A 130,936-nucleotide genomic window follows, 5' to 3' on the forward strand; every position below is an offset into this window, starting at 1 on the left:
GCCATGTTGGTTTTTGCATATAGGTGGTGTTAATCTCCATGTTCGTTCTGCCATAGGCTTTTTGTTCGGCTAATATTCGTGTTAGATACATAATTTTAGCATATGCCTTACCGAATCCTTAATAAAACTGGATATCTATAAACTATATTTATTAGTACACATTTTGTCTTTGGGGGTTAAAATCACTTTTTTGGGGCTATATTTTTTCAAGTTAAGCCTTAAATTTGACAATTGTTTCAATATGAGGGTCTATTTCTTTTTGTCTAAGTCAAACTCTGAATTTGACAGTTGTTCCCACATTGGAGCTTAGACATTTTTGGCCAAGTTAGTCCCTGATATTTCCTTGAAAACCCTAAAGTTCAAGCACCCTATGTGGGAACAATTACCAAGTTCAAGGACTAATTTGGACAAAGAAAAACTTCAAGCCTTAATGTGAGAACAATTATCAAGTTCAATGATTAACTTGGACAAAAAAAAAGTGCAAGCCCCAATGTAGGAGTTGTTGCCCAGTTCAGCCCCAAATAGTGATTTAATTCTTTTTTATATATTTTTTAAAAAATGATTAAATTTTAGTTTTGACCCCTCTAATATGCCTAAATTTGATATTTAATCTCTTTACTTTGGTTTCTATAATGTTATTTAGTTCAAATAGTTAACGTTGGTAACTTTTCTATAAACATTATATGGTTTATATAAAATTTGAATACTCTAGAGGTCATAAAACTTACATGTGGCTTTGTATTTCTTTTAGGTTAGTGTCGCTTTTTTTTTTTACATTACAAAACGATGGTTAAATTTCAATTTTAGCCCCAAGACTATGTTGAAACTTAATATTTAATTTATATACTTTAATTTTTGGCATAATTAGGTCCCTCTATTTTTATAATATTATTAGTTAGTGTAAGCAGTTAATTTTGTTAACTGTTTCAATCAAAATGTTGATATCAATTTTCTTAAGAAAAACTATTCCAATAGGAAAAATATTATTTTGCCATGTTGATTTCAAATGAGTGTTTTAAGGAAAAAGATCCTAATCAATATTTTCAACGTCGTTTTTTTGTTAAATGACTATCAAGTGACTTAAAAAAATTCAAAATATCACCAAAGAATTTAGTAAAAGAATTTTAACGGTGGTAACAACCAGATTACAATTTTAAATCTGAAAGTAAAAGACTATATCTCTTAAAATAAAAGTATGGGGGCTAAATCTCAAACGTACGAAATGTATAGAGACTTATAATATATTTTAGCTTTCAAATTTTTACTTTATAATTTAATACAAATAAAAAATCAACCCATCGCGAAGTATGGGCGAGGAGAAAAAAGAAAAGTGAAGAAAAAGAATCCAAAAAGAAGATACTAAGAGAGATAGAAATGAGATTGAAGAAAGTTAAGTCTAGCAGCAAGGAGATTAATGTCTTTTAATAGGGGGAAGAAACTAAAAAAACCAAAAATTTTATGTAAGGACCAAAATAGAATTAAAATATTTTTGGACGGATTAAAGTTAAAAAAATTGTGTTGAAATGGTTTAAATTGAATAATTAATATTTTAGAGGACCCAAATATGTAATTTTCATTTGATCAAAACTAAAAGGATTAAATTGAATTTTAATTTTAAGATGAACTAATAATGTAATTAGACCATTTAATTAAAGGAGAGTTTGAATGTTATGAACATAAAATAATGCAAAACCCTAAATTTCTGGATTGAAAAAAAGAATAATGAAAATAATCAGAGAGATAAGTTTATAAAAAGAAAGTAAAAAAAATTAAAGAAAATTGAACTTGTGGAATTTTTTTAGGCCACGTGGCTTTAAATAGGCTCGTACATGTCATTTGAAATACAAATATAAAGTGGTCTTTAAGTCTAGCTCGATTGGTATGAGTAGTATTGTCAATATAGGAGGATATGAGTTCAAGTGCGTTGAAGCATATTATCTTCTTATTTATGGGTTGAGAAAAGACTATGAGTAGTTTTAAATATTGTCTCAAAAAGAGTAGATATGATCAATGTAACACCCCCAACCCGTATCCGTCGCCGGAACCGGGTTACGGAGCATTACCGGACATATTGGATAACTTATCACTAATTCACAAATAAATAACATACATAGCATACTTTAATCAATACATCACCTAGATACATGCCACATTATCAAAAGAAAGGTACATCACTAAAATTTCTCTGAGGTCGGGATTGCTCTGGATGCTGGACCGGACACTGGTTTTCTACTAACCTGCGCACGGAAACAACCTGTAACAGCCCGATTTTGGGCCTAGTCGAAACAGTGGTTTCGGGACCACAAATCTGACAAGGAAAAAATTTATTTTTCTTATATTTTTATGGTCTACGATTTCACGGAATTATTTTGTAAAAATTTTGTTCGAAAATTTCGACGTTTGGGCACTCAATTTAGTCAAAAGGACTAAATTGTAAAAAGTGCAAAAGTTGAGTTCTACAAGTTAGAGGTGTCTAATTATTATGAAATTTTAAATTGGAGGTCCTTAAATGGTAATTAGACCATTGGTTATTTATGGACAAAAATAGACATGGTTAGTAAGTAAGCTATTTAAGGGCATTTTGGTAAAATGCCTTAATTAATGAATAAAGACAAAATAACATGAAATAAATTATCATCTTCTTCAATTCTTTTCTTCATGGCCGTATGTAGCAAGGGAACACCATGGCTAGGGTTTGTTCATCTTCCAAGCTTCATGGTAAGTCCGTTCTAGCCCGCTTTTCTTGTTCTTTGTATTTTTCGCATCCCGATAACTTGCTTAAGCTATCTCTACCATTAATTCGAGCTAGAATTTATGTCGAAAAATTACCCATAGATGAAAAGTGTGAATTTTGATGTTTCATGATAGAATATGAAGCTTAGAATTATGTTAAGCAACTTTGCTAAGCGATTTTGAGTGAAAACGAGTAAAACGACATAATCGATAAAAATACTAAATGTTCATAAGTAAGTGTTAGAGTTGGAATTTGATGTTTCTATAGAAGGGAAAATGTTCAACATGTCATAATACATAAGAATAAGGGATGAAGTTTAATTTACGAGCTTTGGGGCAAAAGTGTAAATATTTAAAAGTTTAGGGGCAAAATTATAATTTTACCAAAGGTTGAGTCAAGGACTGTTTTGATAAATGTGAGTACTAAATAAGTCAAATGTGTTATTATAGATCAAGAAAGAAGTGGAATCGACCTTGACCGGAGAAAAGGAAAGATTAAAGACTAAATTGCTAAATTTTTATATTATTGCATCAAAGTAAGTTACGTGTAAATAATAGTTATATTTTTATAAATTGTGAATTATATTTGATATGTGAATTAATATTGAATGTGGAAGGAAATTTGTTCATGAATTATTCAAGTGATAAAGTGTTTAAAATAAAGTGTTAAGTGTAAATTCCCGGTTGAACTTAGGAATAGAAGTGGATACAAGTGACATGTCACTAGAGATCAGTGTTACAGTGTTACAGTGAGTCCCGGGTGCTGGGTGATCTAGCATGTGTTGCAGACACCTGACAGCTTGTGTGAGCAGGCCCGTGGACATTTCCAGTGTTATTGATCAGTGGTAGCTTCGGCTACGTATCAGTGGTAGCTTCACACGTATCGCTGGTAGCTTCACTACGTATCGTTGGTAGCCGGCTACATATCAGTGTGGCACTTATGTGCTAATTCTCTACGTATCTATGTATATTCCGAGTGTTCAACGGGAAATTGACTAAGTGTAATTGAATAATGAATATAGGTGTGGAACTGAATTGAATATCGACTTAGAAATGGAAAAGTGAATTTTGAATTGAATTGTGATTGAAAGTGAAAAAGTGAAATTATGAAAGAGTACATTTAGCAACAAAACAGTTTAGACAGCAACAGTTGTGTGACTTTGAAAAATCACCAAAATGGTGGAAATTTAATTAGAGGCTGAATAATATATGAAATTGAATCTTAATGAGTCTATTTTTACATAAAAGAAATAGAAAAAGCAAAAGAGTTATATATTTTGAGATATTTGAAGTTTAATTAGACAGAGTCAGAATGAGTTTGGAATCCCTGTTTTGACTTTGGAAAATTGTAAAAATTGTACAAAAATAATTATGGGATAAAGTTTATATGTTTAGAATTATCAGTGAATCTATTTTTATGAGAAACAAACGGAAACTATATCCGAATTTTGTACAGTGAGATAATTAATTTTAGTGAAGAGAGGTCAGAACTGTCAAACAGTGAAACAGGGAAACTTTAAAGAATAAACTGTACTATTTGGCTAAACCAAAATTATGAAAATTTTATGGTAAGAATATATGTGAATCTAGTTTCGGATAAAATTTACGGATCTTAATTTGGAGTTCTGTAGCTCGGGTAAAAATAATTTAGTGACTATGACTCGAATAGACAGCTTTGAATATACATGTTAGTGAATAGAGAAATTATAGTTAATGTTGTTTAAATGTGATATACACATAAAGGATGTGGAATGGAGAGGAGGAGGAGGACAATAAAATGTAGGAAATAATTGTGTATAATGGTCATATGCCCGATTATAATCGGTAAATGTTAAATTGAATGGTAAATACGTATTGGTACCGAAGGAACTATTGCGGTTTTGAAAAGCAATTGACCAAATGTATAAGAAATTTAGTCTTGATATATATATATGATAATAATGATATATGGACGATTATATCATTGAGTTGCATTGATTAATTCGGTTTATGTCATGGAAATGTCAAGAACATTTGTCTTTGATATGTGATGATCATGGTTTAAGCTCATATGGGAAAATAAAGTTTCATAGTATGAGAGTGTGGTATTGAAATATATATATTGGATTGAGAAATTAATTTGAATTGTGAACACGAAATATTGTGAATTGAATAAAATGGAAATGGAGCTTTGAATTACATAAGTAAGTATCGGGTCTCGTAGGCCCTATTTGTTATGAATATAATATTTTGAGGATATGTTATAAAGAATTATAAAAGCATGTTAAAATTTGAAGAGTTTAAATTTGAATGAAATTTTGTAACTCAGTTTAATACGTTTACATGTGTAAGTGTTCTAGTAATGCCTCATACCCTATTCCGGAGTTGAATACGGGTAAGGGGTGTTACATTTAGTGGTATCAGAGCTACGGTTTAGTCGGTTCTCGGACCGAACGTAGCATATGTGAGTCTAGCTATAGATGCCATGTTATTACTTGTAATGGTGTGATATCTCCGGGCTCTAACGAAATTGTTTTGTTAAGACAGAGATGATTTTCAACCAAGCTATTTTGAGAATGCTAAAATGATATTGAGATAAATGAAATATGCTCACGTTATGTTAGAATTTAGAAAGGTAAGAATAGAAATTTGTGATATGTATATGTGTTCATGTATAAAAAAAATGAAATGAAAGTTTATGTTGTGATAAACTCATTCAAGTATGTTAGTGATCATATGACGTTATGTGCTCAACATATTTGATTAAGTGAATATGGAAACGGAATTTACTTAAATAGATGGAATGTGTGGTTATGTATATTTGCTTGAATAAGTGAACTCGATGACGTTCATATGATGAATCTTATGTATAATTGTTAAATTAGAGGTAATATGATATTTTGTTCGTGTATTTATTATTGAATCATGAATATTATAATAGTATGAAAATTGAATTGGAAGATCAAATTGAGTAGAACGCAGGAATGAGTACTTTCGTTCGTTGATATGTGATGAATTGACGGAAAATACCATGGTTTGGCCATGCAACATGTGAAAATGTGATTATGAAATTTCCGTAAGACCATATCCGAATATGACATCATTGTGATATGTGATTCCGTGTAAGACTATAGTGGGCTATGGCATCGGTATGTGATATGTGATTACATGTAAGACCATAGTTGGATATGGCAATGTGAAACGAAGTACTCAATTAGTAAGGCGTTACGTAATTTGACAAATTGTGGTAAGTGTTAGGCAAATTTTATGTGATAAAACATATTAAACAGTGAAATTGAGCTCAATTATGTGATCTCACCATCCAGAGATTATGTTTGTCAGGTTATGTTAATAAATTATGTGTATGTGAATTTAAGTGACAGAAATTAAACAGATAATGATATTGAGCTCATTTACATGAATCTGTCATTTGAAATTGTGATTGACAAGAAGAAATAGTGATTTGCATGCTTATGTATGGTTATATGTATTTATCTGAAATACAAGAAAATGATGATTATTGATATGGCTATAAAGTGAACAAGTGGTGAAGTTAAAAGATCAAATGGGTGAGAAATAAAGCTTGGAAAACTAGCCCGATTTTTGCCCATACTGTTAGACACACGGGCGTGTGACCCCTATATGTGAGAAAATATATGAATGAACTAAGTGGTTATGATGGTATTACATTGATGATGAATGTTAAGTCTTATATATATATATATATGTATTTATGAGAGTAAGTTAGAGGCTTTACGACCTCACCCCCTTATCGATATTGTTTTATGACGAATTTTTTTATGAGAATCATGTTGAATAAATTCATAAATGTGAACTAAAGAGTTTAGTGGTCAAATAATTAGTAATGCAAACAGAGTTGAGCCTAGTGTAATAAATGAACTCAGTTTTAAAAGAAATATCAGATTGTTAGTGAATGGAATAATGCGAGGTTCGTGATAACAGAATTAGTGAGAGAAATGACAATTAAGTGGTAAAGATGCCTGTGTGTGACGATTACAATCGAAACGAACACGATGATCTTTTCTGGATATTCTATATATTCTTTTATCCTCAGAAATATGTGTATAATTGTTCAGTTTTGATAAAGTTCTTATGTTGTGAGAATGTTAGCTAACTATGATGTTAGACGAAAGTCTTGTTGGTCTAGTTGGTTTATGACCGGTTATTGTTCTGTTTTGCATGCATATTTAGAAAGTGTATTGTTTTGCTACGATGAAATTCCAGAGCTAAAATATGGTGATTCAGGTGATTTGCATGCTAAAAGAATGTTGAAAGATTGTGTGTTTGAGTTGTATTCTCAGCATGAAGAAAATAGTACTTTGATATGTTAATGTTCGATAGTTGAAATCAACTCAATTGTTTTACTAGAGTGAACTGATTTATCTAGATGTGATTTGAGTTGTATGTATTTAAGCATGTGTATTTACGAGTATGAAGACGGATAGTCGAAATGAAAAATCTATATTTCAGAAAATATGCTATAGAGAAATATTTATTGATATAGAGATATACGAGATTAAATTGATTAGTGATTTTGGGAAGTTAGTGAAAGTGTCTCATGAGAGTTGGAAGTAACTTCTTCTGGTAAGATTTTCGGGGACGAAAATCCCTAAAGGGAGGGAGAGTTGTAACAGCCCGATTTTGGGCCTAGTCGGAACAGTGGTTTCGGGACCACAAATCTGACAAGGAAAAAATTTATTTTTCTTATATTTTTATGGTCTACGATTTCACGGAATTATTTTGTAAAAATTTTGTTCGAAAATTTCGACGTTTGGGCACTCAATTTAGTCAAAAGGACTAAATTGTAAAAAGTGCAAAAGTTGAGTTCTACAAGTTAGAGGTGTCTAATTATTATGAAATTTTAAATTGGAGGTCCTTAAATGGTAATTAGACCATTGGTTATTTATGGACAAAAATAGACATGGTTAGTAAGTAAGCTATTTAAGGGCATTTTGGTAAAATGCCTTAATTAATGAATAAAGACAAAATAACATGAAATAAATTATCATCTTCTTCAATTCTTTTCTTCATGGCCGTATGTAGCAAGGGAACACCATGGCTAGGGTTTGTTCATCTTCCAAGCTTCATGGTAAGTCCGTTCTAGCCCCGTTTTTCTTGTTCTTTGTATTTTTCGCATCCCGATAACTTGCTTAAGCTATCTCTACCATTAATTCGAGCTAGAATTTATGTCTGAAAAATTACCCATAGATGAAAAGTGTGAATTTTGATGTTTCATGATAGAATATGAAGCTTAGAATTATGTTAAGCAACTTTTGCTAAGCGATTTTGAGTGAAAACGAGTAAAACGACATAATCGATAAAAATACTAAATGTTCATAAGTAAGTGTTAGAGTTGGAATTTGATGTTTCTATAGAAGGAAAATGTTCAACATGTCATAATACATAAGAATAAGGGATGAAGTTTAATTTACGAGCTTTGGGGCAAAAGTGTAAATATGTAAAAGTTTAGGGCAAAATTATAATTTTACCAAAGGTTGAGTCAAGGACTGTTTTGATAAATGTGAGTACTAAATAAGTCAAATGTGTTATTATAGATCAAGAAAGAAGTGGAATCGACCTTGACCGGAGAAAAGGAAAGATTAAAGACTAAATTGCTAAATTTTTATATTATTGCATCAAAGTAAGTTACGTGTAAATAATAGTTATATTTTTATAAATTGTGAATTATATTTGATATGTGAATTAATATTGAATGTGGAAGGAAATTTGTTCATGAATTATTCAAGTGATAAAGTGTTTAAAATAAAGTGTTAAGTGTAAATTCGGTTGAACTTAGGAATAGAAGTGGATACAAGTGACATGTCACTAGAGATCGATGTTACTGATGTTACAGTTGAGTCCCGGTCTGGGTGATCTAGCATGTGTTGCGACACCGACGACTTGTGTGAGCAGCCCGTGGACATTTCCAGTGTTATTGATCGCTGGTAGCTTGGCCACGTATCGATGGTAGCTTCACACGTATGAATGGTAGCTTCGCCACGTATCGCTGGTAGCTTCGGCTACATATCGCTGGTAACCGGCCACGTATCGCTGGTAGCTTCGCCACGTATCGCTGGTAGCCGGCTACATATCAGTGTGGCACTTATGTGCTAATTCTCTACGTATCTATGTATATTCCGAGTGTTCAACGGGAAATTGACTAAGTGTAATTGAATAATGAATATAGGTGTGGAACTGAATTGAATATCGACTTAGAAATGGAAAAGTGAATTTTGAATTGAATTGTGATTGAAAGTGAAAAAGTGAAATTATGAAAGAGTACATTTAGCAACAAAACAGTTTAGACAGCAACAGTTGTGTGACTTTGAAAAATCACCAAAAATGGTGGAAATTTAATTAGAGGCTGAATAATATATGAAATTGAATCTTAATGAGTCTATTTTCACATTAAAGAAATAGAAAAAGCAAAAGAGTTATATATTTTGAGATATTTGAAGTTTAATTAGACAGAGTCAGAATGAGTTTGGAATCCCCTGTTTTGACTTTGGAAAATTGTAAAAAATTGTACAAAAATAATTATGGGATAAAGTTTATATGTTTAGAATTATCAGTGAATCTATTTTTATGAGAAACAAACGGAAACTATATCCGAATTCTGTACAGTGAGATAATTAATTTTAGTGAAGAGAGGTCAGAACTGTCAAACAGTGAAACAGGGGAAACTTTAAAGAATAAACTGTACTATTTGGCTAAACCAAAAATTATGAAAATTTTATGGTAAGAATATATGTGAATCTAGTTTTGGATAAAATTTACGGATCTTAATTTGGAGTTCTGTAGCTCCAGGTAAAAATAATTTAGTGACTATGACTCGAATAGACAGCTTTGAATATACATGTTAGTGAATAGAGAAATTATAGTTAATGTTGTTTAAATGTGATATACACATAAAGGATGTGGAATGGAGAGGAGGAGGAGGACAATAAAATGTAGGAAATAATTGTGTATAATGGTCATATGCCCGATTATAATCGGTAAATGTTAAATTGAATGGTAAATACGTATTGGTACCGAAGGAACTATTGCGGTTTTGAAAAGCAATTGACCAAATGTATAAGAAATTTAGTCTTGATATATATATATGATAATAATGATATATGGATGATTATATCATTGAGTTGCATTGATTAATTCGGTTTATGTCATGGAAATGTCAAGAACATTTGTCTTTGATATGTGATGATCATGGTTTAAGCTCATATGGGAAAATAAAGTTTCATAGTATGAGAGTGTGGTATTGAAATATATATATTGGATTGAGAAATTAATTTGAATTGTGAACACGAAATATTGTGAATTGAATAAAATGGAAATGGAGCTTTGAATTACATAAGTAAGTATCGGGTCTCGTAGGCCCTATTTGTTATGAATATAATATTTTGAGGATATGTTATAAAGAATTATAAAAGCATGTTAAAAATTTGAAGAGTTTAAATTTGAATGAAATTTTGTAACTCAGTTTAATACGTTTACATGTGTAAGTGTTCTAGTAATGCCTCATACCCTATTCCGGAGTTGAATACGGGTAAGGGGTGTTACACAACCATACGCTGAGTATGGGTATACTCAGTGGTATTACCATAATTTAAATTTATAACATTAATCGATAAATTATATACATTTAATTTATGCCTACAATTATTCATTAATTTTCTCATACTTTAAATCAACTTGATAATTAATAACAATAAGCAATATTTCAAATTAGAGGTGTTCATGGGCCGGGCCGGGTCGGGCCCAGCCCATAAAAAATTTCTACCCGAGTCCTAGGCCCAGGCCCGGCCCAAAATATGGGCCTGGAATTTTGTACAGGCCCAGCCCGGGGGAAAATTCCTAAGCCCGGGCCCGGGCCGGCCCATTTTTTAAATAAACACCAAAAAAATTTTAGAAAATTAAAAAAGTATGTTAAAAATATTTTAAAAATAAAAAAAAGTATTTTAAAATATTTTTAAAAATAAAAAATACATATTTATTATATTCGGTAGGCAAGCGTTCTGCCAAAAAGTGGTGCCCGAGGCCTGGCCCATTTTCTAAACGGGCCTCATTTTTTTGCCCAAGCCCATATTTCGAGCCTATATTTTTACCCAAACCCTCCCATATTTCGGGCGGGCCGTCGGGCCGGGCCGGGCCGCCCGGCCCATGAACAACTCTATTTCAAATCTTGTATTTAATTGTATTCATACATTATTTCTCTATCTCAATTCCATTGGATTTTTCGCATCTCATTCCAATAGTTCATTTCAATTCATATACAATTCATTCAATTTATCACTATATTCAATATCAACTCTATTGCAATTTGTACTCATTAATATCATATAACAAAAAATTACTCTTAATCAAATCATGAACTTTGGGTTCATATATTCAAATCTCATATCTCGATTTCAAATTCACATATCAATTCATAATTTCACTTTCTCATTTATTTCCATAGCCCAATCAATCACACTTATTCAAATTTTCTCATTTCAATTATTTACCCCTATTAACAAGACTCGGACCTTGGCGGATACACGGATCCAACCAAACACACCAGAATGGCACCTAGTGCCACATCGGGTAGTTCGAAGCAATGATTGACACCCAGTGTCTCATCGGCCAAGCCGAAGTAAGTTGGTACCCAGTACCTCATCGAATCTATCCGAAGTAACAGTATGACACCCAGTGTCTCATCGACTCAAGGTCGAAGTATCCCTGAACACTTCCAATCCTATGGCATACCAACTATATCCGACTCAGCCCAACTAGTTAATAGGGTATTCAAATCATTTTTCTATTTCAAATTCACTTTCTACTTTCTAATCAATATACAATTCAATACCAATACATATTTCAGATATTCACATATAATCATACTTCGATTCAATTAAAACCACTTTTCAATCAATACACAATTCACATATTCACACATAATCATAATTTAATCCACTTTTATTCAATTCATATTTTTAATTCATTTTCCAATCAAATTCAAATCACTAATTATTTTTCAATTAATACACATTTCAAATACTCACGTATTTTCTTCATTCAATTCAATTTGATTCAATCCAAATCACTATTATCATTTCAATTGCTTACCTAATTTTACTTACCATGCATTTTAATTAAAATATAACAATTAATAATAAATAGATTTGAATTATAATACAAACCGTGATTCTCGTGTCTACACCTATTCCAGTTTTTCTTTTCCTTTCTTCGTGGATGCCTCGGGTGTGATATTAGCTACGAAAAATTAAGATAATTTTCATAATCATTAATACAATATTAATTTTTCATCTAATACTTGAATTTCTATTTTATTTTCATCTCAATTTTAATTTAATCCCTAACTAAATTCATTTATTTTTCCATCTCAATTCATACCTCATTTCTACTCAAATTTCAACTGAACTTAAACTTAACTATCTAATTTTATCATAAATCCCTAATTTCGAGATTTTTCAATTTACTTCCTACTATTCAAAACTTACACTTTATTTTACAATTAAATCCTTTACTAACTTTTAACTTGAAATTAAATTAATTTAACCCCAAATTCTTTCATTTATTCAACATAATCAATGTCTAGAAATCTAATAACTTCCAAAATGTCAACATAAATCCAATAATACTTTGTTCTAGGATATAATATAATATAATATAATATAATATAATATAATATAATATAATATAATCTAACCTAATATAATATAATATAATAACTTATTTATTAAGTTAATATAATATAATATATATTTTTAATTAAAATATCTGAGATACTTCTTTTGTTATGCTGCCTCAATTTAGGCTGATGGCATAATTTCCTATTTGGTCCTTTTAACTTTCTTTAATCTATAATTAAACTTTTACTCTATTACAATTTAGTCCTTTTAATTAATTAACTATCGAAACGTTAAAATTTCTTAATGAAAATTTAATACTACCCTAATGACACTCCGTAAATATTTATAAAACTATTTACGGCTCAGTTTATAATATCGAGGTCTCGATACGTCGTTTTGACCCAATTTACCTAATAATTTCTTTTAAATCACAAAATTTACTAATTCAAAAATATTTCTAAAATCACGCTTAACTTATAATTATTAATTAATAAATTTTTCTAACTTTTCATCGGATTTAGTGATCTCAAATCATTGTTCGATACTCATTGAAAATTGAGTCATTACAATCGTAACCTATAATAAAATTGTTAAAAATTGATTATTATAACCATAAATAATATTTGTCTGATTGTTACAAATGATCAAAGAGACTTTGTTCATCATAATTTTTACAAACTTCTTTTTTAAGTGGTTGGAAATAGAACTAATCATAGGTTAGGTCGGGTTAGGCCGATGTAAATTTTTTTAGGTCTATTTTTTAGGTTTGAGTTCGATCTGGCCCAAAAAATGGCCTTAAAATTTTGCCCAATCTCGATCCAGATAAAAAAAAGTTAAACCCAAGCTCGACTTGTCTGTATTAATTTTTTTATATAAAAATAAATTTAAAAAATATAATACATCAAACACACTAAAAATTTTAAAATAAATATTTCCCAACAAATTGAAAATATATTAAAAAAGTCTTTATACTTTAAATAATATTAAGATAGTTACAAATTAGCAAGCAAATGCCTCTAACATAGTAGTAAAATCAATAATAAAACAAGAACTATACAATATCGAAATAATAATAACAAAATAGTAGCAATATAATAGAAAAACAGCAGCAAAAAAACAATAAATAACAGTAGTAAACAACAGTAGGGAAAAAAAATTAGACAAACTAAAAATTCTTACCAGAGACTCGACACGTTTTCTAAAGACCTTATTTTTTGTCCAAACTTATTTTTCGAACCTATATTTTTTCTACTCTTATTCACTTTTCGAGCAAACCTTCACACCTGAGTTAGTGAACTGAGCTATGAATAAATCTAGTCGGAGAAAGTGTGAGGTAAAAATAATGTTAATCAAATTGGATTTAGTATGAGCTCGATGGATTTGACTTTTGACTGTCGCTAGCTTTGTATTTTTCTTGAATATTATTGCGTCTCTCTCTTTTTTGACTAAGAAAAAATAATTTAATGGTCAAAACTCCAAAGAGAAACCAATTTGGCTTTGAATCACTTATAAATGGGTTAAATTACTTGGAAAATCCCTGTATTATATTGACAGAATCAAATTAATTCCTCTATTAGTAAATACGTCAATTTAGTCCTTGTAATGTTAAAAGAACTAAGTCCAAATTGTAACAGAACTAACATTTGTTGTATTAAAACTGTCTTGAAATTTTTTTTTCGATTGAATTTTAACTCCAAACAAAAAAAAATTCATTTAGAGAACCATAAAACTTTAAAATATTAACTCTATTAAATAATAAATGATATTTTTTAAAACAATAAATGTTAATTCTATTTCAATTTGGACTTATTTGATTCTTTTTAATAGTAGAGAAACTAAATTAATTTGTTTAATAGTAGTAGAGCTGTCCATGGGCCGGGTCCGGAAAAAATTTTCGGCCTGACTCTTAGACCCGGGCCCGACCCGGCCCGAAATATGTCCCTGAAATTTTGCCCAGTCCCGGCCCAGGAAAAAAAGAGTAAGCCCGAGCCCGGCCCGGCCCGGCCCGATTTTTAATAAACACAAAAAAAATATTTTAAAAAAAATAAAAAAATATTTTAAAAGTATTTTAAAATTAAAAAATAAAAATAAAAAATATATATTTATTATATTCGGGCCGGGCCCGGCCCAAAAAAGTTGAGCCCGAGCCCGACCCATTTTTTAAACGGGCCTTATTTTTTTGCCCAAGCCCATATTCGGGCCTATATTTTTACCCAAACCCTCCCATATTTCGGACGGGCCGTCGGGCCGGGCCGGGCCGCCCGGCCCATGGACAGGTCTAAATAGTAGAGTGATTTGATTATTTGTATTCGATTTTTTTTCCTTTTTTCTCTAATTCGATTAAAATATTGTTAGCATTTTATCCTTCACAAAATTTGAGATTTAATCCATGTTCTTAAAATAATTAATAAGTGAGTTTGCTTACTTTTTCAATTTAAAAATATCAGTTCAATTATTAACATTATTATTATTATTATTATTATTATTATTATTATTATTATTATCATTTGTCAAAATTTGTCAATTTGACATGTTGATTAAGTTATCCTCATATACATGGCACATTATTGATAGAAAATAAATATACTAAGTTGATAGCTTTTGACAGAAGCTACCGTCGTCAACCATATATGGACAAGGATATAAAATAAAAATAAAAATAAAAAGATTGAGTTTTTAACTTTTAAAATACAATGATTGACCGATTAAGTATTAGCTCATTTGGCATGGACATTATTGTCAATGCATGATGACGTGACGTGGGTTCGAGTGCACCAACAACATATTTTAACCTCTAATTGATATTGAAATAGACTCGATTCGCTCTATCCTTATAGGAGCAACGCAAAGAAGTTTTTTTCTATTGAATTTTTTATTTGAATATTAATCTCATTATATGTTCTTATTATATCTGGTTTTTTTTGTACAATGCTTATAACTACCCATAGCCTCTTCACAACCTGTATTGGCAACAATGTCAATGCCAATCGAACTAAGGCTCACTTGACTTTTGATTGAAATTTGGGGTCTCATATTTAGGTAAAATTTGACCCATGTCAATATATTTACTAAAATGCAACTATTTTAATTTTATAACTATTTTTATATTTTTCAATTATAATTTTTAAATTTTATAATATTTTATAATATATATTTTAATATTAAAAATATTATATATTTTTATTACAATTTCTTAATTTTATAGAGTTTTATAAATATATTTGATTGAATATTATATATTTTATTAAAATTAAATTTTATAAAATCAACCCTAAAATCCAAAAAAAGATATATTTAACAAATTAAGCATAAAGTTAACAAATTCACAATTAACACTAAATTCATTCTATTAACAAAACCATGAAAATTTAAACATGATAATATTAACAATTAACTTTCATCAAATCAACCTTGAAACATTAATCGAACAAAAAAGGCATAATGACAAGTTTAGCCACTAGCATTTACCCATTTTGTCACTTTAGCACTAAAATTCATTTTTTATCACTTTGGTCCTCAACATTCAAATGTAGTTGAACTGCTTTTTTTTTTTTACGGAAAATTAGATTGAACTATTAAAATTTTAATGGTACTAATGTAGCAACTTGTATGGGAGTCTACATGTATGTTATTGCTAATGTGGATAATTTAAAAAAAATTACAAACTTTTATGATTTTTTAAAATAATTTTCATTTTTTTAAAAATTTTATGAAGTACACGTAAATTGCTACCTGAGTTGCTATGACAATACCATTAAAACTTTAACAGTCAAGTCAACTTTTCCATCTAAAAGAAAAGCAATTTGACTAGAAGAAGAAGAAGAAGAAGAAGAAGAACAAGAATTAGGGTCAAAGTGACAAAAGAGGTATGCCAAAAATTAATACCATTAACTTTGAGTATAAAAATGTATAATTTTTGTCAAATATAAGTACCATATTGGACCAAATTTAAAAAATATCAAACTTAGGTACAAAATGGGTAAAAGTACCATGGAGGCCCTTGTACTAGGAGTTGGATTGCATTTTACCCCCTCTACTAAAATATAGGCAAATTAGTCCCTATATGTTGGATCAAAGAGCAAATTGATCATTTTCTTAAAAATTCTATCCATGTCTACTATTAAAAACCAATCTCTATATGTCAGTATATGGTACACGTGGCATGCCAGGTGTAACTATTTGGTTATTCTGATAGCCATGTTAGCTTTTAAAAGTAGAAATAGATAAAAATTTTAACAGAAATGACTAGTTTGCTCTTTGATCTAACTACAGGGACTAATTTGCACATTTTTTAGTAAAGAGACCAAAATGCAATTTAACTAATAATCTGAGGGCCTCCATGGTATTTTTGTCGTACAAAGTGATAAAATGATATATTTTAGATAAAGGAAAATTAAAGTGGGAAAAGGGGTAAACTACACCATTATCATTAAACTATGGGTAAGTTTTCGTTTTGATCACTTAACTAAAAAGAGTTACAATTTGGTCATTGAACTATTCAAAAGTTTTAATTTAAGTCACTGAACTATTAAATTTTTTTTTATGTCACTGGGTTCTTAAGTTTTTTTTTTAAAGTTTCGCTAACGATCTCCAAGTAACGATTCAATGATCGATACGGTGGATCAATAGCCATTGATGTGGAGAAGAATATACCTTAAATCCAAGTCGATTTGACGACCAGTGTTGGAGATAGAATAAAAAGTTGTTTGAATTTTGGTTAGCAAATTCGTGACGTCCAAAGTTGTTTCGTGAAAAAATAAAAAAGCTGAACTGTAGAAGAGAATGGAAAAGACAGCTTTCGATTGGTACAGGTAGTGCAAATAGAGAAAGCAATATATCATCGATTTTAGTAGCCCAGTGACTTAAATGAGAACTTTTGAATAGTTTAGTAACCAAATTTTAACTTTTTTTAGTTAAGTGACTAAAATGAAAATTTACCCATAATTTAATGACTAACAGTGCAGTTTACCCAAAAACAAGATACTTGCAGATAACGTTTTATCCATATATATTGTGTCTTCCCACTGTCCGATGATTGACTGAACCTGGGTTCAATATTACATATGTGCTGACGCCATCATTTTATATCCTTTCCTTCACTATATATATAGATAGATATAGATATATACCCAAGTTCCTATTATATATGAGCAGCCACAGTGTTGGAATGGAGATTGTTGAAGACGTAGTGATAGTAGGGGCTGGAATTGCTGGTCTCACCACATCCTTGGGACTCCATAGGTAATGAATTTATTATTATTATTATTATTATTATTATTATTATGAAGTGATTGAATATTTGAAATAATTTGATTTGCAGGCTGGGAATTCGTAGTTTAGTATTGGAATCATCGGAGGGATTAAGGATCACCGGATTTGCTTTCACGACGTGGGAAAATGCATGGAAAGCTTTGGATGCTATTGGCATCGGTGATTCTCTACGCCGTCAACATTACCTGTTGTCTAGGTAAATGAACCACCACTGGGCACCAATCTTCTCTTAAAATCTACTTTATTTAGAAACTCATTTAGTAATTAGATTTGGAGCCTAATATTTATAATTACCTGTTATGGTTAAATTTTAGCTTGAATGGCATCGGCATTGTTATCAGTTTAGGAGATCGTGGGTACGCTGAAGCGCATTATCCTCCTATATAAGAGTTGGAAAAGGGCTATGGGTAGTTCTAGAGTTGTATTATCAAACATCACATACAAAATTCAGATTTCACTTGACTAATCAAACACATCTAGGAAATTAGAATTCAACTAATAATAAGTTTACATAAGTTTACATGTTTGTCAAATGCTTAATATTGTTCTTAAAAAAGCTTTCAACTGATAATATTATCGATTTAGACCTATTAATGACATTATAAAAATATCGATTTTAGTTTACCATAAACAGAGCTGATGACACTTAGAATTATTCAATTGCAGCATAGTAGTTGCTTCTACAGTCTTAGAGAAGCCGGCGGTATCGGAGATGTCATTCAAGGGTCATGCTATTCGTTGTGTTCAACGGCGATCATTGTTGGAAACACTAGCAAAGGAACTCCCCAATGGAACCATAAGGTTCTCTTCTAAAGTGGTTTCCATTGATGAATCTGAAAACCACTTTAAACGATTGCATCTTGCCGATGGAGCCATCCTCAAAACCAAGGTCAAAATCCACTTTATATTGTTTTATAACTTCATAAACTACATGGTAGATTCATCTAAACTCCCGAATTACGACTTCAACTTTAAATTGTTTCGAGTTCTTAAAGTGCTAATATTTTATCAATCAGATAAAAATTTAAACATACAAGTATTTGTTCCATAAACAACTTGGATTTAACATGTTAAAAAGAATAATCCTATTTTTAAAACATGTTAATTACAAGTTGTCAATGTTGTAGGTACAAACATGTTTAAAATTTAATCTATGTTTTTAAATATGTTTTAGGTCAATCCAAGCTAACAACTAGGAAAAGACTAAATTGATATGGTATTGATATTTTGTGGACTCAATTACAAAGTTTAGGATCAATTTTGAATTTAGATTATGATTTTGGGGCCACTGATGCAAATAACTTAAAATTTTATTTGTATGTATGTATTGTTGAAAGAGGCTGTAAAAATGCTATTGAGGCCCTTATATTAGAAGTTGGATTATATTCTGTCTTTTCTACTAAAAAAATAAGTAAATTATTCATTGTATTTTGGATTAAAGAGCAAGTTGGTCCTTCTGTTGAAAATTTCATCAATAGAAATATATGCAGTTTTTAATAGAAATGATTAATTTATTCTTTGATCTGACGACTAATTTATTTATTTATTGAGTAGAAAAAATCGTATTGTACGGACTCATGGTACCTTTACCAGAAAGAGGCTAATGGGTATGGTGAAATTAAAACAGGTCTTGATAGGATGCGATGGAGTGAACTCAGTGGTGGCAAAATGGCTTGGTTTACAAAACCCTGTTTTCTCAGGTCGATCAGCAATTAGAGGCAATGCGCATTTCAAAGGCGGTCATGGATTTGAACCTAAATACAGACAGTTCGTTGGCAAAGGTGTTCGATCAGGATTCCTTCCTTGTGATGATGAGAATGTTTATTGGTTTTTTACTTGGACTCCAGCCACTAAAGGTAAACTTCTGATAATACATCTCAGAACACTCAAACTCATAAATGAAAAGAATGTAGCTTACCAAATTTAAACCCAAAATAATGATTCAACCTCAAATTTTAAGTTTCACCCCAAACTTTTAAAATTTTATTGTCGTCCCAATAATGAACTGTTATGATTGCTAAAATTCCATTATTATTGATTTTTAACATCTGTAGAAGAAGAAATGGAAGACAACCCACTTAAGCTAAAGCAATTGGTAACAAGCAAGCTCAAAGATACATCCGATGAAATGAAATCTGTCATTGAAAAAACACTGCTAGACGACATCATATCATCGCCATTAAGATACAGAAAACCGTGGGAGCTGCTTTGGGGAAACATTAGCAAAGGCAACGTTTGTGTAGCCGGTGATGCTCTTCATCCCATGACCCCAGATATCGGCCAAGGTGGGTGTTCAGCCTTGGAAGACGGCGTCGTTCTCGCTAGATGCCTTGGTGAAGCCTTGTTGAAACCAGTGGTTGAGGATGAAGAATATGAGAGGATTGAAATGGGGTTGAAGAAATATGGTCAAGAAAGAAAATGGAGAAGCTTTGATTTGATTACTACTGCTTTCATGGTGGGTTTTATACAACAACACGATGGGAAGGTGATGAGTTATTTGAGGGATAAGTTTATGTTGAGGTTCTTGTCTGGGTTGTTGTTAAGGAAGGCTGGTTTTGATTGTGGTAAGCTTTGATTAATGAAAGTGTGTTTAGTTTTAAAAATGATTAAATTTTAGTTTTGACCCCTCTAATATGCCTAAATTTGATATTTAATCTCTTTACTTTGGTTTCTACCACAATTTGGTCCCTATATTTGTTTATAATGTTATTTAGTTCAAATAGTTAACGTTGTTAACTTTTCTATATACATTATATGATTTATATATAATTTGAATACTCTAGAGGTCATAAAAACTTACATGTGGCTTTGTATTTCTTCTAGGTTAGCGTCGCTTTTTTTTTCTTTTACATTACAAAACGATGGTTAAATTTCAATTTTAGCCCCAAGACAATGTTGAAACTTAAGATTTAATTTATATACTTTAATTTTGGCATAATTAGGTCCCTCAATAATAAAACAAGAACTATACAATATCTAAATAATAATGACAAAATAGTAGCAATATAATAGAAAAACAACAGCAAAAGAAAAAAAAAAGTAGTAAACAACAATAGGGAATAAAATTTAGACAAACTAAAAAATCTTACGAGAGACCCGACAAGTTTTCTAAAAGACCTTATTTTTTGTCTAAACTTATTTTTCGAACCTATATTTTTTCTAATCTTATTCACTTTTCGAGCGAACATTCACACATCTAAGTGGGTGACCCGACCTATGAATAAATCTGGTTGGAGAACCGAATCGGTGTGACATAGAAATAATGTTAATCAAATTGGATTTAGTATGAGCTCGATGGACCAACCGGACCATGGCAAGTTCCACTTAAAGGTCGGATTTGACGTTTGAGTGTGGCTAGCTTTGTATTTTTCTTGAATATTATTGCATATCTCTTTTTTTGACTAAGAAAAAATAATTTAATGGTGGCTTTGAATCACTTATAAATGGGTTAAATTACTTGGAAAATCCCTGTATTATATTGACAGAATCAAATTAATTCCTCTATTAGTAGATAGATCAATTTCGTCCCTGTACTGTTAAAAGAATTAAGTTCAAATTGTAAAGAACTAACATTTGCTGTATTAAAACTGTCTTGGAATTTTTTTTCAATTGAATTTTAATTCCAAACAAAAAACTTCATTTAGAGAACCATAAAATGTAAAATATTAGCTTTATTAAACAATAAATGTTATTTTCAAAACAATAAATGTTAATTCTATTTCAATTTGGACTTATTTGATTCTTTTTAATAGTAGGAAAACTAAATTAATTTGTTTAATAGTAGAGTGATTTGATTATTTGTATTCGATTTTTTTCCTTTTTCTCTAATTCGATTAAAATATTGTTAGCATTTTATCCTTCACAAAATTTGAGATTTAATCCGTGTTCTTAAAGTAATTAATAAGTAAGTTTGCTTGCTTTTTAGGTTTAAAATATCAGTTCAATTATTAACATTATTATTATTATTATTATCATCATTTGTCAAAATCTGTCAGTTTGACATGCTGATTAAGTTATCCTCATATACATGGCACATTATTGATAGAAATTAAATATACTAAGTTGATAGCTTTTGACAGAAGCTACCGTCGTCAACCATATATGGACAAGGATATAAAATAAAAATAAAAATAAAAAGATTGAGTTTTTAACTTTTAAAATGCAAGGATTGACCGATTAAGTATTAGCTCATTTGGCATGGACATTATTGTCAATGCAAGATGACGTGACGTGGGTTCGAGTGCGTCAACAACATATTTTAACCTCTAATTGATATTGAAATAGACTCGATTCGTTCTATCCTTATAGGGGCAACACAAAGAATTTTTTTAATTGAATTTTTTATTTGAATATTAATCTCATTATATGTTTTTATTATATCTGGGTTTTTTTTTATACAATGCTTACAACTACCCATAACCTCTCCACAACCTTTAAATAGGAGGATAATGCATTTCAATGCACTTGAACCCACGTCCTCCTGTATTGGCAACAATTTCAATGTCAATCGAACTAAGACTCACTCGACTTTTGATTGAAATTTGGGGTCTCATATTTAGGTAAAATTTGACCCATGTCAATATATTTACTAAAATGCAACTATTTTAATTTTATAACTATTTTTATATTTTTAAATTATAATTTTTAAATTTTATAATATTTTATAACATATATTTTAATATTAAAATATTATATATTTTATTAAAATTTCTTAATTTTATAGGGTTTTATAAATATATTTGATTGAATCTTATATTTTTTATTAAAATTAAATTTTATAAAATCAACCTTAAAATCCAAAAAAAACTATATTTAACAAATTAAGCATAAAGTTAACAAATTCACAATTAACACTAAATTCATTCTATTAACAAAACCATGAAAATTCAAACATGATAATATTAACAATTAACTTTCATCAAATCAACCTTGAAACATTAATCGAACAAAAAAAGGCATAATGACAAGTTTAGCCACTAGCATTTACCCATTTTGTCACTTTAGCACTAAAATTCATTTTTTTTATCACTTTGGTCCTCAACATTCAAATGTAGTTGAATTGCTTTTTTTTTTTACGGAAAATTAGATTGAACTATTAAATTCTAATGGTACTAATGTAGCAACTTGTATGGGAGCCTACATGTACGTTATTGCTAATGTGGATAATTTAAAAAAAATTATAAACTTTTATGATTTTTTAAAATAATTTTCATTTTTTTAAAATTTTTATGAAGTACACGTAAATTGCTACCTGAGTTGCTATGACAATACCATTAAAACTTTAACAGTCAAGTCAACTTTTCCATCTAACAGAGGTATGCCAAAAATTAATACCATTAACTTTGAGTATAAAAATGTATAATTTTTGTCAAATATAAGTACCATATTGGACCAAATTTAAAAGAAGAAGAAGAAGAAGAAGAATTAGGGTCAAAGTGACAAAAGAGGTATGCCAAAAATTAATACCATTAACTTTGAGTATGAAAATGTATAATTTTTGTCAAATATAAGTACCATATTGGACCAAATTTAAAAAATATCAAACTTAGGTACAAAATGGGTAAAAGTACCATGGAGGCCATTGTACTAGGAGTTGGATTGCATTTTACCCCCTCTACTAAAAATATAGGAAAATTAGTCCCTATATGTTGGATCAAAGAGCAAATTGATCATTTTGTTAAAAATTCTATCCATGTCTACTATTAAAAACCAATCTCTATATGTCAGTATATGGTACACGTGGCATGCCAGGTGTAACTATTTGGTTATTCTGATAGCCATGTTAGCTTTTAAAAGTAAAAATGGATAAAATTTTTAACAGAAATGACTAGTTTGCTCTTTCATCTAACTACATGGACTAATTTGCACATTTTTTTAGTAAAGAGACCAAAATGCAATTTAACTAATAATACAGGGGCCTCCATGGTATTTTTGTCGTACAAAGTGATAAAATGATATATTTTAGATAAAGGAAAATTAAAGTGGGAAAAGGGGTAAACTACACCATTATCATTAAACTATGGGTAAGTTTTCGTTTTGATCACTTAACTAAAAAGAGTTACAATTTGGTCATTAAACTATTCAAAAGTTTTCAATTAAGTCACTGAACTATTGAATTTTTTTATGTCACTGGGTTCTTAAGTTTTCTTTTTTTAAGTTTCGCTAACTGTAACACCCCTTACCCGAGACCGTTTCAGGAGTCGAGTATGAGGCGTTATCTGACTTAACTTACTAATTCGGAGCATAAAAAAAATTTGTTTTTAAAAAAAATAATTTGTTCACGTTCAAACATCATGTCCCTGGAAAGGACCCTCGAGACCCTAAAAAATGCAACAAAAACGGTTTGGGTCCAAACTGGGAATATTAAAAATTTTCCAAATATTTAAACAAATTAAACTAATTTATTTCACGGTTCACAATAAAACTGTCTAACTACGCAGTAGTCGCTAAATTAATTATAACTCGAGTTACGAAACTCAAAATTTAAATCCGTAAATTTTTCCTAAAACTAGACTCATATCTATTATTATCATAAATTTTCAAGATTTTTGGGTTGGCCAATTAGTACAGTTTATTAGTTAAAGCCCCCCCTGTTTCACTGTTCGACAGTTCTGACCTCTCGTCACTAAAAATTAATTTTCTCATTGTACAGATTTTATATGATGCTTCCGCTTGTTTGTACTGAAAATAGACTCACCAATGAATCAATACATATAAATTATAACTCATAATTCTTTCTGTACAATTTTTAATGATTTTCTAAATTCAGAAACGGGGACTTAAGAAACCATTCTGGCCCTATCACACTAAAATTCAAATATCTCATAATATAAAATTTCTTTGCCTACACTGTTTCTTTCATATGAAATTAGACTCAATAAGCTTTAATTCTATCTCTCATTCACTCTCTAATTCCATTTCTACTAATTTTGGTGATTTTTCAAAATCACATCATTGCTGTTGTCTAAAAACTGGACCATTGCAAATTTTTACTCTTTTGTTATTTCTTTGTATTAACTATCATTTAGGCATACATAACATCAAACATACTCCTAATTAGCCATCTCAATAGCTAATTGTTATTGAATATTTTTATGTCATTCTTTAGCCATAACATAAAGACATACACACAAAATGACTAAGTCCCTATGTAGCGACCTAAAAATTTGGGCAGGGGCGCTAGTCGAAGTAATTATTGCAAATTTAAAAATAAAGTCTCGATTTAAAAAAAAAAGAGGAGTCGCCACCAATCTTTTTTTAGGTGTGATCGGACACCTAATAAATTCTCTTTTTTTGAAGAAAAATTTATTTTTAAATTTTTCTAAAAAAAAGGTAATTTTAGGTTTACGTGAAAATTCAGAGAAAAATAGAGTTTGAGAGTCGGTTACGCGCGAGGAAGGAATTAGGACCCTCGCGACGCCCAAAATTGGTATCTCGTTAAACGCGCGTTGTCTTAATTTTAAAAAATACAAGTTCAATTCAATAGTTAATAGCGATCCGATCAAAATACAAATTTTTTTAAAATACGAAGATTTTTGAAACAATTATTTTTTTGAAAACACGAAAAATTTTTAAAACACGAGAATTTTAGAAACACGAAAATTCTTAAAAATACGAAAATTTTAAAACACGACATTTTTTAAAACACGGAAATTTTTTAAAACACGGGAATTTTTTGAAACATTGGAATTTTTGAAAACACGAAGATTTTTGAAACACACAAAATTTTGAAAACACGAAAATTTTTGAAATACGAAAATTTTAGAAACATGAAAATTTTTAAAACACGACAATTTTTGAAACACAAGAATTTTTTTTTAAAACATAAAAAATTTTAAAACACGAAAATTTGTGAAACACGAGAATTGTTGAAAATAAATTTTTTTTTTGAAAATACGAAAATTTTTGAAACACGAAAATTTTAGAAACATGAACATTTTTAGAAAACAAGAAAAAATTTTGAAAAATGGAATTTTTTGAAAACACGAGAATTTTTGAAAACATGAAAATTTTTGAAACACCAGAAATTTTTTTTGAAATACTGAAATTTTTGAAAACATAAAGATATTTGAAACAAGAATTTTTTTAATTTTTTTAATTTTTTTAAGGACGTATCTTATTTAGCACAAACCGGTGATATTCAGTCAACATAGCGATGAAATCATTGAATTAGTGTCGAATTGATTCGTTGCCTTATTTTTGAAAACAAGAATTTTTTGAATATTTTTGATTTTTTAAAAGGGCGTATCGATTTTAACGCAAACCGGTGATATTCACCCAACATAGCGATAAAATCAACGATTTTATGTTAAATCGATTCGTTGCCTTATTTATTAAAATTATTTTAAAAAATAAAAATAAAATTGAATTAAATTAAAAATATAAATACAAAAATATAAAAATGCATAAAATACTAATAATATTAAAATGAAATAACATAAAAATACGAGCATTAAATTAAAAGAGAAATAAATGAAACTACCGAAAAGATCTCAAAACAGGAGCTTCGTCGAACGAGTTACACAAATTGAACTTTTCTTTTTTTTTCTTTTTTCCTTTTTTCTTTCTTTTTTTTTCTCTTTTTTTTCTCCTCTTTTTTGGCCTGCTGCCTTTGGGCCTGGGCTATTGGCCTGCTGCTGGCGTTGGGCTAGCTGGCCTGCTAGGCCTGCTGTTGAGCCTAGCGTTGGGTTGGGCCTGCGCTTGGGCTGTTTTTGGCCTGTTTCCTTTTCTTTTTTTTTTTTTGCTTTTGCCTCTTTTTTTTGTTTTTTCTTTGGGCTGCTGGGCTTGGCCTGGGTCTGCAGGTGGCGGGTCGGGTCGGACGACCCGACTATGTAGAAAAAATTTATTTTATTTTTAATTTTTTTCTCTTTTTTCTTTTTCTTTTTTCTTTTTTCTTTTTTTCTTTTTCTTTCTTCTTTCTTTCTCTTTTTTTTTCTCTTCTTCTCCGTCCGGCCTCCTTCACGCCGCCGCTGCACCGCCGTCGCTCCTCCCCTCTCTTTCTTCCTTTCCTCTTCCTCTTTCTCCTCTTTCTTTTTGCTGCTGAAAAATTCTTTTGAAACATTCTTTTTCTTTTCTTTTTTTTTGATTAGTGGGTGTTGTGATTTTGGGGTTTTAAGCCCCTTTTATAGATGTTTTCTTTACTTCTTTTTGCAGGGAGCAGGTGGCTAGGGAGGAGGGAGGCCATGCCCTAGGCCGGTGGCCGAAAAATCGGGGAGTAGGTGCGCAAATCGCATTTGGCTGTCAGAAGGACCAAAATGCGAACGTAGCAAAACTTCTGGGGCCAAAACAAAATTTTGAGAAAACTTAGGGGTCAAAATGTAATTTCAAAAAGTTTATGGGTCAAAATGTAATTTTAGGAAAATTTAAAGGTTAAAATGCAAATTCAAAAAGTTTATGGGTCAAAATGTAATTTGTTATTTTTTGTATTTTTTTTATTTAAAAAAACACGAAATCGAGCCGAACAAAATTCAGTGATTACACCCTATACATGCCATAACTTAAAACGTTTGTCAATGAAAATACCCAATTGGTAACTTGATAGTTGATAGTGTGAAGCGATCTTCCACGACCTCCAACGAGAGCTTGTTTGATAAGACTTTGGAACAAAAGAAAGGAAAGAGGTAAGCTTATAAAGCTTAGTAAGTTCACATGTAAAATAACAATCATTAGTAATGAATTTAGCTTATTACTAAGCTTTCATAATTTGCATAAATAATGCTAAGTTCATACTTTCCCATCTTACTCATCGGTAACCTTACCAAAAGCTCAGGATAAAAAAAATAAAGCACCTTACTTAATAGCTTGCTTACGCACCTGCAAAATCTCATTTAACACATTAATACTCTTTCATAATATAGACATATTGCCAATCATGTCACAAAGCGTCATAAGTATAATTGAAAACTTATCACTTACTTAATACTTGAATATACTCATTAAAATACTTTTAATATCATCAACTTATAACCTCAATATTATTAAGCCTTATGTACATACCTGTACTCTTTCCTCATGATCTTACCTTGTCATCTCTCTGAATTATTCTTTGGATTACTCAAGTACCTTTCTTTTTGAAACTTACCATTGCCATGTCTTTACATGGTCTTACGTGGTATCCTTGCCTTATGAACTCACCAATGCCATGCCTTGGAATGGTCTTACATAGGATGTTTCTTGTACTGCCAATGCCATATCCCAGAAATGGTCTTACATGGGATCACATATCGGTGCCGATGCCATGTCCTAGACATGGTCTTACACTAGCACTCATCTCGAGCCGATGTCATGTCCCAGACAAGGTCTTACACTGACTCTTCTCTGTCCATGCCGATGCCATGTCCCAAACATGGTCTTACACTAGCACTCATCTCGAGCTGATGCCATGTCCCAGACATGGTTTACACTGACTCTTCTCTGTCCGTGTCGATGCCATGTCCCAGACATGATCTTACACTAGCACTCGTCGGACTGTGCTGATGCCATGTCCCAGACATGGTCTTACACTGGCACACTCACTGCCATGGTCCAACCATGGTCTTTTCCGTCAATTCTTTCTTAATTGCCATGATATAAACATGGACCTTGAGATATCAATGCCTTGACAAATCATAGCTGAAACATACTTGCTCAAATTTTCAAGGTCAGTCACATAACTCAATAATAATAATAGCAACAATTGCATAATAATAAAATGCTACTCAACTTACATACTTACATTCTCAATGTCATCATATCCTCAATTTATCTTACTCTCCTCAAATTATGCTATTCAATATTTTCTTGATCTTATACAAAGCCACATTACAACTATGGTCTTATATGTAAACTTATTCGAATTCTCATTTTTAATGTCGAATCATTATCGAACATTTCTCAACTATTATCATTATATTCAAAAATCAATACTAAAGCATTTATAACTAATATATCAATTTAGCATTCAAACATGCTTAATTAAATGCATATTAAACACATGAACTTGCCTCAATACCAAAACGTCCATTTGATCAACTTTCTCGATTTTCAATTTTTCTCCCGTTCTAGGTCCAAATCTCGTTTTCCGGGATCTAAAACATCATATTTCACTTATTTAATCAATTTACTAATCATTTCGGACCTAAAACATATTTTGACAAAATTTACATTTTTGCCCCTAAACTTTTGCATAATTACGATTTTTCTCCTGGGCTCGGAAATTAAACTTTATTCATTTTTCTTATGTTTTATGACATGCTGAACATTTTTCTCTTCTATGGCAACATCAAATTCTTGCTCTAACATGCACTTATGAACAATAATAATTTTTACCGATTATGTCGTTTCACTCGTTTTCATTGAAAATCGCTTAGCAAAAATCGTTTAACATGATTCTAATTTTCATATTCTATCATGAAACATCAAAATAAACACATTTCACCTATGTGTATTTTTCCAAATATAAACATTAAATTATTGCTAGAATAAGCTAAATTAAGTTATATCGGGACTCTAAAAACGTAAAAAACAATAAAAACGGGACAAATATTGTACCTAGATGGGCCATAGAAACTTGGCCGAATGTTTTCTCATCCATGGCTGCCCATTTTCTTCATAGACGGTTGAAGAAGAAAGAAAGAAAAAATGATAGCATTTAAATTTTGTCTTATTATACCTTTATTAACTCAATTACCAATTTACCCTTTTCTTTTCAAACTAATTTCAAAAATACTAAACAAATATCTTCCACTAATTTATTAATGGGCTAATTCTCACATAAGGACTTCCACTAAAAATTCCATAGCTATTTAATACCTCTAGCTTCTAGAACTCAAGTTTTGCACTTATTACGATTTAGTCCTTTTGACTAAATTAAGTGTCCAAACGTCAAAATTTTCGTACAAAATTTTCACAGAATAATCCCGTAAAATTGTAGACCATAAAATATATAAAAAATAAATTTTTTCTTGTCAGATTTGTAGTCTCAAAATCACTGTTCTGACTAGACCCAAAATCGGGCTGTTACACTAACGATCTCCAAGTAACGATTCAATGATCGATACGGTGGATCAGTAGCCATTGATGTGGGGAAGAATATACCTTAGATCTAAGTTGATTTGACGTCCAGTGTTGGAGATAGAAATAGAATAAAAAGTTGTTTGAATTTTGGTTAGCAAATTCGTGACGTCCAAAGTTGTTTCGTGAAAAAAAAAGCTGAACTGTAGAAGAGAAGGGAAAAGAGGGTTTTCGATTGGTACAGGTAGTGCAAATAGAGAAAGCAACATATCATCGATTTTAGTAGCCCAGTGACTTAAATGAGAACTTTTGAATAGTTTAGTAACCAAATTTTAACTTTTTTTAGTTAAGTGGCTACAATGAAAATTTACTCATAATTTAATGACTAATAGTGTAGTTTACCCAAAAACTTGCAGAAAACGTTTTATCCATATATATTGTGTCTTCCCACTGTCCGATGATTGACGGAACCTGGGTTCAATATTACATATGTGCTGACACCATCATTTTATCTCCTTTCCTTCACTATATGTACAGATAGATAGATATAGATATATACCCAAGTTCCTATTATGAGCAGCCACAGTGTTGGAATGGAGATTGTTGAAGACGTAGTGATAGTAGGGGCTGGAATTGCTGGTCTCACCACATCCTTGGGACTCCATAGGTAATGAATTTATTATTATTATTAAGTGATTGAATATTTGAAATAATTTGATTTGCAGGCTGGGAATTCGTAGTTTAGTATTGGAATCATCGGAGGGATTAAGGATCACCGGATTTGCTTTCACGACGTGGGAAAATGCATGGAAAGCTTTGGATGCTATTGGCATCGGTGATTCTCTACGCCGTCTACATTACCTGTTGTCTAGGTAAATGAACCACCACTGGGCACCAATCTTCTGTTAAAATCTACCGTATTTAGAAACTCATTTAGTAATTAGATTTGGAGCCTAATAATTTATAATTACCTGTTATGGTTAAATTTTAGCTTGAATGGCATCGGCATTGTTATCAGTTTAGGAGATCGTGGGTACGCTGAAGCGTATTATCCTCCTATATAAGAGTTGGAAAAGGGCTATGGGTAGTTCTAGAGTTGTATTATCAAACATCACATACAAAATTCAGATTTCACTTTACTAATCAAACACATCTAGGAAATTAGAATTCAACTAATAATAAGTTTACATAAGTTTACATGTTTGTCAAATGCTTAATATTGTTCTTAAAAAAGCTTTCAACTGATAATATTATCGATTTAGACCTATTAATGACATTATAAAAATATCGATTTTAGTTTACCATAAACAGAGCTGATGACACTTTGAATTATTCAATTGCAGCATAGTAGTTGCTTCTACAGTCTTAGAGAAGCCGGCGGTATCGGAGATGTCATTCAAGGGTCATGATATTCGTTGTGTTCAACGGCGATTATTGTTGGAAACACTAGCAAAGGAACTCCCCAATGGAACCATAAGGTTCTCTTCTAAAGTGGTTTCCATAGATGAATCTGAAGACCACTTTAAACGACTGCATCTTGCCGATGGAGCTATCCTCAAAACCAAGGTCAAAATCCACTTTATATTGTTTTATAACTTCATAAATTACAGGGTAGATTCATCTAAACTCCCGAATTACGACTTAAACTTTAAATTGTTTCGAGTTCTTAAAGTGTTAATATTTTATTAATCAGATAAAAATTTAAACATACGAGTATTTGTTCCATAAACAACTTGGATTTAACATGTTAAAAAGAATAATCCTATTTTTTAAAACATGTTAATTATAAGTTGTCAACATTGTAGGTACAAACACATTGTAGGAAAAGACTAAATTGATATGGTATTGATATTTTGTGGACTCAATTACAGAGTTTAGGATCAATTTTGAATTTAGATTATGATTTTGGGGCCACTGATGCAAATAACTTAAAATTTTATGTGTATGCATGTATTGTTGAAAGAGGCGGTAAAAATGCTATTGAGACCCTTATATTAGAAGTTGGATTATATTTTGTCTTTTCTACTAAAAGAATAAGTAAATTATTCATTATATTTTGGATTAAAGAGCAAGTTGGTCCTTCTGTTGAAAATTTCATCCATTATTATTGTTAAAATTTAATCCTTGTACATCAAAATGAGGTATACATAACACACCACATGTAGTCGCACTAATTTTTAACAATAGAAATATATGCAGTTTTTAATAGAAATGATTAATTTATTTATTTATTGAGTAGAAAAAATCGTATTGTACGGACTCATGGTACTTTTACCAGAAAGAGGCTAATGGGTATGGTGAAATTAAAACAGGTCTTGATAGGATGCGATGGAGTGAACTCAGTGGTGGCAAAATGGCTTGGTTTACAAAACCCTGTTTTCTCAGGTCGATCATCAATTAGAGGCAATGCGCATTTCAAAGGCGGTCATGGATTTGAACCCAAACTCAGACAGTTCGCTGGGAAAGGTTTTCGATCAGGATTCCTTCCTTGTGATGATGAGAATGTTTATTGGTTTTTAACTTGGACTCCAGCCACTAAAGGTAAGCTTCTGACTAATAAATAAAAAAGAATGTAGCTTACCAAATTTAAACCCAAAATAATGATTTAACCTCAAATTTTAACTTCCACCCCAAACTTTTAAAATTTTATTTTCGTCCCAATAATGAACTGTTATGATTGCTAAAATTCCATTATTACTGATTTTTAACATCTGTAGAAGAAGAAATGGAAGACAACCCACTTAAGCTAAAGCAATTGGTAACAAGCAAGCTCAAAGATGCATCCGATGAAATGAAATCTGTCATTGAAAAAACACTGCTAGACGACATCACATCATCGCCATTAAGATACAGAAAACCGTGGGAGCTGCTTTGGGGAAACATTAGCAAAGGCAACGTTTGTGTAGCCGGTGATGCTCTTCATCCCATGACCCCAGATATCGGCCAAGGTGGGTGTTCAGCCTTGGAAGACGGCGTCGTTCTCGCTAGATGCCTTGGTGAAGCCTTGTTGAAACCAGGGGTTGAGGATGAAGAATATGAGAGGATTGAAACGGGGTTGAAGAAATATGGTCAAGAAAGAAAATGGAGAAGCTTTGATTTGATTACTACTGCTTTCATGGTGGGTTTTATACAACAGCACGAAGGGAAGGTGATGAGTTATTTGAGGGATAAGTTCATGCTGAGGTTCTTGTCTGGGTTGTTGTCAAGGAAGGCTGGTTTTGATTGTGGTAAGCTTTGATTAATGAATGTGTGTTTAGTTTTAAAAGTACAAGTTTAAATTCTCAATGGATTAAATTATAAATGTAAGAAAAGTATAGGGATTTAGAATATATTTTAATGTTTATTTATATTAGTCTTTGAGCTTAAGTCTGTGTTTTTTTTTTCTTAATGCATAAATCAATACGAGTTTGATGTATATTTTTAATGTGATATTTGTATTAATTTTTGGTCTAGTATCATAGATGTATATGCTAAAAGTTATAGATTGAGTTTCGGTGAATACCCATTTACTGATCCCATCTTTTACGGAATCGATCCCCTACAAGAATATGTGGAGCTCGGCATGTCTGGAAGCACAGGAGAATGTTCTTTTGTTGATATTATTACCAGTATTCGATACTGGGTCATTCATAGTATTACTATACCTTCCCTATTCATCGCAGTTGGTTATTCGTCAAGACAGTTTAGCTTATGATGTGTTTGGAAGCCCTCGTCCAAACGAGTATTTTCTGAGAGCCGACAAGGAATTCCATTAATAATCGGCCGTTTTGATTCTTTGGAACAACTCGATGAATTTAGTAGATCTTTTAGGAGGACCCAATGACCATAGATCGAACCTATCCAATTTTTATAGATATATATTTTGCTATCGGGAGATAGCAATGTTTAATTCGAGTTTTGAAATTGATTTCAAGAAAATTCACAATTATTTAATAATATTAGTCATCAATCCTAAAACCCGAATTATATCACATCTATCGGACTATATTTGACAAATTAAATGCAATATTAAACAAACTCACAATTAACACTAAATTTATTATCTTGGCAAAATCATAAAAATTCAAACCTAATCATATTAGCAATGAACTTTCATCAAAATCAACTCTAAAATCTGAATTAAGCACTAAAAAGTTAACACTACCACCTTTGGGTATCAAAATATAAAATTTCTATCAAATTCGGTACTAATTGAACAAAAAATAACATAAATTTCACATTAGAAAACGTGTCAAACTTACCTAAATAATATATATAGGGTGAGTATTTGGTATAGTAACAGTATAATATTTTTTTGTCCAATTTACTCTTTGAATTTAGCTTCATATTGGAGCTTGAATTTGTTTTTTTCCCTGTTAGTCCTTAATGGGAAAATAATTGTCAAGTTTAGGGATTAATTTAGACAAAAAAATTCAAGCCCAATTTAGAAATAATTACCTAGTTCAAGCCCAAATGTGAGGAGAATTGTCAAATTCAGAGATTAATTTGGACTAAAAAAAATTCAAACAAAAAAAATGGTTGCACCCATTAAATTATATTAGAGAGACTAAATATGCATAAAATGAAAAATACAACGATTATTTATACAATTTGACCTAAATCATTTGCAAACATAACCCGATAATTCATTGAATTGATGTCATCTATTAATTGGATCTCAACTCAAGTGAGTAATTATCGAAAAATTAATTTATTTATAAAGTAATAAACGTTACTATGAAAATATTTTCATCATTTTATATTTTTACGTAAAATCTAGAAAAATAACCATAATGATATTTGAATTTAAAGCATCGTAGTATTCAATATCATACCTTCACCGTTTCAATCAAAATATTATTTAAAAAATATATTTTTAAACATATTTGTACCATAATTTTAGAGGCGAACCCGGGAGGCTGGTAGGGGCCCTGACCTCCATAAAATAGAAAATTGTTGTTTTGACCTTTTAAAAAATTTTAAAATTTTAAATTAATAAAGGTAAAATTGCACTTTGGTCCCCTAAAATTATAAAAATTTAATTTAATGATTTAAAATTATAAAGATATAGACTATTAAAAATTAAAATTTCATTTGAGATCCCCTTAAAAAGAATTTTTTGCTTCGCCCCTGCATAATTTTCTTTAAATCACATCATCGAATGTGACATGATCTAGTATTTCATGTTCTATTTCAAATTCATACATAATTTTTAAATATATTAAATAATTTTAAAAGTATCTAATAAAATACTATATTTTTAGATATGCAGATATTTTTTTTCACTATAGTACTTGAAATTGACAATTATGTTTATTGTGATTAGGTACCGGCGGCTCCTGCCAAGAGGAAAAGAGCGTAAAAGCTTTTTATCCAGTGCGACAAACGACCCTCTACCTGTTCGGTAAAATGTCAGTAAGAAACACACACAAGAAAAAAAAAGTTTGAAAACAACAAGCACTAGGATTAACTATTGCAACGAGAACGTTTAATCCAACGAGCCGTCCACGCACTCTCCGATCAGACAAAGTATCTGATTATTCTATTAAGTATTAACTGAACCTGGATTCAGTATTACATATGTGCTGACACCATTTTCAATATATATATACACATACACAAGCATCTTCTGACCCAAATTACAGTTCAAGAATTAAAAGCAACCCAAAGTGTCAAAAGATGGAAATTGTTGAAGATGTTGTAATTGTGGGGGCTGGAGTTGCTGGTCTCACCACATCTTTGGGTCTCCATAGGTAAATGAAATTATTATTATGATGATGATTTTTATATATAATTTGAAGTGATTGAATGTTTGAAATAATTTGATTTGCAGGCTGGGAATTCATAGTTTAGTGTTGGAATCATCGGACAAATTGAGGATCACTGGGTTTGCATTCACGACGTGGAGCAATGCCTGGAAAGCGTTGGATGCTATTGGTATCGGTGAATCTCTACGCTGTCAACATAACCTCATTACAAGGCAATTTAACTACCCCCAACCTTCTCTAAAAAATCTCTTTTTTTTTTTTTGAGTTACTACAAATAATATATCTAAAAATTATAACTACTATAAAGTAAGATTAGATTAATAATCTGAATATATAAAATTTATATAAAAATAAATTTAGACAGAATACATATATGTTCAGACTTAAATTGTAGGATGAAAATAAGGAAATTTAAATTTTAGATTTAGGGTTTAAGATTGAGATTTAATGTTCAAAGTTTGAGGATCTAAGTTTAGGATAAAAAATTATCAAAATTATGTGTCAATGGCATAGGAAAATTGCTAAAAATTATTAAATAGTTTAAAAAGACTATAGATGATATGGTGGGAAGGGTTCATAAAATAATTTCTCTTTTTCTATTAACTAATTTAAATGTTTGTTACAAAATAGATTAAAAAAAGTAACAAATAAATCAAATTGAGCCAAAAAAAAGTTTAAGTACCAAAATGGGAAAATGAGTGTACTTGAGGAGCCAAATCGTAATAAACCTTTTAGTTTTTGCTATAAACTAAGCTTGGTATTACCCGAATCATCAACTTGCAGCATGGTTATTGCTTCAACGTTCTCAGACAAACCGCCATCAGAGGCACCATTTAAGGGTCTCGAAGTTCGCTGTCTTCAACGGAGATTATTGTTGGAAACATTAGCAAAAGAAGTTCCCAATGGAACCATAAGGTTCTCTTCTAAAGTGGTTTCCATTGACGAATCTGAAGGCCACTTTAAACGACTCCATCTTGCTGATGGAACCATCCTCAAAACCAAGGTTAAAAATCCACTTAATTCATACGATTGTTTGTTTGAAAGAGGCTAATAATGTTTATTGTGAAAGTATAGGTGTTGATAGGGTGCGATGGAGTGAACTCAGTGGTGGCAAAATGGCTTGGTTTGCAAAAGCCTGCTTTCGCAGGTCGATCGGCGGTTAGAGGCAATGCGCATTTTAAAAGCGGCCATGGATTTGAACCCAAATTCAAGCAGTTGGTTGGCAAAGTTGGCCGATTAGGGTTCTTACCTTGTGATGATGAGAATGTTTTTTGGTTTTTTACTTGGATTCCAGCCACTAAAGGTAACCTTCAAACTTTGAAAACCCTGCTTGAAATTGCAGATTTAATGTGGAGTACAAAAATACCAAAATCGACTAAAAATTATATTAACCTGTGGTTTTAAGTAATGCAGAAGAAGGAATGGAAGAAGACCCAATTAAGCTGAAACAATTCGTAGCAAACGAGCTTAAAGATGCATCAGATGAGATGAAATCAATCATCGCAAACACTTCGCTAGAATGCATTATATCATCTCCATTAAGGTATAGGAAACCATTGGAGCTGCTTCTTTGGGGAAATATCAGCAAAGGCAACGTTTGTGTAGCCGGTGATGCTCTTCATCCCATGACCCCAGACCTCGGCCAAGGTGCGTGTTCAGCCATGGAAGATGGTGTTATTCTCGCTAGATGCCTAGGTGAAGCCTTGTTGAAACCAGGGGTTGAGGATGATGATGAAGAATATAAGAGGATTGAAATGGGGTTGAAGAAATATGGTCGAGAAAGAAGATGGAGAAGCTTTGATTTGGTTACTACTGCTTTCATGGTGGGTTTTGTATTGCGAAATGATGGGAAGATGATTAGGTATTTGAGGGATAAGTTTTTGACGTTGGGATTTATAGCTGGGTTGTTGTTAAGGAAGGCTGGTTTTGATTGTGGTAAGCTTTGATGGTAATGTATATATGTTTTGATGTAAGTCTTGTGTTGTTGCTTGTTTGAGTTTGCTTTGTAGTTGGGTTTTTGTGTCCAACTGGTTTGGTTATATTTTCTCTTTGAATGAAAGCTTCTTCCAATTGATTTTGGATTGTTTTACCTTCAAGAAAAACACATGGTTTCCGGAACTGAATCGGACCGGTTGGTCGGTCGGACCGACTAGACTACGAATTAATTAGTGTATCAGTTAAAAGCAAGAGGTTGTGTTGATTAGATTGTGAACCAGAACGGACTGACTGAATCGAGTTAAAAAGCGGTTGAATATGCTGTTAAACTTTTTTTTCTATTTATTATGATTTTTTAATAATTTTTTAATCGAATCAATCAGACCGGTGAATCAATGGTTTGATTGATTCGATCACCAGTTTAGTTATGAAAACTTTGAAAAAATAATTTTTTATAGGAATTATGGGTAGAGATTGTTCAATGATCGAACTTAAGACTAGACATATTCATATGTCGAACTACTTGTCTAAGGCTTAAGGCCTATCCAAAATTTGAGAGGATTTGGGTTAAAATTATATTATGTTAATCTATATTATATATATAATTTATTACACACAGAATTAAATCTATAATAATATATCATACTATAATATAAATATTAAAAAAATTTGAGATGTCTATTTATAAAATTTTAATAAATGGAACTATATAATTATTAAATATTAAATTAAAAACAATAAAATATTTTTAAAATTTGTAAAATATATATAATTGGGTCTAAAATGGGTATATATTAACTATTTACAACTATAGGTAGGATTAAATAAAATTTTAGGTTTATATTTCTAGCGGGACTTGGGTAAACATAAAGTAAGTTAATAGCAGTCTTATAGTTGTTCAAACAACGGCCCTGAAGGTGCTGGCGCGAGATTCGCTGCCATAGGAGAGAAGACGAAATCTGATATGGTGATCGAGGAGGTTCATAGCAATGCACCGATTGCGGTGATTAAAGTCGTTAGGGTTCTAATAAGTTTGGCTTTGGAGTTTTTTGAAGGTTGACCGAAGAAGTTCATAGAAGGAGCTTTGAAAGAGGAAGCGGATGATGCCAAGAAACAGCTTGAAGAAGCTACTGCTAAAGTTTCATTGCTTAGAACAACATTTTGAAGGTTTGCTTTTTATGTCTTTAATGAACAAGATAAATTTAAAATAAATAATTGTTTAACGGTGTTATGGAAGTAGATTTGTTCATGGGTCGGGTTACTCGTCCAAACTCGAAGATTCGTCCGAAATTTGAGAGGGTTTGAGTAAAAAGATTAGACCCAAAAAATGGGCTTAGGTAAAAGAAAAATAGATCCATTTAAAAATATGAGTTGAGCTCAGCCTTGAATAGTTAAGGCTCAAACCCAGCCCGACATGACTCATTTTTAAGTTTATAATATTTTATATTATGTTATTTATATATATTATGTAATTTAGAACATATTAAAAAAATAAACTTATATTAAATATATAATACAAACATTAAAATAATGTTAAAATTTTTAATAAATAAAAAAATGTATAAAATTATTAAATATTAAAATAATATGGACGGGTCTAAAATGGGATTGGGTTTGTCTTTTGTAAATTTGAACAAAATTTTAAGCCTATATTTTGGCCGAGCCAAACTTCGACAAATATAAAGTATGTTAATATCATGCTTAGATCCAGCCCAATTCAGCCCATGAACACCTTCATATATATAAGTGACTTACTTTGTTAATAATAAAAGTAGAAGGATTTAAAGTTTTGTGGTATATGTGAAAATTGAAATTAAATTTAGTGATTTAAATTGTAAATTACTCTTAATCAAGTATTATATAATTTATATGAACACCAATTAAATGATGCAAATTTTATTATCTTAAAATAAAAATATAAAATAAAATTTATTCTTGCCTTTAAAACCTAAAATTGATTAGGTTCTTCAAAGTTTTTCCTTGCAAACAAAGGCTACCTTTCCTTCCTAATAAAACAAAATCTCCCCATAAAGCTATCCCTTTCTTTAATAAAAACCTTCAAATTAGGATATTGCACAAATTTTAATATTATATTCCTTTTGAAAAGTATTTATTCCTCCAAATATTTTCCACTTGATATTTTCTTTAAACTTGAACTTAATTTGAATTTTAGCACTATGCCTATCAACTAAATCAAATTCATATGATATAAAAATTTAAAATTCTAACTAAAATATATTTACAAATAGTTACAATTAGGAAAATAAACTATCATAAACTCGATTTTTTAAAAACCCTGTAAAATTAAGTTAAACTCATTATTATTAGAGGTGTTCATGGGTCGGGCCGGGTTCGACTAAAATCTTAGGCCTGTTTGCTGAGCTTGGACTGGCCCGAAAAATGGGCTTATAAGTTTGTCTGAGCTCAGCTCGGTCAGCCCGTATTAACTTTTTTTATATGAAACTTTTTAAAAATATATAATACATCAAAAATACTAAAAACATTAAAATAAATGTTTCCCAACAAATTGAACATATGTATACTTAAATAAACTAAGATAGGTGCAACTTAAGAAGCAAGTGCCTCTAAAATAGTAACAAAATTAACAATAAAACAAGAGTTATACGATATCCAAACAATAACAACAAAATAGTAGCAACATAGCAGTGAAACTATAGTAAAATAGTGAGAAAAATAACAAGAAAACAACAACAAAACAATTAAAAAAAACGAAACAATAATTTTTTTTTATTTTTGCAAATTCCAGTTGGGTCAAGCCGAGCTTGTGCCAAAAAATCCTTACTCGAGGCTCGACCCTTTTTCTAAACAGGCCTTATCTTTTTGCCCAAGCCTATTTTTCGGACCTATATTTTTACTTAAACCCTCCCACTTTTCGAACAAACTTTTGAGCGGCCCGACCCATGGACAAGTCTAATTATTATACTAAATTTGAGATTTAGTTTCATATACTTTAATTTACATAATTATTATTTTTAATGTTATTAGTTATGTCAAATAATTAATCTTATTAACCATTATGATTAAAATGTTAATGTGGATTTTTAAAAGAATATCTTTTCCAACACATAAAAAAACTTATGTCAACATTCGAGTTAGAATAAGTGTTTTTTTTTAAATTGCATTATCATTTTAATCGAAATTGCTAAAACCATTATTTATGATATTATCGAAGTAAATGATAAATTATGTTAAATTATAAGTATAGGAACTAAATCTCACATTTAAGCATATAATAAAGGGGCCAACATCATAATTTGATGATTATTTTATCAATCTTATTTACAATAATATTCCCATGTACTTGAAAAAATAATTTATTAACGAGGAATGGTATGGTGGTTGCTTACCTCATTCCTTGATCATGTGGTCTAAGGTTTAATCCCCATTCATGGGAATGGAGTACATTTCATAGTCAGTCATTTACCTCTTCGGAGAGCACCTATAGCAAGGGGATTAGTTATTGTTGACAACGATGAATCCTTGATTTTGACTAGAAAAAGAAAACATTTTTCACATTTCCCATCTCTTCTTCTGCCCCCTCTTTTTTCAAAGTTTCCAAACTCTTTGTTCAAGTTGAACGTAGTTAGCCACTAGATTAGCTATCACATAAACTCTTCTCTGCCTGTTTCTCAAGCCATCTCTTTTCCCACCATCCTCCTCTTTCTTTTTTCTCCATTTTTCTTTGACAATGGTTTTTCTTTTCGTTTTCCTTTTGAGTTTTTTAATGAGGTTTTCTCCTTTGCCCTTTTCTTGGACTATCATGGTTTTTAATGGTGGGGGCTTTTTCCATCTTCAATGGAGCTTCTCCCTCCTTATAGGTAGATTTGCTTGAGCTGTTGTGGCTCTCCTTCCTTCTTTGTAATAAAAGTCTTTGCCTCCTCCATTTGGTAGCCTTTCTCTACCTAACGTGCCATCTAAGGCTTGTTGGATCATTGCTTTTAATGTTACTTGAGCTTCACTACTTCTACTTCAAGTTTCATCGAAGTATCTATTCCCATGAAGAGTGAGATCCTAGGCTGAGACTCTTTTGCATTAAGGTGATCTTTCACCTCGATGTTCGTCCACCAAAGTTATCAACGTGAGTTTTCCTTTGCTTTCAAGTTGAGCAACAATAAAAGCCTAATTTTTTTTGAAGATGCAATTGTTTCAATAGAATCAACTATTAAAAGGATTGAATTAAATAACTAACAACCATCTTAATCCAAACTAACTAAAATAAATCTAAGAGAACCCACACATTTACATAAGGTGAGACTCGAACTTAAAACCTTAAGGCCATTTAACTATTCGAAAGTTTTCATTTAAGCCATTGGGCTGTAAAAGTTACTATTGTATGGTCTTCTCTATTCGCACTGTTAGATCTGGTGCCATAAGTGTAGTATTTTCGTCTATGTAAACTTGTATTTTTTCAAACAAATTGGTTTAATAAAAATATTCATAAATTACATAAATACCCTTGTATATTATCCTCAATGGTCTTTGCACGCAAAGCAAAATGAAAGCAAATATTGACACATTGGTTATATAACGTTTAACTAATATTAAGTGGTATTATGTGGTTGAATTGTAATACGAAAAGGCAACTTATATTAGTAGATGAACATAAACATGTCCTTAGTCTAATCAGAAATGAACAAACCGATCGAAAGACTAATATGCCATCTATCAAGTCCAATTGGGGAGATGTTTTGCCTTAAACATTAGAGCAAATGACTCCCAGAAGATAGAGACATAGATGTGACTGAGTAGATTAACAGTATATTAGATACGACCCAAGTAGAATAGATCTTGAATCCGTTTATGAATTTATCCACTTGTGACGTTCATAGTGTGACATACCTTAATCCTGATTGGATGATAGACTATATATGTGTGACTTGTATACTTTGATGTAAGTAAAAGTTTGAGTTCAAATAGATAAGGAATCAGAAACTGGTGTATTGGGTATATGACTTCTGTAATATATAGCATCATTCACAATATTGGAATTTATAGCCCAGGAAATGAATAAATGATATCCTCTCATTAGCAGCATTACATAGTAAATGTGGCCACAGGTCGTTTGTCTTTGTGATAAATGACTTAATTACTATTTGATAGTAATTGAATTTTCAGAAAGGAAGATATAATAGTCACCATGAGACAAAATAGGATCATATTGGGAGAACGAACTTATCTTAAAGAGATTAAAGATATCTTATAATGATAACACACTTATGATAAGGTCATTGGATGAGCACTAATTGAGTAGCTTTTGTAATCATATGTAATTGGGGAGAGCTTAGTCACAATACCATAGTGGAATGACTTTGTGACTAAATGAGTTTATAATTAATAGGCAAAAAACTGGAACTTAATTATAAATAATTTGAGCTCTAATTACACATGTTCAATCCATCCCTCAGCTAACTCTTTGATACCTGAAATGAATTGTATATAGAATCAAATGAACAAAATTTGATAGAAATAATAAAGTTAGAAAAATTAATTATGTTAAAAATGAATGTTGTTTCTCACTAAGTGTGGAAATGACCGAAAATTAATTTAAGATTTTTGAATTATTATTTAAGTAAATAATTGAAGTTAGAAAATTAAATTAAATTAAAGCGGCCATTGTGAATTAGTTGAATGTAGAAATTAAATATATTTTCTCATAAATTCATTTACGATAAAGTTGTTATGATTTTAACAAAATTAGAATTGGGTAAATTATTTAATTAGAAATTTAATCAATCTAAACTAATTTAATAAATAATATTTATTTTGGGAAATAGAAAAACATGAACTAGGTTGAATTAAATTATAAAGTGCTCGGTTAAAAGTCTAGGAAGCATATATGATTGGACCCAATACTACCCCCTCTCTCCTAGTAGAAATGGGAGACTCGTTTTTCTATCTAATAAGTATTATTTGTATTCTACTAATTTAATTAGGATTCTTCTATCTCTCCTTATAAATAGATTACATTGGTAGAACTATTTACACATAAGTTTTCAATTGTTATTCTACCTGAAAATAGTTAGAATTTATTTTTAAGTATAAATTTTATTTTATAGGAATAAAAATTCTATCGGTTTCTATTAAGAGATAATTACTTTCCTACTGAAAACAATGAATTTTTTTTTGGTTCTATATTTGATTCGAAATTGTTCGAGCTCACACTTGAAGTGATTCGTGGTACGAGAATGAGAGTGCCGTTTGATTGAAAGTTGGGAACATGTAGGATTTGTCTCGCACAAAACACAAGTACTTTTCAGTAAAAGTTTCTTGTTATAAATATCACAAATTGGTTTGATTTTTAATTTTTAAATTTTTTGCTGTGACAAAAAATCGTTTTTAAACCAGATTTTTTTCAACACGTATCACTTACACTAATTGAAAGCTTTCCTTCCTATATTCTTCTACAATTTAGTTTTTTATTTAATGAAATAACTTTGAATGTCACGAATCTACAAATCAAAATCCAAGTAAGTTTCCTCTCTGATCTCTAGCATTGACTGCCAGATTGACTTGGATCTAAAATATGTTCTTCTACTTGTTGATAGGTACTAATTATTGCTCAGAGCTCGCTAATCAAATTTAAAAAAAAAAACTTAATTGTTCAGTGACTTAAACAAAAACTTTTGACTAGTTCAGTGCTTAAATAAAAAATTTTGAATAGTTTAGTGGCCATTTTGTAACTTTTTAAAGTTGAGTGAGGCCAAAACATAAACTTACAAACAATCTAATGACCTTGGATGCAGTTTACCCTAAATTTAATATATTTATAAAAATTAGTAAATCCAACGGCCGGGATGAAATTTCAAGATTATTGGATCCATAATGGCCAAAAAAAATCCAAACACACGAGACAAACAACAAAACTTAATTTACAAATCTACCCCTACACACCGCTTCATAGAGTTTTAACGCTTTTTCAAATTAGCGTTTATTAATTTTCTCCAATTTTTCTTTTTTTCTTTTTTCCTTTTCAATACAAAATCAACTTTAACATTTTACAACAACAGACCCACCCCCCTTTGGTTTTAAAATAAGAACAGCTCCTCTGGTTCTATTTCTCTCTCGCTCGCTCGCTCGCTATTCATAGTAATCGCCGATTTTCATCAGGTAAAGAAAAAAAATTCATTTTAGATCATCTTTTTCTTTTTGAAATCTGCCGATTAATTACCGATGAAAGCTGAACCAGTATTTTTCATTTCCTTATTTTGTATGATTTTTAATGGAATGAGATGGTTTAGTGTGGATTTGATCTACCTGCTATTATTTTTAAAAAAAAAAATTCGATTGTTTGTTGTCTAGATTAAATTTTGAGCTGTTTTTGTAGAATTTTTATTTATCTTTATTAGAATCTGAGAATATTTATATTTTGTTTCGGCATTTAATTTGATAATCTTTTTTCTTATTGCGATTGAAAAGACAATGTTTGTTTCTGGAATGATTTGGATCACTGTTTTATTTGTGTTTGGAATAGGATATTGAAAGGTTAGAAGCGATTTTAGGTGAAATTATATGATTTGATTTTAATCGGAAGAGAAAGAGCTGAGTGTTAGTTTAAAATGTATAGATATTTTACAAGGAACTGGTTAAGAGTGTTGTGGAATTTTATTTGCCGGTATGCAATAATCAATCATGGAAACCTTGTTTTAAATCTGTTTATGTTGAGCTAGGTATGTCGTTTTGTTGGTAAGGTTAAGAAGAAAAAAGTACTGCAAAACCTTAGATGATTTCTTGAGCAAAAGGCTTGGAAATAAGAATGAAATGCTTGATAGGTTGAAACTTGCTTTGGAATTGTGCTAATTGATGGTTTAACAATGTTTGCATGTATTCTCAGATGGAGATGAAGCAGCAAGACTTATCTGCTTTTGAGACTAATGACTCTACCACTACAAGTTTGCATGAAAGTAACACTTTGAGTAAGGGTGATTCTACAACAAATGGGTCTGTCAATGATCAAAATGTATATAACCCAACTAATGTTGGAGTTGGTAAACAAAATGAGGCTTCCGGTAACTCACAAAGTGTTCCTTACATTTATCGACAAGATGTTGTCAGGAGTAATATAAACGGTTCAATTGGGATTGTGAGTGAAGTTGCTGGCGACTCCGATTCAGATGGAAGCATAACTGATGATGAAGACGATGAAGATGAAGATAAATATAATGAGGACGGTGAAGATGAAAGCGGTGATGTTGATGCCAATAGCAATGCTAATGGGAGTGGTGAGGGGAACAAAGGTGACCGTGATTATAAGTGTGGTGATCTTCAAGCTGATCAAATTCGGGTACTGTGGATGGATGATACTGAACCTGTTCAGAGTATTAAGAATGTAACTGTTGTTGATCGGGGTTTCCTGCATGGTGATTATGTAGCTGCTGCTTCAAATTCAACTGGGCAGGTGGGTGTTGTGGTGGATGTCAATATCTCTATCGATCTGTTAGCTCCTGATGGATCTACTATAAAAGATATCTCCACTAGAGATTTGCAACGTGTGAGGGATTTTGCTGTGGGTGATTATGTGGTCCTTGGTCCTTGGCTAGGTAGAATAGATGATGTTTTAGATAATGTCAATGTGTTGTTTGATGATGGCTCTGAGTGCAAAGTTATGAGGGCTGAACCATTGCGTCTCAAACCAACTACTAGGAATACCCTTGAAGATGATAGTAATTTTCCATATTATCCTGGCCAGCGTGTAAAGGCCAGCTCTTCGTCTGTTTTCAAGAATTCTAGGTGGTTATCTGGTTTATGGAAGCCAAACCGGTTGGAAGGTACAGTAACTAAAGTTACAGCTGGATCTGTGTTTATTTACTGGATAGCCTCTGCTGGCTATGGGCCTGATTCTTCCACTGCACCAGCTGAAGAACAGAATCCAAAGAATCTAAGACTGTTGTCTTGTTTTACACATGCAAATTGGCAAGTGGGTGATTGGTGTCTTCTTCCAACTTCATTGCAATCCATTCCTTTGGACAAGGGTTTTTCTAACCTGCAACTTAATGGCTCCATGAGAAATGGGAGAAATCATGAATGTGAATCAGAAGAGGTTACTCCTGATGAACCAAATGATAATACTGAATCCATGGATCTTGATGAAATGCCTACACCTGATGAAAACAATGCAATTGTTGAAACTAAAGACAATGGAAATGTTGAAAATAAAGTCTCACTTGAATCTAGCTCTTGTAGCAGTTCATTATCAGCTTTAAAGGAGACTGTCCATGAGCATTGGCCTCTTCACCGCAAGAAAGTCCGTAAAGTTGTGATTAGGAAAGACAAGAAAGCAAAAAAGAAAGGGGATAATTTTGAAAGGGCTCTTTTAATTGTCAATAGTAGAACAAGGGTTGATGTCGCATGGCAGGATGGAACAGTGGAACGTGGAGTGGATGCAACAAAGTTGGTCCCAATTGAAACTCCTGGTGATCATGAATTTGTTGCAGAGCAGTATGTGGTGGAGAAAACCTCTGATGATGGTGATGATGTATATGAACCCAGGCGTGTTGGGGTGGTCAAAAGTGTTAATGCAAAGGAACGGACAGCTTGTGTAAAGTGGTTGAAGCCAGTTGCCAGAGCAGAGGACCCTCGTGAGTTTGACAAGGAGGAAATTGTAAGTGTGTACGAGCTGGAAGGACATCCAGATTATGATTACTGTTATGGTGATGTAGTAGTTCGATTACCTCCAGCTTCTTTTCCCATTCAATCTGCTTCTGAAGAAGGCTCCCTTAAAGAACCAAAGCAGGAAGATGGATCAAAGGAGGTGAAACTGGACTTCCAAAAGCACTCAGGAAGTAACAGAGTAGAAGGTGCCCCGCTTAATGAAGCTTTCATGGACTTCACAGATCTCTCTTGGGTTGGGAACATAACTGGCCTGAAAAATGGTGATATTGAGGTTACATGGGCTGATGGGATGGTTTCAACGGTAAACTTGATGCCTTATTCTGTGAACTAATATTTTATTTTCTTTCTCCTTTGAGTTGTCTTTGGCTTCTGAAGTCTAAACTTTGTATCTTTTTTCAGTTGGTTTTCTTATATTTATTACAGTGGTAACCTCTCTTCCTATCAATTGGCTGACTTAAAACGTTAGAGGCTCTTTTATCTCAATGGATATTATCATTTTGGTAGGGATGAAAGAACCTGCACATTGTTTTGTTCTTGTCTAGTTTATTCTTTATGTAAGTATTAATCCTCTCACATACATCCCAAGGAGGCTAAATATAAGCATTATAACCTTAGAGAAGGTTTCTGGTGATATTTTTAGATTATCATAATCAGTAAATTTATCTTCCTTTGCTTATAAACTATTTTTACCTGCTTATTTTAGGAATATCTTAATTAAGTATCTGTTCTATCGTGTGATGATTATTGATAATTATTTTTTACTGTTTACTTGATCCCTTGTGGAGGAGCATAGTTATTGTTTTGACAAATTGATCTTTAATTTTTTTTTTAGGTTGGACCTCAAGCAATTTATGTTGTTGGCCGAGATGATGATGAATCAATTGCTGCTGGGAGTGAAGTAAGTGATGATGCTGCTAGTTGGGAAACTGTTAATGATGATGAGATGGATGCTCTTGAGAATGCTCAAGAGGTTTGTTTCTGTTTGAAACAATAGCATGGTAGTCCATAAATTTAAATCTGTCAATATATCAATTATATGCAAGCAGGTTTTCCAAAAAGGGGTTTTTAAAGTTGTTGATCTCAGCCGTTCATTCTGAAACACAGTTTTATGAGCCAGAATATGGTCTGGGTTTGGTCTTGATGGGTTGGGATAGAACTTCGAGATTAAAAAATGTTAACGTATTAATCACATATGTTTGAAGAGAAAACTATATATTTTTGCCTTGTAGTGCTGGTAGGACCATACGATGGTTAAAAAAATATCTAGATGCCTTCTGCACATACATGACCACCAAACCTTTTATGCACCATGCTAGTACGATTATCAGTATATGATTATGCAATCTTAAATTCTAATAATTCATTTATTTTGGTCCTCCATTGAGTGAATGCTATGAGTATTTGTTGTTCAGGATCTGGAGCCACTAAAAGCCAGTGTTTCAGAAGCAGAAGAGGGTATGGAAAATGATTCTGGAAGGAATAAAGCATTATCTCTCCCCTTAGCTGCATTTGATTTTGTCACCAGACTAGCAAGTGGATTGTTTTCAGGAAGACGAAAAAATGATCAAATTGGTTTGGATTCTGAAGGAGAAAATGAATATGAACTTCAGGGCAGAGATTCCAGCTATGAGTCTAGCTCGCAGAAGTCCAATGTTGATAATTCCGGTGGGAAAAATGTTAGTGGAAAAGGCCTGGAACATGTTGAAGTAGAGGCGCAGAAACAGTCCCTTCCTTTGGAAGATTCGAGCAACTTGAGAATTGAGAACTTGGATCCTAAAACAGGTGATGAGGACAATGCTTGCAGTTTCAAGCGGTTTGATACAGCTAAAGATCCTCTAGATCATTATTTCCTTGGTGCAAGTGGTCAGGTATATGACCTTTATATACTAGCACTGAGCCACTGACATATAATCTTTGGATGTGCACTTATCTTGTTGTCTTAGTATGATTAGGACCATCTATTAATTTGGCTGTGCAATTTAAAATCCACTTCGATATATATAGTGCAAGTTTGGACATTTGTATTGATATGTTGCTTGAGGAGACTCTAATATGTTAACATGTTAAAATTTTGAGGTTTTGTGTTCACTACCTCTACTGCAGTGTTATTGGAACTGGACCAGACCAGGAACGGTCCGGTATATTGGTCCAGAAAAAGGGGTTGAATTGGTCTCTGAGAGAACTGCTCAGAACCGGTAAAAACCAGAGCAAAACCCACGAACCAGTTTTATTCTTTTTAATTTTTATTTAATTATTGTTGGACCCGCTGTTGAACTGGAAACCGAAAACTGGTGGTCTGACCGGTTTGACCACTGGTCCAGTTTTATAAAACATTGCTCTAGTGTAGTGTTATTACTTAATGGTAATTGCAATGTATAACATGTATAATTATGTCTCTTAGATTTTGAGTCTTTCTATGTTAATCATGCTTGCAGAATAATGCTGGAAGGAAGTGGCTAAAGAAGGTTCAACAAGATTGGAACATCCTTCAGAACAACCTGCCAGGTAAGGATTGTGTAGTCTCGGTGTATTTAAAAGGTTTCTTGTCCTTGGCCGTATCAACCTTTGTTTTAAGCACTTATAACTATTTAACAGATGGAATCTATGTACGAGTATATGAGGATCGGATGGACCTCTTGAGGGCCGTAATAGTTGGGGCATATGGTACACCTTATCAAGATGGTCTTTTCTTCTTCGATTTTCACCTTCCTCCTGAGTATCCTGATGTGCCACCGGTAAGATCCCTAAGATTCTCTTAACTTTCTGGATTGTCTTTAATATGTCATGGAAAAGTGATTCATGTTACTGGGTTTTCCGACTCGGGCTTTAATTTCTGCAGTCAGCGTACTATCATTCGGGTGGTTGGAGGCTAAATCCTAATTTATACGAGGAAGGCAAGGTGTGCCTTAGCCTTCTAAACACATGGACAGGCAAGGGAAACGAAGTTTGGGATCCATCGTCTTCAAGCATCCTTCAAGTCCTAGTTTCACTGCAAGGGTTAGTGCTAAATGCTAAGCCATATTTCAACGAAGCTGGGTATGATAAGCAGGTTGGGACAGCCGAAGGAGAGAAAAATTCGTTGGCGTACAACGAGAATACTTTCTTACTCAACTGCAAGTCAATGATGTATCTAATGCGGAAGCCCCCGAAGGTAATTATTCCATTTCACTAGTATGTTCTCGTTATTGAGTTGCTGTTGCACATGATTAACTTTATAATTATGTCTAGGACTTTGAACAACTCGTCAAAGAGCATTTCAGACAACGCGGTTATTACATACTTAAAGCCTGTGATGCATACATGAAAGGCTACTTAATCGGTTCTCTAACTAAAGACGCCTCTATTAGTGACACGAACAATGCAGACTCCAATTCAGTTGGTTTCAAGTTGATGTTAGGCAAGATTGTGCCGAAGCTGTTATCAGCACTTAATGAAATCGGAGCTGATTGTCAAGAATTCAAGCATCTCCAGCAGTCGTAATGTCGGGTTTCTATAGACATTAAAAAAACTCAATATCCCCCATCAAAGCAAAACAAAGGTCAGTGCTGGAATTTTCAAATGTAAATATACAACTTCGGTGAAACATTCTTCTTTCCTGTTTTTTTTTTAAAAAAGGGGCTTATAAACATATTAGGAGCTGGATGCACTTCCTTGGAGCAAAAATCACAGGGTTCCTTTTCTCAGTCATTTTGAAATTCTTTTTTTTTTTTTTGACTAACTTAGAATATTCAAAACTTGTGCTGATCTTTCTTATTTTACTTCTTTTCTTTGAGTGAATTTTGGTTTTCTTCACTGATTTTGTTTTAGAACCCTAGGAAATAGGATTGAGAAGAGAGTCAGGGTTTTGGATTGATTGTTGACTTCAAATGATAAATTGATTTAAATTGAAGAAAAAAGTATCCTATTGTCTCAAAGTCTCATTTTATGTTCATGGACTACTCTGTTATGAATATTACCTTAGTTAATGGTTTATTTTCAATTAGATTTCTTTTTATTCTTAGATCTTTTTCTAGGATGGATTGGATATGAGAATGTGTTGGATACGAGTATGAACAGAGATATGAATATGACACTCAAATTTGTGAATAAAATAATAATTAAAATTTTATGTTTAGTATTTGATTCAGTGAAAAGTAGGTAGGTTTCAAACACTTACAGTTACTTGGATACATTTTTTATGTTTGATGTTTTATTTTATTTTTCACTATTTTTAAAATGGTATTTTAACCGAATTAACTAGACTTTTTAATCCTTTAATCGTTAACGAAACGAAATGTTTTGGTTAATTTGGCTGGTTAACCAAAATTTATATGTTTTTGCTTCTTCTTTTTTTTGTTAAAACAAATATAAAACATATCAAAAGAAAATAAATTGATAATGTTCATTTGACCGAATTATCGAATTAAATTACATATAATTTGTATTATTAATCGTTAAGTTTGGTTAATTCGGTTAATTACTCAATTTCGAATCAAATTAATTGATAATCGAACATTCACAAAATTATTATTCGACTTTTGACCAAATTAGACCGGTTAATTGATCGATTAACCGAATTAGATTGGTTCGGTCGATTAATTCGGTTTGAATCGAAATTTGAACACTCCTATTAGGTGCTAGATTACAAAGAGTAAATTAATTTTTTTAATTGAAAAATTAATTTATTGTTATTATTATTATTATTATAAAATAACATAGTTAATAAAATAATCAAATAGTGACACGTAGCATATCAAGTGTACCTTGTATTAATGCTTAATATTATTTTTAACAGTACCAATGAATAAATTTTTTCTAAGAAAGTTAACTCACTCTTTCATGTAATATGTAATGTATAGGGATCAATTTGTTTATTTTTTTTAGAGAGATAAAATATAATTCAACTTGGGATACATGAGTTTTTACGATATTTGACCCTTTTTTTATATAAAATTTAATCTTAAATAAAGAGATCTGATTTTTTTTGTCTAAGTTAGGCTCTAAACTTGACAAATGTTTCTACATTGGGAGTTGAACAAGTGTTTTCATATTGGGGCTTGAACTTTTTTTTTGTTCAAGTTAGTCCTTAAACTTAGCAATTGTTCCCACATTTAGATTTAAACTGTAAGGTCTTCAAGGACTAACTTGGACAAAAAAATTTAAATCCAAATATGGCCTAATTCAGGGCCTAGCTTAAACAAACAAAAAAAAAAGTTTAGGTCCTAATGTAAAAAAAATTGCCAAGTTCAGACCGAAAAAGTGATTTAACCCCTTATTAATATATCGCAATTTTCCATTGATCCAGTAAAGCTCAAAATCTGGCCCTTAGTTTACTTTGGGTAAACTATATTAATAGTCATTTAATTATTAATAAATTTCTTTTTATGTCACCTAACTATGGAAAGTTATAAAATGACCATCCAACTATTTAATTTTTTTTATCACAGGCGAGCTAACAGTGGTAGCTTCTAAAATTTGCATTAATAGTAACTTTAACTCTCAATATTTATACATTATGTCAATTTAGTCTTGATTCTAAAAATTCAACCCTTTGTGTAATTATATATTTTTGTAGTTTTACTTTTATTTGTAACCCTTTCACCTAAAAAGTTCAAAAATTATCAAATAAACAAAAATTAGAAATACCCAAAATCCAAGATAATATTTTTGTATTTTCTCATTCTTTTAAAATTAACACTCAATGTCACAAAGAAAATAAAAATTACAAAAAAATTCAAATTACGAACGTGTAAATGTTGAGGATTAATTTTTTCTAGAATCAAGAATAATTTGATATAATTTATAATTGTTGAGGGTTAAAATTATTATTTTGTCAATTTTAAAAGTCATCATTGCTAGTGATTGGTGATCATAAAAGACAAAATTCAATAGTTAAGTTTAAAAATAAATAAATTTACTAATAATTGGAAGACTACTAATGTAGTTTAACCTTGAACTTTTCAGTTAACTAAATCTAACACCTCAACATTTTTAATTTTTAATTTAAAAATATTAAAAAATTCAAATGGTACTAATTTATGTTAAAATTAAAATATATATACAGTTTTAATTAATTTATTGAAATTTAAAATTCATTAAAGTATGTAATTTTATTAATTTATTTAAATTTAATTAAACTAAATATATAAAGTAATTAATATAAAAGTAATTAAAATCTTTAGAAAGTTTACTAACAAGTGTTTAGTGTTAAAGTATATCACACTCCTAAAGAAATAATATAAGTTAGAACTTTGGCATAATATTGTTGAGAGAATCGACCACGAACTTTGAACATAAACCGTACAACGAGTGTTAAGAATACAATTTCCATCAGTCTAGTTCTTAAACACATCTTAAAGAAAAATTACTACCGATAAACCTAGCTTTAGCATAGGTTTGACGGTTTTTCGTTACTTGGTGCCTATTAAAAACATTGTCTTTTCCATTCTTCTAAAGGTAAAAGACTAATGCAACAAACCTCACAATTTCACTATTGAGAACTTAACAAGCTTCTCTCTTAAGCACAGTACACTAAGATTCGTAAGTAAAAATATGATGTGAACACGATCACATCATGTTATGATACAATTCGACAATACTGGGATTGGCCCAAACACGAGGGGTCTAAGTGCAAAATGAAATATCTCACGGAAAAGTGGGTCATAGTTTTAATATAGTTATGGTTCCTTAAAGAACTCAAGTGCTTTGGATTAATGTTTCTACCTTTTGAACCATTTCAAGATGATTCTTCACATTGAGCTATTTTTCGATCATCCAAGCTCGGGAAATCGTATCAAAATCATATCATCCTCTGTATAAATTATATTCAAAAGGATTATTATCTCAATTCTCTACAAATCTAATCAAATTTTTAAATTTTAATTCGCATTGGATTATCTAGAAATAAGGTTAATTTAATAGAATGTATAATTATTAAGGACTAAATATGCTATTATACCAGAATAGAATCAAATAATAATATTAGGGACGAAATTGAAAGTTTTTGTAATGAGTTTACCCATAAAATTATATATCAAAAGTTCTTTTTTTCTCTAAAATTTCTTTTGAAAATTCCCGACCCACCATTATCTCATCTCTCTTCACAGATCTGCCGCCGGTGCCGCCAAGCAAGCCTCTGACCACCGTTCTGTCCCGGCCTCGTCCTTTTGTTCCTCCAGTCAGCTCAATTCTCCTCCTTCTACAGTGCATGACCCAAGCCCTCTCTTACCTTAAAGTCTCCAATAGACCAAGAAGTTTAGTAAGGTAATTTTTTGAAGCCCTAAACTTGACTTGAAGATTGATTTCTACTTGAACCCCGAGTTACACTGTTGTGTGCGTCCACAATCCGCTGCTGTTAGTGTGAACTTTGTTGACACTGAGGTGTTTAGCGGTGGTGGACGGTGCCACCGCCACCATGAAGTATCAGCCGCGCACCTTTACGCCGCCGCTATTTGGAATCCCAGGGTTATTTTTCTTTTAATTACAAATAAAATTACTTGAAGCATACGTTTAAGCTTTAATTGTTTTAAGTTTATCTTTCAGGTAAAGGCTAACCAAAAAAAATGGAAGAAGACCGCCGAGTTCACCCGGATTGTATCAACGCATCGAATCCGTACCATGAATGTGTTGAATATTGCTTTAGAAAGATTGTTGAAGCCAAGGCAAAAAAGGATCAAGAAAAACCAGGTGTTTTAATGCTGTTCTTGTGCTTCTACCATTAATGGTTTTGTTTGTGGTAAAAGTATTATGGAGGTTTTGTATTAGGAGTGAGATCGGGTAAATTAGTTCTTGTACATCATATCAAAGAGCAAACTGTTTTTTTATGTTAAAAATTTCATCCGTTCCTACGTTTAGACATGGCTGATAAAATAGCTAGAGTGCCACTTGCAGTTTATGTTGATGTATAGAGATCAGTTTTTAACGATGAAACTTTTGACATATAAAGGATCAGTTTACTCTTTGATATAACGTTGGACTAGTTTGCCTAGGGACCTTCATGATACTTTTACCTTTTGTTTATGTACGCTGTCTTCAATGTTTTAGTAACTTGGCCGCTCTTTTTCTTTTTCGTGGCAGAAACCGTGCAACGCGAGCATGATCAACCTGTTAGATGTGTTGCTTACCAAGAACAAGATGTACAAAGTGGAGCACCAGAACCAGAACAAAATTCCGATGATGACAATAATAACCAGCTAGCTGAGGAGAACATTGAAGGAGACATTACAAAACTTACTGGTAGACAGAAAAAATTATTCGAGTTGAGACTAAAGATGGTTAGTTTGCTTATCATTTCCGTTTTATCTTTTATGTTTAATTTCATTAGAAGTAAGAACAAATTATCGATGATGATTATGTGATTCTCAGAACGAGGCAAGAAAAGCTAATCAAACGGCTATGGTGGCTGAAAAGAAACGAATGGAAGCTCCACCAGAATCTAGAGGAATTTCTAAGCAAAAATGGCTCGAGGAAAGGAAGAAAAAGATTGGGAAACTTTTGGATGCAAATGGGTTGGATTTGCAAAAAGCGTATATGCTCGATACTCAAGAGGCAGCCGAGGCAAAATATAAGAAATGGGAAAAGGATCCTGCTCCGTTCGGTTGGGATGGTATGTTTCGATCTGTTACTTGTTTTGCTTTTTTGGACTTCCATTTCTTACCATCCATTTACGCATGCATATATCAAACTCCTAATGTAATAGCCCCCATAAGAAGTCTAATATAGAAACACTCGTAGGCGAGGTTTGCATGATGCTTTTGCTTTTTCGCTCTTTCGGTAGAACAAGGACAAATAGCGAAAATCAAGAACACTTTAATACGTCAACGAGGCTAATTTTGTGTTTTTTTTTTTTATGGTGGGACTTGTAACAGTATTCAATCAGAAGACATTGTACAATGCATACAAAAAACGGACAAAGAACATCGACATCGACTTAGAAGAATATAACAAAATGAAAGAATCTGACCCGGAGTTCTTCCGTGAAGCTTCGAGCCTCCAATATGGGAAGGTATGGTTTTGCTTGATTTCTTTCTCACCATTATCTCACCAATGTGATTGTGAAGTATTCAATACAAGTTTCTTACGTTTTCGTGTAGGCACCTAAGGTTTCGGAAGACAAGATTGATAAGATGGTAAAGGAACTTAAGGACCGGGAAGAAAAACGCAAGTCATTTAGTAGGAGGAGGAAATTTCACGATGAGAAGGATATCGATTCGATCAATGACCGTAACGAGCATTTCAATAAGAAGATCGAACGGGCCTTCGGGAAATACACATTGGAAATCAAAAATAATCTCGAACGAGGAACCGCATTGCCTGATTAAGGTATACTTTTACTCATTGCAAATGTTCTTTTGTTGTTGTTGAACGAGCACTGCATCGAGTGCTTATTTAAAGTTGTGGCTATGCATTTTATTTTCTGAGATTCTCAACTTGGCTTTCTGGTTTTAATTTGATGATACTCAATTCGATGCTTGATCTTGTTTTGTATGTAAAATATTTACTTCTGTTCCTTTATGTAAAATTCAGAGTTGGTCAAATACCCTATTATTTTGATCTAAAATATTGCTAGCATATTGAAATATATATATTTATATAGATAGGGTTGGTCACACCAGATTAGGGATGACAGCGGAGTGGGACAGAAAAAGATGTTAAATTCACCATTGTTACCTGATCTTCCGTTTCTAGGCCCAAGCCAATACCTCCAGGAATTTGAGGAATTTTTTATTGCATGATACTTGGTTATACAAGAAGAAGAAAGAAATTATCTAGCACTTCATGTCGATATACTGTTTGAAATTGCGTTTATGTGTCAGAAGAAAGATAGCTATACTGATTCGGTATACTCTAAAAATATCTTTGGTATAATATTGACGATCTATATCATCACCTTCTCGTTTTACTATGGATGTATAATATTAAAAACTATTATCTTTATGAATGTTGGATGTATCCATCTTGTCTCAACTCAATCCACTGCAATTTAATTTTTATCTTTTATTTTAATATTTTCAATTTTTAAATGTAAATAAAATTTAAACATAAAATACAAAATCTTTTCCTATAATATGTTATTATATATGCAAAAACTAATAAAATGGTAATATCTTATAGTTATAGTATTATATATATATTTTTAATAATTATATATACAAAGATAAAGTGGTAATTTTATATAGTGAAACGGAATGAAGTGGAATAAACAATTATTATAATCATTCCATACTTATTATCTAGAAAATAATCAATCTTGTTTTGTCTAATATTCAACATTCAAAGGAAAAAATCCACCCATTTGTAGCGGATTAGTTTGCGGCCTATTGGACAATTTGAGTTTTGACATCCTTATTGTGCTATAGGTCAAATTTTAAATTTGTCTCGTCATTATATGTGGGCCCATTGGGCTTAGAACATGTATATTTGCATCACATAAAATTTTATATTTATGCCACTTGCTAGATTAATTTCAATGGAATAAGCTATAATAGTTTGAGTTGTTCCCGTAACGGAATATGACATTTTGCATTCGAATTTATTGTCTAAGTTGAGAGAGGAATGCCGCATTTAGGTGCTTTAATATATTTACCCAAGTAGGTAAATTTATTTTTAAAATTTTAAAAATATTTTATACAAAAGAAATTCCTCTCACACTATCTTCATGTAAGCACTCAAATGGGATGGAATTTTTGAAAATTTGGAGGTTTTATGAATAAAGAATAATTATATTAAAAATAAATAATATAAAAAATCGGGTTTTAAAACAATTTTGAAATTCTTCAAAAGTTTTACCCAAACAAACAAATCCATTTTAAAATATTCAAAACATAAATACAAATGAAATTTCGCCTATCCAAACACATCCTCAGAATTGAGGTTGTATTGAGACTAATGATTAAATTGAGGTTGTATTGATCCAAAGAGTGATGAATTTGTTGAATTTAATTAAATAAATCATAAAAATATTTAAAAATTTTAAAAAAATCGGTTCAATCCAATTTTCAAATCATCCATCGAATGAATACCTTCTCCGACTCAGTCCTACTTTCAAATTGTTAAATATCGACCGTAAGAACAATCTATTGAATATAAAATTTTACAAAAAATTATATACACCCAATTAAACTCCATTTTGGATTCAATTATAGTCCTATTTTCATATTTTTTAATCAATTAATATTCATGAAGATTAAATAGGCACATCAGAAAGGGGAAACTGGAAATACTCTATATCATCAAACACCAACAAATCCTGCTTTTCCTATGCAAATAAAAGTTCAGACACCGAATGATATCGTCCTAATCTCGTACATTCAAATCGAAAAACGAAAATGTTTCTACCGAGCCCACAATTCAGCACAGTTTTGACACATTTCTCAAGTCTCTGGAGAAAAAGGACTTAACTCCGCTAGAAATCGGCTCACACATCGATTGTTAGAAGGAATGTAGATCTTCACTTGTCATCTTTGGGTTGTTCATCTTCGTCTTTCTTTTCTTGCGGCTGGTAGCAAGTGAAAATTATGATAACCGATCAGTTAACTGCTATACTACCGATCTAGATCGTTGTATGCAAACAGGACATTTGAGTGTTTAGGTTATGGTAAGTTCAATGAAACAAACCTCAGATTGGCTGGGCAAAGATGCTAGCAGATCTTTCACTTTTGGATCGTTTGGGTCAACTCCCGGAAGCTGTAAAAGCCATAACAGATCAGAATGTGGGCAACTGAAGGAGAAACCGATTATGGGTTTAGAAAAGCAAATTCGATTGGACTTACCGATGAAAGAATGGATGACATAAAAGACTGATCCCCCAACACCTTGCTGACATCTGATTGAGCTGACGAATCTTTTGAACCGTCCTGCATAGACATCTGAAGTGCTGCATGGACGAAAGTTCGGGATTTAGCTTAGATGTGATAATATAGATGCATTGGAGTCTAGCATCTTAAGCCAGTAAAAAAATACAATGCAACACTCAATTGCATATAGATTAAGATATCTACATATCAAAAAGGCATAAATAACTATTACCCTTACATTATAGATAAACAATTGTGCTATGTGTACGAACTAAACCTAGTATCGTTCAGTCTTAAGTGAGGTTCAATTGGTAGGATTTGGTCGCTGCACTCACATGGACCATTTTTCACATTTAGTAAACCTAGTATCATTTTTCAGCTTGATGTGCAGTATACACCCTACTACGTTAAAACAACCGATGAAATAGGACATACCCAAGGCGAATTCCTGGTCGTCATTAGTTGCCTCAGACATTTGAGCATCACCTGCAGAAGAATCAGATCCGGGGATATTCATCGACAATGCAAGGGCCTGCTTTAGCAAAGCGTCATCCTCATCCTGCAATAACATCAGTTAGCCAAAACCCGATTTGAGACTTCAGTTGTATTATCCAATGTTAACAGATAGTAATGCCAACCATTGGGTCAGAAGCTTTTTCAGTAGCATTCATTGTTGCATTCTGAGAATCGGACTGTGGTTGTGCTTCCTCTCCTTTTTCTTGTCTAGTGGCTTCCTCAGCAGCTCTCTTGGCAGCAGCTTCTTGCCTTGCCCTCTCCTCTTCCATGGAAACCCTTAGAGCAAGAGCCAGCTCAGGATCTATGTTAGGATCCACGCCAAAATCAAAGTCAGAAACCCCACCCGCTGCAGCTGCAGCAGCAGCAGCAGCAAAGCCACTTCCTCCTTCCCCATCCCCGGTGAACACAGGCGTGCTGACATAAAAATAAAAAAATATCATTCACACAATCACTATTTAGTAAGCAATATAAGCCAAGAGACATGAGGTGATAGCTTCTTATTCACGTGAGAATTTATATATCTGTACGTGTGTATATAAGGAACACAAAGAATCAGAAGGAACTAAGCAAAAACCTGATAAGGACATCTGAAAGTGCATTCTGACCAGCAGGAACATGAACTATGTGACTAGTATCATTATTATTAACAGATGTGAGAAGAGCCTCCAATTTTTCTGGCTTTCCATCTTCGTCCTCACCAAAATCGACAATATCAAGAGCTACGCTATTCTTTTTCAGCTTCTTCCCAATCATCTCCAATGCCTTTTTTTCATGCTTAATAGGACTGAGCACAAAGCATACGAAAAAGAAAAGAAAAACGTTATTTTCGAATTGAAGTAAACGAGCAAATCAACGGCCAATATAACATACCTTCCAGCAAAAACTATAATCCTTTGCTGCTGATTTTTGTTTTGGCGATGCTTTAGAGCCAACTGAGCAATCTGAATTCCAGCTGCTAGGTTCATCTCACCCCCCATTTCAAGACCTGTATGCATTGAAACGTACATAGAGAATAAGAAGGTAACGATGATGAGATTGCTAATAGAGTGGAAGGAAGATGACCTTTAATTCAGAAATATGTAAACAAAATATCATAGATTACTCATTAATTACATGCTACTTTTTGCATAAAAATGACAAGGTACACTAAATATAACTCCTGAAACCCAACAGCAATGATCCCCATTTCTAAACTCTAACAAAAAAGCTGCTCGTCTTTCACAGAGGTTATCAAACATGGATTTCTCACAGAACTGCATGCTTTACATAGGTCATGGTACAGATTTGCTAAAGTTAAGTAAGGTAAAGTACTCGTATGATCCAAATAACAAGCCGTAAGACTATTAATGCTGTTTTTCCTTCAACATATACGCCATTTTTTCTTATTAGACGGAAACAAAATATCCTCCATGTCCGTTATAAGTTCATAAAGACTAATCCTTTTGGGTTTGTCTCTAAGGTTCTAAGTTCGAACCCAAGTTCTCTCTTAAGGAGTGCAATGGTAAAGCAATACACGTACTCCTAGCTTAGATAAACTTAATCTCCACACATGACTGAAAAAAATAAGTACCGTGCATGCAAGACAAGATTTTTCCGAGATCGCTAGTAGGAGTAGCCAATACACGTACTCCTTTGCCCGCCATAGTCAAAATCCCCACCGTATTCTCCGGATTAGACTGCCATTAATTCATTAAACGAAATCAAATTCCCAATCCTCATTAGAAAAACAAGGAAAACCTAGCGTAATTTTACATTCCATTAAAAGGCAATCATTTTACCTGGGTTTTAGCTCCACAGATAAGACTAACAGCATCAGCTTGGGCTTGAAATCGAGACGGAGAATAATCGCCGTTTCGCATCCATTCTGAGTTATCAATGCATATCATAGTAGCCTAATTGACCGATTTGAAAATTGAAAACCAAAAAAGAAAAATCAACAAAACCCTAATTTGAGTAACGAAAAAAGAAGAAGAAAATACTAAAAAAATTGATGATTTAGAAGAAGGAGATCAAAAGAGGAATCCAATTGAATAGCTTACCTCGAGAACCATGGCTGCAAAAGCGACGAAAGACACAGAAGAGAAAGTAGGCTTGGAAGAGAAGAAAAGCAGTAGAAAATATAATACACCGATGTCTTTGTTGATTTGCTTAACTGCCCCCCTTTTAATTGCCTATATATAAAATATATTTACATTCCAATCCCTAAAGCTTTTCGCTTTAATCAAATATTACGTAAATAGGTTAACTTTAGCAAATAGTGCCTGTAATATATGTTAGTTTTGAATTTAGTCCCAAGATTCTAATTTTGTATTTTTTTTTTTGTATTCTTCTTATCCGTTTTACGGTCCCTGTTCGGAGTTCGTGACTCTCCCCCAATAGTGTCACCACTAAGGTTTAAACATGTGTCTCTCCTTGGGAATACAATGTGCTTTACCATTACACCCAACATTTGTTGGTTCTAATTTCGCATTTCTAATCCTTATACTTTTTAAATTTTAAAATTTCAGTCTTAATTAAATAATAACTGTTATCTTTGTTAGATTATGGTATCTCTAAGATCTTTTGCATTGTGTAATGCTATGTCATGCTGTTATTTTCACGTAATACTCGCAAAAATGTCATGTCATATTAATTAATAGATTTAACGACTACCATTTGAGCCAAGATTGGAATCTCAAATTTTATATATGGATTAAATCCACAATTTATATATAGTACAAGACTAATAATAGAATTTCATCTAATGAATTGAGTTGCTATTGTTTTAGTCGGAATAAAATTTCAAAAATCGAAAAGTACCTCTAATAAAATTGACCAAATTAGGATATAAAACTACAATTGCACCTTTATTTGCTTATAATTAAGTTTGATTTTTTAAAATTTTAAAAATCTATTTTATTTTATTTCGAAATCAATTTTAGGGTAATAAATGAATAGAGCATTCGACGAACAATTGGATCTTTTTTTTCAGTTATATTTGTTTATCGAGCTAAACAAAGGAACAAGAACAAAATTACAAATCACGTTTACTAAATGAACTTGATATAAACAAGGCACGTTTGATTCATTTATGTTCGTTTAAAGTGTGTTTAATAAATCATTTAAAACGTTGTTTGTTATTAAATTATTATATAATAATAATTATTTACGACGTGTTTACTTGTTATTAAATGGTCATGTTCGTTTAATGTTCCACGAATAATTTAACTTAATTTAAGCTGACGAACATGAGCATACGTAATTTTGATAAACATTATAAAAATTTTGCGCGTATACAATTAGTGGTGTTTATAGATCGGAAAATATTAAATAACAACATGTTTGTGACTCAACTCTTATGTCTTATACATAAACTCTCCGATGCCAATCTTAGTAATGAATCACAGTTACATTATATTCAACAACCAAACTGGTATTACTTATAAAGATAGTCTTAAGCAATGCATACCCTTCAGCTAACTTGAACTTCCCTCTCCCACCGATCACCGCAAGCTCACGTTCCGTCTCCGTCGCCGGGTTCCTCGAAAACACGCTAATAGAGCTGCCGTTCAATTCTCCTTCAGTAAACCCGAAGTCCAAGTACACCACCACAGTGGTTGTATCTCGACCCGCGAATACCTCGAGTCCTTGAGCATTCCCGATGGTCTTCGATGTTGGTTCGGGACCAACGGTGAGTGGAGCATGGTCGACAACTATGCTGTTAGATGGCCCTAGCAAAGAAGAGTTAGCACTGGCCACGGTGACCGCCGTAGTGTTCTCGCCACCGAGGATGCCGTGGAAAAAGAATCGGAGATTGGTAACTTTTCTCAAGTGGGAAACGAGTGATTCGGTTTTCGAGTAGTATCCGCCATAAGCCATGGGGATGCAAAGGAGAAGGAACCAACACAATATCATAGTTCTCTCCATTGTTTCTGTTTGTTATGCATCTCATTTCATTGACTTTGTATTCATATATACAATTATGAATTAAACAGCTAATTAAGATTTTATATATATATATATAAACAAAAAAATCTTTCCTCTACCACCAACCACCGAGTGTGAATAATAAAAAATAAATATAATAATAAATAATAAAATTTTGTAATTATTTATCAATAAATTATTTTTAACATAAAAACAATTTAAATATTATTTAGTATAAATTATTTTTAACATGAATATAGCTTTAATAATTTTAATTATTATTTAACATATTTATTTAGAATAAATACAAATTTTAATTTTATATATATTTAATTTAATAATCTTATTGTTTTTTCTTAAAAATAGTATGAACCATAATTTTGAGACGAAAAATTAATTGATTTTCATTATTAAAATAAAGTCAACCATGGTTAATTTTAAATTCGTGCTATGTACAAATATACGAATATTCAATTATAATATCACTCATAGCAATAAAAAAAGATACTAATGAAATTTATATGAAAAAAAGAGTAAATTGCATCGGTAATCATTAAATTATGGGTAAATTTTTGTTATGGCCACTTGATTAAAAAAGTTATAATTTGGTCATTGAACTGTTCACAAATTTTTATTTAAGTCACTAGGCTATTATAATCGAAGATATTTGGCTTTCTCTTTATCACATTGCTTGCACCAATCAAAAGTTCTCTTTTTCCTTTTCTTCTACATTTCAGTTTGTTTCATGAAATAACTTTGGATGTCACAAATCTACGAACTAAAATTCAAACAGCTTTTGTCTTAGATATCTGACATTGACTACTATATCGACTTAAATTTAAAGTAGGTTCTGATCATTGTACCAATGATCAGATCATCGCTTGGAACTTGGTGAAGGAAAAAAAACTTAATATTCCAATAACTTTAATAAAAAATTTTAAATAATTCAGTGACTTAAATGATAATTTTTTATATTTCAGATTTTGAAATTATTCTCGACTTATTCCACCCTTCATCATTTACCTCTTCTATTTGTTGGTGACATGTTACAAACATAGTGTGGCTCCATTTGCAGGCAGGGTTCTTTGCGCATCTGGTTGGACCCAACATTGCTGCTGCTTCAGCCCAGAGTTCACTTAAATCATGATCTGGTACTTGTCAGAACATTCAACTGGCTGCAAGGAACTGCTTTATTTTAGAAGATCCACCAGATGAGAAGAAGGAAACAACATGTTCTGAGAGGTACACGTTAACCTATGCCAAGCTTATATTTACTTAGCAATTTGTGAACGTTATCTGATGTCAGTCAGAGACACACAGTGTCGCCAATGATACGGGTAATCGGGGTGCTCAGAATGTGAAAAACTCGGAAGACGAAAGCCTCAAGGGGGATCAGAAAAGTTCATTGAGCAACCATGGTGACCAAAACACTGAAGTTTCTATTCGTGAAGAGAAGGCGACATCACCTTCACCCAATGACCCAACCACGGATAAAAAAGAGTCAAGTAATTTTGCCACTAATGAGGAAGATAAAAAAAAGCTAATTTGAATGAATCCAGTATTATTAACCAATCAAAGGATCATCAACCAAGTATAACAAGGGTATCAAATAACTTAACATCCCAGGTTGTACCAAGTTCACTAGAGGAGACAGGTGGGAAGGAAACAGCTAAAGAACCTTCTCAGCCTCCAAAAGCAGTGAAGGAAATAGATGTCTGATTCTGTTCAACTGAAAAAGAATGAGCCTTGTGATGCAGCTGCATCAAAGCCAGCGGGAGAGCTATCTGAACCAGCAAATGCATCAGAAAATCTAGAGACAGCTTTCAGCTCTCCATCCAGATCAAAGAATAAGCGAAAAACTTCTAAACCAAGCCTTGGTGGGGAATCTACGAAGCCTGCAGAGGCATTAAATGATGTTCAAATGGTGTCTGTTTCTCAACCATCTGAAAGGAGTAAACCTCCACAGCCAGACACATCGAATTAAGTAAATGAAAGTGGAAATTGCATTAACAGAATCTAACTCTACTGCAAAATGCTTAGCAATATCTTATGGGAATGTGTAGGGATAGATAACGTCTGATTTAAAATATACAAAGAAGGCTAGAAGGAACAGTTGGTTCTATAAGGTTGAGTGTATGCTATCTTTAATGGTTTTACATAGACAAGCTAGGAAAATTGAAGCTTGATACGTAATGGTGTTTTTACAAGGTTCTGTAGAAGTATGTATTCTAAGAACCACCTGCTGGCAAAATGTATAGATCAATTTTGGGTTGTATGGGTTATCTTCTTGTTCTTTGCAGCCAAGATCGAAGAAGGTAAAAGCATGAACCATGACTCTACAGAGAGAGAAGATAACAGTAGCATTGATAAATTAAAGCGCGCTGCAGTTACAGCGCTCTCAGCAGCAGCAGTGAAGGCAAAACTTCTAGCAGATCAGGAAGAGGACCAAATCGAATAACTTACCACATCATTAATAGAAAAGCAGGTAGGTTAGTTGCTAAATATATATGCAGTCTCTTTTTCCTATGCACATCCAACTGGAGCAATATCTAACCTTTTGGAAGCTTTAACTCAATCCAGTTACATAAGAAGGAAGCCAAATTATCTTTCTTCGATGAGATGGAGGGAGTTGTAACGAGGGTGAAGGAGCAATTGGACAGGTCAAGGCAAAGGCTTTACCATGAGCGATCACAGATAATTGCTGCTCGACTGGGCTTACCAGCTTCCTCCTCTAGAGCAATGCCTCCACCAAATGCTGCAAATAGATGTTGACACCATTTTTTTGGATGAAAACGGGGTCGACTTGGGTTTTGAAAAATGAAACGAAAACGGGAGTCGCCACAAATCCTTCTTGATAAGGTGTGATCGGGTCACCTTGAAAAGTGGTTGTTTTTAATAAACGGTTTGATTTTATTAAAACAATAAGTTTGGTCAACGAAATTCAGAAAAACGGGTTCGGGAGTCGGTTACGCACGAGAAAGGATTAGCACCCTCGGTACGCCTAAAATTGGTACATAGTTGATTACTTAATGTCTTAATGTCGAAAATTGAGAACTTTGGAAAATTTTAAAAATACGATCATTGTATTAAAAAGTTGAAAATGTTTGAATAGAGGGGCATATTTCACGCTAATCGAGGAATAGAATCATATCCAGTAAGTTAGGACACAATGTCTCAAATTCTCGATACGCGAATGAATGCCAAAATTTTACTTATTTAAAAGATATTTTATTATCTCGGGTTTAGAAAACGAATCATGCCCAGTAAGTTAGGACACGGTCTTTTCTTAATTCCCGAGATCATTTCAAAAAACTTGAGTTTGAAAAGATTCGTGTATTTAGATTTATTATGAAAATCGAAACCCAGTAAGTTAGGGTACGATCCTTTCGAATCTAAACACGAAATATTATTTTTTAAAACAAATTTTGTTATATCGAGTACTATAAAACACGAAAATCGTAGTAAAGATGTGAAAGCAAATTACATTGTTGTTATACATGGCAAAATCATAATGAATACAAAAGTATAAAATGATATGAGCAATAGCAACAATAATAAATAAAAGTCAAACCTACAATCATATAAAATAACAATGTATATAAACATAAATTAAAATATGTGTGTATATGTATATGTATTTACAAAGGTTAGAGCATATATATATTATAAGAAAGGTATACATAAATATTGCGAAACATGAAAATATATGTATATAGATGAAAAATATACGTGGACTATAAAGATAAAATAAGATAACATATAATATATAGGCTCTAATACGTAAAAAAGGCATACAGATAGATATAAAAGAAACCATATAAAAGTATATGAATGTGTATACAAAAATTCGTAAAAAGGGTTAGATAGATACACATATAAAAGGATATTTATATATATTAAATAAGTCTAAAAAGAAATAATAATAACAATATTATACATGTATGTATATCAAAACTATCATATAATAATAGTATGATGAATAATATAAATAACAATATTATAAAATAATGATAATAATAAATGATAATATATTAAAATAATAAAGAAAATGATGAAAATGCTAAAAAGGGGCTAAATCGAAGTAAAGTCTAACATATAGGGTGGAATCGAAATAAAAAAATAAAAAGGGACCAAATTATGTAACGCGCCGAAAGAAGGGGGGCCAAAATGGTAAATACCCCGAAGCCCTAAAACGCTGCGCTTAGATGAGGACTAAAATGAACCAAAAATAAAATTTTGTGGCCAAATCGCAAATATGCGGAAAACTTCCATGAAAGCGCTATAAAATCAGAAGGACTGATTTCGTAAATATTCCATTTGAAGAAAACACGCGGATCCTCCCTTGGGTCGGGTCACCGCGCGGGTCAGGGGCCTCAAAACGGCGCCGTTTAATGAAATTTTAACCCCTCCCTAAAAACCTAGTTTCATTCAGCCGCGAAAATAAGAAAAAGAAAACGATCCCCTCTCCTCCCTCATTTCGGTTACTTAAACCTAGGCCATCATCGCCACCTCCATGGCCAGTGGCCGGAGTTGCGTGAGAACGGCCTTTCGGCCTCTCTTCCGCGGCGTCCCTGAAGGCTAAGCCTTCTCGACCGCGGGACCAAAAAAAGAATAAGGATGAACCACCTCCTTTATGCCCGACTCCGGTGACGGCCAAGGTAGGATCCGGCACCAGCTCGTCGAAGCGGTCAGGTATTTTCCTCTTTCTTTTTTAATTTCCTTTTTGTTAAAAAGAGTACTGAAACAAGTAAAAAAAATAAAAAGGAAAATAAAAAATAAAAACGAATAGAAAAAGAATTGGAATCAGCCCTTTTCTTAGATTTTTAGATCTGCTTTTGTCCGATTATTCCCTTTTCTTTTCGTTTCTGCTTTTGCATGTAAATAATGAACACAAAAAAATAAAAATAGATTAAAAAGGAGTATAAATGGGTAAATCTAAACCTTTTTTATTTCTGTTTTCTTGTTCACTAAATATTCCAGAAGAAAAAACCTCCCTTTGAATTACATTTGGTTCGGCTTTTATAGCCGAATATGTTTTTTTTTACTGTATTCTACTGTTCTTTTGCCCCTGTTTTCTTCTATCATTTTGTCATGTTTGCAGGTTTTGGGCAAGGTCAACGAGTGTTGGAAGGATAACCCAGGGCATTTTGGTGCAAAACCGACTGTGTCCGTCATGCTTCGGGCGTCGAGTGCGCTGCAAAAGCATAGGGGACGTACGGTGCACTGGGGCTGTTTGGTTGTGGGTTGAATTGGGCTAGGGTTTTTTTGCTATTTTGGGCCCGGACAAAATGGGCTTGTACAATAGAATTGCAACAAACTTTGCAACCTCGGTTGCAAGGCCTCCAATGAGCATTAAAGTCCCAAGACCACCATTGTCGAGACCCATGGGTTCTATGATCTCTACCCCTTCCAACCCATATGTATCCATTACAGTTGCAGGGAGTTCAAGTCGACCTGGTAGCCAAGACGATCTTTCCTCCGTTGGAACCAAGTAGCCCCTATTCATATTACTTGTGGATAGAAATTTTCAATCCATTCTTATACAACGGTCATCCATCATGATATGTATCTGGTTAGTACCCCCTTTATTTTATTGTTGCATTTTCCGTTCTTAACGCTGCCAGTCATCTTGGATGCATTTAAGATCTTGAGAATATACTCAAGCTGAACTCATAGCATATTCATATTTGATGTTTTCCGCTACTTCCAGCCACACCATTGATTTATCTCCGGATACTGCAGCCTATATTACATAATTGACTGGCATCACATCATCATAGAAGGAAGGAGTATGTCGAAACCCTTTTTTTTAGGTCGACTTTATTTTGAAAACGAAGATGGGGTCGCCACCAATATTTTTTTATGAGGTGTGATTGAATCATCTCGTAATTTGATCGTTTTAATAAAAGGTTTAATTTACTAAAATAATGATTTTTGGTCTACAAAATTCAAGAAGTGGGTTCGGGAGTCTGTTACGCATGAAGAAGGATTAGCACCCTCATTACGTCCAAAATTGGTACCTAGTTGATTACTTAATGTCTTAGTGTCGAGAATTAAAATTTTGAAGAGAATTTGAAAAACATGATCCCATTTTGTAATAATGTTATTTTTTATTAATATCACTTGAATAAACCAATACTGTGTAAAAGGATATCTTATCTCGAAGTAACAAAAAGGTCGTATCCCGTAAGTTAGGATACGACGTCTCGAATCCTTGAAAATAAGTTTACTCTTTATTTAATTACTATTTGAATCTCATGTGTTTTAACTTTAAAAAAGGATGTCTGGTTATCTAGGTTCAAGGAGAAACTCGAACCCTATAAGTTAGTGCACGACTTCTCGAATCTCCAAATACGGGACATTGCCTTAATTTTAAAATTTCTTTATTAAATAATAACGAACGTAATATTCAAAAACAATGTGTATTTATTTTATTTGGGGTATAATATAAAAACGGTCAATTATATTTAAACCTAATGCATGATTGTATAAAATAGTTATATGAGTGGAATGCTAAGATAATACTAATGTAGTTATAATAATAATATTAATATTACTGATCGAATCGTAGTAATAATAAAATAAATAAGGTAACTTAAAATAGAAATAAAAACAGAAAACGTATGATTAAGATAAACAAACATGACATGAGAATAAAATAATGAAATAACAAGAACATAAAAATGATGAAATAAAATAATAAGAAATAACAAGAACATAAAAATAAAATAATAAAAGACAATAATAAGCAAAAAAATGCATCCATAAAAACACGTATATACTTCAATTCCTAAGTACATATATATATATATATATGTATTAAAAGGACTAAAAATGAATAAATAAATAAAATAATGTTCGATGAAGAGAAAATAAAAAATTTGAATATAACAAAAGTAAATAGATAATAAATAAGCAAATAAGTAAAAAAATAAAAGAATTAAAATAAATAAAGGACCCAACAGTCACCTAAATTAAATTAAAAGGATAAATTAAGATAAAATAAATAAATAAAAGACCGAAATGAAAAGCGCGAAAACTAGCGAGGACCCAAAGAGAATTATCCCAATCCTCAGGACACGCGTCCCTCCTTCAAGATATCAACGTACTGAGGACTTAATTGAAAGCAGAATAAAACTGAATGGTGAAATCTCTAAAAATAAAAACAATAGTGAAATTGGGACTAAATGAAAACAACCCAAAAGGCGAAAGGATCAGTATCGCAAATATCCCATTGGTCGTGAAAACACGCGGACTCTAGGCCGGGTAGGGTCGGTCGGATCGGGTTGTATCAAAACGACGCCATTTTAGCGTCTGAAATTAAAATACAAAATGACGTCGTTTTACAACTCCTATTTAAGTAAAAAATTTTCAAAAAATTTCATTTCAGCCTTCATTTAAAAAAAACCGAAACCTTCTTTTTTTTTTCTCAAAGCTATCTCAGGCCCGTCATAGCTCCGGCGATCACCGCCGTACCGGCCACCTGTCACCGGCGAAGGCTCCGCCATACACTAGGCCTTTAGTTTTTATTTATTTATTTGGGCTTGTTATTATTATTATTATTTATTTTATTTCTTGGTTTATTTTTTGATGGGCTCGGACAAAAATGTCCCATTTCAAAGTAGATGGTTATTGTTCTCCCTTCAATCCTAATCTAGTCAACAACAGTCTATAGCCTATGTCTAACTTGGAATTTTCTTGAATGCTTTTGGGTTTTTGTAAGTCTAGTTTGTAGTTGATATTTTGAGACCTCAAATGATGAATTTAGGTACTGCAAAGCTAAACATCCGTTACCATACCAAATTCTTAGCTCATCTTTAAGGTCAGATATAACCAATGTATTCTATATTTATGGCTGAACAGATGTGTTTTTGTTGTTACAAAATGGCGTAAATCTCTTGGTTTGAAGCTCCCTTTTCTCACCTGTAATGGCTTCCTTTAGTGTCATATATCCGACTACCCAAATTGCGGGTTTTTTACCCAAATAGGATAGAAAAAAAAATACTGAAATGGGATGTCAGAAAAAAAATTTACCAAAATAGGTTACTTTTTCATTGGAGCCTATTTAGTAGGCGCCAATGAATAAAATAATAATAATAAAAATTTTAATAAAATATAATTTTATATTTTTTTAATATTTTTTTGAAAAAAATAGGGTCAAAATACGGGTCGGGTCGGGTGGCGCCTCTCAAGTAGGCGCCAATGAAGGAGCCTGATGGAGAGGCGCCAATGGTGTGTCAGCCCCCCCTGCATGCTGCTGCTGCTAGTGAATTGTCCCTTCATAAGCTTTTATTTTTGCTATAAGTAATAGCAAATGGTCCCAAAATCAGTCCACATGGTAGAGAAAAAAAAAAGAGAGAAAGGAGAAGAAGAGAAGGAGAAGAAGAAGAAGAAGAAGAAGAAAAAAAAAAGGTAATGTATTTTTTAATAAATAATTTTGTTTATAATTTTAAAGGTTTATAGTTTGTGAAATTTTTAGGATATATTTTAGAAAATATTATGAATTTTTTATTAATTATTAATTATAAATTATCTATATTTAGTGTTTATAGTTTAGATTAGAATTTTGTATGAATATTTTAAATTTTTGTATGAATAATATAATTTTTTATGAATATTGTAATGTTGTATGAATATTGTAATTATTTTATAATTAAATTTGTATTTATAGTTTTGGATTAGTAATTTTTGTATGAATATTGTAATTTTGTATGAATATTATAAATTTTTGTATGAATATTGTAATATTATAGTTTTGTATGAATATTGCAATTTTTTGTATGAATATTGTAATTTTGTAATTTTGTATGAATATTATATTTTTTGTATGAATATTGTAATATTATAATTTTGTATGAATATTGTAATATTGTAATTTTGTATGAATATTATAATTTTTTATGAATATTGTAATGTTGTATGAATATTGTAATATTATAATTTTGTATGAATATTGCAATTTTTTGTATGAATATTGTAATATTGTAATTTTGTATGAATATTGTAATGTGGGGATATATTGTAATATTGTAATTTTTGTATGAATATTGTAATTATTTTATAATTAATTTGTTAGTAATTTGGGAAAAATTCACAATATTTTGTGTTTGTAATTATTTAAAATTTAATTTATTAGTAATTTAGGATTAAGCTATAAGTTGTTGTGTTTAGTTTAGTATTTGGTGAGTTTAACATATAAAGTTTATAAAAAATTAAAATCATTTCATTAAAAGTTTAATTATAAAAAAATTAAAAATTATTTTATTAAAAGTTTAATTATAACTGACTTTTTAATCATATAGTTGTTGTTAACTCATTTAATTTTTATATAATGTAACTTTTATATAAATAAATTTTATTTGATTTTGTATTTATTTAACATAATTATTGATTTTTGAAACAAATTAATCGAATTCATTTTTTTATTGCGATTTGCGGAAATGAGTTCTCTAATTAATAATAATAATCACATATCAAGTACTATTAATGAGATGGTAATAAAATTTATTTTTGATATTCATGTTATTTGTTGAATTAAATTATATTGTATTAACTATTTTGCTAATTTAATAATGTCAGGGTCCGTACCGCGCATTGAGGGGTCGTGTTAATAGTGTAGGGTTTCAGCCAGATGAACGCCTAATATCATACTTAGAGTTAGCCGGGTTCGGATCAGCGGCATTGATTCGGACTTTTGAACTGCGATACGACTTGATTTCCGCTTTAGTCGAGCGATGGCGTTCGGAGACCCACACATTTCATCTGCCGTGCGGAGAGTGTACCGTCACTCTAGAGGATGTTGCAGTACAGCTCGGGCTTCCCATAGACGGGAATGCGGTCACGGGCGTAAGTTCAATCTCTAGGCGGCTACCCTTTGCAATGAATTACTTGGGACGCCGCCAAGTCGGAAATTACGGTTTGAGATTTTCATGGCTACATGCCAATTTTGAGCATTTGCCAAGTACTGCTAATGAATGGGAGGTGATGCAGGCTGTTCGAGCTTACATCATGCACCTTATAGGGGGTGTACTCATGCCGGATGCAAACGGCAATAAGGTCCACTTGATGTACTTATCCTTATTATCCAATTTGCATAACACTCGTTCATACAGTTGGGGTTCGCAGTTTTAGCCATGCTGTATCGCGAACTTTGTCGGACAACAGCTCCTTCTGCGGTTGACATGGGCGGATGCCTCATACTGCTGCGGTCATGGGCACTTTACCGGATGCCATTCTTGGCATCCATTAGTCATCAATCATATGTATTTCCACTCGTTAATAGGTGATGAATTTTTACTCATTATAATAATTAGTTGACTTTTTCTATATTATATTATTCTAACATTTTTGTTTTCGTAGGTGAAGTAGTAATCCGAGTATCGGAAAGTCACAGACGGTTCCGATATATCGTCTAATGATTGAGAATCATGCTGGAGAGGGGGTAAATTTTTCGAATATAAACTTAATTTTATTATTTTATCTCACTCAACCCGCGTTAATATAACAACGTTATTAACTGTGCAGTTCATTTGGATGTCGTATTCTACTCCAGAAATTATGGCAGTTATCCCATCATCTGCCCACGTCCACTCAAACCTATGGTGTATTAGCGCACCCATTATCAATTTTAACGTAGTGGAGTGGTATCATGGCAATCGAGTACTCCGTGATTCGGTTGCATACGGTATATCCCGACACTGCCAGTACAATTGAGGGAGATCCATGGGATGAACAAGAAGGGGAGGTATGGAGATAATTGGGAAGAAGTGCACGAAGAATACATTACGATATGGAACAACCGGTTCGGGAGGGTACCTCAGATGGATCGTGCTCCGGATTTGCAACCCTCGTTAGAGTATATGCAGTGGTACTGTGAGACAGGGAAACCATTTCTGTTTGGTGGGCGGTCGATTGTAGTCCCTCCGTATACGACACGAATTACGTAACCCCTTCGAGATCTGCATCATGCACCGGAGCCAGAGCCAGAGCTAGAGCCGGAGCCAGAGTCAGACCCAGAACTACATTCTAGGGATAGTTCTTATCATCCAGAATTAGGGGGCGATGGTTATTCCGTGGCCTCGTATCCACCTCAGTACACCGCTCCTTCCGGCCAATATCCACCGTCGTACTCCTCTCCTCCCGGATTAAGTTCATCGATGGCATTTGAGACATATGATTATTCATCTATGTTTCACACACCCCGACATACTGTCGAGGAGAATGTTGATAATCGTAATCGCCCACAAGGTGAGCATAGAGCTCCACAAAAATATACCCCTAGAACCACACCATCAAACCATCAATTTTAGGGGTTTTTGTAATAAACAACCGCATATTTATGTAATGATAGTTCTTATCTAAATAAAATTACAATGGTTTAAAAATGTCTCCATAACTGCAACAAATTGTAGACAATTTTGTGATTCAAACCATATTTATGTAATGAAGTACATATCAATTTCTACTCGATTGAGACGATTGTCCAACATGGTAGTTTCAAAGAGGGCATTTACTCCGATTATGACCGGGTAATCTGCATACGCCACACAAATTCCCGTCAGATTTCTCCCTAATGTCCATTTCGTTATGGATTCTGGATGATTGTGGACGACCTTTCAGGTTTTTACGCAACCTTATGTCTGGGACTAGCTCGAAGGTCGCCGGAGGTACCTCCCAAGTAGATAGGTCAGGAAGCACAGGGAACTCGTTTTCCTATACACGCAACGTGCGTTCGATGGTGTACACTTCATCGATAAATTGTTCTACATTGAGCCCAACTTTAGCACAAGCTGCCACGACGTGTGCACATGGAAAATGAAGTGTTTGAAACCTTCTGCAATCGCACCGTCTATTTCGGAGATCAACTCCGTAGGACCTAGGTGGTATACTGGGTCGACGACCGATGGTCTCTGTAACTCGAAACGTTTCATTATGTCGTGAATATACTTCTACTGTCATCGACCTCGCCATTCGACGGTTTACAACCATTGCATCCCTAATGCCTTCGACAAAGACATTGCCCACCTCCATCTGGTTCACTTGTTGCTGACCCATTCTTAGCATCAAGGTAGCCAACCTGAAGAACGTTGCCAAGAAGACAGATGAAATTGGAAGATGCCGTGTTTTTAATAACACAGCGTTGATCCCCTCCACTAAGTTTGTAGTCATTTGACCATAACGAAAGCCCTCGTCAAAACTTTGAGCCCATTGCCACGGCTCCATGGTACCCAGCCACTGCCGGAAAGATGTGTTGGTTTGACCCTCCACGTCACTCTCAAGCCGGGCCATTTTTTGGCGAAAAATGTGTGGCTCTAGCTCGTCTGTTGCATATGTATTAAAAAATTTAAGTTCTGATTGCTCTAAAACATTAAAACTTATATTTAAAAGATAAGGTAATTCTTTACCCATTCTCACAACTTGTCTCTTCCATCGCATTCTTATAATCTCATTTGGAAGTTAGCGCGATGTCTTGGGATGCGATAAGCAGATCGCCATGGTACACCGAGCGCCTAATGGTCGCAATTAATCATTTTCCTCTATCGAAAATGATGCAAATATTATCATTGCTAATCACATACCTCCATGAGTTGGTAAGAAAGAACTCCCACGATTCCATGTTCTCCTTATCGATGATGGCAAATGCTATCGGGAGTACGTTCCTATTGCCGTCTTGAGCAACCGCAAGAAGTAAGATCTGTGTGTATTTTTCATATAGCCAGGTTCTATCTACTTGTACAAATGGTTTGCAGTGGGGAAATGCGCGCACACATTGATCAAAAGTCCAGAACATCCGATGGAAAATTCTTTTTCTCGATTGTAGTTGGTCATTTGGATCGTCATAAGATCGTGTCTACAACTCAATTACAGTCCCCGGTACATGTTCCCTCATGGCGGCTGTCCATCCCTGTAATTCATTGTACGATGCATCGAAATCTTCGTACAATTGCTCCATTGCCATCTGTTTAGCTATCCATGCCTTTCGGTATGATACTCGATACTGGAATCGTGCTTGTATTTCAGCAATCAGTACCGAAACTTTAATGGTCGGCATGTCTTTCACCATTGGCATGATGCATGTACAGATAGTTTTGGAGTCAAGTTTTCGATGATCTTCTGTCATACGTGTTGAAGTGCATGTGTGGGGCTCCACAAATTTTCGTATTTCCCACATCTGCGACTTCTGCATAAATGCAGCTCGTACCCGCCAATTGCAGCCTTCTGCCGACCTCCAACACTCTCCAATATATAATGTTGGTTTAGACTCGATGACTTTGTAATCTACTGATATATTCATGCTATACCGCTTAATTGCAAACATACATTCTTCCTTACTTTCAAATCTCTGGCCCACGCGCAACTTATCTGGATCAGAATATACGCCCATTCGGTAACCATGTGGTATTTCAAGGTACTCCGGAAACTCAGCTGCCCGTGCCGTATCGGGGTCTATCCGAGACATGTGTGCCCCAGGATTATTGTGTATTACAATACGACGAATCTGGTTTCCGACTGAAGACGCATTAACATTTCCATCCTCATTCACCTCTTCGTCGTCAATATCATCCGGGACCTCGTCTGCGTCGGGATCACTCTCACTATCCACTTCGTAATCAACAGGATCACTACTATAGTATACATCATCACCAACCACATCAGTCTCGGCTGCAGCATTAAGATCAATATTTATCCCATGTATAGGTGATTGACTATCAACATACGATCTGGAACCACCATACAGCGCTTCAACTCCATCTTCTTCACCTAATGGAGTGGGATCTTGATTGCCTCCACAATCGCTAACTCGACAAATAAGCGAATCGGTGCATTTTTGTTACTCGAAGTCCCACAATAAAGAGCGACCATTGTTTCCACGTCTTCATCGTCTACAAGTTTCATTTCGGTAAATTTTATTGGATCTGTTGATACTGGAAACTTGTAGAAAACTTTTGATATCCTTCTCCCACAACGTCTATAAATTTTTTCACTAATTTTTTCCTTCATATCATCAAACAAGATATTTCTATCAAATCTCATTGCTACTTGTTTGCGACATTCAAATATATATCCCACAGTTGTTGTTAAAATTTCTCCATCGAAATAAACGCATACAAAAAACTGATTCTCCATTTTCAATACTAGATCTGTAAAAAAAGAATTTCAAATTTCTTAAAACAGTTTCAAAATGTAAACAAAATACATAAAAATTTTAATGCAAAATTTTTCATTCAGAAACTAACAAAATTAATAACATGGCAAAATAACTTTCAAATAATAAAATTACTAACAAAACTCTACATTCTATTTAAAAAAAACCAAAATACCTAATTTTTTTCTTCTTTTCCTTCCTTCTTTTCTTCTGCTTCCTTCCTTCTTCTTTCTTCCGTTTTTGTAGTCAAATTTATGTCTGTGTTGGGGGTATTTATAGAGAAAAATCACAACATTGGCGCCTTCTAATATGACACCACCATTGGCGCCTCCTAGATAGGCACCACTATTGGCGCCTCCCAAATAGGCACCACCATTGGCGCCTCCCAAATAGGCACCACCATTGGCGCCTCCCAAATAGGCGCCAATACTATATATTATACGGGTTATATACTAACCCGGAAAAATATAAATTATATTTTAATCAAAAAAATTTATTATTATTTTATTCATTGGCGCCTACCAAATAGGCTCTAATGAAAAAGTAACCCATTTTGATAAATTTTTTTTTCTGACATATTATTTCAGTAATTTTTTTTTCTATCCTAATTAGGTAAAAAACCCCCCAAATTGCATTATATGCCTCTCGAGAACACCACACAGCACAGGTAGGAAAGTTAGATCAGCTGAAATCAGGCTGCAAAATAACTTCTAAAAATGGGTTAACTTTTAAATATTATAACAATCAAGTCCCTAAAAACTGACACGTTTCAAACCTAACGAAAGCAACAGGGGGCCAACATTATTGGTGGGATAAATAATCACTCCTAATCCATAGAAGAAGAAGAAAAAACTAGCAAGATAATCATCTTAATAATGAATTACAGTCACATTATACTCAACAATGGCGTCGCCAGTCTTGAAATTTACGGAATAAGTCTTGAGTTGTGCATACCCTTTCGAAATCCTGAACTTCCCTTTCCCTCCGACCACCGCAAGCTCACGCTCCGATTCGGTAATTGGATTCCTCGACAAAACACTGATAGAGCTGCCGTTGAATTCACCTTTCGTAAACCCGATGTCCAAGTACGCCATCAGAGTCAAAACGTCTTTGCCTGTCGACACCCAGAGGCCTTGAGCGTTCCCTATGACCTCTGATGTTATGTCGGGGCCAACAGTGAGTGGATCATCAAAAGCTATCACGCCGCCGAAGCCCGTCGAGGTGGTGATGTTTGGACTGACTATGGGGACTGCACTAAGGTTGTTGCCGCTCATAGTGTCGTGTAAAAAGAAGTGGAGATAGGTTACTTTTTGTGGAGGTGGAATGTATGGTCCGGCATGGGAGTAATAATCTTGGCAACGAGCTACTGCCATGGCGGTGCTGAGAATCAAAATCCAGGCTAATATCATAGTTTTCTCCATTGGTAATGGTCAATGGGATTTCACTACCGTGATTATTGTATTATGGCAGCTAATCGATAGGTTCAATTTATCCTTTTTTTTTAATTAATCTTTTTCATTAAACTTTAAAAGGAAGTTAAATATTTTGTTTAACGAAGTAGTACCTAAAATATTAATCTTTTAATTATGTTAGTGTTACAGTTAATATGATAATTTATGTGTATTTTATCTTATAAAAAAGTAAGTAAATTATTTCTAAAATTTTAATGGTTAAATTAAATTCCTTTTAAAAGATTTAGGACTAAAATTAACTATAAAAAATAAATTAATAAAAGATATAAATATTAAAGAATAAATTAATGATTATGCAATTTAATTATAGAGAAGGCAATCCCTGCCCAAGCTCTCACTGAATTGAAGGTGTGATTAAACTTTGGCACGTAATGACATTGTTATAGCAAAACGCAAGCAACCATCTATAGGCCGCCTTCCCTAGGGTTAATTAAAATTCAGTAATACTAATGTATTTGTGCTATGTACAAATATACAATTATAATCTTATTGGTGGCCAAAATAAACGATAATACTAATGTATTTTTATATAAAATTAATATAAAGTAGATAAGTAAAATTTAGAATAAAATTCATAAATCTATTAATTTTGAAAATAACATAACTTCAATTTACGAGAAATAAGAATAATTAACAAATTAGACTTCTAACTCAAACTAGTCCATACAATGCTAAGGCTGGCAACTTTTGGTTACATTGCTTAAAAGCTTTCGCGTTCTTAATCTGCATAAAACAACGGAGGATGAGAAGACTATCAGATCCTGCTTGGTGGCTTAATCCAGCAACACGAGCCACGTTTAAAGTTTTTGCCACCTTTTCTAGTCCACCGTGTAAGTTAAAGATCTTGAAACTGTACTTGATGTCAAAAATCATACAACCAAAGTAATAAGTCAAATGTCGCATGAAAGACTTGAGATCAGGCGGTAATGGATTTTGAGTCAAAATCTTCAACAAAAACCCAAAATCATAAGCACTGTGAAAAGTTACCCAAGTCAATTCACCGAAACCCAACCCGGAAATCAGAACCATTATGCCAAAATCTCTTGAACAGATGCCTCTTTCCTTATTCCTTGTAAAATTTATGCCTTGTCGTTTAAGTAACTCAATAGACTCTTTATCGTAATGATCTTTTTCAATATCAAAATCTTTAAAATTAAACTCCCATATATAACAAAAAGGAGTTCCGAAATCTGGCAAATTACCTTCAGAATCAGAGAGTGTTAAACCGAGTTGAATGATCTTCAAAGCATCGACATTAACTTTCATGAACCTGTAATTGACTTCGGGATTTCTTAATTGAACGAATCTTTTGTCTGGCTTAAAAATTGTACCAGGAAATTCGGTATCCATAGAAACAAAAGAATAGTTGTGGAGTACACTTCGAATTAACATAAACTCGTATTCCAAATTGTCAGCAAATACTTCCCTAACAATCACTGGTTTGTTGACAAAAATCGACATTTTTTTTTCTTGACTTATACTTTAAACTGAAACTATTGAACTCTAGATATACTTTTCGTGATCTTAAGTCAGTTCTAACTAAGATAGGTATATATATAAATATAATTTTCATAATCCTAATTCAATTCTAACTAATATAATTTTCGTAATCCTAATTAAGTTCTAAGATAGTGTATTAATATAAGGAGGGTACTCTGTTATATATAATTTCTTAATTTAATTTTTTTACTAAATTCGTTTTAGGAAAGGAAAAAGAAAAACTTGTGGATTTTACTAATTTGCCCTTGAAAGTTACTGCAAGTTATATGTTTTGATGGGTGAGATTTAGGTTTAAGGTTTAGTGTTTATAATTTTAAGTTTATGTATTATTATTAATAATAATATAAAGGTGTCACAATTATATATTTAAAATATATAATTTAATACTTAGTTACACATTTAAAAATAATTATAATTTAATTAATAATTGTGTTAATTTTAAAACAAAGTTCTTACGAATAAAATTCTAAACATAAAATATAGGAAAATAGTTGTAATAATTATAATTATAAGTTAAATCACAATTATTAGTTAAAAGAGTTTGCACTAATTTTATTGGAGTAGAATAGAGTTATTACTTAATGAATTCTAATAATCTTAATTATCACTTAATTAATATTAGGGTTAATTAGTTATTGTTTTGAATAATATTACTTTAAATTAATTATATAAAGTAAAACTATATTACATATTGAATATGTTAAAATGTTATAATTATGATCTGAAAAATTTCTATTATAATATTTGAAATGATAAGTTAATATATTTTAGTTATATTTAACAATTCAAATAAAAATATTATTTTATGTTAATTACGAAAATTAAGAATATAATATTTAAAAATTGATTAAATATTAATAATGTAAAATCAAATATAACAGCTACTTATATTAAACCTGTAAAAGTAAAAAAAAGGAAAAAAAGGTTAAACTATGCCATGGGTCCGGTACTCTACACAAATTTGGAATTTAGTCCATATACTTTTATTCTCGAAAATTTAGTCATTCTATTTTCAAGTTTGAAATTTAGGTTTAATTATTAAACATTGTTAAATTTATTGGTGTAACGTTTTGAAATAAAATAAATACTCATTTGGTAACAATGTAACTAAAAAAATGACATTGTTATGGACTGAATTTAACAAAGTAATTTTAACAGATATTATGATTAAACTTAAATTTGAAATCTGAAAAGTTGAGGATTAAATTCCTAAAAATAAAAATACAGAGACTAAATTCTAAGTTGATAGCAAACCTTTTCCTTCAGTTATGTATGATGATTTGTTGAATTTTTATATTAAAGATTAAATTGATAGAATATGTAAATATTAAAGAGTTAAATTTATTATTAAATTAATGAAAAAAACTAATATCGACTTTCCGTCAATCTAACAATAATTAATTTGAATAGTTTAATAATTAAATCTAAAAAATGATAATTGAGTTGTCAAAATAAAACTATCTTATATTGAGAAAGGATTGTATGGAATAGGAATATCCCTTTCCAATAATAGAAACATATATATTTGGAATTAATTCTCAATAAATAAGAAATAATTGAGCGCGAGAACCGAATGAATCGAAAGTTTCATGTTTGGTTCGGGAAGGGATCATGAAATTATTGAAATAAAAAAAAAGAATGGAAAGATAATCTACTTTCATTAAATGATTTATTAGATAATAAAAAAGAGAGGATATTGAATACTATTCAAAATTCAAAAGAACTATGCGGGGGGCTATTGAACGGCTAGAAAAGGCCTGGGCCCACTTACGGAAAGTAAAAATGGAGGCGAATCAGTTTCGAGCGAATGAATACTCCGAGATAGAATGGGAATAATTAAATTTGATTAATTCTTATAAGATTTTAGAACAATTAGAAAATTATAAAAATAAAACCATTTATTTTGAACAGCAAAGAGCGATTAATCAAGTCCGACAACGGATTTTCCAACAAGTTTTACAAGGAGCACATAAGTAATTTCATCTTGAATTTCGTGATTTTTATTTGGATTTGATTTTTTTAAATACCGGGAAGAAATTCAGAACACTTATGTATTAGCCCAAAATAAAGCCCAAAATACATTAGCATGCACATTTTTTAGCTTTACACTTATTCATAGCCGTCGCGACCAAATACATTCAGGGTTTGATAGTGGTTTGCATTCAACAATGGCAGAAGAAGCAATACTAGGTTACCTAGCGACGTCCGAAGAAATCCCAGATTCAGACCAATTCGCATCCCAACACGGTTTCCAACACAACGATGTCGTCAATGTCATCAAGAGCCTCCATGGTTTCCGCTACATCGATGCTCAAGACATTAAAAGAGAGAGTTGGGTTCTCACTGATGAAGGCAAAAAGTATGCCGCCGATGGCTCCCCTGAAATTCAACTCTTCTTAGCCGTCCCTCAAGAAGGTTCTATTTCTAAAGACGAATTACAGGTCAGTGTTACTGGATGTTTTCTTTTTCTTTTTGGTTTGGATCCATAATTTGTAAGCTATTTTCTAACATGCAAACTGTTTTCATTGTTGCAGAAAAAGTTAGAGCCTTCGGTTTTCAAAATTGGTTGCTCACAAGCTGGGAAAAACAAATGGGTCGACATGGGAAAGCAAGTTTCGAGAAAAGTAAAATAGTATTTATGGTTTATGTTTATGGATTCTCATGTTTTTATGTAAATTTTCTGTTATTTATCCTTTCAGATTTGGGTTTTTTTTATTAGGTTCAACATGTGGAAGATAAGGTCAAGGATTTGCTTATTAGAATACAAAAGGGAGAGGTATGTCACCACATTAATTTACATATGGAATCAATGTGAATGGGTTTAATTTTGTTTGTTCCTTTCAATTAAGTGATTAAAATCGAATTTCTCTTACTCCAGGCACTCTGCAAAGATGACATTAATTCACTTAAAGCTAGGAAGCTTATTGTTGCACAGTGATCATCGAGTCCCTTGCCCCTAATTTTTTATCGCATTTTTCTTTCAGAGTATTTGTATTTTGTTCACATTGTTTATGCTCTACCAATTACATCTTGTTTTAGGACATGGAAAGGTTATTCAGTGAAAAAAGGGCCGAACTATGCCCCTACAAGAAAGAAAGTTGCTACTGATCTGACTCGAGAGAATCTACAGAGGTATTTTACTAACCATCACGCTTTGCTCCAGAGGGATTTTATTGGACCGGTATTTATATGTGGTTACTTTCTTTTAGGGGTGACTGGAAGGAACTAGAATTCAAAGAGTATAACTTCAATGCTAAAGGACCACCTGCTGAAGCTGGCCATCTTCATCCATTACTCAAGGCAAGTATAGGACACTATATTTATCAACTTCATTTAGCTTACGGCAAATATGTAACTGTTAAATATATGTACTGTTTTTATGACCATCGTAATTGTATAATCATTTGCAACTATGTAATAGTTAAAGTTTTATATTTCCTCCATAAGAATGGATAGAACAAAACTTGTCATGGGAGACTATAATTTTTGTGAGGATATATAACCTGGGCCTCCCTTTTTGGTCTGAGAATGACATTATGATTATTCTTCAAGGCACCTATATTTAAATGTGTGAACATCATCTATCATGCACAATATGATGCAAATGATTCTCTTCGGAAGTTCTTTCACTCTGCCTTTTGCTTGATTGAGGCTGTAACTTTTGATTGCTTAGGCATCCGCTTGTCTATATGGAATTAACATTTTTAAACCTTATTTTATATTCAGGTGAAACAACAATTGAAGAACATATTTCTTCAGCTGGGGTGAGTTTTGAGCTTTATTATGTAATACTTAAATGTGCATTCAGATACTTGTTTTATATTTAATATTACATGGTGATGTCGGTGCTATGAGAACCATTGATGGACGTCAACTTGTAGTGCATATAGAACACTCACTGGCTTGCCTTGATGTTTTTAATTTTCTATGACATTATTATGCTTGTTTCTTTAATATAAAGTTCACTTGACAGCTGTCATTTCTCTGCAAGCTTGAAATGATTATATTTGCAGCGTTTAGTTTGTCAACTTTGACTTTGATATATGTTTCCATTTTGTGTTGACTGCAGTTTTGAGGAGATGCCAACAAACAATTTTGTCGAAAGCAGGTAGTTGACACGGCCGGCTCTTGCTTTTTCATTCTCGTGTTTCTCTGATAGTTGATTTTAAGTGGAGCTTCTTTGAGAAAGCAACATATACTTGGAAGGAACCTTAAATCCTACATTCATGGTCTCATTAATTCTTTCTTTCATGTTTGGCTGGAATAAATTTGTTTCTAAAGTTGGTTTCCTATATCTGTTTCCACTTGTAGCTTCTGGAACTTTGATGCATTGTTCCAGCCACAACAACACCCTGCACGTGATTCTCATGATACATTCTTTCTGGAAGGTATGTTTCAATTGACCGAATGTCTTATAACATGCCTTTACTACTATCTGTTTTGTTACTTATTCGGAGCATTCATTCGCAGTTCCATCAACTACAAGGGAACTGCCTGAAGAATATGTTAAGTTGGTGAAGCGTGTTCATGAATCTGGTGGTTATGGCTCCAGGGGGTATGCCATTTTCCTTTTTTCCTGTTACTATTGCTTCCATATTTCACAACCATGAAATTGGTTAATTTGTTTATTCGTTTTTCCAAAAGATACATGTATGACTGGAAAAAAGAAGAAGCAAACAAAAACCTATTGCGTACTCACACAACTGCTGTCTCTACTCGAATGCTTTATGCTCTTGCAAAGGTTTGATTGTCTTCAATCTCCTCACTTATCTCTGTGGTTAGAAACCTCCTTCAACTTGCTGCTTTTTCTAAATTCAAAAGCCTTCTTTTCTTAAGTTTTTGTCATTATCTTTTGAATGAGCATCATACTACCGTTGTAATTACCTGCACTGCACCGTGATGCTTATTGCACGAACAATCCATCAATGATCAGAATCTGTGTTGTATGCCAAATTTGACTATATATTTTATGCTGTCATAATAGTTAGTAGTAGTTGTTGATGTTGGTGGTATCATTATTAATCAATACCTATGAAAGTTAATACTCATTTGCTTTATGATTTCATCTTCAGCAACCTTTTACCCCCAAAAGATATTTCTCTATAGATCGTGTGTTCAGAAATGAATCTGTGGACCGAACTCATCTTGCAGAGTTCCATCAGATTGAAGGTATTTATAAGCTGCATGCATATCAACTAGTTGGTGATTATGCTACCTGGATCCAAACTGGGACCAATATCTATTGTACTAATAGCTGGTTAATGTTTTCATTTGGAATGCATATAATGATTCACTGACCATCTGAAAATTATCTCTTTTGGTTTAGGCTTGGTATGTGACAAGGGGCTTACTCTTGGTGATTTGATTGGTGTCCTGAATGACTTCTTCTCACGACTAGGTAACAACCATCAATCATCATCCTTGATCAGTTTAGTCTTTTACAGTTCAATATATGGAAGCTTGTAGTGTTCCCGGATAAGGTTTGTCACATAACAGTTGGTTTATCTCTTTTTCAGGAATGTCCAAGTTGCGTTTCAAGCCTGCTTACAACCCATATACTGAACCTAGCATGGAGATATTCAGGTGATAACCCACACGCTTCTCTTAATTTTATTACCTATTTGGTAAATGTTAGACTTGATGGATCATTTTTGTTGTTATCAGTTACCATGAAGGCTTGAAGAAATGGGTGGAAATCGGAAATTCTGGCATGTTCAGACCTGAAATGTTGCTTCCGATGGGATTCCCTGAGGATGTTCGTGTTATTGCTTGGGGCCTTTCTCTCGAAAGGTAATATTAGTCTTCTCTGAAGAAGGTTCTGAATAGTTTAACATTTTCCCGAACCAAAATTTGAACCGTCTTGATATTTCTTTCTTGTTTGCATGACATATAGACCAACTATGATACTCTACGGAGTCGATAACATCCGGGATCTATTCGGACACAAGGTATGCTGCCATATTTTCATCTTTCTACATTCTGGTTGTTTTCAGACGGAATATGCTTAATAAGCACGGTTGTTATTGCAGGTGGATCTTAGCCTCATGAAACGAAACCCCATCTGTCGTCTCGGAATTGATTAGATTATTGGTATGTGGGATAATTCCCTTATCACTCCATTCTTCTCTTTTGGTAATTGAACCAAGGATACACCATCAATTCACATTGCACATGGTAGTTTTATAGCATCATATACAACGGAGCAATGGTTGTATTTAACATTTTTGGTTTCAGTTTTTCTGCTTTGGATGTGACTGATCATAACTTTGCACATTTTGTATTTTATGTTTTTAAAAAACATGTCCATGATTTGGTCTAAATTTAGGCATTTACTGTACCATTTTGTTAAGATATATGTTAATTGAAGCTGTTTTGAGATAAAAGCATCCAATGCATTCCTACTTGCATTGGGTCTTTTAATTGTCTGTTTTTTTCCCCAAAAAAATTTCAACATAAATATAATATTTGTATTTAAGTGAATTCCTACATTGGCTTCCAAACCCTAAACTGCAATTTCTTTTAAGAACTCCAATTTATATATAGAAAGTCAGTTGTAAAAAATTATAAAGACTACAAATTATATAAAAATTATAGGAAATTTATAAATAATTACAAATGATTAAAATAATTCTTAAAACTTATAAAAAGATTTTAAAAATATAAAAGCATTAATTCTTTCCAAAAATATAAAAAGATAAAGACTTTTTAAGTGGGGAGGATACTTACATTTTTTTCGTAATTTTTATGTGATTAATATTAAAAATTGTTAAAAATGATGTAAATTTTGAATCGATCCGTATTCTTATCATATTAAACAATTTTAGTTTATACAAAATTTGACATGCATAATTTACATGATTGAACACGAAATATGACAATTAAATTGTTAAAATATTAATTGTAAAAAAATTACGAAAGAACTAGTATAAGTGGATCCTTCCGTTTTAAATTATTTGTTTGAAATTAAAAAATTGAGAATTTATTATTTGTTTGAACATGTACAATTACACCTCTAGGTTCATCCTAGCAGAACTCAAAAAAAAAATCTAAAAATTCAGAATTTATTTTGAAATCATTTTTTTCGAAAATATCAAAATATATAAAATTATTTTTAAAAATGTTTAGAAAAAAAATCGGAGATACATTTGGTCTTGTTAATTCTACATGTGCATCTTTTACCATTTTTAAACAACTTTTTACATTTTATAAATTTTATATGTTTTCTTTTATAAATTTATACAATTTTATAAGAATTATATATATTTAGAAAAACAGGTGATAATAATGTAATGTTCTCTTAAAGATCATGTAATTACCTCTTAATAATTTAAAAAATAAATTATTTAACGAATTTCAAAATTTTTAAAAATTTATTAACTCACGTGACGTGATAAACATTTTATATTAAACAAACCCAAAACCATATTGCCATAATTTTAGATCTTCATTGTATATTATGTACTTAAAGAAATATATTGAACGTTCATAACAACAAGTGGTTCCATGGTCTAGTGGTCAGGACATTGGACTCTGAATCCAGTAACCCGAGTTCAAATCTCGGTGGAACCTTATCTTCTTTTTGTTTTTCTTCCATCGAAGTTCAATTACAGATACATTGAAATAACATACTATAATTTTATTTGTTGCATCAAGGAACTCAATTTAAATTAACATCATTGTTGTTGTAATAATTAAATGAACGTTGATTCAAACGCGTTTAAGCATAATGAAAATAAAATGTATATATGTATAATATTATATTTATGGGAGAATATTTAATATACCATCGGTGCATAAATTCCAAGCTATCATAGGTAGATAATAACATGTCTCAACCTCATTCGTGTCTCTCCCTCACAAGTTGCGCACTCCCGCACGAGACCAGCGCCCTAGTTTAGATCAACTAGACGATATAGATATCATACTTGTAGAGTTAAGACCTTTTGGTAGTTTTCTGATTTTATAGTTATTTTATTGTTTATTGCGTTTTCCCAATTTTGTGGCTTTCTAAACTCCCTGTTCTAGTTAAAGGATAATCGAAATTTGATCTAATAAATTACTGAGACTTAATGTGTGCTTTTTTCCTCTTTGTTCTTTAGTATCAATGCGTCTTCTGTTTGAATTACAATTGTTCAAGTTTATTAAATATATTGTCGTATTTGATAGCTTAGGATAATTGTCATGTCAATTAGAATAATTAAATTTATAACTGTTTAATTAATTCTAATAATTTTAACAATTAATGTTCATCAAGTCAACCTTAAAACCTGAATTAAACTTTGTCAAATATAAATACTAAATTGAGCACAAAAAAAAACACAAATCTTGCATTAAAAAGAAGTGTCGAACTCAAATACCTAATAATATATTAATCTTTTAATTACCCTAAATTGAAGTATCGATATAATAGACTAAGCTTCTTTAAATGTTTTTTATTAGTTGAATTATCTATATGTTTTGGGAAATTATTTGCTACAATATCAATTGAACAGATAATACGATTAAAATGTACCATAAATATATGTACTCTTTACAAATTTAGAATTTAATTCTTGTACTTTTATTTACAAGATTTAGTACTACTTTTCAATTTCAAATTCCAGTTTCAACTGTTAGCACCGATAAAATCATTTTGTTAAATTCGGGTTTATTATGAGTTTCTTTTAGTTACATGACTACCAAGTGAATATGTTTTATTAATTTAAAATGTCACATCCATAAATTTACTAAAAGAATTTAATTGTATTAACAATAGAAACTAAAATTTGAAATCTAAAAAATAAAAAGACTAAATACGAAATTGATTCTTTTTATCAACCCAAGGATGGATTGATTTTATTACTTGAATTTTAACTCAAAACATAATTATTTATATATAGTCTTATTAGAATAATTATTGTTATCGGCGCAAAAACCAAATAGGTTTGGGCCTGATTTTATTGAGCTCGCAGGAGTAGTTCGCAAACCGAGCTTGCTCTCCTGCGAAGTTACACGTGTCAGGTCCAGAGTAGGGTACGTGTTTGTATGCATGAAACCTACTTAGCAGATCATATTAATGAACAGTACCCCATATCATATAAATATACAAACATCACCATCTTAAAGAGACACAGAAAAATACTCAACAATCTAATTATATACGCTCTTATTTTTATGCTTTCGTGTTTGCATGCATAATTTGTAAAACCTTGCATTATCAAAGTTCAAATTAAGAAATGGTGGAGAAAATAAGAGGAAAAAGAGATTATGGTATTGAAAATAGATAATTTTCATTACAATTCATGAAGATAATAATAATAGAAGAAAAAGAAAAGAAAAGAGAAATGGGGTCTCATAGCATTGAGAATAAATATATATGATATTTGAAAGTTAGGCCACCAGTCTTGGACTTCATTGCAACTTAAAAAGATAAAACTCCTCAGCCTGTAAAAATACAAGCAAGAAAATTTAATAGAATATATATCAGCTCAAAAATAATATATAAAACAAGCACAATATTATATATATATATATATATATAAAGTAAACTAATGGTTAAGATGACTCCATCATCCTCGGTTCACTCTTCACCGGTTTTATAAGATTTGTACTTGTGAGAACTAAATTAGGTAATATGTAAATGTTGAGTACTAAACTTGTTATTATACTAATTTTAAAGGTCGTCATGTTATTTTTCCATTAACGTTTAACAACTAGTGATTAAAAAAAGAAAAGAAAAAACTAAATAGTTGAGTAATTATTTTGTAATTTTTCATGGGCCGGATTTTACCAAAATTTTAGACCCATTTGCTATGTCCGGTCCCAGCCCGCCCAAATTAATTTTTTTATATTATTTATATATATAAAAATTTAAAATGTAATACTAAAAAATACTAAAAATATTAAAATAAATGTTTTTCACCAAATTTAAAATATATATTTATATTTAAATAACATTAAAATAGGTGTAACTTAACAAGTAAATACCTCTAAAATAGTAACAAACTTAATAATAAAACAAAAGTTATACAATATCCAAACAATAGTAATAAAATAATGAACTGATAACAGAACAATAGAAAATAATAATAAAAAATAACAGATTTAAAAAATATATATTTTTGCTAATTTGGGTCGAACTGGGCTGGATCAAAAGATTTTATCCAACCTCCGACCCATTTTTTAAACGAGTCTTATTATTTTATTCAACCTGTAATTTTTACCAAAAATCTCTGAGTTTTCCGACCAACCAACCGATGATTGGCAGTTCTAATTGTAGGGTAAGGAAGTGGGTTTTCACAAACTGAAATATCAAATGGAGCACATGATATTTTGAAGCACTTAATCACTTGTCATATCTTTTTTGACTTTTTCTAGGACCTTAATTTTGGCGTTATGCGTTAATTATCCATTGATTTATGTTTGGTTATAACTTACTCCAAGTCCTTCTACTTCTCTTGCACTTACAATTTAGTCTTTATTTTTTTAATTTTCAATTATAAACATTATTAAAATTATCCTATTAAATTAGTGGTTACATAGCTACGAAGTGAATATTTTCTTTATTTGAAAATGTCATACCAAAAATTTTAAAAAAATAATTTTGATTGGACGTGAATTTTTAAATTCAAAAAATAAAGAGACTAAATTTTAAATGTATAAAAGATACGGGGACTTAGAGTAGATTTTATCCTTTATATTTTCATAACTTTAGAGCCATAAAAATTGAACAGATAATCCAGTTGAAAACCATGCAAACTGGTAGTAAATTTACCATCCCCATTACCTTTTCCTTTTCCTTCTCGATCACCGGCCGCCATTGCCGCCGCCGCCACTCGACTTATATTTGGGAATCGGAATCCGACCGGACTCGATATGTTCGAGATCTTGGATGAGGATTTCGTAGTGTCTCTTAACTTCTTCAGCAGTTTTATTACCACCAACAGCCTTAGCAACATTTTGCCAACGATCTGGTGTATCTTTATCGAACTGTGCCAATGCTTTTTCGAACAGTTTGTTCTGTTTTGGGGTCCATGTTGGACCTGAATCTTTGGAACGTAAAGAGCTTGAAGCCATTACCAGATTCAAATGTAAGAAGAAAAAACAAAACAAGATGAAGCAAAGATGTGTTTTTGTTTGGGGTGCTTGAGAGACAGCCATGAATGCTGTATTTATAAGCTGTGGGGTTTGAGCTTGAGCCACTTGGGGGGAATCTATATGACTCGTCTTCATTAAAAACCACATCTGTAAGAGAGGAGCTGTTTCCTTGAGACAAGCAAATTAAGTTAATTAAACTACAAAAAAAGGACAGCCAAAAACTGGGTTTTTGGATGTTTAATCCTGTAATAATAAGTTGGGACTTGGAAGATTGAGATAAATCTTTAAAGAAAACATATGAAATTGGTTAAATTTTGGATAATAGAAGACAAACAAAACTTGATAAATCTAGATTCTTATTGGATGATTTTATCACCCAATGGAATAGCATGCAAGTTTGACCTGTCTGTAAGGCACTCGGAGATTTTCTATTATTATAAAATTTTGAGGGGTTAAAATTTAAAAAAATTGTATTAAAACCGGGACGAGCTAGATAATTAATCCTTCGTATTCTGTAGGGGCCTAAAGGATAGATGTACTACAAGTTTTAAAGTAGGCGAGGTGAATTTTCTAACTTTTAAATGGGCCAAAATACAACCTTTCCATTTAAAACAATCTAGAAATGGATTGAATTGAACTATTTATGTTTGAAAAGCACTAAAATAATTATTAAACTATTTAGAAGGACGTCTTTTTTGGCTACGTCCCTAATCTAGAGTCGAGTCAGATTGAATCTCAAATAAAGTGAAACTCTTCTATTATTGTTTTTTATTATTATAAAAATTGATATCCTATTTTTTATCGGTCAATCCAACAAACGCTGATTAGCTTGTTTTTTCTATGTTAATTTTGGGTTTTTATCATTAGTGTAGGTCATCTTATGTTGAAAAATATAGACATAACATATATAACAATGGTAATTACATGTTATTATTTATTATTATAAAAGATTAGTTCAAATTTAAAGTGATCTAATTTGGTTAAAGTTTATTGAGCTTTAGTTATTAGATAAAGTATGAGCCAAATACGTACGAATACATTAATAACTAATTTTTAATTGATGATGGGCTAATTAGAAATTATGGTTAATACGCAAAAGTCATATATTAGGGTTATGGTTCCCAAATCATACATACGTAACGTTTCTGATATCCAATCTTTAGAAAAGAGAGCCACATTCTCTGAATTACTTGTGTACTAATTTGGAAGATCAAAACCGCAAGATCAAATATTTCAAGAAAATATTAATGGGTTTAGGTACACTTCCGCATTTGGTTTTGTTCTTGATGATTTGATATGATAGATCTTGGTTAATAAAATTTTATATCAGATCTGGTTTTACGATTCTAACATCTTAAACATGTTACTTGAGTTGAAGGGTTAAATACGAATATATTTTCAATTTTGTATATTTAAAGAGAATTATATCTTTATGTTCAATAAAAATACTAAAATTCTTCTCGTTATAAAAAAAATAAATTAATTTCAGTACATTGGATTAAAGAGTAGAATGATTTTCTATTAAAATATTATTTTTTATATAGTTAAAACCGTTCTTTATAATTATTATAAGGTAAATATGAGACTACATCATGTTAATTTTTAACCATAAGAATAGAAAAATGATGAGTTTACCTTGATACTAAATTTACCGTTTTATCCCTTTGATGAATGACAGCAGTGAAGTGAAATTAAAAAGAAAATCCTATCTGGACACTGACCATACAGACAAGAAAAGTGACACAGCATTTTGATTTGTCTTCAGATCATTGGTGTTTGAGCTTCTCTCAAACAGTGTTCCAAAAAGCTACCTGAAACCCTACTCTACTCATCTTTTTCCATTATTTTTTCTTCATTGGATCAGTCAACTAGAGCTGCTAGTTTTCTAGTTGGATAAGAGGATGAATTCTGTGTCAGTTGATTGGTTAGTAAGGTGGCCAACTTTTTTTTTTCCTTCTAAAAACTAATTTGTAAATATTAAAATTCCAACTTTAAATTTATTTAATATGTTATAATAAACGTGGATAATGACGGTAGAACGATAGTAAAGTAATAAGAAAATATAGATTTTACGTGAAAAACTTTTTTGAAAAAAATTCTAAACAGAGAAGGAGAAATTCACTTATATTGAAAAAACAAATGATACAAGAGGAGTTTCGACTACATCTATTTAAGGGTTGAAAAACCCTGTTCTAATCAAAATCAAATAGAAGAAGAACAGTTCTATACAGATTCAACTTATGCTGAATGGTCGACTCTCGACCCTTCGCCCCCATAGATCCTTTTATTTTGTCACTATATTTATTTATTTAATAAGTTATGAGATTCGGGTCACACAAACTCTAATATGATATTAATTTTTAGAAAAGAAAAAGAAAACAATGCATAAATTAACTGAGGTTTTGAGTTCATTGCCTTTTGTTCTATGAATTTCGTAATAGAAAACTTGATTTTGGGAAAAAGTATTTTGAAGGTTATTGTATTAGGTCTTAGATTACATTTTATCCTATTTACTCAGAGAAAATTAGTTTTTTATATGTTAGATTAATAAGTAAATTGATTATCTCTAATAAACAATTCATCCATTTTTTGCTGATGGAATAACCGGACACGTATACCTCATGCTGACGTATAGAGACCAGTTTTTAACATTACAAAATGGATAAAATTTTTAATAGGAAGACCGATTTTATCTTTGGTCTAACACATATAGATTAATTTGTCCATTTTTAGTAGAAAAAACAAACTCTAATCCGACTCTTATTATAAGAACCTCCATTATACTTTTAACGTTGATTCTCTCGTTGACATTTTTTTCTTCTAAATATAATAAATTAAAATATTATTTACTAATATCACATCATTGAAATTATTTATCAAAATATAAATTTTTATTATTAATAATTCGAGTTTCCATGAAAGAATAAAACAACAAAAGGTAAAAGGAGCATACTTACCCTTATGATTTTAGGGATATCTATCTATCTTTCAAGTTGGAAGAAAATATCATAAAACCCTTGAAATCTATTTATTACATAAATCTAAATCTAAAATAAAAATAAAAATAAAATAATTATATTATTGTTATTATTTGCCTATGCATTTTATTTAATTTATATTTTATTTTTAAAATAAGATTAAATAAATTTATTTCTTTTTCAAAAATAAAATTATGATTTTGGTGTTGATTTGATCATTGATGTGGATATTATGCTGAAAAAAGACATTGGAAATGTTGTTCATTTTGGACCATAAAATGATTATTGGGTCATTGTCTTGAGAACCAAAGGACAAAGATACACTGGTCCGAACCAGTAAATTACTGGTTATATGATAGTGATTTTTCAGAAATTAAAAATCCCAATTATTAATTTCCAGCCCAATCTGATCTTTCCTACTGTTTCTATGATTTGACTTTTGAGTTTATAAACATCTTAATGATTTTAAGGGATAATATACATGAATTTGGTAATTAAGTTTATTTTGTCTCGTAAAATTAGTAATTAAATTCATTTTAATTTTGAATTTGGATTAAGTTAAGATTTAACGGCATGATCAATGTATTTGAAATATGATTGAATTAATTGGTCAGATCGATCAAATTAAAAATTAGTTGGTATATCGGTCCAAACAAAATGGTTAAACAGATTGTATCAGAAATTACTTAAAATCGATAAAAATAGAAAGTTAGTAGTTGAATAGGTTGAACCAGTTTAATAATTTTTTTATGAATTTTTAATTATTTATTTAATTATTGTGGGTCTAGCGGTTGAGTCGATTAAACCCGTTGAATTGAAATTAGTGGTTTGATCGGTTCGATTTATTAGAACAATTGTAACACAACATCACCTGAAAAATTATATAATTCTTTTTAATTTTCAAGTGATGATATGAAATAATCTCAACGAAACTTGAATCTAGTTGTTAAGTTTGAAGTTCAATTATTCCGTAACAAAGCTTTGGGTTGTGAATCTTGTTATTATAGTTCATATATGAAGAACAATACATTTAAAGCTAACATGTCTTGAAAGTTAGATTGGATTGGATCAAGTAATTGGATACCTTGAAATAAGGAGATCAAATCGTAATTGCATTGAAGAATGATCTTAAAATATTTTCCGAATATCTTAGACTTTATTAATATATTGTGTATATTATTTTAGTTGCGATTTAAGAGGGAATTGATTGTAATTGATCTAATATGCAAGTCTCAAACTTTATATATTTGAGGAGACTTGTATAGATCAATATGTTAGCAAATATTTAAAACCTTACATGTATAGAGAATTAGCGCTGACTTATTCATTGATGAACCTGTTTTTGTGAGTATTAATAGAGTAAATAAGTGTGTTACTTAGTTTACAACTGAAATTTTAAAAAAAAAATTTAGACGGGAGATCTAAATACGTATAAAAATGAGGTTACTACATCAGAATGCGTTAGGACTTAAATCATTTGTTACATAAGATTGAAAAATAGTAAATTATCTCAATGAAATAAGCTTTGTAGGCGTAGAGATCAAACCCAACTACGAACAGTCCTTTTTTTCTGTGTTGTTATTGCAATGCCACTTCCAACGAGCACTGCCTGCTTTTAAGCCTAAAATATTATCCTTAAACTAAAGTGAGAGCATATTTTAAGCCTAAAAGTTCATAGGCTTTTGTGAGTGTGTGTGAATGACAGGCGTCTACGTAGAAGAATGAATTATGGTGGCCTTGGTTTGAGTGTACCAAGCTCTTTTTTTATCTTTTTCAAGTCCCCACTTGGCCATAAAACGGTGACAGTTCAAACAGCTCAAAAGCTCTCCAACCACTGGCACCTGGTCCATGCAATCAACTAGAATGCACAATCACGACAAGAAATAAAGAATACCCAAACATAAACACGAATCTATTTCGAGCAAGAGGGAGATTTTTCTTTGAAACAGAAGAAAAAGTGTTTTGGGTTTGAGAGGATAAGCAAATAAAAACGTACTAGTATTGGGTACCAACCAATGGGAATCGTGGAGAAGTGAATGAACTTTTTTTTTTACACAACTCGACAACTTGACTTGGTTTGATGTTTTTTTAATCATTTGGAACAAGATCAAAGTCCCCTCAAACTATAGCCACACATATATATATACACACACGCATATTATGTATATAATCTTAAATGTTTGAATCTTTCAGAAATGGCGTCAAACAAGAGTTCAGAGGTTTGATTCTCTAATTACTATTCATAAGTATGAGATTTATGAACGAGTCTTACATATTTGAATGATGATAATTAGTGTACAAAAAATTAATGAATAAAAAAGTGATGGATGAGTAAGCAAGTGGGTTGGTGAAACTCAACACTAACGGAGCCCAAGAATCGATTGACTAGCATGTGATGAGAATGGGAAGTGACTAACTTGCTATAATAGGAGCATTGGTATGTGTGTGATTTTTTTTTTACAATGCTTTCTTTTACCTATAATCTCATCTCAACTCTTAAATCAAAAGGAAAAAAATACTTAAACTCAGATCCTCCTCAAAAGTACCAACTGAACTAGAGCTCATCAAGAAAATTGTTGGGTCATCTATAATAGACTTAAATTTGGGGAATTATCAGTCAAGAGTGATAATAGTGTAGTAGTGAAGCTGGTTAAGGATCATGATGCAAAAAACAAAGGACTTACCATAGTAAAACTCATCGAGGACCTATGCAAGCAACAATTTGGCTACTTCCTTTTTAAGGAGGATTATTTTGTTCACCGCTAGTTGAATAAAAACACTTTACAAGCGAATTTAAGATGATGTCACGTTTCATTTTTTATTATTTCATTATTCTCTAAAAACAAATAACATCATCATAGACCAACTGCTCCACAAGCAATGTACGATGTAATAATCCTCTATCCTATTACAAGTTTTGAATTGTTGATGTCAGCAATCAATTACACGCAAACTAGCATGTTAGCATAATAACGATTGAGTTGACGATTGTTAATAGCTACATCATCTCAATAACGATCAAAGACGTTTTTGTATTGGTTAAATTTTAAATTTTCAACATGTATCGTACTCAATCCATAGAAATTGAAATAACTAAACCACAATCACAACATACGTTGATTTCATTTGGAATCAAATCATGTAAATATTCTCAAAAAAATTAGAAAAGAACCATTCACCTAGATTAGGGTTTCAGCCAATCAAGATTGAAACAATTAGTTCCAAGTTAGGGAGCCATCTCCAGCTTCTTCAAAGCAAGTTATATGAGAAGAAAAAAAAGGGTAAGAAATTAGTGAAAAATTCCAAATTTCCAATAGATTAAGTAAAAAAGAAAATAGATATAATTAGAGTTTCTATGAATAACGAGCGATTCTACTATATGCTCAGGAAAAAGTACATACTAAAATTTCCAACCCTATATTAGGGGGTGCTCGTGGCCGAGTTAGGTCGAGTTCAGATCGGGTCTAAGTATGATATTAACAAATTTTATGTTTGTTTAAACTCGGTTCGATCCGAAATTTGGACCTAATATTTTGTTCAAACCAGCCCATATTTACAAAAGATTAACCCAAACTCATTTTAGGCTCGTTTATATTATTTTAAAAAAATTAAACTATATTTATATTATATTATTTTAATGTTTAATAATTTTATACATTTTTTATTTATTGTTTTTATATAATCATTTTTACATTATTTTAATGTTTACATTAGAGTAGTATTATATATTTAGTATATGTTTATTTTTTTAATATGTTCTAAATTACATAATATATAAAAATAACATAATATAAAGTATTATAAATTTAAAACTACTCGGGCCGAGCCTGGGCTTAATTTTTTACCCGAGCCCATTTTTCGGACATGATATTTTTATCCAAACCCTCCCAAATTTTGAACGAACTTTCGAGTCTAGGCGAGTAGCCTGAACTATGAATAGGTCTACCCTATATCAATACCAAAGTTTCTAATTATGCTCTAATTAGATTGGTAATTGATAGAAATTTTAGTACGTGCTTTCTCTTCTTTTTTTTCCGGAGTGCACTGTAAAATTTGGCGAATAACAAAACAAGTACCTTTCCCGGGTACGATTATTACAGGAGCAAATTTGCAATTGTGGACGCAATAATCACTAACACTTCCTTGAAAAACACTGCAAAAAAGTATGAAAAATCTTGAGTTGAGTATGTGTTTGATTTTCTTTTAAAGAAATTTGTGTATATGAACGTCTTGTTTTCGTATTTGCGTCCAAGGGTGAAACTAGAAATTGTGTGATGGAAGATCGAGATCAAATTAAAAAAAAAAAAACCGAAGGGCCAAAACAAAAACAATTGTAATCAAATGTTAATACTTAAGAGGGAATTAAATTGAAGTATTAATACTTAAGAGGAACTAAGGTTGCAATTATACCATCAACCAAGGAGGCTAGGAAAAAAAGAAAGAGTGGACCTAGAATTGTTCATGGGTCGGGCTACCCGCTTAGGCTCGAAGGTCCTCCCGAAATTTGGAAGGGTTTGAGTAAAAATATTAGGCCCGAAAAATGGGCTTGGGAAAAAAATGCCAGTTTAAAGTATGGGTCGAGCTCGAGTTTGAACATTCAAGGCCTGAGCCCTGCCTGGCCCTTTTTAAGTTTATAATACTTTATATTATGTAACTTAGAACACATTAAAAAAAAACTTATACTAAATATATAATACTACTCTAATGTAAACATTAAAATAATGTTGAGATGACTATATAAAAAATTTCAATAAATAAAAATGTATAAAATTATTAAACATTAAAATAATATAATATAAATATTTTAAAAAATAAAAAAATACTATGAGTATGCTTAAAATGAGCTTGTGTTAGTCTTTTGCAAATATGAGTAGGTTTGGGTAAAATTTTAGGCCCAGATTTCGAGCCGGGTTTAGGCAAACATAAAATATGTTAATATTATGCTTGGGTCCAACCCGACCTGACCATGAACATCGTTAAGCCGACCTAATACGCAAGAGAGAAGAGCAAAGAAAAGAAAGGGTAATTTTCCATATATTCTCGTGGAATGGTAGAGTAACAAAAACACAAGCATTAGGGGAAGCTCAAAAGTATATTTTTATAAGAGTTAAGATTAAAGTACAATGTTACGATATACTAATTTAAAATTTCAAAGGGACAAACATAAGATTTCTCATTTTAGGGGGACCGAGAGTCGTGCCAACTCTCCCTAACGCCACCCATAAAAGTATTAACTTCTAAATAAGTGTTAACGTTACTCAAATTCGAGTATAAACAATGAAAACAAGTATGTATATAAAACGAGTATATTCATTTTTATTTGGAGGATTCTTTAATCATCATTTCTCATACCCATCAAACATGAATACTTGAAGGTATAAGGGAAAAAGCAAACCTTTGTATTAAGCTTCTACCACGAGTTCCCATAACAACAGCTGCAGGCTTCACCCTTTCTGCTTCCTTGCAAATCACTTTGCCTGCATCCCCCGACACGATTCGAGCCATCGTCTTTACCTGCGATTTCAATCCGTAACTGTTAATGTGTGCATGAGAAAGTATTTTGTAAATACGTAATTACCTTGAATATATTAATTATTTCTTTAATTTTTAGTAGTATGGAAGGGACAAAAGAAATATATTGTTCTTTCTTCAATAATTTTTGATCTTTAGTGGACCTCTTAATAGGATTCGAACCTAAATAAAATTCTGACCATCTACCAGAGAAAAAAAGAAGGAATGGATCTTGTAAGATTACCAACAAATTCTTCGATTTCTTCTAGAAGCAAATGATTATTCATCCGCTTCTCACAGTTCTATGACTAGCGGAGGCATTGAAGAATATCTAGAAAGACACTTGGAAAATCGGTCTGATTCTTTCTTTGTTTGAAGAAAGGAAGGGTCCCAAAGAATGAAACTAACCAACCTATATATTTTGCATTATGAATCGATTTGTGTTCATAAAAATTGTTGCCATTTTCCTTCTTAATAAAACAAGGAACTAATTTGCCCATCACAAGTCAATATATTGAAACAATAGACAAGAGATGAATGCATCAAAGATTAGTGTATGTTTAAATATTCCTACACAAGGCACACAATCTCCATTGATTTGGCAATATTAGAAATGGGTTTAAGCAGGGAAGTGAAAATGGTGAGGGTTCATCTTTAGGGACAGCAAGGTGCTTTTATGATTCTCTATCTCCAAGAGAAAATTTTAGAATAGAAGGTGTGTTTGACATTGATGTCAAGAAGATTGGTGGGAATCATTTTTTAATTTCTTTTGAAGACGAAGAGATGCGAGATTAAGGTCGTGGTTGAGGACTTGGTTCTCTGAGATTGAGCCTTGGACCAAGCAGTCATGTAAGAGGTGTAGAGAAACCTGGTTAGCAGTGTTTGGGTTGCCTTTACATGTATGGTCTTATGAAATGTCTAAAAAAAATTGCCAGACTATGGGGTGATTTTGTTTCAATTGGTGGAGATACTCTAAAAATGCAAGATTTTAGGTAATGACAAATCAATTACAAGAGATTAATGAATTCATTACTGTTCAATGTGGTGATAAGAGATTTTTTGAATCAAAATTCTGTAAAAAAGAGCACCAGAGGGAAGAAGGCGAAGCGACCATTGAAGTGCAAAGCAAGAACCCCTGACGACAAAATTGCTAATCTATCTCTCACGAAGACTAGCTATCTTAAAGGAGGCAGAGGAAACTCTTTTGCTGGGAAAAAGACTGGGTTTAAGGTCAGTTGGTGGGGATGAGGAGATTATAGATGAATTAGCATCGATGGCAATCAATCGACTCAGGGTTGTTTCTGGTTGCTGAGTGGGGAGATTGAAGTGTATGCAAAATGATGATATTATCTTGGAACATTCGTGGAGTGGATTCTAAATCGAAGCAAGTGGCAATTAAGCTGGTTCATGAGACTACCAGGAGTCCAAACTCGCTGAAGTCTCTAACCAGGTAATTCATAGTTGATTTTGCTTTTTCAAGTACTACAAGCAGATTGGGGGGGGGGGGGTTGCAATAATGGTTAAGTCTCTGTTCCAAATTAATGAAAATTTTTGTGGGTTAGGAGGAATTTTATAGTCTGTTTGAATTTTGAACAAGTGAGTTTGCATGTCTATTTTACAGTCTATATTCGGAGTTTGTGGCTGCCCCTCCTAACAATATTGTCTTTGATATTCAAACTTATGTTCTTCACGTATAATGTGCCTTACTATTGCATGATATGTGGTTGCTATTGGTTGTAATATTCTAAACTGGCTTTTATCATATCAATAAATTTTATGGTCGAGTAAAAAATATATATAAATTAGCAAAACTCAACAATACTAACTTCTCAATTTTCACAAAATATGAGGATCAAATTAATAAAAGGACTAATTTATTAATTTTCATAAAATATAGGGATGAAATTCAAAATTAAACCGAATAAGGACTAACCATGGCAATCTGAAAAGCCTCCACACTGAGCTTCTCCATAAGTGCTTGACTGGCTTCATAAATAATCTCACTTCTAACACCTATTATAAAAGGGAATTTGAGATGTATTAACAAAATAACCAAGAAAAGAAGTGTTAAAGGGTTGGATTAGACCTGTCCATGGGCCGGGCCGGGTTCAGGTTGGGCCCAGAAAATTTTTTTGGCCCGACTCTTAGGTCCTGGCCCGGCCCGAAATATGGGCTTGAAATTTTACCCAGGCCCGGCCTGGGAAAAAAATAATAAGCCCGAGCCAGGCCTGGGCCGGCCCGGTTTTTAATAAACACAAAAATATTTTAAAAATAAAAATATTTTTAAAGAATTTTAAAATTAAAAAATAAAAAATAAAAATATATATTTATTATATTCGGGTCGGGCCGGGCCGGCCTCGGGCCAAAAAGTTGAGCCCGAGCGCGGCCTATTTTTTAAACGGGCCTCGTTTTTTGCCCAAGCCCATATTTCGGGCCTATTTTTACCCGAACCCTCCCATATTTCGGGCGGACCGTCGGGCCGGGCCGGGCCGCCCGGCCCATGGACAGGTCTAGGTTGGATATATAGGAATAGGTCCTCAACACGTTCGATATTGCCTTCAGTGACGGTTTTGCCTCCCGATCCTATTAAGAATTTGATGAGACGGTGAGTAGAGACGAAGTAAAAAAAAAAAATTGTTGAGTGAAAGTTAAGATTATAAAATTGAGGGGTCAAAACTAAAAATCTTCCATTAAAAATGCTTAAACTAGATTATCAATTTTTCCAAAGAGCTAAAATTATAATTTTTCCATTTAGTCAAAATTTTAAAAAAAAATCTAAATTGAATATTTTAATACTGGGAGGGTCTAAAAAGCAATTTACCCATTAGCCAAAAGGCCCCTGTCCACCCCTTTTGGCTACACCCGTAGCGTTGGGTTGGGTTCATAGAACAAGAACGCCTCTTCAAGTGCTTAAGAAGCTTAAGAAGATAAACCGTGCAGGTTACTCATGGTTAAACTCTAATTCGCCGCCTCTTCAAACATTAAGGCTCTCGCTAAGATCAGGAGACGGAACACCCGACAATACCTGAAATGTCGGCATTCGACCCTTAAAAAAGAAAAAAAAGCAAGTGAGAAAATGATAACTGGAAACAGCATGAACGAGATAGAGTGTATCAGCAAGCCTAACAAGATGAATAAGAGCCCAATCAAAGGCATGTTTGCTATTAGGACCATGATCAATGGCTATCACTATATCTCTCCCTCTCCTTCTCTCCACCGTCCCTCTCTCTAAACCCGGTGCTGGAATTCTAGGGATCAATGTCGGCAAGAACACATCTCTATAAGTGTACTCTTCATCTTCCATTACCGTCTCCATTTTGTCTGAATTATGGTTGGTCGCCTCCAAGGCACAACAGTTACAAGGTTGATGTTTGAACATTGTGTGTGTCGTGTTCAAAAACCATAGATTTGTAGGCACGAGTTTGTTGCAATGTTTTTTGATGTTACAACCAAACCCCATTATTTTAGTGCCGATGACCAAGCATTAGGTTACATCTACCATGTCGCTTTAAGGAAAAAAGCTCAACGAAATTAAAGGGTTGACACAATACCATCACCCTTTGATTTTGTATTAACAATCATCATTTCTCTATTTGATGTTTGAATCGATTCGCCAATAAAATTTTGAGTGTGTAAGTACTCAAGTTCGAATCCTATTATTCACAATTGCGATTTATGAACTCGATTCTTTCCGAATTGATCTAGTTTTTGTATTTGTACTTTTGAAACTTATATATTTTTAACATTTCTTAGTACTACTCGTAATTCTTTAAAACCCTTAAGTTTAAGAATAATATGCACGTAATCACATATAAATCAACTTTTTTAGTTGTTGTAATAGCAATGGTGTTAATTGAATTAAGACCCGATCAACTCAAAACCTTAAAATTTTTAAAGCCGAATTCATTAAGTGGAGTACGCCCTTAATTGGATGGTTCAAATTGAATGTTGATGCAACTTCCAAGAGGTCCGAGATTACATTTGTTGATAAGCATATAAATCTTAATTTATTTTTGATAATTTTTCTTTTGAATTCAACTATTTAAGTCCTTAATTATTTAACCCTTCAACATTACCAAAAAAAAAAAAATTTAACCCATTTAACTTTTCGTCTCTTTTAGTAATTGAATTTTCATTTTTTATTAAATCACCTTAAAATGAATAGAAAAATTAATGATTGTTAACTCTGTTAATGCGACTTACACGTGCTTGTTGTATGGATGTCATGTTAACGTTTAATTAATTTTTAAAATTTTAAAAATATTAAAAATATATTTTATATTCTTTTTATACTTTTTAAATAATTTTTAATTTTAAAATACATTTTATAATTTTTAATATTTTTAAAATTTTAAAAATTAGTTAAGTGTTAACATATCATCAACATACCAATTCACGTGTATGCTACATTAGAAAATTAAAAAAGCATTAACTTTTCATTTATTTTAAAGATAATTTGACAAAAAAATATAAATTTAAAGATTAAAAAGACCTAAATTTTAACAATGTATAAAACTAGACCTAAATTTTAAAACCCAAAAATTAAAAAGACTAAATTCCAAAATTGTTTATTGGTTTATGTTATTGGATTATTTATATAATAAGTACCTCAAGAACCCAGAGTTCATGTAACCGAGCAACCCTCAATTTCAAGAAATTTGGGAACCACAGCTCACTTGGGAACAAAATCTGAAAAGTATACATCCTTTAAACCATAACCATATCAAGAACCTGTTGCTTAAACATTGTAGAGGGAAAAAAAGTGACTACAGGGAAGTCTTAAATAAATAACAGAAGAAAGCATTCAATGATGATAAACTCAGCAAATATAATTCTAAATAATAACTAAATTAAGGGGAAAAAAGATCCTAAGTGTTGGTGGCCCTGGTGTAAATCTGCTGGCTAGAATGGGCAGACACCAATCTAATCGACCCCCTTGCCATCAATTCCCTTATAGCCTTCCTTGCAAGTGATCCATTGATCTGTGAGTGTTCATGCAAAAACCAAAACTTAATAGCAGATTATAGTTCTCATATAGAGCTCACACATGCATAAGAACAGCAACCAATCTTACTAGGACTCGGTTATGAGTGCCGGGGCACGGATATGTGACTTATGAGCATGTTCAAATTTCTCATTTCTCCGAGATTTTTAATATAGGTATCAGATAAGAAAACAAAAAGGCCCGTGTACTAAGAGTTGAATTGCATTTTACCCTGTCTACTCAAAAAATGAGCAAATTAGTCTCTGTACATTAGTCAAGGAGCAAACTGATCATTGTTCATCAACATGAGGTATGCGTGGCAGTGTGATTGTCTGGTAATTTTGTTAGCCATGCCAGTTTCTCTTTAATCTAAAGCATAGGGACTAACTTGCCCATTTTTTTAGTAAAGGGGGTAAAATGCAATCTAACACTTAGTGCAGAGGCCCCATGAAAATTTTGTTGCATCTAACTCTATATTAAAAGTGTAGCAAGAACACTACTTCGAATAAAATTACCATGTTTTGTACAGCAACTACATACATTAATCAAATTCCAAGAAACTTAGATCCTATGCTGCTCCGACTCATTTCCGAGGACACTTCGAAATACTTGAAAAGAAATTTGAACATGTCACATTTCAGCATCGAACACACACCTAAATCCGAGTAACATCGCCTAAATCTCCAACATCCAGGCAAGAGACAAACATGAATCAAACTAAAACCTAATAACATACGAATTGTAAAAAGCAATGCAAAACATCATCCATCAAAAACAGGCAAACACAAAAAAAGGGGGGAATAATAACGAGAAAAAAGAGAGAGAAAAGTACCCTCATACGATCAGAAAGAATAGAGGGGGTGATGAGCTTGTATTTAGGAGCTTCAGAGAGAAGCTTGTCATAGGTAGCTTGATCAAATAGCACCATGTTGTTCACCTTCTCCTTTTGTTTTCCCTTGCTCCACTTCTATTTACCACAACAAATTAAAAACAAAACCAATAAATAAATAAAAACCCATTTCTTATCTAACTCCAAAAAAGCAGAAAAATTCAAAAAAAAAAAGAAGATGACCTTCTTCTTTTGTTTGCCACCTCCAGATTTTGCGGGCTTAGAGGAAGGAGGAGGAGCTTTGTCTTTCTTTGGGGCCTACAAAAGCAAATCCAAAAATAGAACCAAAACTATGTTAGTTTACAATTAAAAAACCAAAATTGATTTGGGAATTTTTTTTTTTTGGTATAAAAGGATTGATAATGTAGGGAGATGAACATACCATGGTATCTGCTGGTAAAGGAGGAGGCGCAGTTTTTGCAGGTGCGACGAGAAGTCTGGGTGGAAACGTGAGAGCCTTCTTTTAAGTTCTAAACCCTAGGGTTTGGTTGCTTTCTAATCTAATTTTTATTTCAGTCCTTGTACTTCTTATAAATTTTAAACTTAGTCCTTTTATTTTGGAAAAAAGCAATGTTGTGTCTATGAATTTGGAAACTTTTCTCAACTTAGTTTTTTTTTTGTCCATGCAATGATGTGGCACTATGGTATTGTAACATGTCATCGCCTAAAAAATCATATATTTTTATTAATAAAAACTTTAGGTGATCAAAGTGTCACATAATCCCTTTGGTCCTGTCAATTTTGAAAATGAGCAAATTTGTTTCCTCTCAACAATAACTACAAAAATAATTTAAAATTATTTTCATAAATTCAACATATTTGTAAAATTCCAAAATTTATATTTTTAAAAATTAAAAATCTAAAAATATATAAAGAAAGTTTAAATTTAAAAATATTCTAAAATAATAATTTTGGGAGCTAAATAAGTTAATTAATGATTTAAGTTTATCATACTAAATTTTTTTTGATTTGAAATAGTTTTCAAATATACATGGTTCAAATTTATATGCTCTAACAAAGAATTAGTTATACTATAACAAGATTTCAATTCGACATATTTAATTTTTTTAATTTAACTCGAACAATTTCACTCGAGTCAACTCGACTCGAATTTCATTTCACTCGATTCGAAAAAATTTCAAATCGAGTTAGGATGATAAAATAAGACTCGCCAACTCGAAATTTTTTCACTCGATTCGACTCAATTCGACCGAATACTCACCCCTACTTAGGCTTCAATTATTAAATGAAAATAGAAGAATGACTAAATTTTTGAGATAAAAGTTGAGGGATTAAAATTCATGATTGTTGACACCATTTTTTTGATGAAAACAGGGTCGACTTGGATTTTGAAAAAAGAAGGAAAACGGCCACCAATCCTTTTTTTGATGAGGTGTGATCGGGTCACCTCGAAAAGTGGTTGTTTTTAATAAACGATTTAATTTTTATTAAAACAACGACTTTGGTCTGCGAAATTCAGAAAAACGGGTTCGGGAGTCGGTTACGCACGAGGAAGGGTTAGCACCCTCGATACGCCCAAAATTGGTACCTAGTTGATTACTTAATGTATTGGTGTCGAAAATTAAAAACTCGAAAAGAATTTAAAAATACGATCCTTCTTTATATTGCGTTATTTTAAAAAAAAATACTTGGATAAATCAAAATGGAAAATGCCTTCTTACCTCGAAGTAACAAGATGTCACATTCAGTAAGTTAGGACACGACACCTCGTATTTTCGAGAGTAAGCTTGCATATATTTTTTGTTTAAACCTCATTTATTTCAATTTTAAAAGGATATTCGGTTATTTAGAATCACGAGAAAAATCGAAGCCCAGTGAGTTAGGGCACGATTTCTCGAATTTTCTAAATACGGAATATTGCCTTTATTTTCGAAATTTTATATGTTTGAAATTTAAAAGGATATTTTGTTATTTGGGTTTAATGAGAAAATCGAGACCCAGTAAGTTAGGGTACAATTTCTCAAATTCCCAAAATGCAAAATATTGCCTTATTGAGCAAAATTCATTTTGAATAATAGCGGGTAATCTATTTGAAGGTATGCATTTATCTCACTTAGAATAAAATAAAGCAGTCTAAATTGGATAACTATGTCGGAGTTTAATTTACAATACAATGACGTGAACTAATCAATACAATAATAAACATAGAGTAATGATACATGAATAAAATTATACCAATGGCACACACAATGAAAATAATCACTCAACACACATTATTTAAACATCATTATTAATAAAAAGGGATGAATAAATTAAATAACATATATAACAATTTCAAGATGAGTAGTATAGAGCAAATTAAAATAAATAAAATGTAGAACAAATTTAAAATGATAATAAATGAGTTTTAAATAAATAATGTGAAAACAAGATTTAAAATCAACTATATACAAAATAATTTTAAAAATATTATATATGAAAATTTTAAAATAAATAATAACATATATGTACATATAAAAGCATAAAACAAGGAATATCTAAAAATCTTGAAATGGATAACAAATGATTTAAAACAAATAGTAAAATTAAAAAAAGGGTACAAAGCAGTTTTAAAATAATTAATATATACAATACATTTTAACATAAGATAAAATAATATATAAAATACTTAAGGTAATAGCTAAAATTTTTACATTATCATATAAAATGCAAAAGGAAAAATTGTTCTTATATTAAACAATAAAACAAGGAACTAGAATCGATAGTGTATGTATACATATATTTAAAATATTTAATGTATATAAAACTTAAAATAAATAGTAATAAATCTAAAATAGTTTAAAATAATATAATACATTAAAGAAAATACTAAATATCAACAACAAAAATACAAATACAATTTAGAGAAAAGAAAAGAAAATATATAAAATGGAGATAAAAAAAACAAGGACGTGATTGAAATCAGAATGAAATTAAGGGGCTAAATCTTAAAAAAAAGGCGAAGAGGAAAAAGGGACCAATTCGCCACACACTGAAAGTATCAGGGATCGAAGGGGAAATATCCCAAGACCCTTATACGCGGCGTTTCGATGCCAAGGACTGCACATGGTCAAAGGACCCGATTGAAGCAGACACAGAATTCACGGTCCAAATCAAAAAGAAACAGAAAGTTGGATTGTGCCTCCACGCAAGATGGGGGGACTAAATGCGTAAATTACCCATGAGGGCAAAGCAGGCGCAAATCTCCCCCTTTAAACGGCGCCGTACCACAATCACAATAAAGGCTAAACATTTGCTTTATTTTCTGCTGCTTTATTCTCTACAGAGAACGCAAGAAAAAAAAAATTAAAAGGGGAATCCCCTTTCTCTGCTAGGGTTCCAGACCAAGAACCCCGCCGCCGTCACGCCTCCCCGCCCGGTGGCCGGAGCCATGCGAAGACGCTTCCTCTCGGCGCATTGAAGCGCATTCAGAGGTCGAAGTCATGGAACACGGGAGCAGAAAGAAAGAGAAAAGCTTTGGTCCCTCTCCCAACCCACGTCCGGCGACGGTGAAGCACCATCAACGGCGGGTCTAAGGGCCGATTCAGGTACTTCCTCTTCCTTTCTATTTTATTTTGATTATTTTTTAAGATCGATTTGCAGAAAAAAAATAAAAATAAAAATAAAAGCAAATAAATAAACAAATAAATACGCAAAAGATAAAGAAATGAAGAGAAAGCAATTCAAAACAACCTTTTTAAATCTTGTTTTCAGTTTTCTTATTCTAATCTCTGTGTATTCGTAAAAAAGGTAGAAGAAGATTACAAGGAAGAGATTTTCGGCTTTTATAGCCGATCTACACAACTTTTTATTTCTATTTCTTTGTCTTTTTGCTATTTGTTCCTTCTGTTGTTGTGTGCCTTTTGCATTCAATTTTTGTAGGTGTCAGAGCATGCGGAGGAAAGGCGGCTAGGAGCGGCGGTAGCCAGGCATGGCAGAGGAGGCGAAACGGCGTTGGGGCTGGAGCCTGGGCATGCGGCGCATGGAGGCTTGGGGGCTAGGGTTTCTTAATTTGGGCCTGTTGGGTATTTTGGGCCACTGTTTATTTTGGACTGTGTTTTTTTTGCTGGTATTGGGCTTTAGTGTTTTGGGCCCGGGCAAAATGGCTCTTACAATGATGTACAAAAAGCACATAGATTTGGAGCATAATTAGACTTTGTTTGCTTCACCATATCTAAACTATAAATTTGTCTAATTCTAGTTTTAAGAGATTTAATCTATTTTTTTAGTTCGACATAATTTGATCCCTCTGCTATTATATTATTATTAATAGGTTCAAACTGATAACACTATTAGTTTCTGACATTGAAGTGAAAATGTGATTTTTTTTTAAAAATAATCTTAATGTAACACCCGTTACTCGAGACCATTGCCGGAGTCAAGCATGAGGCATTACTTAGCTTATCTTACTAATTCGGGACATAAAAACTTGGTTTGAAATTTTATTTCACTATTTACAGCAATCTGTCCAATCGCGCAGCGGTTACTAAATTAATTATAACTTGAGCTACGGAACTCGAAATTTAACTCCGTAAATTTTCCCTGAAACTATACTCATATATTTACTTACCATAAAATTTTTAGAATTTTTGGTTTAGCCAATTAGTACAGTTTATTAGTTAAAGTCTTCCCTGTTTCACCACCTAACTGTCCTGACATCCTGTCACTAAAAATAAGTTTTCTCACTGTAGGATTTTCATATGAAGTTCTTACTTGTTTTTACAGAAAATAGACTCAATAAGAAATCTATAAATATAAACTATAACTCATAACCATTTTTATACAATTTTTAATGATTTTATGAACTCAGAACAGGGGACTCCAATAACAGTTCTGACCCTGTCTTACTAAAATTCACATATCTTAAAATATAAATTTCTTTTTGCTACACCGTTATTTTTCCATGAAAATAGGCTCAACAAGATTTAATTCCATATATCATTCACCCTCTAATTAATTTTATAACATCCTAGGTGATTTTTCAAAGTCACGTCACCATGCGGCCCGATTTACTTTCTTTGCAAAATTTTATCCTTTCATGATTTCCATGCATAATTTATCACCTAATCTTTCATAACAACAAACACCTTCATACTTAACCATTTTAATGACCATACATCATCAAATGCTTACACATCATTTGTTAGCACAATCATAATTACAAACATGCAAAATAACTAAATCTCTATACATGCCATAACTTCAACGTATTTCATCATAAAATACCGAGCAGTTGTGGTTGATAGTGTGGACGATCTCCGACTTCTTTAGGATCCTTGAAGTAGCTTTGCAATACTATAAGAGAAAGAGAAGTAAAAGAAGTAAGCATAAAGCTTAGTAAGTTTACTAGCAAATAAATAACAACATTAAACACAAATAATTAAACTCAAGTGACTATATCTCTAGTTTACTCTTTAGTTAATCTCATTCTAGTTCTCTTGCTTATTTACTTAGAATACTTGTGTGCATAACTTACTCATCTCTTGTTGCATCGTTGAACATCAATTGATAGTATAATAAGTTCTTAACTCTTATAACTTACCTGAGCTTGCCATTTATGCTTTAAACTGAACTTTCATGAATATGATTCGCTTATTAGCCCGTTGAGCTACATTGGAACAATAAGGATACTCGGTCTTTTTCGATAATAACATGCCAAAGCCATGTCCCGACATGGTCTTACATGGGATGTTCTCATCTCGGTGCCCATGCCATGTCCTGACATGGTCTTATAGGGACCTCTCATCTCGTATTAACGCCGTGTCCTGCATATGGTCTTACATGGGACCTCTCATCTCGGTGCCAACGCCATGTCCCAGACATGGTCTTACATGGGACCTCTCATGATCTCAAGGATGCCAATGGCATGTCTTACATGGGATCTCTTTACCCAAATGTCATGACATTTGTATCCAATACTATCCTTATGTATTAACGGGACTTTTTAATTTTTATTCTCTACCATTTCATGCTTGGGTCATCATCAAATAAATTAATGAAATAAATATATAATTGCTGGAAAATAACAACATTAATAATAATTATTAAAATATTGTATTTATTTACCGTAAACTTACCTCGGTATCAAATATAGTCTAATTCACCAACTTAGTCTTCAACTTTATTCTTCCCTTTGTCTAACCTCGAGTTTCATTCTTCTTGATCTAAAATAGCAAATTTAACTAATTTAATACTCACATTCATCAAAACAGCCCTCGACTCTAACTTTTTCAAAATTACAATTTTGCCCCTAAACTTTTGCATAATTACATTTTTGCCCCAAGGCTCGGAAATTAAACTTCATCCCTTATTCTTATGTTTTATGACATGATGAACATTTTTCTCTTCTATGCCAACATCAAATTCCCACTCTAACATGTACTTATGAACATTAGGTATTTTTACCGATTATGTCGTTTTACTCGTTTTCGCTTAAAATCGGCTAGCAAAAGTTGTTTAACATAATTTATAGCTTCATATTCTATCATAAAACATCAACATAAACACTTTTCACCTATGGGTATTTTTCCAAATAAAAACCCTAGGTTAAATTATTGCTAAAATAAGCTAAATTAAGCTATCGGGATCTCAAAAAACGTAAAGAACATTAAAAACGGGGCTTTGGATCACTTGCTATGGAGCTTGGAAGCTTGAAAACCCTAACTATGGCTTCCCCCCTTGCTTATTTCGTCCTAATGAAGAAGATGATGATTTTTGTCATCCTTTTCCTTTTTAATTCTTTTTATTACTAGATTACCAAATTGCCCCTAACTTAAAAATTTTCTATTTCACTTATCTCATGTCCATTTTTGTCTACAAACTTAACCAATGGTCTAATTACCATATAAGTGCCTCCAATTTAAAGTTTCATAACAATTGGACACCTTTAACATGTAGAACTCAACTTTTGCACTTTTTACAATTTAGTCCTTTTGACTAAATTGAGTGCCCAAACGTCGAAATTTTCGAACAAAATTTTCACGAAATCATTTTGTGAAATATTAGACCATAAAAATATAAGAAAAATAAAATTTTCCTCATCGAATTTGTGGTCCCGAAACCACTATTCCGATAACCTTAAATTTGGGCCATTACACTTAAGCATTCAACACATGCAAATTTATTATCAATATGAAAATACTTAATTAGATTTTCAGTTAGTCCTAATTTTGTGCTCCAAAAAAAAACTATGTAACAACAATAAATTGTACTATTAAATTCAAACATTAAAAAATAAAGGACGAAATCATGTCATATTAAAGTAGAGTTAAACTCTAACATTAAGGACGAATGAGTTTTAGCTCAATTAATTTAGGCATTGTTATCAATGCACGAGGATGTGGGTTCGAATACGCAGATGCTCGAGCGGAACACAAAGTTAATAGATTCCCTCTCCTCAACTAGCATTAGCTTTGTCAAAATTCCTTTTCCGCCACATCAAATGAGACGGCAAAGGAGCATCGACACCAAGCAAAATTAAGAACTTCAACCATCTACTCCGACGGTGCATCATTAGTGCAATGTACGTTGAAGCAGATTTTCTAGAAATTATTATGAGTCCAAACCTCTCTTAAGGCGATGAAATTAATCCTATGCGGAGAATGCACAATAAGCCTTGCTAGTGCAAGAATAGTCTACCATAAGGGTGAAGAATTTGTAAGAGGGATTTCCTTTGTATCAATGTTTTCAAATTTTAAAAATTTTTGGTGATTTCAAGAGGAAATTTTAATAACTCAAATTTCCCCTAAATAGGTGGTTTTTCAAAAACTTAAACTTTAAAAAACTTATTTAATTATAATATATATTTTAAATTCTATTTTATTAAAACTATTTATATATTTTTTAAAATATAACAATATCCATATTGAATTTTTTTATATTATTTATTTTTAATATAATTATTCTTTTTATAATTATATTTTAATTTGTAAAATTTTATTAACCTAATATTTTTAAATAAATTATTTATCCAAACAAAAGAGTTCCAAATCCTAGCATTTTGAATCTACGGATTCTAAAATGTTAGCATTTTAAAAATTTTACCCTCGCTCTAGACCTCGTTGCCAACTATAGAAACCTAGTAAGGTGTAGCCTCATATATAGAAAAGCTCGACCCCATGGCCTCACTAGGAAAGCAACACACCTCACTTAAACATTACGTCACACCAAGCAGGCTTATGCCCATATAAGATATAATGGAAAGAATTCCTGATGACATTCTCAATCTATCACATCTAAGCTTGAAAAGCGCCTCGCCCAACCCCTTTAGGTTAACGCCAAAAGTGTCCTAAGTTGACATCCATCACCCTGTAATGACTCCCATGGAGTAAGGAACTCAATGGCTATGACCCACGCCTAGCCATCCTCCCTCTATAAATACTCCTCAACATCAAAGTAAAAGCATGAGAGATCTATATAATCCACACCTTGGAAAAACTCAACCAAAAACTCTCTTAATTCATTAGTCTAGTGGTTCTTCACACACCATATAGAATAAACTACCTTCATTCTAATGGCTCTTTACACCTCATTCACTGGGAACCACCCTGTTATATCCCTGAACGCTTTATATAACTTTAGTTATTGTAACAAAGTTAATAAATCCAATCAATTCAAATGATGAAATTCTGTTCAAATTCGGTCAATTATAAATACTATTAGAGTCTGTTTTAAAAATTAAAAATTGAATCAATTTCAAATAATATTTTAATTTTGTTGAACAATATTTTTATTTCCAAGTACAATAAAAATATACAAATATTATTAATAATATCTTCATTTAGACCTAACCATATTAAATATAAATTAATTAAGTTTTAATTCAGTTAACATTGTTGCTACCATATTCAAATAGGTTTTTATTCTAATTTAAATCTTTATATATAGGTGGGTTATGGTTTTCAAAATTTATGTGATAAAATTATTAATATATATTGAATTTATAAAATATAAAATTTATTAAACACAATAATCATACAATAAAATAAAAGTTAAAAAATAGAAAAAAAACAAGGTTAAATTTTTTTCATAAGTCCATATACTCTTTACAAATTTAAAATTTAGTCCATTTACTTTTATTTCCAAGAATTTTGTCCTTTTAACTTTTAGATTTCAAATTGATTCAACTGTTAACGTTGTTATTTTTTTATTCAATTTGTTAGTGTGGCATTCGAAATAATATATATATATATATATATTCGATATCTATGTAACAGAAAAATGACAGGATAAAAATTTGAAATGTAAAATATGATTTTAACATCGTTAACAGTTAGAACTTGAATTTTGAAATATAAAAAGTATTTAAATTATTAAAATAAAACTACAAGGACTTATTTCACATTTTAACCAATAATAATAATGGCAGCCAGCAAAATCTGCCGGGAAAAGGTTGGATTCAGTTGACAAAGTTAGTTAAGAGACACAAAAAAAAAATTGAAAAAAAAGGAGAAGGTTTTTCAATGGAGTCCCATGCAAATCGCACCAAACTCTAATTCACCATTTTTAACAGAAAAATAAAAAAATTAATTTAAATTTTTCACAAAAAAAAAATGTTTGGGTTTTTTTTAGAGCTTCGTCAAGATTAGTAAACGTAAAAGGAATCTCGAAAATTTTTTTTTCGAAAGAACTAAATCTGTAAAAAAAAAAATCAATCAATGGACATTTGGAATTTATAGACAAATTATCTTCAATAGCCACCTATTCAAGAGATTTATTCGGGTCTCCTTTCTCTATTAGCCCCTCAACCTTGTCCTCTCACATGCTGGTAAACATCTCTTCTTTTCCTTTGTTCTTCAATTTTTTATTTTTATTTTTTCACTTAATTGTCTGTCATTGTATGTTCTTTTATGCTTCAAACTTTTCATCTTTTTGATCCTCCGTAGACATTTGGTTTTTTTACATCAATCTCCATAGACATATGATGATGAACATTGTGGATTGATGTCATGTGTTTGATCTTTACGTATGCAAACATGGAAATCTAAGCCTAACCCATTTTTAACCAGGTGTTGAACGACATTTCAAGGTTATAATCATGGCTGAAACTTCGTCTTTACTTGTTGATCGACAAGCTCGAATGGGTGAGTCATTCTACAAACACGTTGCAGTCTTGCAGACCCTTTCTTTTTTTTTGAACCAATCATACAAATTACATTAAAAATGACAAACTGGGGGTGTTTTTTTGTGTGTGGATCTTTTCGAGTTTTATAGGTGTTGAAAAATCGGATGTAGAGAGTTCTGAGGATGAGAAGAAGACAAGGCTTGGGGGTCTTAAGAAAAAAGCAGTAAGTTCATCCACCAAATTCAGACATTCTCTTAAGAAGATAAGGAGACACAGCAGAGTTATGTCTGCTGATTGTATTGAGGATGAACTTGATGCTAAAGAGTTACAATCGTTGACCGCATTTCGCCAAGCCCTTTTTGTTGATGATCTATTACCTACTAAACATGATGATCATCATATGATGCTAAGGTCACAATCTTTTTCATCCTTTCTTCTTAATGCTATGTTGTTCGGTCTCTTCATTTTTCTTACATTACGTATGCGATAACGTAATTGGACATCGTTGTCGGGGCTTTGATGCACATTAGGTTAGGATGAAAACTATGAAGGCCTAGGGTCATTAACATCACTACTTGGTATAAGTACAGATTTCTTAAGGCCAGGAAATTTGATCAAGATAAAGCAAAGCAAATGTGGGCTGATATGCTTCAATGGCGGAAAGATTTTGGGGCTGACACAATCAGGGAGGTATATATATATGTGTGTGTGTATGTGTGTGTGTGTGTGTGTATGTATTGACTATGTATTTCATCTTAGTGGATTGTGTCTGAAATTTCTTGTGTCGGATTCGTTTACCTAGGACTTCGATTTCAAGGAATATGATGAAGTGATTAAATACTATCCACAAGGATATCATGGAGTCGATAAAGGTGGACGACCAGTTTATATCGAAAGACTTGGTCAAGTCGATGTAAACAAGCTAACTCAAGTAACAACAATAGACCGCTATTTGAGGTACCATGTAAAGGACTTTGAAAAGACCTTGAATGTTAAGTTCCCTGCTGCATCAATTTCTGCAAAAAGGCACATTACTCAGAACACAACTATATTGGATGTTGAAGGAGTGGTATGTTGAGGGCGAATTTTTGTTGTTCATTTCTCCAAATTTTTGATTCATTGCACTTTTAATATTTACATTATATATATGAGTTTTCAGGGGCTTAAAAGCTTCAACAAGTCTGCAAGGGAGCTCCTTCAACGTCTTCAGAAGATTGATGGTGACAATTATCCTGAGGTAAGTCGTTAATCCGTAAGGTTTATGTTTAATCTGCACTGACACTCCTCGTCTATATCCTCCCATATTTTACATATCCATACGATTCGAGTCCTTGGTTCCGAAATAGTGTAAAAAGAACTGCTTCACATAATTGCTATTTGACCCTGAGTCCCTAACTTGTTCTAAAAAATCTAGGCACTTCGAATTGTTTTGTTGACAAGGATAACTTCAGGGAAAAGATCTTTTGTCTCGTGATAGCCTGCTCCAATTCCCTTATGAAACTTTCGTTATTGAATTAGTCGTACACTTACACATGTTTTTGATTCAGTCAAGATGTAGCTAATTGAATGCTTCATATATATATTGCAGACTCTGAACCGCATGTTTATCATCAATGCTGGTTCTGGATTTAAGCTGTTATGGAGCACAGTTAAATCATTTCTTGACCCAAAGACCACTGCGAAAATCCATGTAAGTATAAATCACCAATTCACTCGAAACTAGATTTGCTTTTGATACTTTAATGTTGCTAAACAACTTTTTATGTTATATTCATCAGGTTTTGGGTAACAAATACCATAGTAAGTTGCTTGAAATTATTGATGCTAGGTAAGTCTCATCTCAACCGATTGGAATGTCATTCCAATACTTCATTTTTTTCTTAAAGTCTACGTATACAACACCTACGTCTAATGCATATCTCTAAACATGGATATAGTCATATAGGGATATGATTCTTCCTCGGTTCTTGGAGGATAAGAGTTTCTCTTTTAAAGGTTCCATGGTTAAACATGTTTTTTTAACAGTGAACTGCCTGAGTTTTTCGGCGGTAGTTGCAATTGTGCAGACAAAGGAGGTTGCATGGTTTCTGATAAGGGTCCATGGAATGATCCAGAGATATTAAAGGTATTCACCTAAGATTTGATAGATTGATTTTCGGGATAATATATAATTTTACATTGTTCTTGGAATAATGAAAACCAACAACTTTCACATCGATGAGCAGAGAGTTGAAAATGGTGAGGCCAAGTGCACTTGGAGAACTCTGTCAGGCATCGATGAGAAAACATGCCGAGTGGTAAGTTCATCACTTATAGCCAAGGCTATGTGCAACACATGCCTTAATATCTAGTTTCTACAAGTTCATTGCCTAACATTTTGTTTTGATGTTTTGGACCATGAAGCTTAATTCCTTTGACACAGAAATTTCTATGGACAATGCTGAATGCCCTGCAGAGGCTCCATTATTGTCTCCTGTTCCTGAAGTAAGTCTGTAAAGTGATCCCGTTGTAAGTACGGGGTTCGAGTTTTAGCATCTGCAACTCTTTCCTGAGATAACTACATGTTTTTTAACGTATTGCAGACTCCGATCAAGAAAAAATGCCAGGATTCCTTTACCTATGACAAACTTATTCCTATAGTTGACAAGGGTGTGGATACTTCTTGGCCTAAACCAGTGGAAAATGAAATGTTAGCCATCTCTAAAGGTTAAGTCCTTGAAATGTTGCAAATGTTAGGATTCAAAGTCCGGATCCGGTTGGATACCACCTTTAAAGATTATAATATTTCAACTGCAGATTGTTACCAGGTGAAGAATGGCAGAAAGGAAAGTGACAGAATTGGCAGCAGCATTTTCGGAGGAATCATGGCATTTGTAATGGGAATCGTAACCATGGTTCGTATGTCCCGTACCGCGCCAAAGAAACAAAGTGAAGCAACCGTGTACAGCGGTGGTCAAGTTTACTATCCTAAACCCATCACAGCCCCTGCCTCTCAGTTGCCAGCACCGATCACTAGCGCAGAATTCATCACCATGGCGAAACGCATGGCCGAACTGGAAGAAAAAGTGGTCGTTCTTAGCGCAAAACCGGCCGTCATGCCACCGGACAAAGAAGAGATGTTGAATGCTGCTTTAAGAAGAGTCTGCATTCTGGAAAAAGAACTATCTGAAGCTAAAAGGGTACATACATACTTATATACATACATGCATGCATGCATGCATGCATTCATTGTTTGCTTTCTTCCATATGCAGGCACTTGAGGAAGCCCTTAATAAACAGAGGATGCTTCAAACATTCATCGCCAAGTCAGAGATGAAGAAATCTGCAAGTCACCAAAGTTTTTACTGCTTCAAATGCTAAAAAGAAACATGCAAAATATATATTTATATTGAAAAGCTTGATCTTCATGTTTCATTTTTGCATAGATTATTATGATCTGCAGAAGCCGTAATATGGAAACTTGATGTTGGTGGCGTTGGAGAGACAATTCAGCCCCACAGATCAATATATATACTGTTTTGCCTTGTACAATATTAAATTCCAAGACCTTGTAAACGATGGAGTTTAACATCTTTAATAAATCTTATGTATATTTTTTGAATTATACTAGGTAAGTAAGGTTTAATTTTGACTTGAAATTATCTGAATCCGACTCGAAAATTCTCAAATAAATTCGATAATTTTAGATATGAATTGATTATTCTATATGAAATTAAAGATGGGTTGCTTTCGATTACGTATTTGGGTCGGCTGCTAAATTTTACTATTAGTCCTTATACTATACTTTATTGGTGAATTTAGTCCCTATGGTTTTTATTTGGTCGTTTTTAATTTTTGCACTTTTTAAATTTTAAAATTTCAATCCAGACCAAATGAAAGTATTAAGTTCGTTAAGTTTACTTTTGTTATTTCCAAAATGTCATGTTGCAAACTTATTATCATATATGTAATGACATGTCAACTTGCGTTAAGTGTCATAGGTTGCGCATGAGAACCCACAGCCATGGCGCACTTGTGTGATCCATAATGTTCAAAGGAGGTTATTTGGTCCAACCGAATTGGCACGTTGCTTGGAGAGATTGAAGGCCATCTACAAAGCTTAGCAAATATAGAACGTGATATTCAAATATATATAATCTTAGATATGATATGTAATCTTTAGAAGATACGATTCTGTAATCTTAGAGATTTTATTTGTAGATAGCTTTTAATTTAGCCATTGATGTACTTTAATTTGTACCGTTGCTTTCGAAGAGGCTCAACTATAAATAGAACCATCCCCCCTCATTCAGTGAGGAATAGAATTTTTTAAAGCATTCACTCAAAACTCTCTCTAGTGTTCTTGCTTTTCTGTGGCTTTATTCATCTTTCGAGTTCTTTCATTTTTTGTTCTTCTGCTTGTTCTTCAATCTTCAATTGTTGAGAGTTAGGCTGACTTAGGTGTTTTGGAGTGAAGAAACTGCCAAGGCTGCACGAATTGCGTGGAAAGAATCTAAGTCCATGACATAAGTATAAGGCTAAAATTGACTAAATTAAAGTATAAGGACTAAATTCATAACTTTTACATAGTACAAAGACTAATAACCGAATTTGACCAATATTTTCCTTCATGACGAAGTGATTAATAATGTAACATGTTTTCATATCAAACTTTACTGCTTCGGCAGCTAATTTATAAGATTTGGGAATCTCAGGGCCTACAATTTTGAAAAGACAGGTTTGCCCTATAAATACTGAACATATTATGCTAAACCAAAGGGTAGTTTAGACAAATTCGTTACCAGTACTAAAAATAAATAATTACCAAATGTACTCTTACCCAAGTGTGTCGTGTCAAAATATCATCGGTGAAGAAGCAATTGGAGAGGCGTGTATTTATTAATGGGTCTAATTCTATCCCCAGTCCCTATTTTCTTTGGACTTTTGAAATTTAATCCTTCTACTTTTAGTTCTAAGAATTTAGCTCCTTTACTTATCCGATTTGAAAATTAAAATCTAATTGATAATATCGTTAAATCTAAATGTATTATCAATTAGACTTTAATTTTTTAATCAGACATTCGAATATTGAAACGTCATATGGCATTCCGAAAATGGGTTATATAAGCCTCTAGAATGAGTAGTACTTTCGGGATTAAATTTCAAAAATCTAAAAATTTCAGGAACTAGAGATATAATAAGACCTTGGTAATTTGATTGTTTGCAATTTAGATAAATTCATTATATCAATAATTTATCTTCATCAACTTGGCACTTACTGCTTCAAAATTTGGATTTATAGATAGACGGTCTTCATTTAGATCATTTTGTGGGGGATATGCATCGATTCTGATTCTTTAGGAAATTTCATTAAATACCTCATTAATTTTTTTACTCCGAGTTTATAAATACAAATACAGATAATTACAAATGCATATTTAAGTAAAATTAAATTAATATAAAATAAAATAAATTACATCCGTAGTCACTTATTTACATTTTTTTCTCTATTTTAGTCATTTTATTATTAAAAGTTACAAAATAATCACGTAACTATTTAATTTTATCTTTTTGATCATCGTTAGCTAACGTAAACATAGAAACACCGAATTTCAAGATAATTAGATGACCGAAAAATGACAAAATTGAATAGTTGAGTGACAAAAAAAAAAGCATAGTTATTGTAGTTTACCCTATAAAAAATAGATAGATTAAGAACAAGAATAATCTAAATTAAAACCAACTAAACAGACTAAAACTCACATATATGGTAACAACGCATTGTAAGATTGAATACCCATATACGATTATTGTTCATAATCAAACTCGAACTTAATTTTTTACAAAAATGCTAACTAGAACCTTAAAATTTTAACGATGTTAGCGTGACAACTCACATGACAATCCGCGTGTACTTCGTGCTTACATATCATGTCAACAAATAATTTAAAAATTATAAAAATATTCAAAAAAAAATCATAAAAATGAAAAGTTCATAAATGATTATCATAAGAACTGTCATGTTTAAAAATTTAACATTTTAGATAATATTTTTGTTAAAAAACAATAATTCAATTTTTTTTCGAAAAGTTGATCGTCAAATATAACTTTTTTAAGGTAAAGAATCAGATTTATCTGAAAAATAAAACATTAATAACTTAATTTATCATCATACCAAAAAGTACTAAACCAAGATAAAGATCCAAATTCATTGAACCCAAAAAAAAATCAGGATGAAGTTCAACATTGTCCTTTAGCATTACATTTTCACAAATAAAATTTTATTTTAAAACTAAAGTTAAAAAGAAAATCAAGAATTTTGGCATTTTATTAGAATTTTGGCATTTTATTAGATAAGCTATTATCTTTTTATATACTTAAATAAATCATTTTGGAAGAGTCCTTATGATGGGTTTAATCATTACTACCGGTGATAGATACATTGGTTTCAAGTAGGGGATAATATCATCTTTTGTCTTTCGACTTCGCACCTAATTCATTTTAGTATCTGAATTTGAAAAATATAAAAATTTGGTAACTTGACACTCTGAAACTGTGGCCGTCAAAATTAATATATATATATAAATTTTTGGATGATGACATAGTATAGGTATCATATTTAATGTTTTAATAATTGAACCGATGATTGAATCGATTAGACCATTAATTCTATTCAATCAGTTTAATCGATTCACTAGTGGACCAACAATAATCAAATAACTAAATAATATTCATAAAAATTGATGTTTGTCCCAAGTTTTGAATTTTTTTTATTTAATCGAACTAACCCTTTTATTTGAATCGATATATTGATTAATTCTCTATTCATTTTGTCCGATTAACCAATCCAAATTATAAACTAAAATGAATCTGGTTGTCACGTTCAATACCAATATATATATATAATATTCAGGAGAAAAAAACAAATTTAAGTTAAACTATATGCCCACCAATGATGTAAACAAAGATGGCTCCCAGCTGTATCTGCCCAGTTGTGGGCTCCCTCACCCCACATGTTCCCATCACCTTTTTCTCTCTCTCACTCCATATTCCATTTTCTTTTTCTGCTATCTTTTCTTTTACAAAATTTTAATTGTCTTTCATCAACTTGAGTGTCCTTTTTCCTTGCTATAAAATCACCCTCCATTCACTTGATTAAATCCTCTACTTCCTCTCCACTTCCTTTATAAATCCTTTACCCACATTTCCTTTTACCACAGTCTCTTCATAGTATCTTCTCATTTGATTCAATCCGAGTTCTGGGTTTAGTTTCTTTAACTTCAAAATCCATTACCCATATTGGGTTTCTTAGGGTTTTTTGTTTTGTTGTTATAAAACAAATCAAAGATCTTGATGCTCAACCTTTTTGTGTTAATGTTTGAGATTCATGTTTCCAATTCTCAGTGAAATCTTCTTTTCTGGGTTTATGATAAATTCCACATTCATACGCAGGACCCATCTTGTTCAATCTTTCTCTGTTGTTTTCCTCTACTGGTTATATTACGTTTCATAAAGAAAGAATCATCTTTTTTAACTTATTTATCTTTACTACTAAGTTTTTTTTTTTTTTATTTGGGTCCTGCTATTATATATCATAAATAATAACTCCTACAATGGCTACATCCTCGGGTTCATCAGCAACACAAATCAACTCGGGCTCAGAAGAAGCATTAATGGACGAAAGGAAAAGGAAACGAATGATATCGAACAGGGAATCAGCAAGGAGATCAAGGATGAGGAAACAAAAGCATTTAGATGATCTAATGACTCAGTTGACTCAGTTGCAGAAACAAAACCATGAGATCATCACAAACATAAACTTCACCACACAACACCTCTTGAATGTTGAGTCAGAGAACTCGGTGCTTAGAGCTCAACTCAATGAACTCACTCATAGGTTACAGTCCTTGAATGAAATCATCAGCTTCTTGAATGATGATCATGGCGATGACGACGACGACGATGATAAAACAAGCATTGACTTCACTCAGCCTGCTGTAGCTGATAACATCTTCCTGAATCCTTTCCATCTGGCTTACTTGAATCAACCTATCATGGCCTCTGCTGATAACACGTTTCAGTATTAATTTTCTATAATGCCACAATTTTAATGGGATTTTTAATCTCAGTTTATATATATATATATATAGTTGTATAAGCAGTAGTATGAAATAAAATATGTGAAAATCATAAAGCTATGGTATGGTTAATGGTAGATTTTTTTCAGCTTTCTGGTGTTTCCAAAGGTTGTTGATAAATTTTGGATTTTAATTATTAAGTAAATGTTAAAATATATCGATAAATTAATAAATTTATTAAAATTGGACTGAAAGTTAAGATAATAAATTTAATATAATAATACATGAAATATAAATTTTAAATAATTTTTAAGCAATTAATATAAATTATTTGTAAAATTGATGATATATAAAATATTTTAAAAAAATAAATTTTATAATAAATAAGATTTACAAAATTTAATATAATAATAAATTTATTTAAATAATTTAATATAATGATAAAATTTTATATAACTATTGAATAATTAATATATATAAAGATATTTGGATAATTTTCACCCCCAAAGGTAAAAACCCAAAAGCACTTAAATATCTACTCTTGCGTTTGGGTGGGAAAAAAAACCTTTTAACCACACTTTTAACTGCAAAAGCTAAATGTTCTTGAAATTGGAGTAGCTATCAACTGTGGCGAGCACGGCGGAATTAAATTGTATATTTTTACTATAGTAAAAATGTAATTTCATCACTTTAATAGGTTATATATTTATAATTTTTAAAGGGTTGAATCAATTTTTATCATTTTGGGGGAGTCAAGGTGTAATTTTACCATTACTAATTTAAAATTTTATAAATTATAAAGAGCCTAAATTAAAATTTTACCATTTTAGGGGGTAATGACCCCCCTGGGTCTCTACTACGCTCCGCCACTGGTGATCAAACCGGTTAGGTCAATAATTTTTTGTTCAATTATATTAAATTGTTAAGCATTTATGATTATTTTTAAAAAGTATTAAAAATTTTATAAAATCCAATTTAACCACTAGTTCATTAAATTTTTTATACCGGTTTATATCGATTCACATATTAATAGATTCTTTCTTTTGCTCCAAATTAGTGTAGCAATTGATTCCTAGTTCAACCAACCGATATAATCCGAATTCAATAACCACTAGTAATTATTCGGGTAAACCACCTAAGGTAACTAAATTATTAGTAACTTTACATTTTGGTCACTAAATTTCAAGAAGTTATAAAATGGCCATTGAACTATTCGAAAATTTTTATTTAAGCCACTGAATTATTCGAGATTTTTTATTTAAGTTAATGAGTTGCTAAGTTTTTTTTTTTAAAGAAAGTCCAGCAAACAAGCTCCAAGCGACTATTTGACGATCAATATTATAGATCAGTTTCCATCAATGACTAGAAGAACATACCTTAGATCCAAGTTGATCTGAGAGTTAGTGTCAGAGATCGAAGAAGAAAGCTATTTGAATTTTGGTTCGTTGATTCGTAATGTTTAAAGTTGTTTTATGAAAATAAAAACTAAACTGCAGAAGAGAAGAAAAAAGAGAGCTTTCGATTGGTACAGGTAGTGCGAATATAAAAGGTCATACAACAACGAATTTAACGATCCAGCTACTTAAATGAAAACTTTCGAATAGTTTAGTAATCATTTTATAACTTTTTAAAGTTGAGTGACTAAAACATAAATAAACTAATAATTCAATGATTTGGGTGCAGTTTATCCTAACTATTTTATTTTATTATGTTTTCTTGTGAAATCACAGTGTTGCAAGAGTTGACGTCCCATCAGATTGGAACTGATAAAAGTTTCAACAAAAAAGTGATAAAATGAAGGAAAATATAATTAAAATTTTAAAATATTGATTAAATATGACAAAACAAAGTTAAAGTAAATTTTAAAGTAAAAGCAAGTTAAGAAAAGAATAAATTTTTTTTAACAAAGTTAAAGTAAAATAATTTATTGTTTTAATCATTTATTAATGTATTTATCGGAATAAACTCAATAATTAATCATTCATATTTTGTAAGTTCATTAAGAGGATAGATGCTGATAAGGGAGCTTTAAAGCTGTTCTATACCCAATGCGAGTATCGAACCCTCGATCACTGATTAAGGTAGGAGATGTTTTAATCACTTATTGACCACCATAATGTATGGTAATATTAAGTGCTATTTGATTAGTTGTCGAAAATTTTAAATTAATATTTTTAACGAATATATTTGATATTTTATAATAAAAATTATTTAATAAAATTTTCAATAAAAATATATTAAAATAATAAATAAAAATTACTTATCATAATAAATAATAGGTTGAATTTATTTTATTTATTTGCTTTTCTTTTAAGACTATGTTATCATTTAAATATTTTACCTTTGCTACTTAATAGACCTGTCCATGGGCCGGGAGGCCCAGCCTGGCCCGACGGCCCGCCTGATATATGGGAGGGTTCGGGTAAAAAAATAGGCCCGAAATATGGGCTTGGGCAAAAAAATGAGGCCCGTTTAAAAAACTGGCCGGGCCTCGGGCACCACTTTTTTGGCCCGGGCCCAGCCCGAATATAATAAATATATATTTTTTATTTTTATTTTTTAATTTTTAATTTTAAAATACTTTTAAATTAAATTTTTATTTATTTTTTATTTTTAAAAATAATTTTTTAATGTTTATTTTAAAAATGGACCGGGCTCGGGCTTATGATATTTTTCCGGGCCGGGCCTAGGAAAAATTTCAACCCACGAGCCCGGCCCGACCCATGGACAGGTCTACTACTTAACTACTCTTTATTCTCTTTTATGTTGAGTACAAATTTTGTGATTACTTTTTTTAGGATAAAACTTTCCCCAAGCATCAACATTCAAATTTAAACATAAATTTATTTTCAAATATTTCAAATATAAATTTAGAATTTAAGGTAATTTTAAATAAATAAAATATTTAAAAGCATAGATGAAAAAGTAAAATATTTTTTTTTCATAATTTAAAATATATTCAATATTTAATTTTGAGTAACATATCAAACATATTTTATAATTCAATTTGTATGCTTTGGTAAATCTAGTCTTTAGTTGGCACCATTTGTCTTGTAACAATCAGAAAGACGTGGGTTCAAGTGTGTTTAAGTGCGTATTTACAAAATCTAATCTCTAATTAAAATTTACTGTCTTTTTTTTAATTTGAATTAAAATCGCAGTCCAATTATTAATACTATTGACATTTTTTGTCAAATTCAACTTCGCATGTTTATTCCTCATCAATCATATGCCACGTAAAGTAAATAATTGGAATAAAAATTTTAAATTGAAAAAACAAAAGATTTAATTATTAATATTTTAAATATATGAATTAAAATTAAAATTTACCAAATACATCACTTTAACCATTTTTTTTATTTTCTTAGAATGAAATCTTATTAATTCAAATTGAATCAGTTCGGTTCGGTTCATTAATTTTTTTTAATTTTGAAAAACATGTATCTTTTCTCGAGAAAGGATTGTATGAAACTATGATTTCACGTCATCCCTATTCCTTTCTAATAGGAGAATGACAACTTAGATTTTTTTTTTCTCCTAATATTCAGCATTTTTAGTTGGATTTGAATTTTTTTCAGGAAGAAAAAGCTAAATATCAAGAGAAAAAATTTGATTTGTCATTCTCTTATTGGAAAGGGATAGAGATGACGTGGAATCACAGTTTTATACAATCCTTTCTTATATTTTCTCTACTATACTTTTAGGTATTTTTATTGATTTAAAAATAAAATATTTTTTATAAATTATAAAAATTGGATAATTAAAAAGAGATTAAACCATTTACTTAGGGTGGATTGGGACGGGCGATTGGGTGCGGTGCGATACGTTTAGCTTGCTTTTTATCTCACGCTACAAGATTGTTATGGTATCTAATCTCACCACCCCGCTAGTTTTACATTAACCGTAAGTAAACACACCGCCCATCCAAGTCTACCCTTATATATTTATCTTAATTTCTTCCACCAATGGTCTCTCAACAAGTGACGTGAAAAAAGATGATTTTTATTATTTCATTTCACTGCTATATTCCACTAATTGCTTGACCAATAAAAAGTATAACAAGTACCAAAATAATAATAATTAAAACTTTAAAAGAGAAAAAAAATAAAGTCGGTGTATTTAGCATTCCATTTTCAAACCCTAAAAGAAAATGATGATTTTAAATATTTTTTTTTAAAAAAAATTGTACTTGCATATTAAAGGAGATCCATTGCTTTGTCTTGCCTTTACCTTTTTGTATTTAATTGCATGTCTATGAAAAGCATAAAAACAACATAAAATACGAAAAAATTAAATATGAACCGAACGTACCAAAAGATATATATAATAAAAGACACATACATATATTATAAGTTAAGATTCTAAAGAGCATGTGGCCAACCATGTTCTTGTGTGGCTCACATCAGCCATGGAAAAAAGGGTGTTTGTAATCTTTGGTTTTGTTTCAAGTATTACACAAATTGTCGTCTCTTTTACTCAAATAGGTAAATTTGTTGGGATTAATTCGTATAAACGACGAATAAGAAAAGTAGAGAATATAAGTTCACGCGAATTTTACGTGGAAAACCTTAAGTTAAGAGGATAAAAAATTACGGGCAAAGGAGGTTTCAGCTTTTCATTAAATGAGTGAACAAACGAGAGAGTACAGTATAGAAAAAATAAACCTAAATGTACAAAACCCAAACACTGAATACAAAGTCTTAACTCGGGTACAAAGTTCTCTTCATAGCTGTCACGAAACTCTCTCTAAAACTTCTCTTGCGACTACATCTTGTCGCCTCTTAATTGGCATCATAAAACAAGGATACAATGACATCTTTTATAGGTTAAGATTAAAGTTCTAGTCATACTAAAATATCTCTGGTATAATCAGAGTTTATTGGGAAAAATAACCCTATTGAGAGTTTAATTACGTAACTGCTTTAAGTTGGAAATCTTTGCGCCGTCTTTGCTGGAGATGTTACAATACGGGCTGCAATAAGGGCCTAAAAGTGTCTGAAAATGCGGGACACATTCCATAAAATTAATTTTTTATACGTTCGATTAAAGAGTAAATAAGTCTCTTCTGTTAAAAATTTCATCCATTTTTAGTATTAAAAACTGTCATGAATGACAAAATAACCAAACAGTTACACATAGTGTGTCACATATACCTTATGCTGAAGTATAGGGGTCAATTTTTAATAGAAAAAATTGATGACATTTTTAACAGAACGACCAATTTGTTCTTGATCTAACATACAAGAACCCTTTTGTCCATTTTCTAAATAAAAGAGATAAAATGCAATCGGACTCTTAATACAAAAGCGTCCATGATATTTTTACCTCTATATATGAATTTTGTTTTAAAAAAAAAATCAATAACCATATTTGATTTAATAATATTATTATGAATAACATATTAGCTAACCTTAAAAAAGCAATGTGTATATATATATATATGTATAAAGTTTTGGTAATGGAGGGACGAAATTGGGTAGGCAGTGAGTGATATTCTAAAGCTCTGTCTGTCGACCTAATCTTAATTTAAAGACAAAAACAAAAAGGTCTTAATTGATAATGATGTCTTATTAGTTGAGCATGAACGGTTGGTGTAAAATGTTAATCACAATTTGACTAAAATCCCACGTACTATCATTAAATCCGGGATTGGGTGTAATAATAAGATGCATTATATTTTCGGAAGAAATTTGATTTTGAACTCTAAAGATAATATTGTTGAAAAGGATAGCAATGAACCCCAAAAGAGTCTTTATGGATTGTAAAATGGGTATAGAGAATGCCCGAACTATACCAAAAAAATAAACCCGATATTTAAAAAAAAAAAACTACAAATTCTTACAAAATTAAATTTATTTGTTAGAGCATATCATATCGATAACATAAAAGTATCGCCTTCTTTAGGTGCTACTAAATAACTAACTCATCTTTAAAACTTTGTTTCCTAACTCGAATAGAGTGTTGTTACCACAATTGCTTATGAATAGTTTCTGAGAGGTTTGAACTTTATCCAAAGGGCGAAGCCAAAAATGTAAATTTACCATTATACTAATTTGTAAGTTCATTTTCGGGAAGTCAATGCCGCTGCCAACCCCCTGCTTACTCTACAACGGCTTCAAAAAGCATCCTCGGGCTCTCTTCAAAGTAGAACGACAAAACATTAAAAGTGTAACGACTCTTCAACAACACCAAAAGAAAGACAATACCTTCACGTAATCAGCACGATGTACTCTAATGATTTTTAATCTACAGTTTTTAATAAAATATGGTTTTACAAATGCTATAATTAGCATTAGGGAATAAGAACATCTTAGTGGATTTAGTGGGAAATCGAATTTCAATCAAGCATAAATAAAGATATGGAATTGCTTGACATGGATAATATTCTCTTCTCTTTCAAATAGTTAGGCCCCAATTTTGAATATATATATATATATATATATATGTGTGTGTATGTATGTACATGAGCCCTACCAATTTTGATTTCTCTCATCTAACATGCATCCAATACAAATGTACAGCCATAAATTTTGATGTAGACATAAAACTGAAAAAGGAATATGCTGATCATCATGCGCCACATTCAACTATTTTAAATATTTTTTAAAAAAATTAGAGTTAATTATTAAAATATTTTTATTTTTAGGAATTTAGTCCTACTTTTTAGATCTGAAAATTCAGGTCTAATTGTTAACAGTGTTAAATTTGTTGGTGACATTTTGAAATAATAATAAAAACTCACTTGATAGCAATGTAACTGAAAAGATAACGTTTGTAATGAATCTAAATTTAACAAAATAATTTTAACAATATTAACAGTTAGACTGAATTTTGAAATTTATCAAATTCACGAAAGGTAAAAAAAATTTATTACATATTTTAACCTTAAAATATTTACCAAAATGATATTTGAGGAAATTTGTGGATGGCCCAATTTGTATAACAATGTTAAACCCACTTGCTTATAGTGGGCTTTTTAACTTGGATAGCTATTTTATTATATTAAAACTTTTTTTAAGTTAATGTCAAAAGTGAATAGAATATTAATTTATTTAAAAGTATATTTTATATTTTTATAATATAATTAATATAATAATGAAATTATTTTTTAAAATAATTTAAATA

At 31.8% G+C, this 130,936-nt stretch overlaps 14 protein-coding genes, 2 long non-coding RNA genes and 1 other non-coding gene across 24 annotated transcripts; 9 read left to right on the top strand and 8 right to left on the bottom strand.

The window, feature by feature from the left end:
* The first annotated feature begins 2,669 nt into the window (after window positions 1-2,669).
* LOC105780618 (monooxygenase 2) lies at window positions 2,670-33,042 on the top strand. 5 transcript variants are annotated; one of them, XM_012605414.2, is made up of 6 exons: window positions 2,670-2,718; window positions 17,477-17,606; window positions 17,686-17,832; window positions 18,303-18,525; window positions 19,264-19,492; window positions 19,691-20,316. In XM_012605414.2, exons 1-6 carry the CDS (start codon window positions 2,685-2,687, stop codon window positions 20,209-20,211), a joined length of 1,284 nt encoding a protein of 427 aa, XP_012460868.2. In that variant the 5' UTR covers window positions 2,670-2,684; the 3' UTR covers window positions 20,212-20,316. The 5 variants fall into 5 exon arrangements, with proteins under 5 accessions (XP_012460868.2, XP_052485060.1, XP_052485061.1 ...); XM_052629100.1 differs by having other exon boundaries at window positions 2,676-2,718; window positions 17,520-17,606; XM_052629101.1 differs by lacking the exon at window positions 2,670-2,718 and adding an exon at window positions 7,781-7,822 and having other exon boundaries at window positions 17,520-17,606.
* Window positions 25,976-29,297, bottom strand: LOC128040387 (uncharacterized). Its single transcript, XR_008195029.1, has 2 exons — window positions 29,166-29,297; window positions 25,976-28,702 (listed from the first exon to the last, which is right to left on the bottom strand). It is a non-coding gene; the product is annotated as an uncharacterized LOC128040387 (long non-coding RNA).
* Window positions 33,043-34,782: 1,740 nt separating the features above from the next.
* LOC105780620 (monooxygenase 2) lies at window positions 34,783-37,451 on the top strand. Its single transcript, XM_012605049.2, has 5 exons — window positions 34,783-35,359; window positions 35,440-35,586; window positions 36,158-36,377; window positions 36,449-36,677; window positions 36,788-37,451. Exons 1-5 carry the CDS (start codon window positions 35,286-35,288, stop codon window positions 37,318-37,320), a joined length of 1,203 nt encoding a protein of 400 aa, XP_012460503.1. The 5' UTR covers window positions 34,783-35,285; the 3' UTR covers window positions 37,321-37,451.
* A 6,835-nt stretch (window positions 37,452-44,286) lies between these two features.
* LOC105779900 (probable ubiquitin-conjugating enzyme E2 23) lies at window positions 44,287-50,853 on the top strand. 2 transcript variants are annotated; one of them, XM_012603878.2, is made up of 8 exons: window positions 44,287-44,437; window positions 45,162-47,240; window positions 47,772-47,909; window positions 48,352-48,807; window positions 49,375-49,444; window positions 49,535-49,674; window positions 49,779-50,090; window positions 50,168-50,853. In XM_012603878.2, the coding sequence occupies exons 2-8, from the start codon at window positions 45,162-45,164 to the stop codon at window positions 50,417-50,419; spliced, it is 3,447 nt and encodes a 1,148-aa protein (XP_012459332.1). In that variant the 5' UTR covers window positions 44,287-44,437; the 3' UTR covers window positions 50,420-50,853. The 2 variants fall into 2 exon arrangements, with proteins under 2 accessions (XP_012459332.1, XP_012459333.1); XM_012603879.2 differs by having other exon boundaries at window positions 47,772-47,837.
* A 3,109-nt stretch (window positions 50,854-53,962) lies between these two features.
* On the top strand, window positions 53,963-56,889 carry LOC105780321 (uncharacterized). 3 transcript variants are annotated; one of them, XM_012604575.2, is made up of 7 exons: window positions 53,964-54,181; window positions 54,461-54,604; window positions 54,995-55,191; window positions 55,283-55,523; window positions 55,786-55,922; window positions 56,011-56,239; window positions 56,514-56,889. In XM_012604575.2, the coding sequence occupies exons 2-6, from the start codon at window positions 54,481-54,483 to the stop codon at window positions 56,236-56,238; spliced, it is 927 nt and encodes a 308-aa protein (XP_012460029.1). In that variant the 5' UTR covers window positions 53,964-54,181; window positions 54,461-54,480; the 3' UTR covers window position 56,239; window positions 56,514-56,889. The 3 variants fall into 3 exon arrangements, with proteins under 3 accessions (XP_012460033.1, XP_012460029.1, XP_012460031.1); XM_012604577.2 differs by having other exon boundaries at window positions 56,533-56,889; XM_012604579.2 differs by lacking the exon at window positions 56,514-56,889 and having other exon boundaries at window positions 53,963-54,181; window positions 54,449-54,604; window positions 56,011-56,454.
* Window positions 56,890-58,121: 1,232 nt separating this feature from the next.
* Window positions 58,122-61,382, bottom strand: LOC105779730 (26S proteasome non-ATPase regulatory subunit 4 homolog). The gene is made up of 10 exons (XM_012603632.2): window positions 61,269-61,382; window positions 61,008-61,121; window positions 60,800-60,905; window positions 60,100-60,214; window positions 59,804-60,013; window positions 59,352-59,643; window positions 59,149-59,272; window positions 58,690-58,793; window positions 58,535-58,603; window positions 58,122-58,415 (listed from the first exon to the last, which is right to left on the bottom strand). The coding sequence occupies exons 1-10, from the start codon at window positions 61,278-61,280 to the stop codon at window positions 58,368-58,370; spliced, it is 1,194 nt and encodes a 397-aa protein (XP_012459086.1). The 5' UTR covers window positions 61,281-61,382; the 3' UTR covers window positions 58,122-58,367.
* Window positions 61,383-62,491: 1,109 nt separating this feature from the next.
* On the bottom strand, window positions 62,492-63,148 carry LOC105779732 (dirigent protein 4). Its single transcript, XM_012603634.2, has one exon. The coding sequence runs from the start codon at window positions 63,133-63,135 to the stop codon at window positions 62,599-62,601; it is 537 nt and encodes a 178-aa protein (XP_012459088.1). The 5' UTR covers window positions 63,136-63,148; the 3' UTR covers window positions 62,492-62,598.
* Window positions 63,149-77,989: 14,841 nt separating this feature from the next.
* Window positions 77,990-78,866, bottom strand: LOC105779731 (dirigent protein 4). Its single transcript, XM_012603633.2, has one exon. The coding sequence runs from the start codon at window positions 78,700-78,702 to the stop codon at window positions 78,151-78,153; it is 552 nt and encodes a 183-aa protein (XP_012459087.1). The 5' UTR covers window positions 78,703-78,866; the 3' UTR covers window positions 77,990-78,150.
* Window positions 78,867-79,107: 241 nt separating this feature from the next.
* On the bottom strand, window positions 79,108-80,214 carry LOC105779142 (probable CCR4-associated factor 1 homolog 11). Its single transcript, XM_012602886.2, is given in 2 exon segments — window positions 79,108-79,173; window positions 79,405-80,214. Coding segments are annotated over 2 exon segments (876 nt in total).
* Window positions 80,215-82,350: 2,136 nt separating this feature from the next.
* LOC105779728 (phenylalanine--tRNA ligase alpha subunit, cytoplasmic) lies at window positions 82,351-86,573 on the top strand. The gene is made up of 17 exons (XM_012603631.2): window positions 82,351-82,694; window positions 82,788-82,877; window positions 82,973-83,029; window positions 83,132-83,187; window positions 83,293-83,385; window positions 83,463-83,553; window positions 83,980-84,017; window positions 84,323-84,361; window positions 84,565-84,641; window positions 84,724-84,808; window positions 84,898-84,994; window positions 85,326-85,422; window positions 85,580-85,651; window positions 85,770-85,836; window positions 85,918-86,043; window positions 86,147-86,201; window positions 86,283-86,573. The coding sequence occupies exons 1-17, from the start codon at window positions 82,422-82,424 to the stop codon at window positions 86,334-86,336; spliced, it is 1,467 nt and encodes a 488-aa protein (XP_012459085.1). The 5' UTR covers window positions 82,351-82,421; the 3' UTR covers window positions 86,337-86,573.
* A 1,177-nt stretch (window positions 86,574-87,750) lies between these two features.
* Window positions 87,751-87,822, top strand: TRNAQ-CUG (transfer RNA glutamine (anticodon CUG)). Its single transcript has one exon. It is a non-coding gene; the product is annotated as a tRNA-Gln (tRNA).
* A 1,686-nt stretch (window positions 87,823-89,508) lies between these two features.
* Window positions 89,509-91,587, bottom strand: LOC105779588 (protein RADIALIS-like 3). Its single transcript, XM_012603403.2, has 2 exons — window positions 91,019-91,587; window positions 89,509-89,676 (listed from the first exon to the last, which is right to left on the bottom strand). The coding sequence occupies exon 1, from the start codon at window positions 91,474-91,476 to the stop codon at window positions 91,039-91,041; it is 438 nt and encodes a 145-aa protein (XP_012458857.1). The 5' UTR covers window positions 91,477-91,587; the 3' UTR covers window positions 89,509-89,676; window positions 91,019-91,038.
* Window positions 91,588-96,080: 4,493 nt separating this feature from the next.
* LOC105779586 (universal stress protein PHOS32) lies at window positions 96,081-103,134 on the bottom strand. Its single transcript, XM_052629880.1, has 5 exons — window positions 102,903-103,134; window positions 101,752-101,831; window positions 99,703-99,821; window positions 98,384-98,460; window positions 96,081-96,148 (listed from the first exon to the last, which is right to left on the bottom strand). Exons 1-5 carry the CDS (start codon window positions 103,132-103,134, stop codon window positions 96,081-96,083), a joined length of 576 nt encoding a protein of 191 aa, XP_052485840.1.
* Window positions 103,135-104,494: 1,360 nt separating this feature from the next.
* Window positions 104,495-106,207, bottom strand: LOC105779589 (40S ribosomal protein S25-4). The gene is made up of 4 exons (XM_012603404.2): window positions 106,074-106,207; window positions 105,875-105,949; window positions 105,635-105,769; window positions 104,495-104,800 (listed from the first exon to the last, which is right to left on the bottom strand). The coding sequence occupies exons 1-4, from the start codon at window positions 106,074-106,076 to the stop codon at window positions 104,687-104,689; spliced, it is 327 nt and encodes a 108-aa protein (XP_012458858.1). The 5' UTR covers window positions 106,077-106,207; the 3' UTR covers window positions 104,495-104,686.
* A 2,737-nt stretch (window positions 106,208-108,944) lies between these two features.
* On the top strand, window positions 108,945-109,930 carry LOC105779591 (uncharacterized). The gene is made up of 2 exons (XR_001129076.2): window positions 108,945-109,239; window positions 109,574-109,930. It is a non-coding gene; the product is annotated as an uncharacterized LOC105779591 (long non-coding RNA).
* A 5,427-nt stretch (window positions 109,931-115,357) lies between these two features.
* LOC105779583 (phosphatidylinositol/phosphatidylcholine transfer protein SFH3) lies at window positions 115,358-119,358 on the top strand. The gene is made up of 14 exons (XM_012603391.2): window positions 115,358-115,457; window positions 115,699-115,773; window positions 115,904-116,165; window positions 116,345-116,444; window positions 116,557-116,823; window positions 116,914-116,991; window positions 117,343-117,444; window positions 117,533-117,582; window positions 117,780-117,879; window positions 117,980-118,051; window positions 118,158-118,238; window positions 118,337-118,460; window positions 118,551-118,933; window positions 119,007-119,358. Exons 2-14 carry the CDS (start codon window positions 115,728-115,730, stop codon window positions 119,112-119,114), a joined length of 1,773 nt encoding a protein of 590 aa, XP_012458845.1. The 5' UTR covers window positions 115,358-115,457; window positions 115,699-115,727; the 3' UTR covers window positions 119,115-119,358.
* Window positions 119,359-122,888: 3,530 nt separating this feature from the next.
* On the top strand, window positions 122,889-123,959 carry LOC105779590 (bZIP transcription factor 11-like). The gene has a single exon (XM_012603405.2). It carries the CDS (start codon window positions 123,347-123,349, stop codon window positions 123,818-123,820), a length of 474 nt encoding a protein of 157 aa, XP_012458859.2. The 5' UTR covers window positions 122,889-123,346; the 3' UTR covers window positions 123,821-123,959.
* Window positions 123,960-130,936: the final 6,977 nt, after the last annotated feature.

This window comes from Gossypium raimondii, chromosome 4, assembly GCF_025698545.1.
Source record: "Gossypium raimondii isolate GPD5lz chromosome 4, ASM2569854v1, whole genome shotgun sequence".
NCBI lineage: Eukaryota > Viridiplantae > Streptophyta > Magnoliopsida > Malvales > Malvaceae > Gossypium > Gossypium raimondii.

Coding starts and splice junctions, on each gene's coding strand:
- LOC105780618 (XM_012605414.2), top strand. CDS start 2,685: ATGGCTAGGGTTTGTTCATCTTCCAAGCTTCATG. Junction 18,526..19,263: donor GAGCCATCCTCAAAACCAAG/GTCAAAATCCAC, acceptor AAATTAAAACAG/GTCTTGATAGGATGCGATGG. Junction 19,493..19,690: donor TTGGACTCCAGCCACTAAAG/GTAAACTTCTGA, acceptor TAACATCTGTAG/AAGAAGAAATGGAAGACAAC.
- LOC105780620 (XM_012605049.2), top strand. CDS start 35,286: ATGGAAATTGTTGAAGATGTTGTAATTGTGGGGGCTGGAGTTGCTGGT. Junction 35,360..35,439: donor ACATCTTTGGGTCTCCATAG/GTAAATGAAATT, acceptor TTTGATTTGCAG/GCTGGGAATTCATAGTTTAG. Junction 36,678..36,787: donor TTGGATTCCAGCCACTAAAG/GTAACCTTCAAA, acceptor TAAGTAATGCAG/AAGAAGGAATGGAAGAAGAC.
- LOC105779900 (XM_012603878.2), top strand. CDS start 45,162: ATGGAGATGAAGCAGCAAGACTTATCTGCTTTTGAGACTAATGACTCT. Junction 47,910..48,351: donor CTCTTGAGAATGCTCAAGAG/GTTTGTTTCTGT, acceptor TTTGTTGTTCAG/GATCTGGAGCCACTAAAAGC. Junction 48,808..49,374: donor TCCTTGGTGCAAGTGGTCAG/GTATATGACCTT, acceptor TCATGCTTGCAG/AATAATGCTGGAAGGAAGTG.
- LOC105780321 (XM_012604579.2), top strand. CDS start 54,481: ATGGAAGAAGACCGCCGAGTTCACCCGGATTGTATCAACGCATCGAAT. Junction 55,192..55,282: donor TCGAGTTGAGACTAAAGATG/GTTAGTTTGCTT, acceptor TGTGATTCTCAG/AACGAGGCAAGAAAAGCTAA. Junction 55,524..55,785: donor TGCTCCGTTCGGTTGGGATG/GTATGTTTCGAT, acceptor GACTTGTAACAG/TATTCAATCAGAAGACATTG.
- LOC105779730 (XM_012603632.2), bottom strand. Junction 60,215..60,799: donor AATCTTGTCTTGCATGCACG/GTACTTATTTTT, acceptor CAATGCATACAG/GTCTTGAAATGGGGGGTGAG. Junction 58,604..58,689: donor TGTCATCCATTCTTTCATCG/GTAAGTCCAATC, acceptor TGGCTTTTACAG/CTTCCGGGAGTTGACCCAAA.
- LOC105779732 (XM_012603634.2), bottom strand. CDS start 63,135: ATGGAGAGAACTATGATATTGTGTTGGTTCCTTCTCCTTTGCATCCCC.
- LOC105779731 (XM_012603633.2), bottom strand. CDS start 78,702: ATGGAGAAAACTATGATATTAGCCTGGATTTTGATTCTCAGCACCGCC.
- LOC105779728 (XM_012603631.2), top strand. CDS start 82,422: ATGGCAGAAGAAGCAATACTAGGTTACCTAGCGACGTCCGAAGAAATC. Junction 83,554..83,979: donor ATCTTCATCCATTACTCAAG/GCAAGTATAGGA, acceptor TTTTATATTCAG/GTGAAACAACAATTGAAGAA. Junction 86,044..86,146: donor TGGGGCCTTTCTCTCGAAAG/GTAATATTAGTC, acceptor CATGACATATAG/ACCAACTATGATACTCTACG.
- LOC105779588 (XM_012603403.2), bottom strand. CDS start 91,476: ATGTGGTTTTTAATGAAGACGAGTCATATAGATTCCCCCCAAGTGGCT.
- LOC105779586 (XM_052629880.1), bottom strand. CDS start 103,134: ATGGAGACGGTAATGGAAGATGAAGAGTACACTTATAGAGATGTGTTC. Junction 101,832..102,902: donor TCTCGTTCATGCTGTTTCCA/GTTATCATTTTC, acceptor CTTTTATAATAG/GTGTTAGAAGTGAGATTATT. Junction 98,461..99,702: donor GGTAGAAGCTTAATACAAAG/GTTTGCTTTTTC, acceptor ACTTTTTTGCAG/TGTTTTTCAAGGAAGTGTTA.
- LOC105779589 (XM_012603404.2), bottom strand. Junction 105,770..105,874: donor GTGGCAAACAAAAGAAGAAG/GTCATCTTCTTT, acceptor TGTGGTAAATAG/AAGTGGAGCAAGGGAAAACA. Junction 104,801..105,634: donor TTCTTTCTGATCGTATGAGG/GTACTTTTCTCT, acceptor GAACACTCACAG/ATCAATGGATCACTTGCAAG.
- LOC105779583 (XM_012603391.2), top strand. CDS start 115,728: ATGGCTGAAACTTCGTCTTTACTTGTTGATCGACAAGCTCGAATGG. Junction 117,445..117,532: donor AGACCACTGCGAAAATCCAT/GTAAGTATAAAT, acceptor TATATTCATCAG/GTTTTGGGTAACAAATACCA. Junction 117,880..117,979: donor ATGATCCAGAGATATTAAAG/GTATTCACCTAA, acceptor ATCGATGAGCAG/AGAGTTGAAAATGGTGAGGC.
- LOC105779590 (XM_012603405.2), top strand. CDS start 123,347: ATGGCTACATCCTCGGGTTCATCAGCAACACAAATCAACTCGGGCTCA.